Source organism: Schistocerca piceifrons, chromosome 2 (genome assembly GCF_021461385.2).
Source record: "Schistocerca piceifrons isolate TAMUIC-IGC-003096 chromosome 2, iqSchPice1.1, whole genome shotgun sequence".
Lineage (NCBI taxonomy): Eukaryota > Metazoa > Arthropoda > Insecta > Orthoptera > Acrididae > Schistocerca > Schistocerca piceifrons.
The window spans coordinates 403674178-403818356 of NC_060139.1; the positions used below are offsets into that span (position 1 = coordinate 403674178).

The 144179-nt window shown below is 39.8% G+C and overlaps 1 protein-coding gene across 1 annotated transcript; it reads left to right on the plus strand.

Moving 5' to 3' along the window:
• The first annotated feature begins 1597 nt into the window (after positions 1–1597).
• Positions 1598–84375, plus strand: LOC124776339 (eukaryotic translation initiation factor 3 subunit B). The gene is made up of 13 exons (XM_047251285.1): positions 1598–1783; positions 41461–41656; positions 41746–41865; positions 54440–54626; positions 60878–61032; positions 72198–72402; positions 72490–72632; positions 73394–73535; positions 74084–74279; positions 74486–74694; positions 82530–82733; positions 82824–82932; positions 83837–84375. Exons 1-13 carry the CDS (start codon positions 1648–1650, stop codon positions 83929–83931), a joined length of 2097 nt encoding a protein of 698 aa, XP_047107241.1. The 5' UTR covers positions 1598–1647; the 3' UTR covers positions 83932–84375.
• The last annotated feature ends 59804 nt before the right edge of the window (positions 84376–144179 follow it).

Sequence of the window (144179 nt, forward strand, 5' to 3'; positions counted from 1 at the left end):
ATGTTATTGCTCCTCATTTTATTCACAGCAATTTAAGCTGTTTTCTTAGATTTCTGTTTAACCGTACATTCAGAAAACGTCACATACTAGGAAATAAACAGATAAATAGACAAATATTTATTTCATCCTTCATTCTCTAATCAGACGGAACAGTTAATATCACAGAATATTGCAGAACATACTTGTATTGCTTCATACGAAAGTCACAGACGTGTTAACAATGCTAGGATGAAAAATATTTGCATATAGGACATGAACCCATATCCTTTGACTCTGCAATTCTCGATAGTATCAATTACACTAACCCATGAATTTACTCAGAAAGAGATATCAAAAAATTTTCATTGACTTTAATTGCAACATTTAAGTAAGACCTATAAATGGTAAGAACTTTTCTCTTTTCAATTTATTGTTGAGGAGGTCTTATTTTTCGCTCGTCAAGTGTTGTTCCAGATCACATATAGACTCTCCTCCCTCGCTGAAGATGTAGTTTATAAAACAATGTAAGACAACTATGTGATAATTCTTGTCTTGGATGATGCAGATGCTTTGATGTCCATATACATTATTTTCTTGCTATTTATTTCGTTAATAGTGGTTGATAAAAAACTTACTCCTTTAAATTTTATCGATTTCCATAGATCTGGAATTCAGAAGTAGCCTACTGTTCAATGAATGGCAGTCGACCATTCCACAGATCTGGCAGTTACCTTTATTCTATGGTGTCTCTCAGATTTCACGTCAAATCATTTATAAACGTCTAAGCTGCTGTGTGCAACCTCGAATTGAAGTATTTGTCCAAAAAAGTTGACCAGAAAGTGTTCCAATTTAAATGCGTGTGTTTCATCTGGTTTTCTGGAGAACATGAAGTTTTTTGCAATGGTTTGGGTCGTTTTCTTTGTTGTATAGAATCTTATATTGGAGTTCTCTCTAATACATATGTTGCAGTTTGCAAGGCATGAATTATATTTTTTGGCGTCCTTCTATCGTCTCTATTTTCTGCCACAATACCCCACCCCTCTTAAGTAAGTCCGAACGACTAGCTGGTAAATTTTACCATAGTGCCTCTTGAACACTTATATCGTTGATCCGTTATTAACTGACACTTAATCATAAGAGTGACGTGCTTGTGACAAATTTTCAATGTGCCGTTACTTCGAAACAGCTTACTGGAAGTTATAATACAAAACAGCTAATTATTCCAAAATCATAGACTTACTAAAAATGGATATGGCACCTTCCGTTTCAAATCAAAGATAACACCAGTAAATCGTAATAGTGTCTGGCACTAAAGGAAGTAGTGTAGTTCTGCCATTAACGTATACTAAGGGCATTGAGGCAACGTGTGAGCCCGAGAATGCACGTGTGTCTACGTATAAATTCTCGTGCGTACCCTTTTGTTTCCATTTCTCTGTCATTATGCATGAAAAAGAGGAATCGTATGGACATAGTTTAAAAAGGATTACCAAATACAGCAAGGTAATCCTCGCAGATAAAACGTTACGTTTGAACGGGCCATTTCGTGGTTTCAACAAGGGTTCAAAGCGCATGTCTGAAGTGGTTTGTCTTTGAGAGCCATATTTATCGATAGCGTCATTTAGTCGAATGTGTAGCGTCTGATCTTACTGTCTCCACGAGGTTTCCAAGATGGCTAAGAAGAAGGATGGCGATAAATCAGCGCAAAACGCTGATTCCAATAAACAAGACAAAACAGAAAATCATGATGACGGAAAACCTAACTTCGATGATCCCGAAGGCTATGTGGACAACATTACTGATGAAGGTATTGTAGTCTTATAATTTGGGGCGTTAGAAGTTGGCATATGGGCTGTGCTTTTCTACTAAGTTGCGTGGATAAGAGTTATTTACAACATGTGATCTGCGATTTAACAAGAAATGTGAATAAACCAAATTCGGCGAAGAATCTGAATTCCCGAGCTCAGAAAAAAAAATATTTGCCGGGACAGTATTAGAGGTTAAATGCATGTGGCAGCTGCAGTTATCTGCTTTTTTTACATTTTTGAGCGGAATAGTGCTGGTGAATGCAAAACATTGTAACATTGACGTGAGCTTGACTCGAAGTGCAGTGCTAATACATCTTAGTGAGGTATGTTGGTGAATGGTAAGAGAGAATCACGTCTTATGTGTTAATTTATCAAGCATTGGATAAAAGGGTATCACCGACGTTATACGGAATATAGCATTACATATGTTGTGCGTTAAGGGTGCAGAATTCGCCCCTTACCTTCTAGTCATACTTTTTTTTTTTTCAAGATCTGTCAAAACATAACTTTGTACATGTCTTACAGCCTAACCCGACCTACGTGATGTTTCTCTATCAACTTGGATGGGCCTACATCAAATGACTGTTAATTGGGCAGTTCATGTGCTCATATTTTTCATTGGAAATTATGCCATCGATTGCAAAGTGTAGTTATATTGTAAAAATTCAGAAACTGAATGGTTTTCCTCCTGTCAGAATTTTTTGAATTATTATTGGTACAAAACACAGGAAAACGCTTATTTAAATACTGTCTGCCGGTTGGCCAAAGATGGAGTAGGTTACAAATGTCTGTCACCAGAACCAAGATGGCATTATTCCGCATCACACTCTAGGCCTTCACAGTTTTCTCCTGGGGTAGATGTTTCTCGTATATTTTCGTGTCGGTGATTGAAATACCTCAAAACACAGGAACTCATTCATTAGTGGAGAGCATAGATGCTGTATAGTCTCATTCCTCAGACCATGAGATATGTAACACATCGTACATTTATGTCTTGTGCAGAAGTTGGAAATTCTACTGCAATTTACAAAGCCTTAGATCCAATTGGGATTGCAAAGGTGTTATTTTACTGAAGAAGCTTGCAAATATTTGTGACTGATTGTCTGCATTTCTATTTTTTTATACCAGGGGTAGTTGTTACGGTATGTGACTTGCCATTCTCTCCAACCTTACTTGTCCTAGCAGTAATGACAATTATCATGGTAGTCTGATTCATCATACATGTATTCAACTAGTGCCCCATTTCTTAAAACTTGTATTGTCTCTTGTTTACAGCTTCTGCTGTTCTCCGTATGTTTGCAATGGAGACTACTGTTGTTACACAAATCATAATAAGCTATTATTCATGATCTATTACAGAAAATCACAAATGCCATTCATTTTGCATATGTGTACATTGTGAAGTTTTGAATTGTCAACTGCATAGAACAAATTGCTGCTGTATTTAACATGAGTAACTATAATGTTGAAAGATTGGATCAAATCTTAGGAAAGATGAGAATATTTTAAAACTTAAGATGCTGGGCATTTGCTTGTATGTTGGGTACAGGTCAACAGATTTAGAATCAATGGAACATATTTAACCAGAAGGCTAGATTATGTCAAAAGGTGGAAGTCTGGTTACAAGTTGCTGAAGCCAATGAATGTAATGTAATGGGAATAATGACAATTCATATGGCATGTATTCTGTGCATATTGGATTTCAATGAGTGACTCATGTCCACATTTTTATGACATCAAAGAAGACGGGTGGTATCTGGTTATTTAGTCCATTTATAAATATTTTAATTTTTTATGTGGTTGCCTTATATTTGAAAAGTTCAAAACAGTTTTTTAAAATAATTTATCTTGCACCTTTACTGGATGGCGGCCATTTTTATTTGTATGCGCACGACGATTTTTCGGTCTGGTGCCCTAGGTTAAGTTACAACATTGCAATTGACATTATTGTTTTCTGAAAAGTGTCCTCTACAACCTTGTCTATTACACAAAATACCCTAAGTTCAAAAATAACAGGTCAAAATGACCTCAAAAGTTTGGGTACTATCCAGATCTTCAGAAGTCCACTTTTTAGGCCCAAAAATAACAAAGAGTGATTTATGAGTTTACTTTTTCCTATAGTTAAAGATTGTACACTACTAGCTTCATATAGAGCAAGAACACTTACAAATTTTTTATGAATTTTTGAAATTTGAAAATTTTCACTTTTGTAAAGTTTGGAGTTAGTTGTCTCAGGTGGGACTGAATATAAAAATATGCTTTTTGCACAGTTTGTACACCTATATGAAAGCAATGTACTGTACAAATTTCAATGTAGATATCTGACCGCGAGAGTCATTCCATGTCAAATCAACACACTTTAAATAAAAATTTTACCTCACCGTCTTAGATTTTGCAGAAAGTTGGTATGCTTATAGTGGGTGCTGAAACTAAGAAAAATACCAAATTTCAATTTTTTACCTCAAACCTTTCCTGAAATATGGTCATGTAAACTTTTCAAAAACTGGCCAAAAATGTGTGAATGGACTTTTTTAAATAGCCCTAGAATCTGCCCTAATTGAGCTAGAGAACTGGGAAAGGTGTCATTTTGCAGCATTTGTCATGTTCTGTCCAGTGATAGACAAAAAACCATAGCTTCTAATTAATAACCTTTTCAAAATGGTAATTAATATTTTGATTTAGTTTTTTTTGCAAAAAGTACATAATTGAAAATTTTGAAAATATTTCCATAACTACTTCATACTGTTGTAAATCACATGGCAAAATATAAATGTGGGATGATGATGGGTTCATAAAAAAAAAAATTCCGGACTCTTGTTTTTCACCAACGGCCCTAGTTTGACCAAACTGACCTTTAAGGTAGTACGTCAGTAGAAGACCATATACATAGGGCTTGATGTCTGTACAATAATTCAGAGACTGGAGCCATTGTTGAGATGTAGTCTGCATTGTTACCTTCTAATGCTTTGTGTGCCTACAGCATTATTGTGCACTGTGGTTTTAATGCACATCAATTGTTACCTCTGTGTTGACCAGTCTGTCTCTATTATATTTAATAGTTCATTTTCAAGTAAATTGATACATTGAAGGACAGTTTATAATTGGTTTTTGTATAAATATGGAAGTAAAAAGTGCAGTCCTGTAAGAGTGCAGTGTTGTAATCCATTGAAGAAGTCAAATCGTTTTATTAGAGGCAGAAAAAAACTGAGAAATGTCACAACATGGATGCCCAAATTATTTCCTCAAATACAAAGTGGTGCCAAGATTTGTTATAAATGTAGTAAAGATGTAACCAAATTGAAAAAGACACCAGAGCCCATCAGTGATGAGTGTTGAAGAATCTTCTGGATCAGAGATAATCATCCGAGACCAAGACCCTGACTTCACTCCAACTTCAGTAGCTGTTAAAACATTTAACACAACACTTCAAGAACTAGGTGAGTCCCCAATTGACAAGAGAAAATTAACATCTAGGCATTACGCCAAATCAAAAGTGAAGAAAATCTCATCAATGACACACACACTTTTCGTTGCTCCTGAAACTTCATCAGATACTGATACTGACGAATCCATTCTAGAAAAACTTAAAAGAAACTTTAAAACTTCTATAAGTAGAACAAAACAACTAATGATTCTTACAAGTTTACCTGAGAAGTGGAGTGTCAGGAAAATGAGGGAATTTAATGCTCCTAATTACATTGTTCGGCAGTCCAAAAAAATTTTGAAAGAGAAAGGATTCATGGAAGGTCCAAACCCAAAACCAGGGAAGTGTTTACCAACAGAAACTGTCAAAACTGTACATTCTTTTTATGAAAATGGTTGTTAGCAGGGCAATGCCAGGTATTAAGGATTGTGTGACAATTGCAGAAACAAGTGGAAATAAATCAGAAATATCAAAATGACTTATTTTGTGTAACCTTGAAGAAGCTTACAAGCATTTTAAAGAAAAGTTTCGTAACATAAAAATAGGTGTCTCTAAATTTGCTGAGTTGAGACCAAAACATTGTGTATTAGCTGGCAGGAGTGGCACACTGTCTGCGTGTGCACAACTCACCAAAACATAAAATTATTGTAGAAAATGCCAAACTAAATACAGTAACAAACAGCGGCTTAAACAATTATAAGCAGTGCATTGCAAAAATGCTTTGCAACCCATCATCAGTTGATTGCAACATGGGAAACTGTGAATACTGCCCAGGAGAAACTGTCATATGTAAAATTTTGAGACACTTTTCATGAAAACTTAATTGAACAAGTTCAGTTCCGACAGTGGGTGTCAGTTGACCGATGAATCTGGAAATTGTTCAGAAAACTTCTGAAGAATTCATACTTATTTTGTAGTAAGATGTCGACTTTGATTCGGCATGACTTCATTGCCAAGCAACAACGAACATTCCTTAACTCCACAAGAGAAAACCTTATGGAATCTGAATTTGTTGTCATATGTGATTTTTCAGAAAATTATAGTATAGTTCTACAGGATGAAGCTCAGAGTTTCCACTGGACAAGACAACAGATTACCATTCATCGTTTTGTTATATATTACAAACAGGAAGACAAAATTGAGCATATGAGCTTTGTCATTGTTTCTGATTGCTTGGAGCACAATACAACTGCGGTTTACACCTTTAAAAAGAAGCTAATTTCATATCTAACAAATAAATTTCAAAAGATTCCAAGAAAGATATACTATTATTCTGACGGTTCTGCCGCTCAGTTTAAAAATTAGAAAAACTTCCTGAACCTTTGCAGTCATGAGGAAGAATTCAACATAAAAGCTGAGTGGCACTTTTCAGCCACAGCACATGGAAAAAGACCTTGTGATGGAGTAGGGGGTTCAGTAAAGAAACTGGCAGCTCGTGCAAGTTTGCAAAGGCCATACCAAAATCAGATCCAAACCGCACGAGATCTATTTGAGTGGGCAGTAGATAATATCACAAATGTTGATTTTGCATATTCCACTCAAGAAGACTATGCTGCTTCAGAGATATTCTTAAAAAGCCATCTGGAAGAGGCATTGACAATCAAAGGAACACAGCAGTTTCACACTTTCATCCCCAACACTACATCAAAATTAATAGTCAAATACTTCTCAGGTGATATGCAGAGTTGGGAGAGGGAAGTAACTACATCACCAGACAAACTGAAGTTACAAGATGTATCAGGCTATGTCACCACTGTATATGGCAGAAACTGGTGGCTTGGGTACATTTTAGAAAAAAACGAAGAACTTGATGATGAAGTGAAAATAACTTTTCTTCATCCATGTGGACCAGCTAAGTCATTGTCTTATCCTGCACATGCAGATGTCCTGTGGGTGTCAGTTGTGGGTGTTCTCACAAAAGTGAATCCATTTACTCCGACAGGGAGAACATACATTCTTAATGAAAGTGATGTAAACCAAACCCAGCCAGCTTTATTAAAATGTAATATGTGAAGTTCAAAGACAATTTATTGGGAAACTGCTTTCAACTCAAAAATTAATTTTTGTCTCAGGTTAGTATTAATGTATATTTTATAGAAAGTTGTTTCAAAATTATTGTTAGTACCTATTGTGTTAAATTTAGCTCTGTACAGATACCTGTTACACAAAAACAAGCATTGCGTATTTAATTTGTTTAATAGTTCCATTTCAAACATCATGGACCAGAACTATTATGTAAATACTTGTACTTATCCATTCTTTATTTCAGTTTGTAGTTAAATGCTCAATTTCTTGTTTTTGTTATATCGGTTAATATACTGTTAGTGAAGTTGTATGAAATTAAATTAAGCAGTCAACTTAATTATAAAATATGCTGATTAGTTTTGGTTTAATAAGGTGATGTTTTGATATTTCTAATATTTTTTTTACTTACCTTTCAGTATATTTTAAAGAAATTCCTGTTTGTTAAAGGTCAGTTTGGTCAAACTAGGGCCGTTAGTGAAAAACAAGAATCCAGAATAATTTTTTTTTTAACAATGAACCCATCATCCCACATTTATATTTTGCCATGTGATTTGCAACAGTATGAAGTAGTTATGGAAATATTTTGAAAATTTTCAATTATGTGCTTTTTCCAAAAAAATTAAATCAAAATATTAATTACCATTTTGAAAAAGGTTATTAATTAGAAGCTATGTTTTGTTGTATATCCCTGGAAAGAGCATGCAAAATGCTGCAAAATGACACCTTTCCCAGTTCTCTAGCCCAATTAGGGCAGCTCCTAGAACAATTTTAAAAAAGTCCGTTCACACATTTTTGGCTGGTCTTTGTAAAGTTTAAATAGCCATATTTCAGGAATGGTTTGAGATAAAAAAAAATTGAAATTTGGTATTTTTTCTTAGTCTCAGTTCCCGCTATAAGTATACCAACTTCCAGCAAAATCAAAGAGGGTTGAGGTAACATAGGTGTGTTGATTTGACATGGAATGACTCGTGAACAAAGATATAAATTTTTGAAAAGAAATAACTCACATTACTCTACAACTGATCTTCTGGCTGTTGCCTATTTAAATGGTTTATTGTTTCATTGTGATAAAATTTGTGACATATTTAGTTAACACTATCACCTAATATTCATTTAGTTTATTTTTAATAATGCAATATTAAACAATAAGAGCTTTCACTTTTGTTTTATGGTAATAAAAATGCCCATTTACGTTTAGGTTTATTGTCAATAAAGAATTAAATTATTGCTGGGTGTGGCATTGTTGTAGTCAGTCTGTTCTGAAACCTCTGTTACAGTGGATGTACATACTTAAAGAGTGTTGAATGTGTTATGTGCTTTGTTCTGTGTGTAATATGTAATTAATTTTGGCAGATTAAGTGTAATGCAATAATATGGTTGAACAGTGCTCTGTGGAACAGATAGCAAGTGAAGTGTGTCACAAAACAGTTTACAGTTAAGTTTCAAAAAAACTTGAAAAAATGTCAATTACTTTGATGAAGTTAGACAAACTTCATTTAAATTTCGAGTAAGTTCTGGAACACCAGTGTGTGGCTATCATGAGAAGAAATATATTCTGAAGTACAACCATATTTTTGGAAGAAAGTGCTGTGGTCCACTTTAAGTTCATAAAAAGTCTGTTACTGAAAGTTTGAGGGAAATAAAACGTACACATTTGCCCTTGTTATGTCAGAGTGAAACAGCTTCTCAAGTGAAACATAATGTGATTCCTAGAAATTCCCTGTGCCCAAATTGTTAACAAAAATATTTGTTGTGAATCCAGAACCAGAATCATGTAGTCTTGTTAATGACATTTATATTTGTAATGTAGAAGGTGTTAGCATACTGGATTTTGCTTGTTCTAAGTTAGACATATCTCCTGCTCTGAAAATAATAAAATTAAGTAGCAGTAAAAGAAAAGCAGCTATTGAAAATAAGGTTCAACAAATTTCAGACAAAATTAGAAGAGACTTGAAGTCGTGCTTTAATAATACAGATACCAACATTATTTCTAAAGAAGAAGGAAAACCTACCACCTGCATTATCTGACACTGAGTATTTGAGCTTAATAAAGAAATTAAAAATTAAATGTTCAGTGACATCTAAAGAGGAAAAAGTTATTTTTAGTTTGCTCCCTGACCCATGGTAAAGAGAAAACATAGTTCATGAATTCAATTTTTCTCATTGTTTGGTTAAACTAACCCAAAAATTAGTGAAAGACCAAGGCATTTTTCCAGTTTTAGGAAAGAAGAAAGGAGTAGCCTAGGTATAAGTGAAGAAACAATTAAAAGATCCAGCAGTTTTTTGAAGATGATGAAAACAGTAAAACGTGCCCAGGTTGCAAAGATTGTTGTTATTGGAATTAAGTAACAAAGCAGAATTGACTAGTGCTGTCAAATTTAAATGAACTTCATGTAGCTTTCAAAAAATCTCATCCTGAATGCAAAATTGGAAGGTCAAAATTTTGTGACCTCCACCCTAAGTGGTGTATTTTGGCTGGATCCTCATGGACACACTCCATATGTGTCTGTTTATAGCATCAAAGTGTCAAACTGATGATTGTGAGTGCAAAACTCAGTGATCTTAATTACAAAGAGTTACTAGATTTAATGGTCTGTGACACTAACAGTTATAACTGCATGATGAGTTTGTGTAATGAATGCCCTGGTAAGGAAACTGTTATTGAATTGTTTCACAAAGATGATGAGGAAATGCCAGACAGTATTACCTTCAAACAGTGGGTCACAACTGACAAGGCAGAAATGATACAGTGGTTAAATCTCAGGAAGAGTACTTGGAATCTTTAATTGATAACTTACAAAAACTCAAGTTACCACTATATTTTAAAAATCCAAAGTAAGTTTTTGAAGGACAAAATAAGCACAACTTCATGAAACTGAATGCATAGTGCTAGCTGATTTTGCAGAAAATTTTACATTTGTGATTCAGGATGCAGTACAAGGTTAGTGTTGGGTCAGTGACCAGGCAACAGTGCATCCATTTATTCTGTACTTTAAAAATGAGAAAGATGAAGTTTGCAGTTCTTCAATTTGCATTCTAATTGACTACTTGGAGCACAACACTTTGGCTGTAATGTGTTTCAAAAGTATATAAGAAAATTTTCCCAAGGTTATGAAGCTGATATAGTTTCAGATGGAAGTGGTAGTCAGTATAAGAACAAGAAGACTTTGGATTGGCGACTGAATGGCACTTTTTTGCATCTTGCCATCGTAAAAATGCAGCGTCGGCCGAAGCGTCTGATCCCACCCGTCGGCTTTGACCCGTGACGTAAGGCTGTTGTGGTGTGTGACGTCACTACGGCGCGGAATTTAGTTTGTGAGAGTGGCGTGTTTGTAGGTGTCATTTTGATGTGATCGGTGGTGCTCTCTGGTGGTGTGTTAGGTGATGTTTTTGGTGTAGTTTCAGTGTGTGGCGTCGTGTGTGAATTTTGGTAAATTGTTTTTTTTATGTCTTTGGTAGGTATGGATATGACGGACAGGGTCAACAGTTTTCAGTTGTCGGCTATGATGGGGGACAGTGCATTGTCTCTGATAAAATATCTTCAACTATTCGGATTTTTAGATGAAGTCGTGAAGTGTTCAGTATGTCGTGAAGAAATGAGGCTTACTTAAAGTTCCGGCGTCTCACACCAGGGACGGCTGTATGTGGAGATGTCGTAAGGATAACAGGTCAAGGGAAGTGTTTGATCCCGATGTGTGGCTGTGAATGTTGGTATTGGTATCGGGAGATGTTTTTGAGCTATATAGGTCAAGGGAAGTGTTAGGTCCTAATTTATGGGATCGAGAGCTGCTGTTGAGCTACATAGGTTAAGGGTAGTGTTCGATTCCAGATGACATTGTGTTTAGTGGTATTTGGGGAGTTTGCGATGTCGGTTTTTTCGTCATTTTGCGTGGTTTTGTATGGGGGTGGGTGTCTAAATTTGTTTGTATTTAGTTTATCCCCACCCAAAAACTCCTATTTCCTGCGTTTGTCCCATTAAGTGTCATTAGGCTTTTTGTGGAATGTGTGTGTGTTTTTTTATGTATTTTTGTCCTCTTATAATGTGTACGTAACGACTTTATATGCGCCATATTGGAATTGTGGTTTATGGTCGCTTCCACCATATTTGTGACGTCATGGGTCAAAGCAGACGGGCGGGATCGGACTCTTCCGTATTTCCAAAATGCATATGATGACGTATGAGGTACAACAAAGCATGAAGTAAAGCCAGCCTACAAAGACCATTGTTTTTGAGCATTTTTACCACCCTGCCGGCCCAAGAATATCACTGAAGAAATCTACCAGTGACAAAGTTTGGATACCAATGAAAATCCCCCTGCGGGTTCGGGGGTAAGAATAGGCCCGCGGTATTCCTGCCTGTCGTAAGAGGCGACTAAAAGGAGTCTCAAACGTTTCGGCCTTCTGTGATGGTCCCCTCTTGGGTTTGACCTCCTTTTTTCTTCCAAATTTCCGTCGTCAGTGCGTGCCATTTGGGGAAGGACACCTTACGTGGTGTTTTTGTATTGGTCCATCATGCTCCACCATCTTGCATGTTACCTATTGTCGTGTGGGGGGGACTACGCCCAACATCTTCTGGGTGGTCTCCTTCTCGCCTTGTGCGCACTCTTCTTCTTAGCGCCTACGACAACTGTGGACCCTTTAAACACCTAAAATCCAGCACGGTAGCCAGTCCGTTGTGGTGGGGTCGTCATGTACCCTCTTGGTGGTAGCCCCCTGACCACGCAGGGATCGCACTACAGATGCCTGAGCTGTTTCCTCCCCATGCATGCCAAGGAGTATGTGCCCATCTTGTCTGGGGCACGGGGACTCCGGGCAACGGGATATCGGCCAGGTACCCGTTGCTTTGGCTGGGTGGCGCCCTTGGGGAGAGCCCTCGTTCGGAGTAGGTGGCATCTGGGCGGATGTGGCGCAATGAAGCGCAATAAATCACATCAAGCTGGTGGTCGCACGGCCACCAGCGTCTCTAAGCGAGGTAGAGTCGACTTCGATGCTGCGCAGTATGACCCTCAGACGTTCCCCTCGTTGGCTGCGCCATGGGAGGGACGCCGATCTAGTGCCAAGCGGGAGCCTTACGTACCGCAATACCTTGTCTGCAGCAGGACTGATGGTGACTCCTTTCTTCCGACGAAGCCTATGTTTTTTGTGGAACACCTGGAGGATAAGTTTGGGGAAGTGGCGGGGTTGTCAAAAATGAGGAATGGGTCCATCCTCCTCAAGACGTCCTCCCCAGCCCAGTCACGAGCGTTGCTCTTGTGTGATAAGCTGGGTGACGTCCCTGTTACCGTCACTCCCCACAGTAGCTTAAATATGGTCCAGGGGATTATTTACCATCGTGACCTCTTGTTGCAATCCGATGACGAGCTGAGAGCCGACTTGGAACGACGTGGTGTGCATTTTGTCCGTCGCGTCCATCGAGGACCCAAGACAAACAGGGTGGCCACCGGTGCCTTTATCTTGGCCTTTGAGGGTGATGTCTTGCCCGAGAAGGTCAAGGTGATGGTTTACCGTTGCGACGTCAAGCCATACGTGCCTCCCCCGATGCGGTGCTTCCAGTGCTGGAAGTTTGGGCATATGTCCTCCCGTTGCCCATCCAGCGCTACATGTCGAGATTGCGGACGCCCCTCTCATCCTGATTCTCCATGTGCACCTCCGCCTGTATGTGTTAACTGTGGGGAGCACCACTCTCCATGCTCGCCGGATTGCCCCGTTCTTCATAAGGAGCGGAAGATCATGGAATTTAAGACCCTGGACCGGCTTACTTATCGAGAGGCTAAACAGAAATATGAAAGGTTGTATCCTGCTTCCCTTCGAACATCTTATGCTGCAGCCACGTTATCGTCGCCCGCACGAGCGACGGTTGTCGCTTCATCTGTGCCGCCTTCAGTGGGCCCTCGGGGCCATGTATCTCTGTCTGCCCCCCTCGTGCCTGGGGGCAAGCCTTCCTCTCTTGCCCCCTTAGCAGTTGGGGACAAACCCTCTTCTGTCGCTCCCCCCAAGCTTACTTCGGGAGTGACATCTGCTCCACAACCGGGAGGCTCGATTCCTCCCCCTCCTTCTCCGGCGGCGTTGCCTCCGCCGGTTCCTCTCTCGCGAAAGGGGTCCCTCGGGGCTGTCCCTTCCTCCGTTTCTTCTCCTTCCCAGCCAGATGTCAGCCAGTGGCTGAAGGTTCCGCCACCTGCTGGTCGTAGGGCTTCTGCGTCGTCGTCAGCCTCCGACGCTCCTTCAGAGAAGCTCTCCCAGCCCTCTCACCCTAAGGGCAGACGCGAGAAGAAGGAACGGAATGTGTCCAAGAAGAAGGACGTTCCGGCGGTTTCAGCACCGCCTGCAGTACATAGTCCTGGCTCCGGGGATGAGGTGGAGATCCTCGCCTCTGCCGCGGATCTCGCCCTCACGGAACCCTTGGGGGCCTCTCCTATGGACTCGGCTGACTCTCCCCTAGTGGCGGCGGTTGGCTCTGAAGCGCTGTCTGCTTCTTAGTCGCCTTCACACCCTCCCAGTCCCTTCCTGCTTCCATTCTCCAATGGAACTGCGGCGGTTATTTCCGCCACCTGCCAGAGCTCCGGATGCTTCTGAGTGATTCCCCTGTTCTCTGCATTGCTCTGCAGGAAACTTGGTTTCCTGCACTGCGGACCCCCGCCCTTCGCGGTTATCGGGGATACTATAAGAACCGTGCTGCCTGTCAACGAGCGTCAGGTGGGGTTTGCCTCTTTGTTCACCACTCTGTCTGTAGCTCGCCAGTACCCCTTCAGACGCCTTTAGAGGCAGTTGCTGCCAGGGTTGAGCTCTCGCCGGCTATTACTGTTTGCTCTGTTTACATTCCTCCGGATGGGGAGCTCCCCCGCCATGTCTTGGCTGCGCTGCTGGCTCAACTCCCACCACCATTGCTGCTTCTGGGCGATTTGAATGCCCACAATCCTCTGTGGGGTGGGACTGTCTCCGATGATCGCGGTCGGACCGTGGAGCATGTGTTGTCTCAGCTCGACCTTAGCCTCTTGAACACCGGTGCTCCCACGCATTTCAGTGTGGCCCATGGCTCGTTCTCGGCCATCGATCTCTCTATTTGCAGCCCTGGACTTGTCCCATCCCTCCACTGGAGGGTGCATCCTGACCTGTGTGGCAGTGACCATTTTCCCATCTATTTGTCACTGCCACAGTGTCATTCTTCTGGGCGCTTGCCCCGCTGGGCTCTCCACAGGGCTGACTGGCCAGCTTTTACTTCCGCTGTAACCATTGCGTCTCCCCCACAGGGTGACATTGACGAGGTGGTCCGTGTTTTCACCACGTCCATCATTTCGGCGGCCGAGGCTGCCATCCCCCGTTCCTCTGGCCTCCCTCGGCGGAAGGCTGTCCCCTGGTGGTCGCCGGAGATTGCTGAGGCTATTCGCGACCGTAGGCGGGGTCTCCAGCGTCATAGGCGGCACCCGTCTCTGGAGACCCTCATCGCCTTTAAGAGGCTCCGTGCCTTCGCCCGTCGTCTTATTGCACGGCGTAAGCAGGAGTGCTGGGAGAGGTACGTCTCCTCCCTGGGCTCCCGTGTCTCGTCCTCGCACGTGTGGTCCCGGATCCGGCGGATTTATGGCTCCCAGACCCCTATGGGTGTCCCTGGGCTCTCCTTGGACGGCGCTGTCTGCACGGACGCTGCCGCCATTGCTGAACGGCTAGCCGCGCACTTTGCTCAGAGCTCTGCGACTGCATCCTATCCCCCTGCCTTTCGCTCTCTAAAGGAGCGAGCCGAGCGGACGCCGTTCTCATTCCACACGCGTCGTTCTGAAACATACAATGCTCCTTTCAGCGAGAGGGAATTCCTCGCCGCCCTCGCCGATTGCCCTGATACAGCACCAGGCCCAGACAGCATCCACGCGCAGATGCTGAAGCATCTCTCCAGGGACTGCCAGAGACACATTCTCGCGATATTTAATCGCATTTGGAGCGAAGGCGTGTTCCCGTCGCAATGGCGGGAGGGCGTTATTGTCCCCATCTTGAAACCCGGTGCGGACCCACTGGCGGTGGACAGCTATCGTCCCATTACCCTCACCAACGTTTTGTGCAAATTGCTCGAACGTATGGTGGGGCGGCGTTTGTGTTGGGTCCTTGAGTCGCGCGGTCTCCTCGCTCGATCCCAGGGTGGCTTCCGTCGGGGCCGGTCTGCAGTGGACAATTTGGTGCGGCTGGAATCTGCTGTCCGTACGGCTTTTGCCCGACGTCAGCATCTTGTTGCTGTATTTTTCGATCTGCGGAAGGCGTATGACACCACATGGAGGCATCACATCCTCGCCACGTTGTATGAGTGGGGTCTTTGTGGTCGGCTCCCGGCTTTTATTCAAACCTTTCTATTGCACCGCTCTTTCCGGGTGCAAGTCGGTGCCGTCTCTAGTTCTTCTTATACACAAGAAAATGGGGTCCCACAGGGCTCGGTGTTGAGTGTGTCCTTATTCCTAGTGGCCATTAATGGTCTGGCTGCAGCAGTGGGGTCGTCGGTGTCTCCTTCTTTGTATGCCGACGACTTCTGCATCTCATTTAGCTCCACGACTACGGGAGTCGCCGAACGCAGGTTGCAAGTCGCCGTTCGCAAGGCAGCATCATGGGCTCTGGCTCATGGTTTTCAGTTCTCTGCTGCCAAGACTCGGGTTATGCACTTCTGCAGGCGTCGGACGGTCCACCCTCACCCTGACCTTTACCTTGACGGCCACCTGCTTGAAGTGGTGGACACTTGCCGCTTCTTGGGACTCGTGTTTGATGCCCGGCTCACATGGGTTCCTCATGTTACTCGGCTGAAGCAAAAATGCTGGCGGCACCTCAACGCCCTCCGCTGCCTTAGCCACACGTCTTGGGGTGCGGATCGCTGCACGCTGCTGCGATTGTACAGAGCCCTTGTGCAGTCTCGGCTTGATTATGGGAGCCTGGCTTATGGGTCTGCATCACCCTCAGTGTTGCAGTTGTTAGACCCCATACACCACTGTGGGGTCCGGCTTGCAACTGGCGCTTTTCGAACGAGCCCCGTGGATAGTCTACTGGTGGAGGCCGGGGTTCCACCGCTGCGGATTCGCCGTCATCGTCTGCTCGCCGACTATGCTGTCCACGTACATTGCTCGCCAGGCCATCCCAATCGTCGCTTGCTTTTCCCTGCCATGGTCCTCCATCTGCCCGAACTGCGACCTAGGTCTGGGCTTTCCGTCGCTGTCCGCGTTCAGTCCCTGCTGTCGGAATTGGGTTCATTCCCTCTTCCGCCTCCCTTCCGGGTCCGTGCACCTACGCCTCCCTGGTGTTTGTCCCGGCCGTCCGTCCGTCTGGACTTGGCACAGGGACCCAAGGACTCGGTTCCGCCTGTGGCCCTCCGTCGCCGTTTTCTTGCGCTCCTCGCCTCATTTCCGGGCTGTGAGCCTGTCTACACTGATGGTTCCCTGGTTGATGGTCGCACTGCCTACGCTTTTGCTCACGCTGCCCATGTTGAACAGCGCTCCTTGCCAGCTGGCTGTAGTGTTTTTACTGCAGAGCTGGTGGCCATCTTGCGCGCTCTTGAGCATATGCTTTCCTGCTCAGGTGCGTCCATCGTCATCTGCAGTGACTCCCTGAGCAGCCTCCAGGCCATCGACCGCTGCTATCCCTCTTCTCCTCTGGTGTCCTCTATTCGGGAGTCTGTTTCCACCATTACCCACTCTGGTCGTTTGGTGGTTTTTGTTTGGACGCCAGGTCACGTTGGCATCCCAGGGAACGAACGTGTTGACAGGCTGGCCAAAGGGGCGATAGACGCCCCAGCTTTGGAGATCGGCCTTACGGCTCGCGACCAGCAGCTGGTGTTGCGCCGTAAGGTGCTTGGGGTGTGGTCTGTTGAGTGGCGTGGCATGACAGCCCCGAATAAACTGCGGGCTGTCAAGGAGACGACCGCTGTGTGGCGTTCCTCCCTGCGGGCTTCTCGCAGGGACTCAGTGGTCCTGTGTCGGCTGCGCATCGGCCATACATACCTGACGCACGGCCATCTGTTGCGTCAGGAGGATCCCCCCCTGTGTCAGTGTGGGTCCCGGCTGACGGTCGGCCACATTTTGCTGGAGTGTCCTCGACTGCGCACACTCCGGCATTCTTTTAATCTCCCGGGCACTTTGGCTCTGGTTTTATCCGATGATGCCTCCATGGCTGATGACGTTTTAAATTTTATCCGTGGTAGTCCATTTTATGGTTCGATTTAGGGAGGTCCTGCACCTTTCCCTTTCTGTGTCTTTTGTCCTTGTGTCTGTTGCTGTTCTGGTGTGCCGTGCGATGGTTGACTCTTTCCCATTTTTGTTCTCGTGGTCAGTCAACCAGTCTCCGGCCATCTTCCTTTCTTCTGTTTCTTCTGTTTCTTTCTGTCTGGTGTTCCTCTGTCCTGTTCTTGTCTGTAGTGTTTGTTGCTGCATTTGTGTTCTTTTAGCGCCTGGGGGGACGTCTCCTCCCCCTTTGGTTTTTACCTGCTCTGTTGCTTTTCGTCTTGCCTGATTTTGGAATGGGGGACTGATGACCTTCGCTGTTTAGTCCCCCTTAAACATCCCAACAACCACCACCACCAATGAAAAATGTTTTAAGGAAACTTTCAGTGCTTGAACTTACCACACCAACTGGGAGGTCTTATTCTTTATCAGAGAAGCTGTCTGAAGAAATAAGTGTTCTTAACATTCACCACCAGGTTTAGGAACAGTCGCATCTCAAAGGATTTTAATTGAAAATATTTATTTTAAGTAAGTCAAAATAATATAAATGTTAATTTCAGTAATGTTTCCATTTTTTGTATATAATTCAGTATCTTACTTCAATAATTGATTATATTCCACCAATATCACACATGAATAGGCAACAGCTATAGGATCAGTTGTAGAGTAATGTGAATTATCTCCTCATTTTCACAAATTCATATCTTTGTTCGCAGTCAGATATCAATGTTGAAATTTTTATAGGACATTGCGATCATATAGGAGTACAAATTATACAAAAATCATATTTTTATATTCAGTCCCACCTGAGATAACTAACCCCAAACTTCTCAAAAAATGAGAATTTTCAACTTTCAAAAACTCATAAAAAATTACGGAAACATTTGTAAGTGTTGTTGCTCTATATGAGGCTAGTAGTGTATGATATCTAACTAGAGGAAAAAATACTCTCATAAATCACTCTTTGTTTGTTATCTTTGGGCCCAAAAAGTGGATGTTTAAAATTGGATACCAAACTTTGGAGGTCATTTTGACTGGTTATTTTTGAATTTAGGGAATTTTGTGTAATAGACAATGTTGTAGAAGACACTTTTCAGAAAACAATCATGTCAATTGCAATGTTGTAACTTAACCCAGTGCAGAGATATTCGTATTTTTACTAACATTTGTAAACTGAAACATCATTGCGCACTTACAAATGGCCACCATTCAGTAAAGGTGAAAGGTAAATTTTAAAAAAAAGTTTTGAGCTTCTCAATTATAGGATAATCTCATAAAAAATTAAAATATTTAAAAATGGTCAAGCAACCAACTTCATTTGGATTGACCCGCACTGGTTTATTAATATCAGCGAAGCTATGTAATGCAACTGTTCACAATGCAAAACTTTTAACACTCTTGCTTATTTAATATCTTACACTCATATTTTTACACAGCTGTCTTAGTTGCGCAGCAAGTAATGATTTTGTTAATAAATCTGCAAACTGATTTTCTAGATCTACTCTTGAAATGGTAGTTTCACTAGCTGTAACTAATTATCAAACAAAGAACTGTCAGAGACGAATGCTTTGTTCATCGGTGATATTCACAATTCTGTGTGTGTCGAACAGCAGCTTCATTGTCCACTTGTGTGCAGGCTTTCCAATCTCTTAGCTTGAAAAGCTCAGTTAAAAGTATCTTCACCCAGACTGTTTCTTGTGCTGCTTCACTAGCCGCTACGACTTTAGCTTCTGTAGTAGAAATTGCAATTGAAGTTTGTCGCCGACACATCGATCTAACGGATGCACCGAAGTACAGGCAGAGATCATCCAGTCCCTAGATCACCTCCATGATCGGCGTCACTATAACATTCAAAAATGCATTTGTCATCATCACTTTTGTAAATAAGTCCATAGTTATATGTGCATCTCAAATAGCAAAAAATTCTTTTTACCGTAATTACGTCATGTTCTGTTGGATTTTCAAGACTTCTAGATACTATTACAACAGCATGTTCTATGTCTGGTCTTGTCCCACACATCAGGTACATCAAGGATCCAACTGCTCTTCTGTAAGGATATTTGGTGTTGATAGGGTTCTCTTCCATGCCATCATCCTTGATAATTGGAGTTGTTACAGCTCTACAATCACTCATTCCAAAGCGCTCCAAAATGTTGTTGGTATAGTGACTTTTGACTTCAATGAACCCTTCTTTTCTGTCATTTTCCAGGCCCAAGACATATGATGCTGGCTTTGATTTTATTTTGAATCCTCTTTCAATATCTTCAGTAAAATCATTAAGCTCACTATAATTGTTTGCCATAGTCAATCTGCCATCAACATAGAGTACAAAGAAACTCTTGTAAGAACCATTCTGTCTTATAAAGAGGCAAAGATCAGCTTCACTTCTCTCAAATCCTAATCCTATTGCATAATTAGTGAATCTCTCATTCCATTCCTTATCAGGTTGTCATAAATATAATTTCCTCCAGGTCACCGCAAAGAAAGTTAGTAGTCACATATATTTGTGTAGTGTTCATCTTCTTGTTGTCTGCAACACTGAGCAAATGTTCGAATAGTTGACATCTTTGCCATAGGGCTGAAAGTTCGTTCATAATCAATCCCTTTCTTTTGAGAAAATCCGTTCCTAACCAATCTTGCTTTGAATCTGTCCACTGATACATCAGAATTAGTCTTCAGTTTATAGATCCACTAACATGGAATTACTCTCTTCCAAAGTCAGTTTTTTTGCTGCCATTTCTCGATCCATTGCTGCTTTTCAGTCACCTCGTCGACTTGAATTTATGGCTTCATAATAAAATTCTTTTTCTTCAGAGGTCATTCATTAATTGCATTACATAGTCGGTCTTTTTGGACATTTGTAGCGTTAAACATTCTTGCAGTTGTGGCATAATTCTTCCATCATCTGATTGTTCTAATCTCTCTTCAGTTTCGTCCTGTAAATCGTCATAATTATTGAATTAATTTTCTCCTGGACTACTAAATTTCACTTTTATCTTAATTTCATCTGATGACTCTTGAGACCCCGAATGGGGGGTTCATAATTTTATCTTCAAAAATAACAGCTTGTGATTTCATTAACTGACTATTTTCTTCACAACAGATAGGATAAGTCATCAGACATAGCCAGTCAGAATCCCTTTTACTGCTTTTCGATAAATTTTCCCCCTTAATTGTTTTGGAATGTGAGCATAATGCTTAGACCCTATTATACATAGGTGCTTCATGCCAGGCTTCTTTCGATACCATATTTCATATGTGGAGAAGGTCCCATTTGATTCATGTGATTCATGATGGATGTACCAGAATGTATCATTTCAGCCCAAAACAACTGAAGAATGTTTCCATGAGCATCATAGCCCTGGTTGCTTCAACAAGATTATGATTTTCTCTTTCACAACATCCATTTTGCTGTGGCGTGTATTGCATAATAAAGTTGTGGATTATGCCCTCCTGTGATTGTCCTCTGTTATCACTTAAAAGGTTTTTAATTGTATGTGCAGCAGTGTTTGTTTCAGTTATAAACTGTCTTAGTTTTCCTTGATGAAGTAAACAGCTTGAAACTTACTGTAATCACCACGAAGTAGCAATACCCAGAATTAGACTTTCCAAAAGGACTACTTACATCCATGTGAATCAACTCTCCTGGATCAGAAGCTCTCTTACATGGGCCAAATAGAAGCAAATATGCTTTATCATAAATACAGCCTTCACAGAGCTCGAGAGTCCAATCCCAGGTTTAAGCCCAAGACCTTGGAGATTAACATCTTGACATGTCGCTTACTTTGATGTGCAAAACTTTCATGGTACTATTGTAGTGCATTTTCTCAACTGGTTTCATTTACTTCAGCAGGAATGCTTCCCATTAATTCAAACAGTCTCCCATAATGGTCATGATAGCCAACTAGTTTTGTAACTTCGCCAATTTTAAAATAACACCTTTCTGTTGTGGATGAAAATGTAGTTTTTGGATTTTTTCTTGTGCTGCTAAGACTGAAAACAGGATCTTTTTAATTTTTAGTATGTACTGTACATCACTCAATGATTTTGTGCCAGGTTCCATTCACTGCTGATTCCATTTCTTGTGTGCCCTTGCAAAGAGACTCGACAGTATCACCAACTGCTGATGTAACTGTAGGTGTCATAGAAAATGGTTCAAATGTCTTGTAAAAATTGTCAGTATTTGTGATCTGACTTGTTGCACCATTATCTACAAACCAGCTACCAGTGTCACACTCAGATGACATGACAACAACAAATGTTTCAGCAAAAAGAACCATATTTGAAGTTTCAGCAGCTCCCAACACATCACTTTTGAGACTTCTGTGGTTGACCATCCGCAATTCACTTTCGGCATTTCCTGATCATGCGATTTGTCTTCTTAAAGTAACGACAGACAACTTTCTATTTCCACTGTGGTTGTTTAGAAGACTGTTTCACTGAGTTACTAATAAGAGCCTCGTGAGATGTAGAATCTTATTAACTTGACAAAGTTTTCTCATAATCACATATTTGAGTTGTCAAGTTATCAACAGTCCTGCCACTTTTTGACATAAGAATCCAGCTTGATTTAAATGAAAAATACTGGTCTGTTAGTGTGCCTAAAATTTTACAGATTAAAAATGAAATGCGTAATTATGGATTATTTTCTGCATCTGTGGCTATTTTTTGTTTCAAAGCATTCCAAATGTTTTTCAGCTTTGATATGAGGTGCTACATCATTCCTAGAATGTTTCACATATCCAAAAAATCGTAAAGGTCAAAGTTTATCTTCAGGAACACTGTCAAATAATTTATGCAATTCTGCCCATACTTCTTGAGATGTAAGGTGCACTATTTTCTGCTGTGTTTCCTCTGTCATATCCAATCAGTACAGTTAAAGCATTGCTGTCAGCTTTAAGGTAATTATTTAGTGTGCTCTTATATGTGGCTTTTACTTGAGCAGTAGCAATTTCCGCAGGTTCTATGCGTTTAAGTAACCTACTTTCAATAACATCGAGCACTACAGGTACACCATGTAGACAGGCGTTTGCTTTGTACTTCCATGTATTCCAGTTTGATTAGCATTCCAGTAAACCAATGCATATTACTCTTGTCGAACTTAACTTCAAAAGTTACACAGACTTACGAAAGTTGCAGTACATGAATTACTGAATTTACACTTCAGTTTGAAACAAAACTTGACAACTTGTGTTTCCTCAATTCCTTTAAGTAATTACGCAGTAGCCCACCTGGGCCCACAACCTGTTTGGTTATTTAGGAATGACAACTTTTTTGTAGATTAAAAAAAGGGCAACTGGTTTATTAGACGTTCACAGAATAATGCTGAACAACAATAATAACGTCCATTGCGGCAGAGAATGCAAAACGGTCCATGTCTGGTAAAACAGAAATATGTAAATGTCAGTAAAGTTTTTAAATAAAACTGTTCACAACAAAAAACTTTAACAATATCAACAGGTTTGAAATTTCCCAGATTTTAGCACATGTGATTCTTGGATGACGTGCCGGATAAGAAGTCCGTGTCAGTTAATTTTAACACACAAGTTTTTGCCAATCTGTTTGTGTTACTTTTTGCCATGGTATACTGTTTCAAAGGCTTGAAATATAGTTCCCAAAATCCTTGCACAATATTTTGGAAAATGAAAATCAAATCGCAAACTGGTTTTCACTTTTGTTGATATGAGTGAATAGATTTTTCTGTCAGTCATATAGACCCACCAGTTTTTCAAGTGTCAGTTGTTTTACATTAATTGTTTCTCCATATCAGCTGTTCCAATTTAGTCAACACAGTGGCAACATCATTGTTTATAAGTTAGATTATCAGTAACGTTGTATATTTTTAACACAGCATGCTGGTATCCTTGTGAACAGTGAATTTGTATGTTACAGAAGGAAGTCGTTCAAGAACTGTTTAATAATCTTATCCGTGCCAATTAACTCATTTGAAATTGTTTCATCACATCCATATAGAGCAAGATCATTGTGTAATAAAGTATGAAATGGTTACTGGTTGAAGGTTATTGTGTTCCTGCAGTTCAGAGCCTTGAAATGGCTGGAAATCTTTCATATGAGCAGACAGACATTCTGATTTCAATGTGATGAATTAGCAAATGTTAAATCACCAGTTTTGTTGTGAACTTATTTATTCAGGAAATAGATCTACATTTCTGAAACCCCTGCCATCTAATAAACATATAATATTGCTTTTCAATTAAATCAAGCAAATCAGTGACTTCAAAAGTCTTGCGTCATGCCCCACAGACATCTTTCACGTTAACCAGCATTTTAAAAAGTAGCAACCTGACAGCCTAAAAATAATATATACAAATCATGGTAGTTTATATTGATTGTAAGATCCAAAGTCTAACATCTAAAACCATATTTCCAGAATCACTAAAGGAAAGTAGTGAAGAATACAGTGCAACATATCTTTGGTCAGTGATTCAATCAACAAGGCAACCATTCACAGCATTTTGTGACCATAATGCTATCAGTAACGTTGTGAACCGCAGATATTGACGAGGTGTGGTGACTTCTGCGCCTCTGATACTCATAACCATAAAGTAGGTGGAACCACAATGGAGGGGTATCTGTAGAGAGGCCATACAAACGTGGTTTATGAAGGGGGCACAGGGGAACGACCTGGATGATTGACTGGTCCGGATTTCTAACATCAACCAGTGTGTCCTTGCTGTGCTGGTACTTGAGAGATGGGAAGCAAGAAGACACTATAGCTGTTAAATTTTTCCTAAGGGCATGGTGTTCTAGTGTATAGTTTAATGATGGCACCCTCTTGAATAAAACATTATGCAGGTAAATTAGTCCCGTATTCTGATCTGACCATGGACAGCTCAGTGTTGTCATCAGGAAAAACAAAACTGGTATTGCATGCATCAGAGCAGGAAATGTTAGATCCCTTAATTGGATAGAGGCCCAGTGGAGCTACATGATTTGCAGTGGTTGGGGAGACATTCACGGCTGTCACACCTAAAATGTTGCAGCGAGCTTCCACTTGTTTGGGCCATTTAAAGGATGCCATTCATAGAAGACATTTTGAGGGCAATGAGGTGATTACACAGTGAAGCATTGGCTCCACCACCAGGACAAGGATTGGTACCGACAGGGCATACATGCCCTTTTTTGCGCTGGGGGAAGGCTATAGAACTGGATGGAGGTTACATGGAAAAAATAGGGTGTGTAGATACACACACACACACACACACACACACACACACACACACACATTAATACAGGTATAAGCCAACTAGCTCTGCAGATGAAGCAGAGATCAAGAGGATGTGTGATGCGATAAAAGCAATTATTCAGATAGTTAAAGGGAAAGAAAAATTTTATTGTGATGGGAGACTATAATTCAATAATGTGGAGGGGGGGGGGGGGGGGGGGGAAGACTGAAAGTAAAACCACCTGGTGGAATTTAGCTCAGGGCATAATTTAATCAACATTTACACTTCGATCAAGACTTGTGAAAGATCGTATCTGTGGAAGAGACCTAGGGGCATTGATTGGTTTCAGAATTACATAAGTAATGATAGGACAGAAATTTTAAAACCATATTTCAAACTTTAACATGTTTGCAGTGGCAGATGTGAACTCTGACCATAATTTATTAGTTATGAATTGCCGATTGAAACTGAGGAAATTGCAAAAAGACAAGGAATGAAGGTGATGAGACTGGGATAAGAAACATATTGAGAATTTAATAGGGCGCATTAGGCAACAATTGACTGAAACATGATAAAGGAATACAGAAGCAGCCAAACGAGGTAAAAGGGAATACAGACATCTAAAAAAATTAGGTTCACAGAAACTGTAAAAAGGTTATCAGGAATGGCTAGAGGACAAGTGTAAGTAAGTAGAAACATGTATAACAAGGGGAAAGACATATGGTGCCTATAGCAAAATTAGAGAAATGTTTGGAAAAGTAGGAGCAGCTGCATGAATATCAAGCACTTGGATGGCAAGTCTGTACTAAGCAAAGTAGGTGAATGAGGAGGAAGTATATAGATAGGGTGTATACGGGGATAAGGGAAAAAAATTCCCGGATTTCTCCCGGATATCCCGTTTAAAAAATATGCTTTTTCCCGGGCAAAAATACACTTTTTTTGTTCTAAGTGACAGTAGGTTTTCCGTAGATTTTCCCTCGGAACTGTAAAACTTATCAATCCTTTGAATGGTTAACGTTTTATACAATCTCATAGAACTTCCCGGAAAAAAAAAGAAAAGGCGGGGCAAAGAAGTTTTGGAAAGACCTTTGATTTGCAGCAAAATATACGTTGCATATTTTCGTATTACGAAAGTATAAATGCGAATTGCACCAAACACAGGACGTTAGTTTCCGGAGCGTTGAAACCGAGGTTCCGATGTTCTTTTGTAAGCGAGTCATATCTCAAGCCACGAGATCTCGTCAGCCGATGACAGCAGCTATTCAGAGCCTATGACACGTGTTATAGTCAGCCAATAGCAAGATCACTGGTTACATAGCGCGAACACTCAAGAGGAAAAGTTAACAGTTTACATCAATGTACACAGTACCGTATATCTACAAGAAAAGCTAAGCTTTCACATATAATGTTAGTCTCTAAGATTAACACGCTACAACAGAACCTAAGCTTTCACAGGTAATATTGAACTTTTTTTGCGTGTGTTGCACTTTGACACATCACATAAATGTGCCAGAAAAATTTAAAATTATGACATAAATGTCTTGAACGCTCTGTGATTTGGATATCCATCCGACTTTCTCACACGTAACACAATTCATCTTGCGTAAAAAGAAATTTACTTTGAAAGTAACGCTTTTCTAACTACCATTCGTAATACTAACCGGAGACTGTTAGAAATAGGTTTGAATTACCAGTTGCCAGAGAGCGCCAGAAAACAGGCATTATTGTGCGTGTGCAACTGCAGTGGTGTAGGAAGCCCATATGTTCGTGTGTATAAAGCACTAAGAGAGCTTACATTACACCATAAAAGAAACAGTGCATCAGAGGATACTCCAGAGAGCATCGGAATTTCGTAAACCATACTAAAATGCATAATTCGGCTTGAAGTGCAAATCGGCTTTTTCCAGATTCACAATGAAGTAGGTCCCATCTGATATTAAGCTTTTCAGTGCGGTTTTTGGGATGTAAATTTTCTTGGAGTACCAGTACTCTACGATCTCATTATTGGTTCTTTATTACGGCATAATGCCATATATGGCAGAAGATGATAACGTGCACTTGAAATTCAGCGAACAGTTGGAACTAGCCAATACTGTAGAATGAAACACTTAGTTTCAAATAAAATGATTGCCTCGGCGGAAAGGTTAATAAAGCCAAATTTCTTTAGCAAACTTGCAAAAATAACTTCAATGTTCTGCAAATGCTTGTTGACTGCTACCAACTTGGAAACAGAATAAAATCAGAAAACTGAAATTAATAATATATTTTTGCCCTCCGTAATTATGTGAATGTATTTTAATTCGCTTGATAGCTCCCGGCCACAGAAATCCGTTTTGTTTTCATTTGACATGGGAGCTGTACACGAAGAGAAGCAGTGAAATCACTTAACGTTAACACGGCTAACGTAGAGGTTAACCCCCTCCCCACTACAACTCGGACAACTCTCTGTGCAAGCGTGAATCTGGCAGCTAGGACGCGCGAGAAAAATTTTTCTCGTTTGCATCTGGCTGCTTGCTGCTACTACCGATACACGATACAGCTTACAGCCAAACTTCAAGTAGCGGGAGAAGGTGCTGCTTAATACGCGAGTCAAATGCGCATGCGCAAGAAACCACTGGCAATTGGTCAAACGAACCTAATGTGAACAGTTGTGACGTCATGCTCATAGCAAGCAGTTTATTGTTATGAAGAATTACAGTCTGCACCCTACGGTATTTGACATATTTTTGCTATTTGCAGGCGCTTGTGCGTGCATGGTTGGTTGTTGTAAATTGCACATTTCCTTTGCCACTAAAGTTTTATTTTTTCCATTTCGTTTATATTTTATTGTTGCAGTACCATTCTCCAGTAGCAGGATATAATAACGTTCTTTGCTAGAGAACCTATTCTGCAGTCAAAATTACTAAAATTTAACTGAAAGCTAAAACAATGAATAATTCCCGGAATTCCGAAAAATTCCCGGGTTTTTCCCGGTTTTCTCCCGGATGAAAAAATTCCCAGGTTTTTCCCGGATTTCCCGGTTGTCCCGGGTCGTATACACCCTGGTAGAGGAGCTCTACAAGGGAATTGAATTTGAAGGCAATATTATAGAAAGTGATGAGGGGAAATCGATGTAGATCAGATGTGCGATATGATCTGCAAGAAGAATTTGGCAGAGCACTAGGTTGACACAAGTCCATTGGTGTGGGTGGTGATCTCTCATAACTGCTGATATTCTTGGGAGAGCCGCCAGCCATGACAGAACTATTCCGCCTGGTGTGCAAAATGTAGGAGACCAGCAAAATACCTTTGCACTTGAAGACTCTAATAATTCCAAAGAAGGCAAGTAATTTTGGTTTGCAAAATACTGGCTTGAATTGTTTTCAGGCAAATGGGAAAACTGGTAGAAGTCAACCTCATATCAGTTTGGGTTTGGGAGAAATGTAGAAACATCTGAGGGAATACTGGCCATAAGAGTCAATATAAGTTAAAGAAAGACAAACCCCATGTATAGCACCTGAAGATTTAGAGAAAGCTTTTGTCAGTGTTGACTGGCATACGTTCTTTGAAATTCTGAAGGTAGTGGGGGTATATACACGGAGCGAAAGCTTATGTACAACTTGTACAGAAACCAGACGACAATTACAAGAGTTGAAGGGCAAGAAAATGAAGCAGTGCTTGAGAAGGGAGTGTGACAGGACTCAACCACTAGAGGGAACACCAGATTCAAACTGCATCACCAGGTGGAAGAGCAAGCTACCACCTGGTATCCCTGTAAAGGAAGAGCTAGCTCCAGGAAATGACTTCCCCTACACTATTTGGAGGTTGCTCAATTGTCTTAGGGTGGATGTTACTCAATCTGTACAGTGAGAAGCTTTGAAGGAAAGCAAGGAGAAATTTGGAATGGGGCTTCATTGAGGGAGAAGAAATAAGAATTTAGAGGTTTGCCAATGACATTGCAAACCTGTCAGTCAGCAGTGGACTTAAAAGAACGGAATGGATCGTCAAAAATGAAACAAGAGTAATGAGTGTAGTCGAATTAAATGAGGTGATGCTGAGGAAATTTGATTAGGAAACAGGACACTGAAAGCAGTGGAAGAGTTTTGCTTTTTGAGTACTGAAATAACTGAGTGATGGCCAAGGTAGAGAGAATATAACGTTTAGACTTGCAATGGCAAGAAAAGGATTTCTGACAAGAAATCCATTAAATGTAAATTTAAGTGTTAGGGAGCCTTTCCGGAAGGCATTTGTGTGGAGTGTGTAGCCTTGGATGAATGTGAAACATGGGCGATAAGCAGTTCAGACAAGAATTGAATAGAAGGTTTTGAATTATTGTGCTGCCGAAGAATGCTAAAGATTAGACTGGATAGATGTAATAACAAATGAGGGGGGGTGCAGAATCAAATTGGGGGAAAAAGAAATTTATGGGAAAACTTGACTAAAAGAAGAGATCGGTTGATGGAGCGCATGCTGAGGCATCAAGAAATTGTCAATTTCGTAGTTGAAGGAAGTGTGGGGGGTTAAAAATTGTAAATTGTATAGGGAGGCCAAGGCTTGAATACAGTAAACAGGTTTAAATGGATAGAGGTTGTGGTAGTTATGCAGAGGTGAACGGAGTGGCCGAGCAGTTCTAGGTGCTACAGTTGGGAACTGCGCAACCGCTACGGTCGCAGGTTCGAATCCTGCCTCAGGCATGGATTTGTGTGATATCCTTAGGTTAGTTAGGTTTAAGTAGTTCTAAGTTCTAGGGGACTGATGACCTCAGAAGTAAGTCCCGTAGTGCTCAGCGCCATTTGAACCATTTAGTTACGCAGAGGTAAGGTGGTTTACACAGTATATGCTAGTATGGAGAGCTCCAACTGAAGATCACAACATTTTATGAACCCCACAGAAGAGTCCAAAGGTTAAAACAGTGAAAAACTCAAGCCATAGTGGGAAGCTAGGCTTTTTTGGTGGCAATATAAGCAATGTATTACAAAATAGCTTGTCGTAGTGATAAGGGGCTGACTGTAAAGCAAAATTCTAGGACTTTATTCTTGCTTTGTGTGTGTCCGCTGCAGAGTATGCTTCACCTGTTCACCCACTCACACCAAACAGGTTGATATTGCAATCAATGAGACTGTCCTGATCTTGTCAGGATGTATGAAGCCAACTCCAGTCGGTACAATCCACCAGATTGTTGGAATAGCTCCCCCAACTATTAGAAGGGCTGTTGCTGCTGATGTAGAGGACTAAGCAAACTTATGATCCCCGACATCCACTGCATGATCATTAGTCTGTAGTCCGTTGACTGAAGTTGAGAAAGAGTTTCATCGCCAGGACTCAACCACTAGAGGGAACACCAGATTCAAACTGCATCACCAGGTGGAAGAGCAAGCTACCACCTGGTATCCCTGTAAAGGAAGAGCTAGCTCCAGGAAATGACTTCCCCTACACTATTTGGAGGTTGCTCAATTGTCTTAGGGTGGGTGTTCCTCTTTGCAATACCAACATGCCAAAAATGGGGCATTCTTCCAGCTGATGGAGATACAGCCTGTAAGTGCGGAGCAACGTAAGACCCGGCCCATCTGCTAATTTGTCTTCAACTGAACAACCCTGCACAACACAGAATCTGATAGAGGGAAACAACAAGGCCATCAGAGTTGCTACCTTCTGGAAATGCTGACCGGACACAGAAATGAATGAATGATTCTTAACATAAAGAATTTTTTTTGCCTTCTCATGTTCTAGTAACAGGAGTTTCCAAAAGACTTGCATACAGGGAACATGATAGTGAATGTCACCATTCATACCCTTAATAAAAGGTAATTAAAAAATTTCACTCCTTCCTCTTGTCAGTAGCTTCCTATGTCAAGTTTCACACAGCGTGAATACATTATTTGCCACCGAAACTTATGATAGTACCTCGACCTTCTCCAGGCAAACTGTTGTTTTGTTACAAAATTAGTTAACTTTTTGTATTAGTTCGCCAGTTGAGGCATTCTGGAGCACGCTTGCATCTGGAACTCTTCTTTGGCAACCAGCTTGTTTGAAGAGAAGTGCCGCTTGCTACAAGTAATGCAAGTAGCATATTGATAAATTAACAATTGCAGTTAAGAACAATTTCTTCCTCTGGGACGGGACGCTGAGGAACAATGGTCCCATCAGTCTCCATTGTGCAATGGTGGAAGAGCAGTTCTTGGCCGAATACGTTTGTGATTTATAACCAGTGACTGAAAGTTGTCAGCATTTGAAATAATGTTAATTTGTTTTCAGGTGTTGCAAGAACTATTAAATGAAAATATACAATACTGAAATTAAATATGGTTGAAGGAAACAAAAGTCTGTTCAGTGTAATTTGTATAACTTGGTTATCTTTACAAAATTAGTCAACCAGTGTTGCACATATTATTTCAGTTATGGTACGCCTTGAAATCTGAAATATCTTTGCTCGCCTGAAAATAGAATAGCAGCAAGTATCTGGTTTGCTAAAGTTGCTTTGTTGACATTATTATTATTATTTCTATTTTTCTCAGACCTTAGGTCTGGTTAAAAATGGAAAGTGACACGGACCTTCATCAAGCGTGACTTCCTTTTAACTGTATGGTATATGTTAGATTGTATTTAGGAACTTTCGGGTTATTGAACACGTATCAATAATTACGGATTTCTGTAGTTGTATATATACGTTTGGATGTAGCTGTATTGCATTGATGTACTGGTGGATATTGTGTGGTATGACTCCTGTAGTTGGTAGTATAATCGGTATAACGTCAACTTGTTCCTGATGCCACATGTCCTTGACTTCCTCAGCCAGTTGGATGTATTTTTCAATTTTTTCTCCTGTTTTCTTCTATATATTTGTTGTATTGTGTATGGATATTTCGATTAGTTGTGTAAATTTCTTCTTTTTATTGGTGAGTATGATGTCAGGTTTGTTATGTGGTGGTGTTTTATCTGTTATAATGGTTCTGTTCCAGTATAATTTGTATTCCTCATTCTCCAGTACATTTTGTGGTGCATACTTGTATGTGGGAACGTGTTGTTTTACTAGTTTGTTTTATGGCAAGTTGTTGATGTATTATTTTTGCTACATTGTCATGTCTTCTGGGGTATTCTGTATTTGCTAGTATTGTACATCCGCTTGTGATGTGATCTACTGTTTCTATTTGTTGTTTGCAAAGTCTGCATTTATCTGTTGTGGTATTGGGATCTTTAATAATATGCTTGCTGTAATATCTGGTGTTTATTGTTTGATCCTGTATTGCAATCATGAATCCTTCCATCTCACTGTATATATTGCCTTTTCTTAGCCATGTGTTGGATGCGTCTTGATCGATGTGTGGCTGTGTTAGATGATATGGGTGCTTGCCATGTAGTGTTTTCTTTTTCCAATTTACTTTCTTCGTATCTGTTGATCTTATGTGATCTAAAGGGTTGTAGAAGTGGTTATGAAATTGCAGTGGTGTAGCCGATGCATTTATATGAGTGATTGCTTTGTGTATTTTGCTAGTTTCTGCTCGTTCTAGAAAGAATTTTCTTAAATTGTCTACCTGTCCATAATGTAGGTTTTTTATGTCGATGAATCCCCTTCCTCCTTCCTTTCTGCTTAATGTGAATCTTTCTGTTGCTGAATGTATGTGATGTATTTTATATTTGTGGCATTGTGAGCGTGTAAGGGTATTGAGTGCTTCTAGGTCTGTGTTACTCCATTTCACTACTCCAAATGAATAGGTCAATATTGGTATAGCATAAGTATTTATAGCTTTTGTCTTGTTTCTTGGGGTCAATTCTGTTTTCAGTATTTTTGTTAGTCTTTGTCTATATTTTTCTTTTAGTTCTTCGTTAGTATTTGTATTATCTATTCCTATTTTTTTGTCTGTATCCTAGATATTTATAGGCATCTGTTTTTTCCATCGCTTCTATGGAGTCACTGTGGTTATTCAATATGTAATCTTCTTGTTTAGTGTGTTTTCCCTTGACTATGCTATTTTTCTTACATTTGTCTGTTCCAAAAGCCATATTTATATCATTGCTGAATACTTCTGTTATCTTTAGTAATTGATTGAGTTGTTGATTGGTTGCTGCCAGTAGTTTTAGATCATCCATGTATAGCAAATGTGTGATTTTGTGTGGGTATGTTCCAGTAATATTATATCCATAATTTGTATTATTTAGCATGTTGGATAGTGGGTTCAGAGCAAGACAGAACCAGAAAGGACTTAATGAGTCTGCTTGGTATATTCCACGCTTAATCTGTATTGGCTGTGATGTGATATTATCCGAATTTGTTTGGATATTAAGTGTGGTTTTCCAGTTTTTCATTACTATGTTTAGGAACTGTATCAATTTAGGATCTACTTTGTATATTTCCAATATCTGTAGTAACCATGAGTGGGGTACACTATCAAAAGCTTTTTGGTAATCAATGTATGCGTAGTGTAGCGACCTTTGTTTAGTTTTAGCTTGATATGTCACCTCTGCATCTATTATCAGTTGCTCTTTACATCCTCGTGCTCCTTTGCAGCAGCCTGTTTGTTCTTCATTTATAATTTTGTTCTGTGTTGTATGTGTCATTAATTTCTGTGTAATGACTGAAGTTAATATTTTGTAGATTGTTGGTAGGCATGTTATGAGGCGATATTTAGCTGGGTTTGCTGTGTCTGCTTGATCTTTAGGTTTCAGATAAGTTATTCCATGTGTAAGTGTATCAGGGAATGTGTATGGGTCTGCAATGTAACTGTTATATAATTTAGTTAGATGTGAATGTGTTGAGGTGAACTTCCTTAGCCAGAAATTTGCTGTTTTATCTTTTCCAGGGGCTTTCCAATTGTGAGTAGAATTAATTGCTTGGGCGACTTCATGTTGCAAAATTATCACTTCAGGCATTTGTGGTATCATCTTGTACGTATCTGTTTCTGCTTTTATCCACCGTGCATGCCTGTTATGTTGTACCGGGTTTGACCATATGTTGCTCCAGAAGTGTTCCATGTCTGTTATGTTTGGTGGATTGTCTATTTTAATGTGTGTGTTATCTATTGTTTGGTAAAATCTCTTTTGGTTTGTGTTGAATGTTTGGTTTTGTTTCCTTCTATTTTCATTTTTTTTGTACCTTCTAAGTCGTTTGGCCAATGCTTGTAATTTCTGCTTCTTTTCATCTAATTGCTCTATTGCTTCTTGTTGTGAGATTTTACGTAACCTTTTTCGTTTTTTGTCTGATATTTCATTTCTTATAAATTGTTTTAGCTGTCCAATGTCTTTTCTCAGTTTTTCTATTCTGATCTGTAGCCTGTGTTGCCATGCTGGTTTTGTGGGTTTCTTCTGTGTGTTGGTTGGTTCTGATCTCTGCCTAGTGTGTATATTTAGTGCAGTGAGTGCTCCTACATAAACCAGTAGTTGTAACTCTTTCATAGTTGTATTTTCATTTATTTTGTTGTGTATGATTGTGCTGATAGTTGTTATTGTTGTTTCGATTTGTGGGTTATTTGGTGGTCTATGCAAGAATGGTCTAATGTCTGTATTTTTGTCTTTGTATTCTATATATGTCAGCTGAAATTTCTCTTCTATATCTAACATGTGTGTCACTTCATGTTCTATTTGTGCTTGTTCTGGTGGCTGTCTTAAGATTTCGTTTTCCTCTGATTGTTTAACTGACGCGTTTTGTTCTTTGTTTGTTTTCTCTGGGATGTTTGAGTCCATTACTGTATTTTCTTCTTCTAATTGCACATGATTTTGTCCCAGTATTTGTTGTACTTGTTGTTTGACGTTTTCTAATTCTGACTGGGGTATCCTGTTATTTTTTATTATTACATGGATCTGATCAGCTAGTCGTTGTTCTGTTAAAAATTTTAATTCCGGGTATCTGGTAATAAATGTTGTGTATACTTGTGATCTGTATCCAGTTGTGTTGGTTCCTAGGTTTGTTGCTTGGTAATAATAGAACATGAGGTGTCGATTAACTTCATCTGACCATCTCATCCTCTGTCTTTGTTTTCCTTCTAGGGTAGTTGCAGGAAGCATATCATGCAAAACACCTCTATTTGGATTTAAATCATTTTCCAGTTGGCTAGCAGTGTCATTACCATTGTGGGCGGGCATAGGGTTCAAGCTTCGTCCCCGACCATGACGGCGCTTGTCCGAGGCTTCTTTAGTTCTGTCCTGAACCAAGTAATCACACTAAAAGGGGGGCTAGCCCTATTAGTGGTTTGTTCTTTTCGTCGCCTTTTACGACTGGCAGAACATACCGGAGGCCTATTCTTTTCCCGGGCCTCCATGGGGTTGATTATTATTATTATTATTATTATTATTATTATTATTATTATTTTCAAATGGAACTTCCATGGTCTGATTATGAAATGATTTGTGTATCACATTTTCTATAGATTTTTTAATTACCAATTTATCTTCATCACTTTGCCAACGGCCTTCCTGCACTGGTAACACCAGTTCACATCAGATCATGGAAGTTAAGCGCTGTTGGGCTGGACTAGCACTTGGGGTGGGTGACAACCCGGTCTGCCGAGCGCTGTTGGTAAGCAGGGTGCACTCAGTTCTTGTGAAGAAAGTTAAGGAGCTACTGGATCAAGTAGTAGCGGCTCCGGTCTCGTAAATTGACATATGCCCGGGAGAGCGGTATGAGACCACATGCCCCTCCATACCTGCATCCAGTGACTCCTGTGGGCTGAGGATGACACGGTGGCCGGTTGGTACTGTTGGGCCTTCCTGGCGTGTTCAGGTGGAGGTAGTTTTGTCACATTATAATGTTGAGTATTATTCATAAACCTCCACAAATTAGTCATTGTATGCGGCCTTACCAGATTTTAATACGAAAGTTTTTGCACTGATGTGAATAGAGCTGTGGAGAACAAATATTGCTGTGAACAAAGTTGGAAACAATAACAGCACAAACATTGTATATGCCAGCATGAATTTACATTTAGAAGTGAAGCTTTGGGAGTTTGCACATTTTGCCAGCAATACAATGTCTTCAGCATCACAGATATTGTTGATGCTCTTCATTGATTACAAAGAAGTTATATTGTGGCATTATTGGTTATTCAGCTTGTCATTGCTACATTCCATTGAGTGAGTGTTTGCTTAGACTTTGGCAAGCACAAAAATGGATTTCTTAGGTCATGACACCTACATAAACACTGAATGATATGCACCAAGTAACTGTATGAGCTATGGGCAAGATCTTTCATGGGTGAAAACCTTGTTGGGATTTGTTGCTAAAGTAGAGCGTCTAATCTCAGATTTAATTGAAGCCAAAAGTTTTGTGAGGAGCCCGCATCTCGTGGTCGTGCGGTAGCGTTCTCGCTTCCCACGCCCGGGTTCGATTCCCGACGGGGTCAGGGATTTTCTCTGCCTCGTGATGGCTGGGTGTTGTGTGCTGTCCTTAGGTTAGTTAGGTTTAAGTAGTTCTAAGATCTAGGGGACTGATGACCATAGATGTTAAGTCTCATAGTGCTCAGAGCCAATTTTGTGAGGAGCTTATGAAGTGTGTGATGAATTTGAAACTGAAAATCAGTGATGAAAAATTCAGAAAAGTGTTGTCATTAAGTGATCGCACTGCCACCATAATGGTGGAGGATACAGAAGAGTTCAAAATACTGAATTCTGTCTTTCAAGATTATTTCTCTGAGGAAAATCTTACATTGGTTCCACCTTCTAGTTACCTAGCCAGAAGTCAGAAGCTCCATGAGGCTGTTGACAGATGTGCTGTTGGTTATCTACACCTATACTTTGCAAACCATGACAGAGAGCTACATCCCATTGTACAAGTTATGAGTTATTCTTACCATTCCTTTCACATATGGAATGCAGAATGAATGATTGTTTAAATGTCTGACTGCTGCCATTAATCTTATCTTGTCCTTACAATCCTTATGCGATCGATACACAGAGGATTGTACATTCCTAAAAGTCATAAACTAAAACTGTTTCAAGAAACTTTATAAGTAGGCTTTCTTGAGATAGGAATATCAACAATTTAGGAAAGGCAGATTGCTGCTTACTGTAAAGAAGACATGTCAAGTTGCAGACAGGCATAATTAAGACACTTTCATAAAGCTTTCGGCCACAGCCTTCATCAGTAAAAGAGACACACATGCCATTCACACAAGCAAGCACACCTCATGCACGCGACTGCCAACTCCAGCATCTTGGGCCAGTGGCATTCTGGCCCGAGCTGCTGGAGTTTGTGGTTGTGTGTGTGTGTGTGTGTGTGTGTGTGTGTGTGAGAGAGAGAGAGAGAGAGAGAGAGAGAGAGAGAGAGAGAGAGGTGTGCTTGCCTGTGTGTGTGAGAATGTGTGTCTCTCTTTTACTGATGAAGCCTGTGGCTGAAAACTTTTATGTAAGTGTCTTTAATTGTGCTGTCTGCAACTTGACATGTCTTCTTTACAATAAGTAGCAATCTTTTTCAACATTTTTGATATTTCTACTGGAGTTTCCATTGCTTAATTTTTTGCTGAATGGTTTTCTCAAGATAGTGTACATTTATCTTCCAGTTAAGTTTCTTCAATATGTTTGGTACATTCTCCCACAGATAAAACAAACCTGTGACCATTTGTGCTGTCCTTCACTGTATACGTTCAATATCCCCCATTAGTTCTGTTTCGCACAGTTGCCATACACTTGAGCAGTATTCTAGAATGGTTTGATTGTGTGATTTTTAAGCAGTCTCCTTTTTAGACTGACTGCATTTTCCCAATGTTCTACTAATAAACTGAAGTTTACGATCTGTGTTATACATGACAGCCTATGTGATCATTCCATTTCATATGCCTGCTAAGTGCTACACCAAGGTATTTGTATGAGTTGGCTGATTCCAGCTATGATGATTACTGTTTTAGTTGTAGGATGCTAAGTTTTTTCTCATTTTGTGAAGTGTACAATTTTATGTTTCTAAACATATAAAACAAGTTGCCAATCTTTGCTTCACTTTGAAATGTTATCAATATCTGACTGAATATTCTTGCAGATTCTTTCGGACAGTACTCCATTATAGATAACTGCATCATGTGCAAAAAGTTTGAGGTTGTAATTAATATTGACTGGAAGATTATTCATACATGATCAGCAAGGGTCCCAACACACTTCCGTCTGGCACATCCAACGTTACTTACACATCTATTGCTGTCTCTCCATCCAAGAGAATCCACTGCATCATCCTTACCAAAACATCCTCATTCCAATCACAGATTTAGCTTGATGCACCATCTGATCGTACATTTGACAATAAGCATAGATGTGACACTGAGTGAAATATTTTTTGGTAATCAAGAAATACTGCACCTACTTGGGTGCCTTCATCCTGAACTTTCATTGTGTCATGTGAGAAAATTAGTTTGGGTTTCGCATAAGCAATGTTGGTTGTCATGAAGGAGGTCGTTGTTGTCATGGAGGAGGTCATTCTGTTAGAGATACCTCATTATGCTTGAGCTCAGAATATTCTAAGATTCTACAATAAATCAATGTCAAGGATATTGGACGGTAGATTTGTGAATCACTACTGCTATCCTTCTTGTAAAGGGGTATGGCGTGTGCTTTCTTTGAACTCCTGGAAGTGGTTTTTTGTCCAAGGAATCTGTAATAGATTGAAGTTAGAACATCAAACTCTACTGTAAATTCACTATAGAATCTTATAGAATTTCATAGGGCCATGGAGCTTTGTTTACTTTTAATGATTTCACCTGTTGACATGAACACCTGGTTCATTCTTCTTTTCAATGGTATGAGGATTAAATTGGGGCAATTCTCCTGGGTTTTCCTTTGCAAAGGGACATTTGAAAACTGATTTAAGCATTTCAGCTTTGCTTTGCTGTCCTTTGATTTCAGTTCCTGTTTCATTCATGGGTGACTGGGCACTATCTTTGATGCCACTAACAGCCTTTGCTTACAAGCAGAATTTCTTTGGGGTTTGTGAAATATCATTTGACAGTATTCTGCCATGGTTGTCATTCAAAGCTTTATACTTAGTTCTCTTGACAGCTAAACACATTCCATTTAGTGTCTATTTGTAGTTCTATGCTTTATTTTATATCTATTAAGCAGTAGTTTCTGTTTCTTTAGGAGTTTCTTGAGATTGACTGTATACCACGTAGGGTCCCTACCATTATGAACTGTTCTCTTGAGTAAATATCTATCCAGTGTATGATCAACTATTGCTTTAAACTTGAGCTAATGTATGTGGGGAAGTCCTAAAGCCAGAAACTTTTAACAAAATCTAGGACCATCTGCAGAGGATTGACACTTGATACAGTTGATCCTTAATATAAGCAGTTATAACATTACAAACAAATAGTTGGGAAGGCACATTGTTGGTTAGTTAGATGATTAATGAGCAAACACTGGAAAGAATTACAGTCATTATATTTATAGTAGTATGCATTTAGATAGATTTAAGTTCCTGTTTCCATATTAGACTCCCTATAAAAACATCATAATTATGCCAGTTTGACATGTAACAATCCTACAGAAGTATCATTCATCCATTAAGAAGGATGTTGCTTGGTGCTATGGCACACATACTGCTGGTCAATCCATAGATCAACCAAAGGTTTAGACCTCATAGTCAGATTCTTGTCAATATTTTGTTGTTGCCAATACCTGTTCACTAACAAAAAACTACAGTGTTTCATTCTCTTTCGAAGTGTTGCTTGTTTGTTTATCAAGAAATGAAAATTGGCTCTTATCCCGAGTGTCTTCTAAACCAAAATGTCCATTTGAAAGCTTTTGAGGCTTGAAAGTGGAAACATATGTTACTATAAAGGACTTAATGTAAGCTTTGGTTTGGTACTCAGCACAGTAAAGCTGTAAAATTTTCTTCATGTGATTAAAACCCAAAAAATAAATTTTGGAAAATCTTTAAAATATTCTCCCTTTTTTATAAAAAAAAATTGTTTTTCTTGTTTGTTGACAAACAGTACATTTAATTTCAGTATGGGGAAATAATTGGTTCATGAGAAATAAAATTAAGAAAATGAAATTTATAAATGAAAATAAATATTAAGTAAACAAACCATGAAATCACTACTTTCACGTAAGGTCCCAGCTAAAGTGCTACAAAAAATTGAATTAAAACTTCATTCATTCTAAAGTAAATACCTGGCAAAATATTTGAGTAATAAAATTTACCTAAAATAGAAACTACTACTTAAGAATAACTTAAAAAGTTTTTTAAAAGAGCTTTAACTGTGTCTTTCTGCCAGAGGATGAAAATTAATAAAAGAAGCCCACAGAGCAATCTCTTGAGCTAGGGTATGTGAAGCCCCACTTGTATGATGGATTTAACATAAGTTTTCAGGGTTTAGACAAGAAAAGAAATGAAGCAGGTGTTCTCTTTGGATGAGTTTTTTTAGATTAATGATAATATTTCAGAATGCAAGGACCCAGCTACCAGCTGTGAGAAGTGGAACTGCTAGTGGTAACTACTGACAGTGTAAATCTTCTGAGGAAGTATGCTGTGTAGAAATAAGTTGTATACCTATTTACCATTCAAAGAGTACAGCTTAATTGCTGTCTGAAATTCAGGCACTGGGATGGAAGACTAGTTTTAGTCTGTTGGATGGTTTTTGAATTACTGAAGTGTGACGGTAACCTTACTTCATGTATGCTTTCAGCGTTATCCCCGTGGTCATATATCATGAAACAGTGCACTGTGGCTTGGCTGGTGGTCTGATGATCCATCATAAAGCACCGTTAATTAATTTTCAGCAAAATTGTATGTTACAAGATATTGTGCCTCTTGTGAGTTATTTAGTATAACCAGAAAACTGGTGTGCAACAAATTATACACTGAACATGGTCTAATGATAGAAGCTGAGGTCAATTATTTTCAAATGCCTTTTCAATGATACATAACTATTGATCATGAACATAAGTTGGCGAGGAAAATCGACCATATGCAGTACTATATCAAAAATTAATTCACCTCTCAACACATCCTTTCTCCATCTTTAAATTACATGAAAAACAAACAGAAATGTGTAAGAATCACATATTTTTAGAGACTATATAAAAAGGGTGGTTTTTAGATTTTTGAAAAACCAAAATTTAATGGATTTTTGCAGATTAAGTTAACCTCACAGTAGTGTGGTGTTATTCATCAAATTAAAGTGCAGTTCAAGAGCTTTAGAATGGCAACTGCAGAAATCTGGGTCATCAAGGTCCAAAAATTAACCAAAATTGGTGCATTTAATATGGAGTGATCGGCACCAAGTACTGTTAACAGGAAAGGTAGGCAAGACCTAAAGAACAGTAGCTCATTTCATTTCAGCAAAGGTTCATTTAGTAAGTGAGAGAGCATCACAAAGTTTCTCATACAACTCCACTGGCAAGACCTTACAAATAGGTGTTGTGTGTCTTGGAGAGGATTACTGTAAAATTTCTAATCCTGCACACTCCAAAAAGAGTTGTATCTCTTTCATCTAACCCTCTCACAAAATGACCACAATAGTAAAGTCTGAGAAATCATATGTAGATTTAAGTCATTCCTATACACCATTAATGAAATGTAGCAGGGTTGTGGAGAAATCTGTCTCATGATGCACCATCAGGCGCTTGCGGAGCACTCTTTTGTAGACAGTCCCCATAAACACAAGAATATCAAGCTAATGTACAGCATACTTTGCATCATTTATCATTTGCTATCTCTTGCAAATTAGTCTTTCATGCACAATATGCCTGTAAAAGTGAACCACAGGTGAGTAAAACTATAAATAAAACTTCTCAGTCCTCATAAATTATGCCTGTTGTAGTCTCTAGTATTATGAATATTATAAGAGATACATCACATTTTGTAATTTAGTGAAATAGTTTTTCTTTAAGTATATTTGTTTATTCGTGACAGTTTTTTTTTTCTATCGCCAGTATAAGATTTGGCTTCTGCACTATTTCAGAATTGCTTGGTGATCTGTTGATGCAAAAACCTCGTGAAACTGATGGAGTTGAATCTGTTGTTGTTGTTGATGGAGTACCTCAGGTTGGACCAGAAAGATTTGAAAAATTATCCTCTGTTATCAACAAACTGTTTTCCAAAGTTGGTGTCATTGTTAATGAATACTATCCGAAAACAGAAGATGGCACAACAAAAGGGTAATAATTTTTATCAATATTTACATTGCATTTTTGAAATACCAAGTTTTTGTTTCCTAATGTCAAAAAAATATATATTAATTTTTAAGGTACATATTCCTCGAGTACAGCAGCCCAAAGTATGCTTTGGAAGCTGTTAGCTTACTGAATAACCACAAGCTAGACAGGCAGCATACCTTTTTGGTAAATCTGTTCACAGATTTCAAGAAGTGAGTATACATTTCCTTACTTACTCAGTATTTTTTGTTTGTTTTTCTATATATGTATAAGGGGTAATCGAGTGAAAAAGAGAGAGATGGTGCTACGAGATCTGTTCAAAAAATTCCGAAACGTTCGTTATTTTGTGCCAGTGGCGTGTTGGAGCGAAATGCGGTTGGCATCCCTGCATACGCCTGTGTTTAATGTGTAATTGGCGGAAGTCTCGCTGTTGAACGTCGATTACTTAGTATTCAGCGCTGTATTGAGCAGAATGTTGTGTTGCACAGTTTGCAAATTTCAAGATGGCAGTGTTAGAGGAGCAATGCGTCTGCATTAAATTTTGTGCAAAACTCGAGAAAACCGTCAAGGACACACACCAAATCATGCAGGAAGCTAGCGGTGATGAATGCTCGAGCCATACCAAGTGTTCCGAATGGTTCACAAGGTTTAAAAATGGCTGGAAGAAAGTTAAAGATGACCCTTGTTCAGGATGCCCTTTGATGTGTACAGACGACTCTCTCATCAGGAACGTCAGCAAAATTGTGCGTGCCAATCAAAGACTGACAGTCCAAGAGATTGCAGAAGAATGTAATGTTTCAGTTCGATCATGTCATGAAATCCTGACACAGCATCTTGTAACACATCATGTTGCTGCCAAGTTTGTCCTGCGGCTCGAGTCAAGACCTTTGCCTCGCAATGTGTGAAGAGCTTTTCCATCGTGCAAATGAGAATGAGATGTTCCTTAAGAGAATCATAACTGACGTGGGTCTACATGTGGGATGTTGAGACCAAGGTTCAATCTTCACATTGGGTCGAAAAGGTTCTCAGAGACAAAAAAAAAAACATTGTCAGGTCAAATGTCAAAACCATGCTGAAAGGTTTCTTTGACTTTGAAGGATTAGCTCATCATAAATGTTAATAGATGGTACTATTGGATGTGTTGCCTGTGGGAACGTAAGAAGGAAATGGCCTGAAATGTGACGAGACAATTCTTGGCTCGTGCATCATGATAATGCACCTGTACATTCATGCCTATTGGTGCATGACCATTGCACAAAAAACGAAATCACTGTGCTGCCTCATCCTCTGTACTCTCCAGAGCTGCCCCTTGCGGTCTTCTTCTTCTTCCCTCCCCCCCCCCCCTCCCCCCCGCCACACGCCCCCTGCCACATGCCCCCAAAATAAGTTGAAAACCCTGTTGGAAAGATGAATATTTGTGATGTTAGATGAGATAAAAGAAAATTCACAGGCGGCCCTTTTTGTTGTTCAGCAAAAGACATACAAAGACTGCTTCTGGAAGTGGAAACGGCATTGGGAGCAGTTTATCAGGTGTGGAAGAGATGATTTTGGAGACCATTTACAGTAAGTAGAACGTAGTGTAGAAACATTTTGTGGACGAAGTTTGGGAATTTGTTGAACAGACCTCATAAATGAACTGTTTGTTTCAAGAGTAATTGCCATAACTGTTAATATATGTATCTCACTGTGAGGCAAGATGGTCGTTGCTGCCATGGAAAAAGTTGGTGGTTGCCTGTGAAGCATGATAGTACTCTGGTGTGTGTCTTTCATCCGAAACAAATTGACAGCCACTATTTCTTCAGGGCTCCAAAATTATGGGAATTTGGGAGGGATGAGGACTATATGGAGGGTGTGGAAGGGCTTCCCAGCGAAACTTCTGCAGCATAGTGGAAACAACCTTCGCAACGTCTGTGAGAACATTATCCTGCAACAGAATGGCATGCGTTAGCATTCGGCCTCAGTGCACTTCAGTTTTCGCAGTGTCCACTGACTGCTGTGCATTATTGTGGTGTTGTGCTCTGGGAAGTCAGTGGGCAGTGGGCCCTTACAGTGAAAGGAAGACGTCATCATGACTTTCCCAGAGCCCGCACACAGCTTTGGATTTTTTTGCAGTGGGGTTGAATCCAAGTGCTTCCTTTGTTGGCTCTGACATTTGCTCTCTGGCTCAGAATGATATCATATTTCATCTCCTATCACAATACAGGATATCTTGATGACATTTGAGATGCTGCAGTGATGCCGACCAGACTGCGAGGAATCCACTGTGCACAGATTTTCCGGAACTTCAGATTATTTCTCATGCCCAACATGAGCTGAATGTCTTAACCATCGGCCTTTGTTTATTTCTAATGGTAGCATGCATTACAGCAATGGCAGAAGGGGTAATGACATGATGAGCACGCTCTGGCTGACTGCTGTCTTTCTATGACACCAGACTATCTCGAACTCATTTATTCAATGTGTGTGTGTGACACCCCCAGGGGGCACACAGTTCTTTCGTGAGTTTGTGCATGGCGCACATGGGGCACCGAGCTATTGCAGCTAATTCTTCATTCCCTGGCTGCGTTTCCTTCCCCCTACCCTCCCTCCCTATCCTCGCTCCTTCCCCGTTGCCGGCTGCTTCCCTTTTTGGCATTTAGGTCCCCACTTGAGGTTTGACCTCCATTTTGAAATTTCCTGTTTTTTTGGGTTATCCATATGGGGAAGAACTCCCTCCCTAGCACCTACAGTCTGGATTCCTCTCCCCCTTCCTTCCCCTCTCCCTTCCCGATTGTAGCTAGTCTGTGTGGTGGGACTGTTATGTACCCATATGGCTGAGCCGCCTGACGACACAGAGATCACACTACTGGTACCTGAGCTGTTCCCTTCCCAAGTATGCCAAGGAGTGATTGCTTATCTTCTTGGAGTATTGGAACTCCCGGCAACAGCTGCCATGCCAGACGCCCTTGCTGTGTCTGGATAGCACCCGTGGGGAGAGCCCCTCATCGGAGTGGGTGGTATCAGGATGGATGCTTGGCACATGAAGCGTATCAAGCTGCAAAAATCTGGCCATTCTCAAACGGCCTTCTCTTCAAATGGGGCAGGATCATTCAATGCTGATTTGCATGACCTAGCAACATCGCCTTTCCCGGCTACACCATGGGAGGAGGCCCAGGCTCGCTGTCTTGGGATGAAACCCTTTCCCCGTTACCTCCTCTGTACTAGGACAAATGGGGACACATTCACTGCCACAGAGCAATTGTTTTTTGTGGAAAATATCAAGTACAAGTTTGGTGAAGTTGAATCTATTAGTAAGGTGGCAGTTGGACTCCCTGTTGATCAAAGTTTCTTCTTCTGCAGCTCTTCATGCCTGTGATTGTCTTGGCAATGTCCCAGTGTCTGTTACTCCTCACCAATCTCTGAATATGGTCCGGGGAGCAATTTTTCATTGGGATCTCATCCAGCAAACTGATGAGGAACTGCTAACCTGGAGCAGTGTGCAGAAGGGTCGCAAAGACAACTGCACTGCTTGTGGCGCCTTCATTCTGGCTTTGGAGGGGGATACCCTCCCATAGAAGGTCAAGGTTGTGTGATCCAGATACGACATGAAACCGTATGTCCCTCCATCTATGCAATGCTTCTGGGCCACCAGTGTTAGTCCACTGTCCAGGGTCTAAACCTCCAAGGTGCTCTGTGCACTGTTCCATTGGTTCTCACAGAACACCTCGAGACACACTTTGCAATGGCATTGTTGTCCTCTTCCTACCCTATTACCTTTCTCTGGCAGCAATGTAGAGTTGAACAGATCCCCCTCTGTTTCATGCCGCACCACGTTGAGCCCTATAATACACCCTTCACTGAATGGGAGTTGGTGCAAGCTCTTAGCTTTTCACGAGAAACATCCCCAGGCCCAGATTCCATCCACAACCAGATGATGCAACACTTGGCTGCTCTCCTGAGGCAATAGCTCCTCAGGGTCTTCAACCACATTTGGTTCATGGGTGCTTCTCCGTCACAATGGTGCGAGAGTATAGTTATCCCCGTCCTTAAGCCCGGGAAAAATCCAACATCTCTAGACAGCTACCGCCCAATTAGCCTGACAAATGTACTTTGTAAACTGCTAGAGAGGATGATCAGCTTCAGATTATGAGGGTTGTTTTTTAAGTAAGGGCTGTTCGCGCGTATAGTCCCGTAGTTCGCACGGACGTCGCAACAAGCCACCACGCTACTTGCCGGCATCCTTCTCGTTCACACTGATGCAAGTTGCAGCTCTGTAGCTGACGTGTACGCATCGCTGTGCTACTTTATAATGTTTACGATTATTGAATCGCCCGCCGCGTATGAGATACGGTCAGTGATACATTTTTTGACCGCGAGAAGCCTATCAGCTGCAGAAATTCATTGTCAGTTAACAGAAGTTTATGGCTTGAATGCAATGAGTGAAGGTAAAGTGCGTCAGTGGGTTAGAGAGTTTAAAAATGGCCGTCAAAACGTCCATGATGAAGAACGCTCAGGCCGGCCCTCTGTGATCACTGATGATTTGGTGGCTGCAGTCGAAACAAAGATTCGTGAGGACAGAAGATTCACAATTTCCACTCTTTCTTTGGAATTTCCACAAGTTTCAAGATTGGTTTTGTACAAAATTGTGTCTGAAAACCTAAACTTTGAGAAACTGTGTTCTCGGTGGGTACCCAGACTCCTCACAGAGGACCACAAAGCGAAGAGATTTGCCACTTCATTGGACTTTTTGATTCGTTACGAGGAAGAAGGGGATGACATGTTGAGTCAAATTGTCACTGGAGATGAAACATGGGTATCCCATATCACTCCCGAAAGCAAGCGACAATCGATGGAGTGGCGACACACAACCTCGCCCGTCAAGGTCAAAGCCAAACAGAAGCTGTCAAAGCGCAAGATTATGGCAACTGTGTTCTGGGACCAGCGCGGTGTTTTGCTAGTGGACTTCATGCCACGAGGAACGACAGTCAACTCAGATGCCTACTGTGCAACTCTAAAGAAGCTCCCCAGAGCAATTCAAAACAAAAGGCGCGGCATGCTGACAAAAGGAGTTTTGCTCCTGCACGATAACGCTAGGCCTCACACCTCCCAAAAGACTCGGGATTTGATTGATTCTTTTGACTGGGAAGTTTTGGACCATGCACCATACAGCCCCGACCTTGCTCCTAGCGATTTTCATCTTTTCCGGTACCTGAAACACCATCTTGGCAGGCAGCGCTTCAATGACGACGACGAAGTGAAAGCGACCGTGAACTCTTGGCTGTCGGAGCAGGCGGCCTGTTGCTCTCGCACCATCTACTTCAGGAGCAAACACCCCCCCCCCCCCCCCAACCATCTGGGATTTCAGTCCCCACTAATGAGCCAGAGAAACACAAGGCTTCTTTGGCTCCTCTTGGTAGGAAGGGGTCCCTTGGATCACTTCCTTCACAAGTTTCTGCTAGTGGGAGAGATGACACCTGCCAGTGGTTGAAGAGCCCAAAAGCAGCTGGTCCTAGGGCCTCGCGCTCATCCTCAGTCCTGGAGACTGATTCAATGAAGTCCTCCCAGCCAGGGAAACCAAGGAACAGCACGAGAAATCGAAAAGGAAGACCCCAAGAACAAGGAACTTGTAGTGGCACCCACACCACTGCTACCTACGAGCTCTGTGTCTGAGGATGGGGTGAAGATGCTGGCATCTGCTGAGGACCTGGATCTCGCTGGACCCTCAGGCACAATGGATATAGACTGTTCAGGCAAAACGTCAGTGGCAGCAGGTGACCCTGAGGCGTAAACTGCCTCATTGAATGTTCCATGCCTTCCCAGTCTCAAGATGATGTCATCCTCCAGTGGAATTGCAGCAGTTTTTTTACACTGCCTGGCTGAGCTATGGCAACTATTAAGCTTTTCACCTGCTTTCTGCATTGCCCTCCAGGAAACCTGGTTCCCGGCAATGCAGACCCCTGCCCTCCGTGGCTATAAGGGATATTACAGGAACCATAGTGACTATAATTGAGTGTCAGGTGGAGTTTGTGTTTATGTCCTCAACTTGGTGTGTAGTGAAACTGTGCCACTTCAAACCACTCTCGAAGCTGTGGCTGTCAGAATACGGACAATGCAGGAAATAACTGTCTACAATATATATCTGCCTCCAGATGGTACAGTACCCCTGAATGTGTTAGCTGCACTGAATGATCAACTCCCTAAACCTTTCCTACTTTTGGGAAATTTTAACGCCCATAACCCCTTGTGGGTTGACACCATGCTTACTGGTCAAGGCAAAGATCTCGAAACTCTGCTGTCTGTTCGACCTCTGCCTCTTAAATACTGGGGCCGCCACGCATTTCAGTGTGGCTCGAGGTAGTTACTTGCCCATTGATTTATCAACTTGCAGCCCCTGACTTCTCCCATCTATCCACTGGAAAGCACATAAGGACCTGTGTGGTAGTGATCACTTCCCCATCTTCCTGTCACTGCCCCGGTGTCAAGCCCATGGATGCTTGCCCAGATGGGCTTTAAACAAGGCGGACAGGGGAACTTTCACCTCTGATGTCACCGTTGACTCTCTCCCATATGGTAACATTGATGTGATGGTTGAGCAGGTGACTACTCGAATCTTATGTGCGGCAGAAAATGCAATCTCTCACTCTTTAGCATACCCCCGGCATAAGACAGTCTTATGGTGGTCACAGAACTCACTGAGGCAAATACAGAGCATCAGCAAGCTCTACAGTGGCATAAGTGACACCCTTCCCTAGAGCATCTGATAGCCTTTAAGTGGCTCCGTGCCCGTGTACGCCAGCTTATAAAACAACGGAAACAGGAGTGTTGGCAGAGGTAAATGTCGACCATTGGGTGCCACACACCACCTTCCCAAGCCTGGACGAAGATCAGACGTCTTTTTGGGTATCAGACCCCAACAGGTGTCCCTGGCGTTACCATCAGTGGTGTGCTATGTACCGACACAAACATGATTGCTGAGTACTATGCTCGAGCCTCTTCATCGGAGAACTACCCCTCAGAGTTTCGCACTCTCAAACGGCGAATGGAAAGGGAAGTCCTCTTGTTCACTACACGCCACAGTGAACCCTCTAAAGTACACTTGCACATTGCCCCAACACAGCTCCTGGGCCGGATAGGATCCACAGTCAGATGATTAAACGTCTCTCGTCTGACTACAAGCGCCACCTCCGTGCCATCTTCAACCGGATCTGGTGTGATGGTGTCTTTCCATCGCAATGGCCAGAGAGTACCATCGTTCTGGTAAAAACCTGCTTAATGTGGGTAGCTATTGGCCCATCAGCCTCACCAACGTTGTTCGTAAGCTGCTGGAACATATGGTGTGTCGGCGATTGGGTTGGGTCCTGGAGTCACATGGCCTGCTGGCTCTCTTGTGTCCCTTGAGTCTGCCATCCGAACAGCCTTTTCCAGACGCCAACACCTTGTTGCAGTCTTTTTTTTATCCACGCAGAGCGTATGACACCACCTGGTGACATCATATCCTTGCCATATTATATGGGTGGGGTTTCTGAGGCCCGCTCCAGATTTTTATCCAGAATTTCCTGTCGCTCCGTACTTTCCGGGGTCCCGTAGGATTCTGTGTTGAGTGTATCACTATTTTTAGTGGCCATTAATGGTCTAGCAGCAGCTGTAGGGCCGTCCATCTCACCCTCTCTGTATGTAGACGACTTTTGCGTTTCATACTGCTCCACCAGTACTGGTGTTGCCGAGTGGCACCTACAGGGAGCCATCCACAAGGCACAGTCATGGGCTCTTGCCCATGGCTTCCAATTTTCGGCCGCTAAGTCATGTGTCATGCACTTCTGTTGACGTCGTACTGTTCGTCCGGAACCAGAACTTTACCTTAATGATGATCCACTCACTGTAGTGGATACATATCGATTCTTGTGACTGGTTTTAGATGCCCAATTGACTTGGCTACCTCACCTTTGTCAGCTTAAGCGGAAGTGCTGGCAGCACCTCAATGGCCTCCGCTGCCTGAGCAACACCAACAGGGGTGCAGATCACTCTACTCTGCTGCAGCTCTACAATACCCTTGTTCAATCCCACCTTGAGTATGGGAGTCTAGTTTATGGTTCAGCGGCACCCTCATTGTTGTGTTTACTTGACCCAGTGCCTTTCGCTGCTACAGCACTGTGCGCAATTTTGTCATCACTGTGCTGGCACATGATGTTCCAACTGCTTTGACACACTTATCATTCGGTTTCACAAAAACTATTTGGCCAAAAAATTTGATTTTTACACATCTTCTTGACTGATACCTTCCCCCCATGAATGATTTAATTTTGTTTCGATGTTCAATGCAGTTATTGTGCAGCATTAAATGTAGTATACCATTGCACGAAATTTTGAAGAGTTTGCAGAGGTAAAAGTCCATAGTGTATACTTTCCGTATGGTCGATTTTAGTTGCCACAATGTTGAGAATGAAATGTGGACAAGATACCTAATTTGCATATAAAAATTGCTGTATAACAATATCTCTTTTAAGTACCAGTCATGTGTAATATTAAGAAATATTCCGTCTTTCGCGACTGTAATAATAGTCTTATTTATACCAGAGTCAAATGTTCTGATTAAAACAAAATTGGCGAAGTACACAAAACTGAATTGTGGATGTAATAAAACATAGAGACTAAAATATATTGTCAGTGAGGCGCAGTGCACAAACAATTTGTGTTTGTCACAACGGACAGCAAACACTTGCTAAAACCTAGATCAGTTGACGAAAACATTGAATATAATGATGTTGCCAAAGCAGCGAAGCAAAGAATTGCGTCAGACAATCAAGTAGCTCGGCAACGTAGGAGTGGAAATTCTGCTCTAAATAATACTTTTAATGCTGTTGCAAAGAATATATCTCAATATGAATAGTAAAACAGCGACTGTGGAAGAGAAGATAGACAAACAAAACAGATAACATGAATATTGTATGTGTGCCTTTTCATTGTTTTTAATTGCTGTGAAAAGAAATATTGGAGGACGAAATTGGAAAAACCGAAAACATTATTCTGAATATAATGAAAAGACAAAGCACTCGAAATTTCAAAAAATTACATTCAAACGAATAAAATTCAAGTGAGACTATTCGATATTGCTTTTAAATAAAGAAAATATTAAGCACCGAACAAGGTTTGAACTCAGAACCTTTAGCTTAGCAGCCAAACACCATAACCATTACGCTAACGCAGCCAGTCATACGACGGAGCTTCTGTAGGACTCTAAAATATCACGTAAAATACCGACAAACACTGTTGGTATGACTATAAATTATTCATGTTTCGTCGAAGCACAATAGGAAATAAACAATTACTGCTGTTCTTTATTGTGAAAAAGTGGTTCGTGAAAATGACACAAACACCTTTCCTTGCTATCGCCTGAATTAGGAGGCTTGTTGCTTGTTTGGTTTAATTAATTAATAGAAAATGAAGCAATTGGTATAAAGAATGCTTTTCCAATCTTTCTATAAAATAAAGTCTGCTATCAAGACATTGCTTTTGTTCAATTACTTTATTTATGACTGAACATTTCTAAAACTAAAGCCACTCGTCTGTGCTCTGCACTGCAGTCGAGCTCTGGCAACGTCGTTCTCTGTTCATTGGCTGACTGTGTTTTGTGACGTCAGATGCGTAGAAGGAACCTAAACTCGGCCGCCTTTGTAAATGACGCGCACTATAGGCCTCCATTGTCGGCCAGGGCTGGCAACCCACTGATGCATGCATCTTATACTGGTCTGTAGCCGTGGTATAAATTACATACAGAGGTAACAAGGATTTGCGTAAGTGGGTTATAAGGACGGCCAGCTTCAAATGCAGGACAGTATTTCACCAGTGTCCTCATTCAGACTGCTGCATTCTGTGACCCGACTTATTGTTTTCCTAGCCTCGCCACTAATGACATTCCTTCTATAGCTTCTCACTCTTCTGGGTGTCACGGTGGCAGGCATTGATGGGCTAGCAATTACTTTGTCACTCATTATTTATTCTGTAGATTGTCAATGACACGTAATGATTAATAATAACATGTAGCACTGCTGCTCATATGCCATTACTGTTAGATCACTGAAACTATAAACTGGAAACAAGGGATAGTTGATACAAAAAGTTTTGAGAACTATGGGCCCAGACAGCCTCCACCTTTATGTAATCATACTGCAGACTAGTTTTCAAAAGCAAATGTTGTAAGTTAATGTCACTAGATGCTTGCTAGCCATTGGGATTTATTGCCCTGTGATGAGTAAAATCTCTAGTTGTGATCAAGGTTTTTTAATGGTCCTAGCTGAACATTTTTCATGGGTTAAAAAATACTGCAATAACCTTGAAGACATGAGTCCATGGACAGTGACCCCTTTACCTATGCCATGTGCTGCTTCTGCTTGGTAGTGGATGCGTACCTTAAGGGAAACAAACTTGCCAACACAATAGAAAGAGCAGAGGAAGTAGGTGAAGGGGAGATGGGAGATACAGTATTAGGAGAATAATTCGAGATATTACTGACTGGTGTAAGTCTAAATAAGACCCATGGGACAGGTGATATTCTCCTCAGAATTATTGAGATCTTTGAGAGACAAAAATACTCCCAAGTGTGTAATATATGAGACTGGTGAAATACATTCAGTCTTGGTGAAATACATTCGCGCTTCAAGGAGAATGTGATTATTCTAGTGCCAGAGAAGCCAGGAGCTGACAGGTGTAAATATTACTGAACTGTCAGTTTAATAAGTCATGATTGCAAAAAAACTGTCATAATTTTTTTACAGAAGACAGAAGGACGAGAAAATTGGTCAAAACCATCATTGGGGACGATAAGTTTGGTTTCTGGAGAAAATTTGGATCACACGAGGTAATGCTTGGCCCTGTGACCTATCTTAGAAAATAGGTCAAAGAAAGACAAAACTATGTTTCTAGTATTTGTAGATTTGTATTGACAATATTGACCAGAATACTCTATATTTTTGAATGTAGCAATGGTAAAATACAGGGAGCAAGAGCTTATTTCAGCTTGTACAAAAACCAGATGGCAGATACAAGAAAACGAAGCAGTGGTTGGTTGAGAATGGAGCGTGGCAGGGTTGTAGCCTATCCCCAATGTTACTCACTCTGTACATTGAGCAAACAGTGAAAGAAACCAAGGAGAAATTTGGAAAAGGCATTAAAATTCAGGGAGAAGAAATAAAAATTATGTGATTTGCCAATGGCATTGTAAATCTGTCAGAGGCATCAACGGACTTGGAAGAGTTGTTGAAAAGAATCAACAGTGTCTTGAAGGATGATGTAGGATGAACATGCCAAAAGCAGAACAAGGGTAGTGAAGTGTAGTTGAATTAAATCAAGTGATGCTGAGGAATTAGATTAGGAAATAAAACAAAATAGGAGATGAGCTTTTGCTATTTGAGTAATAAAATGAGAAATTTATCGTAAAACATAAATTTAAGTGTTAGGCAGTCTTTCCTAAAGATCTTTGGCCAAAGTGTAACCTTGTACAGAAGAGAAATGTGGATGGTAAACAGTTCAGACAAGAAGAGAATAGAGGCTTTTGAAATGCAGTGCTACAGAAGAATGCTGAAGGTTAGATGGGTAGACTGGATAACAAATGGGGAGTTACAGAATCAGATTGAGGAAGGAAAACAAATTATGGCATAACTTACCTAAAAGAAGTGATCAGCAATAGGACATATGTGGTGTCATCAAATAATTGTTAATTTGGTAATTAAAGGAAGTTTGGCAGTTAAAAACTGTGGAGAAAGTCTAAGGCTTGATTACAGTAAACAGGTTCAAGTGGATGTAGGTTGCAGCAGCTATGTAGAGATAAAGAGGCCTTCCCAGAGTAGACTAGTACGAAGAGCTGCATTGAACTGACCCTTGGACTGACAAGAACAACACCACATTTGATCAAGATTGTGACAGTACACATCAGCTGCTTTATTTCGTGTAATGTACATATATACTTTTATATCTATTTCATGTATGTATCTAATTGTTTTGTTCATAAAATAATAAAAAGATATCACTGTTACCAATCGCAACAAAATGCCATTTTTCAGAAGTAAGACCCTTGCATAAGTAAAACTGTGTCATTTTGCCCATTTTGATGATTTGGTAAATCCAACCTCCACTTCTCTCGACTGCTCTTTTTCAGTCTAGATACTTGATTGGTGAAGGTATAAATTTGTCTTATTTTTATCCCATTAATTTATTAAATACCGGTAAGTTTCTGAAGTAAAGGTTTTTCTTAGGATGGTTAAAAACCCAAGTAGCTAAAAATCCAAATACTGTAGTGTGAAGCAACACATTGAAAATGTTGTACATGAAAAATTGAAAACAATGGTATTCTATATTTCTCCCTTGGTCTGCAGTCAACGACCACCATTAGAACACCTTGAGATTTATTAAAATTTCAACATCGAATATGGGGTGAATTTCGATGCTTTGTATTTTTTGTTCAGGGATGACAAATTGAAGATTTAATTGTGCATGCTGCGTTCAATCATTTTTGACTGTGTACTTAGGTTCAGTGAATATTGATTGCTTGTTGTACTGTTGCACCCTAATTTCTGGTTAGCAACTTAAATTTAAATACAAAAATGAACTTTGACATCTTTCTGATGTCAAAGAAATTACACTGCTGATATGTCACTTCAATGGAAACTTAAGCAGCCTCATAAAAATGCCAAAAAAACGGAGATGGAGTACGGTGGGAAAGAGCCAATTTGTGTTGCTGTGCTTAAAATTTTCATGTAAATTTTAGTTACTGAGAAGTATTATCTCTTAGTAATAAAGAACCTTCTCTTCAAGATATGAAGAAATTTCTGATGAATGGGAGCCACCAGAACCCCAGCCATATAAGGAGCAGGGAAATCTACATTATTACATGCTAGAACAGGATGCATTTGACCAGTATTGTGTTTCACATGGGGGTGAATTGAAAGTGTCCATTTGGCTCAACAGCAGTCCAACCCCTGAGTTGATAATGGAACGTGATGTAAGTAGGAGTATTGTTTTTATGCGTAGTTGTATGGACTAAAGTTAAGAACAGAAAGTGCCAGCCAGAACTTTTTTCATACATTACTTATATGTTAGCAACACATCAGTTGTACATAACTGATGCGATGCTAGTTTTACTGAAGCACTGAGTGTGTATAAAACGAGGGATGTCTTTTGAATGTTGCAGTTGAGATCTTTGATATTGTTAAGAGATTGTGCCATGTTAGCAATTGGTACTTTACTTTGTAATGTAGCCCAAATTGTTGTTACAGGTTGCAGTAGCTGCAAAGAGTTGTAGAATGCCGTATTAACACATTGTATGTACAAGGTAGTGGGTAGGTTGAGACATAAAAGGCTAACTTCAGTTAATCACTGTGAAAGCCAGTGTCTGTCTGCTAATATCTTGATTAGCCATTTCAGACCAGCTTTTTTCACAGCCCTTGCATTCCTGTCATGCCTCACGATAAGTGCTGCATGCATTACTTGAAAAAATACATAAGTAGCAGCTCTATCATGTATTAACATTCACGCTTATTTGTAGTACCTCTTAAGAAAGGCCTAAATATGGTGGTGGTATGATTGGAACATGTTTGTTTTTGTAGTTTGCAGATACTCCTCATAAAATGTGACAATGAGGATTGCTGGCAATTGGATGAATGATTTATTGAATTCATATTTATATCTTTCATGAGGTAATAAATCTTACACCTGTCTGTTGTAAGTATTTGTAATGTTCAAAACAAGTATAGTCGATTTTTACACAGTTTAAAAATGGATAACTTGTATATCTGATGATGATATGTGTGGTCTTTGATATCAGGTTACAGTGAGCTGTGAAATAATACTTAACATTTAAGTTATTGAAAAGAAAAACAAAATCTTGTTTGATTTGTTAGAAGTAGCAGGACGTTCTCTATTGTGACAATCTCTTCAGCTTAGAGGAGCACTTGTAACCTATGTCCTCAATTGTTTGCTCAATGTATTCCAGTATTTGTTTCCCTCTACAGTTCTTGCTTTCTACAGCTCCCTTTACTACCCCGGAAGTCATTACCTGATGCCGTAATAGATGTCCTATCATCCTGTCCCTTCTTCTTGTCAGAGTTTTCCGTACATTCCTTTCCCCTCCAATTCTGCGCAGAGCCACCTCTTTCCTTACCTTATCAGTCCCCCTAATTTTCAACATTCATCTGTAGCACCACATCTCAAACGCTTAGATTCTCTTATGTTCTGGTTTTCCTACAGTCCATGTTTCACTACCATACAATGCTGTGCTTCAAACATACATTCTCAGAAATTTCTTCCTCAAGTTAAGGCCTATGTTTAATACTAGTAGACTTCTCTTGGCCAGGAATGCTCTTTTTGCCAGTGAAAGTGCTTTCGATGCCCTCTTTGCTCTGTCCGTCATTGGTTATTTTTCTGCCTAGGTAGCACAATTCCTTAACTTCATCTACTTTGTGACCATCAGTCTGATGTTAATTTTCTGGCTGTTCTCATTTCTGCTACTTCTCATTACTTTCGTCTCTCTTCGATTTGTTCTCAATCCATACTCAGTACCAATTATACTTCATTCCATTCAACAGATCCTGTAATTCCTCTTCACTTTCAAGACAGCAGTGTCATTAGCGATTCGTAACATTGATATCCTTTTGCCTTAAATTTTAATCCAACTCCTGAACCTGTCTTTTATTTCCATCATTGCTTCAATGTACAGACTGAACAGTAGAGAGAAAAGACTACATCTGTCTTACATCTTTTTTAATCCAAGCACTTCGTTCTTGATCATCCACTCTTATTATAAACAGTAACATATTACTTCAGAGAGCAGTTGTATTTGTAAACATGAATAGATTTTAGGACTAGCTATGCAATCAGAGGGGGGAGCAAAAGATAAACACTGAAAAATTTTCTGTTTTCTTACATAGCCAATTTCTGAATGTCAGCATGTATTACTTATTTTAAACTGGCACTCTTAAGTGTGTATGTTATTATCCACCACCAGCAATTGAGGGTGAAACTTCAACGACGTCAGCAACTCGGGCTGACTAAACATCAGAAAAATTATCAAAAAACCTTGTCTGAAGAACCCAAGGGAGAAGCCAACAAGAAATTTGTCAGCAAGTGGCCACAAAAGCCTTTGTTTATTAAGCATTTAAACAGAATTTCATATCAGACTGTGCCCAAAAACTTTGGACTTTTTATTTCTTAGCATTTTCAAGAGATTGTGCGACATATTCCATTTTACACTTTCTACTGAGCCACAATATGTATTGCAGCATTCATTTAAAGAGTAAAAGCATTTTATTTTGGGCTTGTCTGTAGGCTAGTGACAGGTAACTAGCAGTGCATGTTAAACAATAAAAGATAATGTTGTCAAACAGTGCCCTAAAAATTTGAGTTTCGTTTCTCAATATCTTCAAGACAATGTACAACACTTTAAAATCCCATAGTGCTCATAGCCATTTGATTTTACACTAAAAACATTATGCATTGCATCGAAGAGTACTGCGTTATGCATTGGAGATCTGTGAAAGGTAGTAATAAGTAGTAAAGATTAGAGACAAAAATTTTAAAAAGTTTCAGGTTCAGCACACAAGTTTCCCCTTCTTAAAGCCTTCAAGAGACTGCACAAATGTTTCATTTTTTTGTACTAATTATTCGTTACAATATTTACAGTAGTCCATATAATTTTGTTAGATATTTTTGGTACAGTGTGTTGAGGATAACAATTTTCACACATCACATCATCAGCCATAATTATATTCAAAAAGAGTTCAGCTGCTACTGTTCTGATTCAGTGGCTTAATGAAGGAAGGTGTTATACCAACAACTTTTGCAAAGTCGAATAACTTTGACACATAGGAATTACAGACATTGGCTGCAAGTGGGCATTGATAGAAATCAATGGGCGAAGTTGAAAATTTGTGCTGGATTGAAGTTCGAACACAGGTCTCCTGGTTATTAGGCAGATGCTCTACTGAACCATCTGGAGACAGTGATCATCACAACTGCTCGGACTACCCTAACATGCTTCCTGCCAGACTAAAATTCTCAGCTTATCCACGCACTACTAACGTAGTGCCCCTTGCCAATCATTGGTAGTCCATGCAGTAGCAGTGTCTGGATGGCCAACAATCAAAGCATCTGCCTATTAAGCAGGAAACCCATGTTTGATCTGGCACAAATTTTCATCTGTCCCCATGGATTTAAATCAATGTCACTTGCAGCCAATGTCTGTAATTCCTTTGTGTCTGTGGCTGGCAACGCCTATATAAGACAACAAGTGTGTGGTGCAGTTGTTAGATCAGTTACTGCTGCTACAGTGGCAGGTTATCAAGATTCAAGTGAGTTAGAACGTGGTGTTATAGTCCGCGGATGAGTGATGGGACACAGCATCTCTGAGGTAGTGATGAAGTGGGGATTTTCCTGTAGAACCATTTCGAAAGGGTACCATGAATACCAGGAATCTGGTAAAATGTCAATTCTCCATCACTGTGACTGGAAAAAAATCCTGCAAGAACAGGACCAATGACAACTGAAGAGAATCGTTCAATGTGACAGAAGTGCAACCCTTCGATAAATTGCTGCAGATTTAAATGCTGGGCCATCAAAAAGTGTCAGCATGTGAATCGTTCAATGAAACATCGATAATATGGGCTTTCGGGGCTGAAGGCCCACTCGTGTAGCCTTGATGACTGCACGACACAAAGTTTTACGTCTCGCCTGGGCCCGTCAACTCTGACATTGGACTGTTGATGACTGGAAACATGTTGCCTGGTCAGACAAGTCTTGTTTCAAATTATATCAAGGGGATGGGCGTGTACAGGTATGAATCCATGGACCCTGCATGTCAGCAGGGGTCCGTTCAAGCTGGTGGTGGCTCTGTAATGGTGTGTGCAGTTGGAGTGATATGAGACCCCTGACACGTTTATAAACAACTCTGACAGGGGACACGTACGTAAGCATTATCTGATCACCTGCATCCATTCATGTCCATTGTGCATTCCGACAGACAGATTTATGGACAGCCCTGCAGGATTCATGGTGTCAGTTCCCTCCGGTACTACTTCAGACATTAGTTGAGTCCACGTCATGTTGTTTTGTGGCACTTCTGCATGCTCACTGGGGCCCTCCAAATTAGGCAGGTGTACCGGTTTCTTTGGTTCTCTGTATAAATAACTTTATGTAACTTCTGTCACAGGATATTCATATGGGAATTACTGACACTCTGCCCTATTGCCTAATTAAACTGCTTATCAGTTGCCACAGACTATAAATTGCCAAAACATCTCTGCACTTTGTACATTGAAGTTCCTTATCAATGTGTGGCAACAGGAACCAACAATGTATGTTATAACTGGGAGATCAGATTCAACGTGTTTGAAATCATCATTACTGATATTGAAATTAAAAAATGAATCACTAATATCACATAACTGCTCATGGTACTTTCATCACAACTATGCTTCTCTAAAATTCTCAGCTTTTCTTGTTGATGCACATTTAGTTTTAAGATACTCATGAGTCTCAATTTCCTTCCAGTTTCCAACAACTGCCTAAGTGAGATATAATACTGACATCACACTAATTGTCTGTATAGACTGAATTGTGCTTAAGTAATAAATTTATCCAGGAAAGTATAACACATGTATGCTGCTTTATTGGTCAGAGCCTGTAGCATTTCTTCCTTATGCTGAATTCCCTTCAGAGGTGCTTTAACATTAACCCTTTAACTGCTCTGGACGTGTTACCGCAGACGCCCTTGCACCTTTCCCTGTATACTCTGAACGTGTTTACGCGTGCCACTAGTCCTTCTATCTGGAACTCTGAATGTGTCTACGCATGCGCACATTCAAGAGTACCAGGTAGAAGGACTGGTGGCGCGTGTAAACACGTTCAGAGCACACAGGGACAGGTACAAAGGCATGCGCGTTAACATGTCCAGAGCAGTTAAAGGGTTAACACTTTGCCACCAGGTCCTAATCAAATTTATAAATTTGGCTGTACCCTCCCAATTTTCTACATTATGAACTGGCCCCAACTCAACCAAATTTTCAACATAGTCATGGCACTCTTGAGTAACCAGTTTAATCATATTTTAAACAACCTTTCTGCATTCAGTTTCTTCACAGGCAGTGTATACACAATCTTTTTGAAAGCAGAAAGAATACTCTGAATCGTGAATACATGTGCCCTGGCTGCTGCATCAGCAGTATCCAAAGTCAGTCCAGCAATATTTCCTGCCTTAAAATCTGTGTGTAGCTTGATGTGGATCTCACATAACACAAAGGCCACAAACAGTTCACGTGGTTCCACACATGAAATTCCATCCTTCGAGTGACTTAAGAACTAGAATTACTTGGGTTCACATTTATACTGCAGCTGAGCTTCCTTAATGAATTTGGGCGCAGTAGAAGGACAAAAATCAGATGATTGCAGAAACTTGTAAGCATGTGGAGAAATAGTATAGAATTAAAAGCTCTACATCAAATTTATGATAAGCCTTGGATTGAAGGGGCATTGTAGTTCTTCATACCTCCTTTAACTGGTGAAGTTTCAAGAAGGGAGTGAATAACAGATACGTTTAAATCTCTCTCTCTCTCTCTCTCTCTCTCTCTCTCTGACAGTAATTAATTCTGTACATAACTTCAGAACATTTTCAGCTTTAGTTACGCTGCTGACTGATTTTGGAAGTGTGTTGGCAACAGTCTTTGCATCCTTCATATACAATTTAATGCTGGGGTTTCTGCAAACTGTTATGTACACAATAACTGTGGGCTGTTTGGCAAAACTGTTGGCTGACCTTGCTTTCTCGGAGGTGTCGGATGAACTGTAGATCCCCTATAACTCTGTTGTGGATTAGCCAGTTCTGAGATTTGGAGGAAGGCCATAGCATGCCACTTCCCAGTAGGACCATGCCTAGTAAAGCACTGTCATGGTAAAAAAAAAAATTTTAAGGTTGATGACAGTTTTATATTTACTGGTACAGTACATGTATTTTCACAGATCTGAATGGGGTTCCTTTTTATTCCAGTCCTTTTGTGTAACCCGTGCTTATTAATGGAGTTTGTGTACAGTCAGCCCCATCTGATGTCACCCCTCCAGATCCTTCACAGTATTAATTGTGAAATAACATTGGCATATTTGACATTATTTCTGGTATTTAGTATTTGAAAAATAGACTCTCCATGCTTTTGTAACAGTTGTTTAATTCTTTGTGATGTTTCATTACTAGATGTTGCTCTGTTTTAGCGCTGGTCAGAGTCCCACACAATATGGTCCCCACTCGGAACTTACCTTGCTACCTTCCACAAGCAAGGTGTGGCTTTGTGGTATGGAGAAAAATTTGATAAACTCAGATTTTCACATCCTGGAATTCAGTTTATTAATTTTTCACCCTGTGAAAAGTAAGTTAATTCTGTCAAATTTTAATTTGTGGATAACATTAATTTATTGGTATGCACTGTGGAAAAGTCTTTCATGTTAGTAAAGTAGCTGTATTGTGTGAAACCCAGTTCATTTTGTTCGTCCTCAAAACCCAGGAGACATCATTTACCGGCACCCAGATTAATGCTTTGTTCCTTGATCTCCAGAAGGCATTGAGTACAATTCTACGCTGCTGCCTAATGAACAAAATACAAATGCGCAGAACAGCTGTGTTGTGGGATTGAAGAGTCATCTCAGTGTAGAGATTTTGGACTTAGATTTTTGGACTTAGATTTTTGGACTTAGATTTTTGGACTTAGATTTTTGGACTTAGATTTTTGGACTTAGATTTTTGGACTTAGATTTTTGGACTTAGATTTTTGGACTTAGATTTTTGGACTTAGATTTTTGGACTTAGATTTTTGGACTTAGATTTTTGGACTTAGATTTTTGGACTTAGATTTTTGGACTTAGATTTTTGGACTTAGATTTTTGGACTTAGATTTTTGGACTTAGATTTTTGGACTTAGATTTTTGGACTTAGATTTTTGGACTTAGATTTTTGGACTTAGAAGTATATTTGGGTGTATCCCAGGAGAGATTTGTAGGGTTTCCACATATTTACAATATGTATTAATGATCTTGGTGCAGGCACTGGCAGTAGACTGAGGCTGTAAATAAATGTAGTGTGTTGATCATCAAAAGACAGAGATCCACTAATGTTTCATTATGCTATTGATGACAAATCACAATACACCGTAACTGCCATAAAAACGTAGAAGTAACCACTTAGTGTGAGCTAAAGTGGAATGTCCACATTCAACTAATCACAGGTGAGGCACATACTAGACTGACATTCATTAGAAGAATCATCAGGAAAGGGCGTGTCTTAAAAGTTTTACTAGTCAGATTGGATTGATAGAGGAAATAAGATGATTGAAAGTGCAGCAGCACTTTTCATTACAGGTTCATTTAGTAAATGCGAAATCATCATGGAGATAATCTGTCATCTCCAGTTGCAGATGCTTAGGAGAGAAGTTGTGCATAACAGTGTGGTTTAGTATTAAAATTCAGAGAGCACATGCTCTTAGAAAGGTCACCAATATATTACTCTCTCATACATGTATCTAGTGAAAAGATGTTGAAGCTGAAATGAAGAGATTCAAGCTCAACCTGAGGCTTACCAACAATTGTTCTTCTGCCCACCATTCACAACTGGGGTGGTGAAGGGAGGAGTGACAGTGATACACAAAGGTCCCTCAACACACTGCTAGGTGTCTTGCATAATGTAGGTATAGTGAAGTTGTATTTAACATCAGGTAACATCACATTCCTATACATACTGAAGGAAAGACATAAATCTGCCTTGGGGTCAATTTCTCCGGCTCATATTGTGGAGCCTCAAAAGCTACAGCTTTCAAGAAAAGTACAAGAATTGAAAGTGATTAAGCACCGTATACTGAGACAAAAAAAGTGTAGAAGTTGCCCTCTAAATCATCAAAATTTTTTGTGAGTACTCAGTAAAAAGTAGCAAAAAGTAAACAATGATGAATGCTTCCACTAGTCAAGGAAGTGCTCATTCACTGCATCTGCAGAAGTGGAGTTGCGAATCAGTCTACTACCGACTTGTAACTAGTTTCGGTGATCGATGTAGCTGCAGTATCTGAAATAAGAAAAACCATCAGAATAATAACTAAATGGTAGTGTGCCCAGTATGTGGTCAGTTCGATGAATCAGAAGAACTGAACTACTCTAAAAAAAGTCTGACTAATGGTCAAAATTGTGTTAGTAGTAGAGTGGAAAGTGGACGTTTCAGACACACATAGAGGCAGAGAAATCCTTTGCAAAAGGATGTCACCAGTGTTTCTGTCTGCAGGAGACCTGCTTGAGATGACCTGACACCCTTAAGCTCAGCGGTAACAGTATCTGTGGAATAACACTACACTCTTCTTAATATCTACAGCTATTATTATTGCTGACAGAAAAGTTCATATTTTGTGTAATATTGTGCTATATAACATTTACCGTACAATATATTCTGGATAGTGGGACTCTTCCTGTACAGCTTCTCTAATGATTCTTACTTTTTGGATATTTTAATCCTTATAATGTGCAAGAAACCAGCATTGGCCTGCCCCAGAGTGCCTAGCACTGTGAACAAGGAAGCTTAAAACAGTTTGCCTCAGATCGTGCCAAGGAAGCTGCTTAGATTATGCGTCAACTTTAACCAGCACAGTTGCTACACCCATAATGGGTCATAGAAATAGCCGGTCTCTCTAGAGCCTACAAAGAAATATGCAGAAATGCTTATTTTCCAGTGATATAGTTGGGCCTGTTAATATTCATGTCTAAATATCGACATAATGTCTGGTGGTAACAAATGTAAATTCCTTGACCTACACATAAGGTCACCATGAAGTAATTCACTGCATGACTCAATAATATTGGCTTCTCTATAAGACTGTAAAAGAAGTCATCAAAAGTAATGAAATATCGATTAAACTTGCCACACAAAAAGCAAAAACAAGGTGAGCTGTCAGCATTGTGCAGAAAAATTCTCACTGAGCAGAGCTGTAGTCTCCACTGTTCCGTTTTAACTGTTTGGGTTGTTTCTAGAGACTTGTAGAACTGGAAATGCAGGAATGAAATATATTTTAATTATGATCAATGAAGCAAAGCAACTGTATAAAGCATTGATACCTCCCAGCCAGGAGAATTACTTGCTTCAGTTGTGAAAACCTCATGCTGTTTAGGACAAAGTATTGGTAGAAACACAAGTTGATGTAGTTGAGACTGGCAGTCACAACTGTAGTTGCTATATGTTGCATTGACAAAAGACTGATACCTTCTCCAATCCAGAGAAAACTGCCTGACAAACAAAGTGAAACATTCAGAAGACATGGTCAGATGTCAGTGTAACATGTACAATATACACACAATCGGCAGGCATGTCAGTTATTGGTTTTGCAGTTCAGTGACAGGTAGAATTGTCGAAAGGGTGTAAGAGTGTTTGGGATTTTGTGTTTAATGTTGCCATGAGTCATGGTAGGGTATATAATAGGTACGATGTTGAGTGACCATTAGAGCCTAGAGTTTATAGAACATCAAATTAAGATATGTACATAATTATGTAACAAAAATTTGTGAAATATGTAATGAAGCAGTTATGTGTAAAATCAGAGATTTTATTTGCTGGGAAATAGAAGTTAACAGGTAGGCTAGTCAAATATCTATGTTAATTCTCAACCAGTTCACTTCTGCTACAAAGTACTAAAGTAAGAGTGTCATCTACTCAAGCATTTAAGTCAGAACGGAGTAGGATGCACATTTATACTTTTCCAAATGTTCCGTTGCCATGCACAGTCTTCTGTCTGACAAAATGTTTTTATAAATAAAGAAAAACATTAGACTTCGCAAGAAGTCGGTGGTACATATTTATACTGAAGAATTTTGCTAGGTATAATATTCTCAGGGCATTCTACTATTTCACCAGTAAATAAGTGAGACTAAATAACAAGATTTGAGTATCCACAGTTTATATTCAGCACAGATTGCAGTTTATTGGAAACTACATCAGCTGCTTCAATACTGACCTTCCAAACTGCATCTATCATTAATCCCGCAGCCATTTCGAGAGGTATACTTACTCTCCAATTTCTTGATACTGTTGGCAAGCCAGCTGATATGACTTCGGATGTATGAAACTGAACTGAGCACTATAGAACTGTTGAATGCTGACAAGGATTCACTCACAGGCACTGTAGAATCGGAAGAAAAGTTGTCCAGGCTGACTTCACAACTTCAAAGAGCTTACTGTAGAAAGTCACAGCTTCAGTCCATGTTGCCCACCTTGTTATCACTGGCTCCAGAGGCAGAAGTACACCAGATAGCTGCTTCCAGAATGAAATGTTTCACTCTGCAGTGGAGTGTGTGCTGATATGAAACTTCCTGGCAGATTAAAACTGTATGTCAGGCCAAGACTCGAATTCGGGACCTTTGCCTTTCGCAGGCAGGTGCTCTACCTACTGAGCTACTGAGGCACGACTCACACCCTGTCCTCACAGCACACACACTGCCATTCATTGCAATACATAAGCTGTATGTGTAATATGAACTAAGAAGGGAATGGTCCAGTAAGACATGTTGAAACCTACCCTGAAATTTTTTACACAGGAAGAAAATGAAAGAAATGCACTGTCAGAATTTTAGCTGCTAAGAGGCTCTGCAAGTATTAAAAAAATAGCTGAAAGTTGCCAAATTCGTAGCACGCCAGGTGGCGGTAGAAATGTAGACTCTCTACTGGCACTGTAGAAACTGCAGATGCACAACTAGGTGCGCACACACACAGCCAAGATTGGGGGTACATTTTTAAACAGAAAACATGACACAACCTGATTGTAATTTGTAAAGGACATTTCAGGTTACCATTCGTTGATAGTTTCTCTGACACTACAGTACAGTTACTATTCTCTTGAATTAGTCACTTAAGTAACATCTGTTCAAAATTATCAGTTGCTTTTTGCAGTATTGGCGAGTATTGACAATACATATAAAGCTGAATTAATATTTATTGTTCTTTTGTAAGGCTAATAGTACCTTTTTTCTCCAGTTTCACAGTAATGTGGAATCCAATTAACATTCTCAATTTAGCAATGATGAAATATGAAGAACATGGTTTCCAGCTGAAATCACCTACTTCTCCTGAGAACCTACGTATGTGTCACTTGTTAGTTGATTTCCTTGACATTCATTCGAATGATATCAACTTTTCTTTTGAAATTGTGGATATGTTAGAAGAAATAGGAAATAACTGTGATGATTCCACGAATTGTGGTTCAGACAATGTCAATTGTGCCAGTAACAGTTCTGAAGAAGAATGCCTTCCAAGTCTAATAAAAACATGGACTATAACAGCTTTCAGTGACAAAAAAAGGCAGTGAAATATTGGTTTAATGAAGGAGAGAAAAAACACTTGAAGTTACGCAGTGTGTGAAGGCGTTTTTGTTTCATAAAATCGAAGCTTGAACTGTACGAATGGAAGAATGAATTACATGAAGTAAGAAACGGAAACCCAAAACCATGTGAATGAAAAACTGTTCGAAAGATTTAGAACCGCTCGTGAGAGGCTATGCACTGTTATCGATGGAGATCTAAAAGACTGTGCCCACGAAATTGCATCTGACATGAACATTGCTAATTTCCAGGCTTCATCAACCTGGCTTTGCAGGTTCAAGAAATCATACAGAATAGGAAGTCACAAAATTACCAGGTTTACGTCATGTACACGTGTAGAGCAGCTGCCGGCGATTGACAATGCTGTAGAGAAATTCATAGCTGATATAAAGACGAATCTTGCTGTTATCCCCCAACTGCTGTTTATAACTCTGATCAGAACCACAAGGCAAATTAGGACCAAAAATAAAAGATGGACTGCTTAGTTGCAAAAATCTTGTAACTGGTGTATTAAAATCTGGAAAAATGGGAAAAGAATAATTTTCAACATTTCCTTTGTAACGTATTCCTATTATCTGCAGAAACTAATTCATTGCATTTGTTGGATTCATGGTAATGACATAACGATGCCTCTGTTTTTGTGGAGGTCGACAAAAAATTTGTTGATGTAATGTGAAATCTGTCTGGAACTACTTGTGCGATTCAACCTCTCGAAAAAGAATTTTTTCAACAGTGGAAAGCATTTTTCAGGAAATTATCAGACAACTTAATTTCCAATACTTCTCTCATTTCAGGTTTGTCAGCAGAACAGTATTCTTAAGCTTGTCATTTGTGCATTACCAGTTTTCTTCGCCATACATTTGATAAAGTATGCTTGGTATGCAGTGCACCATGCAGAACAATGGCTGGGACCATATCTGATTCCATCCCAGTTATGTCTAAAGACTAGTGGTTGCTGCGAAGTGCCTGACAGCGTCAATTTTTCCTTTGTCCGGTGTGCCTGGAGCAAGCAAAATGTTTTGTCATTCAATACACACTTCGCATTTTCGTGACTACAGAGAATAAATAAAGAACTGTTTCACTTATGGTCAAATGTACGGCATTCAAAAATTATTATAAGGAGTCGCCTACAGGAATTGTTATAAAATGTAGTACTTTCATTTCAACAAATTAAAAGTCCTCATTGATGGAAGTATGTTGCATCAAACATTGCAGTGATTTTATTTTCTCTGCTAGCCACTTGTTACCAGAAGTATATGTGCAAGAATTGAACTGTCGATATGAAGTTATTAAAAACATGTTTGTATAGTTTAAGCTAGGTTTTCAATGGAGCAAACAAGCTAACAAACCCAAGCAAAAGAGAATTTTCTTGTGTACCCGGTATGCCTCTTGCAGGTCTTTCAACTAGACGCCACTGCAGCTACTTACGTGTCCGTAACCTTCCCCAGTTACCTTATCAGAAAATGGAGACCTACAGTTGAACGTGGAATCCAAACCACATGTCCTTCGTGGCTTCTCCAACATCTGTGAGAAGTGAATCTTCGGTTGAAAATTATAGAATTTGTGATCTGAATGGGGTTTGAGCCTGCACTCTCTGGATCATGAAGCATGTGTGTTACCACTATAGACCATTGTTGTTTTAGAGGGAAAAAAAATATGACCATTAGACCTTCTGTGTGTCACCTCTTGAGATGATGCTCAACGTCAGTAATTAGTGTTCTGTTCATAAATTTCCCTTCAGGGGTAATGAAAAGCCAGGGGAAAATGGCAACTGACATACAAGGAAAATTTTGGACCAGTGCTAAGGAGATGGAGATGCAATTGAGATAAGTGCACGATCTTCATGCATGTCACGTTTCCATACAAATTGAGACGCTTTCGTTCTTAGTGCCATTTTGTGTACTACATCAAGAACAGTGCGCTCACGACGTAAAATAATCCTCACTGAATAGCAAAACTTCGTATTGTGGCTCTTAACAAGATAGAATTGTATCCTGTATGCTGAATATTAGCTCCATAAACTAACAACACAGCCTTCATAGGCAATGTTCACTACCTCGTGTTCTCTTTTGTTCCCTCTAGTATGAACGGTTCTACCCATGTACAAGCGAATGGTAATGAATTTTCTGTAAATGCTCACTTGCACATGTTCGCTTCCAATCGTTCCATTGTAAACCAGGCTTTTAAGTGCTTAAAATTGGTGTCTGTGAATCCGGATAAGTCCGCTAAGCGGCGCTGCGTGAGTGATTCGCTGAGTCGCGCACTATGTGGGCAGGGCTGTACAAACCACTGTTATAAGCTGTTCTTTGCGCGGCAAAAATGTAACCTTCCCCCACCCCCCAAATACTTGGCAGTGCATTTCTTTCGTCGTCTTCTACCTCAAAGCCCAACGTGCTCATAATTAGGTTATTGATGAAATGGGCTACAACATGTCATCTCCTCAGCAGAAATCTACACATGGTGTACATAAAGTCGGGGAACACTTTTATTTATTGCGCAAGAACCAAACACTGCACAGATATCATATGTCATTTTGAAGAAAATCCCTGAACGTTTTTTTTCCTCGTATACTGCCACTGCGTAGTTTGGTAATTTGCCAATAGTCAGCGCTAGTGGGGAAACATGGCGAGTTTGAGTGCGGAGCGAGCTTTCTGTGTGTTGGAGTTCGACAAAACCAAGTGTACTAAAACTGTTCAACAGATATTTAGAACCAATTATGGTAAGAAGCTACCAACAAGGAAGGCCATTTACCACTGGCACAACAAATTCGTTACGGTGGGTTGCTTGTGCACGGCAGATAGGCAGACGTGCCAGTGTGAGTGAAGTGAATGTGGAGCGCGTATGAGACACATTCGTAAGGAGTCCAAAGAAATTGCTTCATAGTGGATCCTGTGAACTCGAAATGGCTCCAATGACTGTGTGGAAAGTCCTGCGACAGAAGCTGTCTATGAAACCATTCAAAGCTCAATGATGATGACAACAAAGACAGGCATTTAGAGTTTTGTTCGCAGTTGCAACAATTGAATGAGGATGGGGATGGCATTGCATTGTTGATCTCTTAATTTTCAGCGACAAAGCCACTTCTCACACTAATTGGAAAGTGAACAAGCATAATTGTCAAATCTGGGGTACAAAGCATCCCCACGAATGTACTGAAATTTGAGGGTGATTACCCAAAGGTATAGGTTTTTTTGTGCCTTGTCACGACGAAAACTGTATGGGCCATTCTTCTTCGCCAAGAGCAGTCACTGGGTATTCCTACTTGGGCATGTTGCTGCAATGGCTGATGCATCAAGTGACATCGGTCGCTTCTTTCATCTTTCAGCAGGATGGGGCTCCACCCCATTTTCATTGGGAAGTTCTTGGGTACCTGAACACATAGCTGCTGCATTGATGGATCGGCTGTGCTATGGAAGGGGACAGTTGTTTAATTAAATGGCTTCCTGGATCACCAGATCTCCCTCTGTGTGACTTTCTTCTGTGGGGACACATTAAAGATCTAGTGTATGTACTGCCTCTACCATGTGCTGTAGCAGAGCTCCGGGAGAGAATATGTGAAGCGTCTGCCACAATCGACGATGCCATGCTGGGATGGGTATGGCAAGAATTCGATTACCTTATGGACGTCTGCTGGTTCTCTCATGGTTCACATATCGAATGTTTGTATAAAATTCTTCCTGAGAGGACTCGTCAGGAATGTTGCGGTTGCAGTATTTCCATTACAAATGTTTAAATTTAGGTACTTGACATTTGTTGCAGGGTATGTTCCCTGTAATCAATGCAAAACACAGTTCTTTGAAATATTCATTATTGGATTATGTAGGCTGTCGCTCCAACTGTGTAAGTAGAACCTGTTCGTCTGTAGAAATCCATTGTTTATTCCTAATATGTAGATTGCTTTGTAAATATTGCTCAGTTTGAGGTATCATCTGCATCCTGCACATTTATCACAGGTTGGACAGAGGACTATTTTACTATCAGTGATTAAAGCACTGGCAATAGAAATCCATGTTTCAGCTCTGATGACAACGAAGACATGACCATTGCCATGGTTAACTTAAATGCAACTGACTGTTACATATTGTGAAGCATTTGAGCACAAGGAAAGAAAGCATTTAAAATGAGTCATTGTTGTCCTCATTGAACTTGTGCAGTTTAGATTTCAGTGCAACGGGATGGACAACAGTGTGAGAAACACAATAATAAAACTTAACTCCCCCCCCCCCCCTTCTAGCTATATAAGGAAAATTTATGGAACTTAATGAAAATGTGTAATAGTTCCACAATAATATTAACATATGTTAAATTATCTGGTATAGTGTGAAATATGTATTATACCAAGAAGTGTGTAAAATTTGTAATTTATTTGCAGTAATGGTACTTTCAGTGTAATTCGTTGAAATTTCATTTTTTTAAATAATTACATATAAAGGAATAGGACATGTAATTATGTAAAATCTGGGTTCTAGTGGTCACTGTATATTCATGTAAGATAGCATTATCAGCACCTGGCAAAGTTTGGAAGGAGCCTCATAGTAGTTCTCAATTTGGCTGCTGGTCAAATCATGCAATCTATATGGCATTCAGATGTGTCAGTGGCTTATGTTAGACTGCACAGGAACGTGGGGGCAGGCATGCTGTCAAAATTCCAGTTGACCACATCTTAACCACCACAAGGAAGGATCACCATATTGTAACTCCTTCACATCTGTATCTGTCACCCAAGAGCGCGTAACAGGGTCCCTACACCATTGTGTGTCATCCTGCACCTTTGGTTGGCAGCTGGCAGCACAGAGTCTACAGAATCACTGTTCCAAGCCTGGGCTGCTGTTAACATCACAACACAAATAGCTGTGTTTGGAGTGGTACTGTAAATGGGAAACATAGGATACATCAGTGTTATGACATCCTTGCCAAGCAAATCATTGCCCACATCCTGTCAACAGGTGATGCAACATTCTGTTACGTGGGCTCATACTTCAAAGTCCCCCTGACCCACTGAAGTAACATCAAATGTGTTCTCAACCTATTTCATTTCATCATCCTCGTGTGGGTGCTTCAGGCATTATCCATTATGTTTACAATTACAGCATTTTTCCAAATTACCAGGTTTTGTGTATTTGACACACACACACACACACACACACACACACACACACACACACACCATTCTTGTGGTTCTGATAGATAATAAATTTTCTGCTGGAGCAAGGAATGATTTTTAAGATTTTGTGCTGGACATTTGTCTCAGTGATTGGCCCTTCCCATTTTTTTCCTGCCAGTGATTAGCCAGCCTTACATATGCGATGAGTTATTTAGTTAGTCTCTTCTAGGTTGTATCTGTCCATAATTTAAAATACTTAGTTTTTGTTATCTTGTGTGTACCAGGAAAACGCTCTCACTAGGTGTCTATCTGCTTAAAATCACTTGACGGAAATTGGCCAGATTCATTCATTCTTAACGAATATATCGTCTCTCTGTGACACTTAGTTTTTGTTAATCAGTATTTTTTTTAATTTACTTCACTTTGGTGGTAATCTCTGTAATGGTAGCCCAAGTCAGTCTTGAATCAAAATCCATGTGAATTCCAGGAAGATTTTTGAAACGAGCATTAGTCACTTTAAACACATCCTTCATCTGAAGTTTTTGTAATCTATAATGAGAATGTTTACTCCAGCCTTATGTTTGTCACTGTATTTCATTTGAGAAAAGTGTTCTTCAGAAATGGTAACTGTTAGAACCATAGTTCTAGGAGAAAGATCTATTTTAGTAAGATATTTGTTAAATACTGTATGTTGAAAATGTAGCCTTACAGTCATCAGAAAGAGACTAGTAAACAACTGTGCTTTTAATTATATATGTACACTGTTTGTGTAAGCAAATATAAGTAGATACTTCCACCCATCATTTTGTAATTTCTGTTGATTACAGTAAACTGAAATATTGCAATTGTTCTCATGGTGTGCAATACTTTTAATTTTCAGGAATTCAGACTTATATTTGAATAAAATTCTGTGTTGAGTATTCAGTTGTATTGTTCTAATTTGAGCAAAAAATCGCTTTTGAGTTACAGTGGGTCATTGCCTCAATTTTAGCTTGTAAATTTCTCTACTGTAGTGGAATTAACCCCTAAATAAACTGCAGATATGGACAAGAAATGGTTAGACAGATGGTTTCTAATCTATTTTTACAGATACCTTGTTACTTGTTCGCCAGTAGCTGATGATCATAGTGATAAAAAAACCTCAATTGCATGGGACATTCGCACTGGACAGGAAAAAAGATCATTTCCTCTAGATACGACGACGACGACAATATGGCCAATTCTTCGTTGGTCTCACGATGACAGATATTTTGCAAAATTAGGTACTGATATTCTTAGTGTCTATGAAACGCCGGTAAGTGTATGAACATATTTTCTATGGGAAATATCTTGACATTATTACAGATCATTGTTTGTATCTATAAATCTTTGGATGTTTCAGTCATTTGGTTTACTGGACAAGAAGAGTATAAAGATTACTGGTATAAGAGATTTCAGCTGGTCGCCATCTGATAATGTTTTGGCATACTGGGTAGCAGAAGATAAGGACGTGCCAGCCAGAGTTTCACTTCTTGAGATACCAAGGTATGCTATTGTTCCACTGCAACTGTATATATTTCAGAGGATTGCCGTTGGCCTTCTGGAGGCTGAATTTTGTAGTGTATGTGAGATACACTTCAGTATTTGTTATGAACATTTATCAAAGGTATATGTCTGGGTTCATGATGATCTAACTTGTAATTTTAGTGTTAGGAATGTTCCAATATTACATTAGTTTATCTGAATGCAAAATTTTTGCTAAATGGAACAGGCACAAGAATTTCTTCAGTTGATTAATTCCTATTAGCTGGGGGTACTATGTGCAAAAGCATTAGCATATCAAAATTATTGAATGTTAACATATTGAGTAATACAGCAGAAAAATTACATTTATTGATACAAGAGTTAAACTTAACAGGCAGTAATGTTTCAAATCACTTTTATTAATGCTACTCATTTTGCTGCAGCACTTTCCTCTGCAGAGGAGAAACAGATTTACAACGGTGTACTACCAACTTTGTAATTGGGATAATTGGTAATTATGCAGTGAACAGTAGACTTGCTATTTGGTGCCTGTTTGAGGTTTTGAAGCAATGAGCTTCTATTTTGCAGCTTCTCGTCACAAGCGGGTTTTCTTGCAATTTTTCCTATGTAAGTGGAATAAAAAAGTGGCAAATGATAGTCCTCTGCATGTATGGTTCACTTGTGGAATGTAACTGTAAATGGAATGATGTAATTATATTAATCTATGTAAAAAATGGTTAATGTTAAATAACCTTGATTAAGAGAAAATGCATTTTTTGCAGTCGCAATGAAGTCAGAGCAAAGAATCTTTTCAATGTCGCAGATTGCAAGATGTATTGGCAAAAGACAGGAGACTATTTGTGTGTGAATGTGAATCGATATATGAAACTTACAAGGAAGGAAAAGAATGAAATCAAATACAGTGTGAGTAGATGTTTTCAAGTAATTAATTCTGTTTAGATGTTAAACTGTTTGTCATAAAACTGTTTTGTTGTGATCATGTTGTCTCAGATTTACAAATAACATGTCTGCTGCTTGTCATTTAATTAAAAGTTGTTTCAACCAGTTGGTGATTGGTAGTTAGCAGCAAATATAAATACTGTACCAGAGTGTTAGTTGATTGTTATCCAGATTAAATGCTGTACTAGTAAATAGAGGGAAAACCTCTTGTAATTAACTGTTTTACTTTGGAAGATTCTACATAAGTGAGATAAAATTTAAGCTTTCTATACACAGATTGTTGTTCAGGTCATAAATAATGCGCAAACATGTTTGGAAAAAGTTTTTCCCCCATTGTGTTATTAAATTGCTATGCTATGTTAGTTTGACACACCATTTACTCTTCTCCTTGTGTCGTTTTTTCTCCAGTTTCTCATGTTTAGCTTCAAGGATTCACACAATACAGTTTTTGAATTGACTAAATCTAGAGCATTTCAGTATTTATTTATGTGTGTGTGTGTATTCCTTTTCAGGGAATGTATTACAATTTTGAAATTTTTCACATGAGGGAAAAGCAGATACCTGTAGACAGTGTTGAAATCAAGGAAAACATCCTGCAGTTTGATTGGGAACCAGTTGGTTCAAAGTTTGCAATTATCCATGGTGATACAAACAATACTAGTGTAAGCTTCTATGGTGTCAAAACAGGACAAGCACCAACACTCCTGAGTATGTTCTCATCTTTCCTGCACATTTATGTGTAGTACTTTTTGTGTACATCTTCAGAAATAAATATTTATAATAAACTACATAGGCTAACTCCTTTTTAATTTATTCTGAATTTTATTTCTCTTGTTAGTAATGTTCCTTTCATCACATTTATTTCTATGTAAATTTGAAGATGTACCAGTATTAGCAGAGGTTATGCTTTTCAGAAAAATTTGAGAAGAGGAACTGTAACAAAATGTATTGGGCACCATGCGGACAGTTCATTGTTTTAGCCAGCGATGCTGGATCTTTGGAGTTTGTTGACACAAATGATTTTGTTATAATGAATACAACAGAACATTTTAATGTGTCACATATTGAGTGGGACCCAACAGGTCGGTATGTTGTTACTGCAGTGACAGTCTGGAAAGCGAAGGTGAGACCACTTTTAATATATTTGTAAGTTTAATTAAGGTATATTGCTTCTATAGTAATTGAACTAGACCTTCAACATTTCCTTGTTTCAAACAAACAACTAAAGACAGTAATTTGCCTAAAATCTTGCTTCTCCACCAATTATTTCCTTAACTCCTTACTGAACTCTTCATTATATGTCAGGTCATTAATTAGTTTCATAAGGACCTACCATCGGAAATTCCTTAAGTTTGTCAGTAAGCTGGGCCTGATGCATTTGATGTTTTGCCATAATTGTAAGAGATTCCCTTCGTTGTGTGACAAATTTACAAACCAGTTATGTAGGTATTAGTTACAATTAATTTATAAAAATATGTGAAAATTAATGTGTTCATTAATTGAGAATTGCTTAAAAGTGTGCCTCCACATTTTTGAAATTTCATTTTCTGCTGTAACAAGTGGCAGTCTGTAATCTGAATCAGTTCTCTCTTGCTGCTGTTGGAATGGGACAGGAGTCTCCTATAAATTTGAGGTTTCAGCCAAAAGGCCTTCTAAAGTGCGCACACACACACACACACACACACACACACACACACACACACACACACACACACAGTGATCATGTGTGTGAATGAGGAATGAGGGGTGTATTGTTGGGGGGGGGGGGGGCGGCATGGGTTTTCTACTTTAGGAGAAGGCCTTTTGGCCGAAAGCTGAAATGTATAGCAGTCTTTTTGTTGTGCGTGTCTGTGAATGAACATCTCATCTATATGGGAAGCAGCAATACGTCCTTTGAGAAACTGCCTGTTGGCTTCTGTCTTGGATTCATCGGCCAATGTTTGTTCAATGATTTTTCTGTCATTTTGTGAGCACAGGTGGCTGGCATTGTCAAAGCTTCATGCTCCATTGCTGGTTATTTCATGTAGTAGAGTTCACAGCCACAGATTATATTTACCTGGTGCGCCAGTGTCAAAGGGCTTTCTGTGGTCATTTCCGATTTGGTTCTTTCCTTGTTATGTGTAGTGGTCATTCACTGCAGCACAGGAATCCAGGATCGGTTCACCTTGAGGCTTTCTTCTTTCTTGTTGAAGCTGTTCTTGTTTGTGTGTTTCTATAGCTTCTCTGAACAAGTGGATGTGATAGCTCTTCTCTATCGCACGAACTTCTGTGTCAGCCAATTTTACTTTGTGTTTGATCTCTGAGTGTGTACTCAGCCATGGTCCATGGTCAATTTCTCCACCTGTTCCAACCTGCAGTGCCACTATGTTCTCTGACCCTCGTGTTCATTGATTGTCCAGTCATTCTGACATAAACTTTCCAACATGTACATGATGTGCGGAATATTCCTGACATAGCAAGTGGGCACCCCTTTCCTAATCTGAAATGCTCTTTGATCTTCTTTGTCGGTTTATAAATAGTTTTTACACTGCTCAGCATACGGCCACTGTGTTCATCACTCTGGGAATGTATTGTAGAGAGGCTGTACACAAAATTTCTTTTTCCAATGTGTCACTTAGCCATGTGTTTGATTCTGTGATACTTCTTATGTAACTGGTGGAGTACCCAGTGCTCCTCAGAACATTTACCAGTTGTTGCATCTCATGTCTGATGTGCTGTGGCTCACATATTCGTCTCGCTTTCGTTACGTGCGTATTAGTCATGCCTCTTATCTGGCTCTGGTTGTGATTTGACAGTTTGTGCCAGTATTGATCTGTTCGGTGATTTTTCGATACATGCTGTGTCCCAGTTTCTCACCATCCCTTGTGACCAGCACATCTAGAAAGGTAGTTGTTTGCCTTCTCTACTTCCATGGTAAATTTTATGTTGGCATGGAAGCTGTTCAGGTGTCTTAAGAAGTCACCGAGCTGTTCCTCACCATGGCTCCACACAATGAAGGTATCATCGACATATACGCACCACACCTTAGGTTTACGAGGTGCCAAGTCCAATGCCTGTGCTTTGAAATATTTAACGAAGAAGTTTGCCACAACTGGACTAAGAGGACTACCCATGGTGATGCCTTCCAGCTGTTTGTAGAAGGTGGCATTCCATGTGAAATAACTCGCGGTGAACCATGCGCAAAAGAGCTTGGTTATCTGTTGGAGGAAAAGGGAACCAATTTGCTCCAGTGTGTCACTGATTGGCATTTTGGTAAACAGAGACACAACATTAAAACTGGTCAGGATGTCATTTGGTCAAAGTTTTAGTTCCTTCAACTTCTTGGTGAAATGTCCTGAGTTCTTTACGTTCATATGTCTTTCCCATGTGCAGCTAGAGCAGACAGGCCAAGGCCAGTTTATACGTCAGTGAGCCAGGAGCACTAACAATTGGTCTTAATGGTACATATTCTTATGGTCATCTGGTGATCTATACAGCAAAGGTGATACGGCTCATTCCATTCTGTCATATACAGTGTCCTCAGGTTGTGGTGAAAAGGCATTTTAAGAACTTTTACATAGCCCCATCACCCCACACCATGACAGAAAGGCGAGAGAGAACATCATTCACACTTTCTCAGGTTTTTTGGCTGATATTTTTTTGATGATTTTTCATTTTGAAGTGCAGACATTGAACTTGGCACCTTGTAAACCTAAGGTGTAGTACAGATATGTCGTGATACCTTCATTGTGTGGAGTCATGGTGAGAAACAGATTGATGACTTCTTAAAACATCTGAACAGCCTCCATGCCAACATAAAATTTACCATGGAAGTAGAAAAGGACAAACAGCTACAGTTTCTACATGTGCAGGTCACAAGTGGTGGTGAGACCCTGGGACACAGCATGTATCAAAAACTGACTCACAGGGACTGAAACCTGCACAAACTGTTGAATCATCACCAGAGCCAGAAAGAGGCATGATTAATATGCTTATAATGTGAGCAAGAGGAATACATGAGTTGCAGCACCTCAGACACATGATGCAACACCTGGAACGTGTTATGAGGAGCAATGAGTGCTCCACCATTTACACAGGAATTGTCACAGAGTCAAACACTCAGCAAAGTGACACACCGTAAAAAGAAATGTCAGGTACAACCTTTCTGCCACACACTCCCAGAGTGGAGGACAGAATGGACCATAAATTGTGCAGACAGAGTGTAAAGACTATAAACCAATAAAGATGATCAAAGAGTGTCTCAGGTTGGCAAAGGAGAAAAGAGTACTTGCAGTGTCGGGAATATACCACATACCATGTAAATGCAGAAAAGTTTGTTGGAATGACAGGACGATCAATGAACACCAGAATCACAGAACATAAATAGTATTGCAGGTTGGGGCAGGTGAAGAAATTGGCCGTGGCGCACGCAGTGTGTGAGGCAACCACATAACAAAATTCGCCAACACAGAAGTTCTTGCTGTAGACAAGAGCTCTCCCACCTGCTTGTTCTGAGAAGCTATAGAAATGCACATACATAAGAAGAGCTTCAACAAGAAAGAAGAAAGCCTCAAGGTAAACGGATCCTGGATTCCCGTGCTGCAGTGAATGCCCGCTGCAGATAACGGGGAGAACCAAACCTGAAATCACCACAGAAGAGCTCTTGGATGTTGGCGCACCAGGTACATATAGTCTGTGGCTGCGAGCAGAACTCATTCTATCACCAGTAAGGGAGGGTGAAGCTCTGACAATGCCAGCCACTCATGCTGGCAAAACATCAGAAAAATCATCAAACGAGCATCAGCCAAAGAACCCGAGACAAAAGCCAACAAGCAGGTCATCATAAAGTAGCCACAAAAGTGTTAAAAATTTATCCTTTTCTATAATACTGTCAGTATTTCATCCTGGATTTTCCATTGTTTGACAAAATATACTCCAGTATCCATTTATTGTTAGAATGCTTGCTGTGCTGCATCCTAGTTATTTGTGAGAAGGTATTAGCAGAAAGTGTTTCTGTCCACTGAGTGCCAGCCTAATTTGAAATTAAATGCAGCTTAAAATTATCCTAGAATTCACCTTATTCCTATCCAAGGCGGTGTGCATGTGCACGCATGCTGTAGGTAATGTCTGAAATGTTACTTGCTTTGTGGTTCTTTTTGTTGCAAAACATGCATTTGCTGAAACCTATTATTCGTGTACATATTGTCAGATTGCCTCTTTCAAAAACAATTTGCCTCTGGCAGTTTCTAATTTCTATTTTTCAGCTGTTGACAAAAAAACTAGCAAACTAAACAATTTTGCTAAATTCTATATTATGTAATGAAATACAAACTAGGAGAATGCAGGCAGGCAGTTTTGCCCATGGTAGAATAAATTTCCTCTAAGTCTTGCTGCCAAATGTGAAAATGCAGTGAATAGGTAGTGAGCCTAACTCCTTGCTAATCTTCTCCATTGGCAACAGAGAAACTTAACTACCACGACAAAATCATTGCTGCTTCTAGGATGAAGGGTTATTTCTGAAAATTACAGTAGCATTGATTTCTTATATTTACTTCATTCTTTGTTACTGATTAGAATCTTCCCTTTTATGTAGTTGCTAATACTACATCCCTATTGTAATCAACAGAATTAGTTACACGTGTTCCTTCCACAACCTGTATTAATTTATTTGTCTACTTTGCTATTATCCGATTTCAATTTCATTAGTTATTTCACATACACCACTAAAAATAATAATGCAAACTGCTTAATAAGTTCACACTTTTTTTTTTTCTTTCTTATGCCTGCAAGATGTGATGTAATTGTGAGGGAAACAGCACTTAAAGTTGTTATAGCCTGTAATGTTGATATAATATAAGGTGGACCAGTTTCACTACTACTCGCCAATTCGCAGTTAAGAGCCTGGCAGAATTTCATCAAATCACATTCAGACATTGGCATTATATTGTCCTTTACCAATAACAAGTTACCCCAGGGGCTCGCCGCTCTTTGGCGGGTTCGTGCTTGACTACCACGGGGCCCCAGCCTTTGCAGCATCTTTCCCCTTCTGTGCTGCATGTCCGTTATCTTGCTATTCTTTTTCCCCCTGCCTTGGGGAACATGTTTGGGATATTTTTGGAAAGGTGTTCTGTGTTTTCAGTAACAGATATCAGAAAACCCTCTCTGTTTTTCGTTCCTTTTTTCTTTCTTCGTTCCCCTTCTCTTATCCTTCCTTTGCTTCGGTGTTTGAGTTCCCTCTTCTTCCTCCCTGTGACCTCCTGAAGGCGTCTGATGCGTAACAGGTGATTGGGTAACGTGTAATTCCCAGTCCCGAATTGATAGATAGGGTTCGCACATATCCCTGGTACAGGCCAGGCCCAGGGAGGGGTGACTGCCTGACCTGCTACCTTCCCAAATTGTCAATTAGTTGTTCGGGAGGTGTGAATAATCACCTAAGACTGGTGCACCCCTTCTGAGGGGGGCACACAGTTGGAAGGATTGCATCATCAGAGACACTGGCAATCTGGGGGATTTTCTCACAATGAGCCAATCATCATCTCACAGTAAATGTCTACTATATGTGAATGGAATGAGGCTAATGATTCAGAGACCCTCCCAGCTGTACCACGGTTCCTCGTGGTTTCACATACTTAAGATGGTCAGCCCTTTGCTACAGTAAATCAGTTTATTATCCAGAAAGTTGTTTATGCAATTGCTGGCCCTGTGAAATCCTGCTCTTATTTATGAAATGGCACTTTGCTTTTGGAGACTACCTCTGATTCTCAAGCCAACAACTGTGCTTGTAGCTTTGCTCCTCCATGGCTATCCTGTTTGTGTCAAGGCCCATCAAATGATGAATTCTTCCTATGGTGTTATTTACAAGAGGCTGCTCAACAGTCTGACCGAGACAGAAATCCTAACGTACCTCTCCAATCAGGGCGTCATTGCAGTCCATTCGGTGATAAGAAAGGTAAATGCATCCTTAGTGCCCATACCCACTCTTTTTCTTACTTTCCGTCAAAGATCAAAGTGAGTTATGGAAGTTATTGCAGTCCGACCGTACATTCCAAACCTGAGGCGCTACCAGTGTTGTCATTACAACCACACTTAAATGTCCTGTCAACACCTGGCAAAATATGTAACCTGTGGTAGGGATGCTCTGGTGGGCAGTTGTTGGCCTCCTCCTCCCGTCTGTATCAACTGCAATAGCGACTGCGCCACCACCTGTAGAGATTGGCCCATGTATCTCGATAAGCAGACTGTCCAGGAGATCTCGGTGAAGGAAAAAGTGCCTTACCTGATCGCTCGAAAGTTGTTGGCTAGTCGGAAACATTGCATACTACCATCCGGCACTTGGAGTACTGTTCTTGCTACATGTTGCTCCACGAAGGACATAGACATGCAACCTCAAATTCAGCACTGCGGTTGTGAAATCGTCCAATGTCATGGTAGCATGCCCGTCTCCTCCAACTATGCAACAAGCCACCAGACTTCTGCCTCACAGGGCGAAGTCACCTGCTACACAATGGGCATTCCGGAAGGGACAGAAGGAATACTCCCGCAAAGATTTCCTACATTCCTCCAGCCAACTAACATGTAACTCTTCCTCTGACAGTCAGAAAGACTCCAAGAAGTCAAACAAAGGCAAACAGTTTTCTCCTTTCCTGACTCGGAGGTCCTCCTCGACAATGTCGCCACATGATACCTTCACCTGGCTGACCTTTGTGTCCCTGGTGCACACCACAAACTTTTTCTGCCCTGGACTCTGAAGATAGACAGAGGGAGAATGCTGACACTTCTGTAGAACTCGTGGAGCAGGATTGTCCAGCCGCTACGCCCTGTAGCAGTGTGTTTTCAAAGGCTGGCACTCGGCACCCTCCAAGGAGGCACTCAAATCATTTTTGCCCTCCTCCTCTTTCCTTATCATGACTCTCCTCCAATGGAACGTTCAGTCTTCGATTCCACAAAGAGGACTAATGGGTGCTCTTAGAATCACAGTGTCCACTTTTTCTCTGCCTCCAGGGGAAAAAAAACTGTATTCTCAAGACTGCTGTGAACTCTCGCATTTCTTCCTCGTCCGCTTTCACCTCTCCCACTTACATTCTCATTTATGTTTTAGCCATCAGCACAGGCTGTAGACCGTGTTTTACTTTTTATGTTTTGTAGCAATTTGGCAAAGGACATTTGATCTTTAGTTCAGGACCTCCACTTCTCTATGGCGTATTTTATGGACCTTACTCAGTGTCCCTTTTTTTAGGTGTCTTTCCTTCCGTTGATTTGAGTTTATTTCCCCTCCCTGATTTGTGTTCTATGACCTTTAGTTGTTTTTGTGCTCTAAAAACAAAGCAAAACAAGCAACTTCTTGAGATGCATTATAGTTACTTCACCTCTATCCCAGATATAAAAGTGTCTAACATCATTAAGGAGTATTCATAGTTGCCAAGCACACCAAAATCGGTGATCAGTTACTTTAAAATTAGCTAATTGCAGAGTTTTGTTACATATGAAGATGACACTCTATAAGAGAGAGATGTTTCCTTCCAAAAAGTTTATTCTGGCTGTTGACCCAAAACAAGAAGGGTGTTAGTGTTTTCTAATTTCCTTCATTGCTGTATATAAAAAGTTTGATTTTATCTTGATTTTGACTGCAAGCTGTTGTATTACATGGCCTATAATTTTTCATGTATTTATTTGGTAATGGCTAAGTGCATTTTCTTAGTTGACGAGGCAGGGGGGGGTTCACATTCACAGTGCAGATAAAAGTAAAAAATGTTTTTTGTACTGTAGAAACAATTTTTTTCATTAGAACACTCATTACTGAAAACCCTGCATTAATAAGTAACTATGATTCACAATTTAATATGTATGTATCTAGGTAAATCTAAAGTGGTAGAAGAGTTTACGTGCTTGGGGACATGTATTTTTAATTATTCATTGCTTATTTGACAAATACTGCTTGAATATGAGAAAATAAAGCCATTTCTATTTCTCTTATTTAAGGAAGACAATGCTTACTGGATCTGGTCATTCCAAGGAAAAATACTGAGTCGGACACCTGTGGATATGCTTTATTGCTTTACATGGCGACCTCGGTTGCCAACTTTGTTGACACAGAAACAACAGAATGAAATAAAAAAGAATCTTAAAAAATATAGCTCTCAGTTCGAATCAAAAGATCGTACACGTATGTGGAAGGCATCAAAGGTGACTTGATTTCATTATTCGTGTAACTATTGTGGTAGCCCAGTTTGTTGTTGTTATTTCAGCTTAAACATTAACAATTTAAACTTCCAGGAATTGATAGAGAAACGAGCAAAACTGAAGGAGGAATTTGCAGAGTATAGAGCTAAATGTACTGAGCAATGGATGCAGCAAAAGGATAGGCGTATGGCTCTCAGAAACAGTGAGTGTTTGTTTTACCCATTTTTTGTTGTATCAGCAGGCTCGTCATTACTTTAACACAAATATCATTGTGATTTTTACATTCTTTATTTCCATTAGCAATGCTTGACCATATTACATTGTGTGAGAGATTCCCATGTCAGGTGTTGCAATTTAGATATTATTGCCCTTTCTTAGCTGGTCCTTCCTGTCAGCGTTTCAGAATCTCTTCCAAATATATGATTTGTCATTAATGTATATTTAAAGGTAAGCACTACTAGCTATAATCACATATATATTGTTAACTGGTGCACTTGTTTCTGTTATGTACAGCTGCTTGTGTGTTTACAAGAAAGCATTAAAGTCATTGTTGTCAATGATCTTTGTGATATAGCTACAAAAATTTTAATGGAACAATGGAAAGTTAGAGAGACAAGTGTGGTTATGAATGCAACCACTTACGATATATGGTGTTGAGTGGTCGATAGACACAGATAAGAGATCAAAAATGTTGCTATGCTTTTAGACAGTGCCCGTCTTCAGAGCTAACTAATACAGAACTTGTGTACACACACACACACACACACACACACACACACAGCGCACAGTTATATTGTCCCTGTTGAATTATATTTTTCTGGTGCTTCAAATCTTATTCTTTGAAATTCCATGCATTTCTCGTTTTATCGTTCCTTCTGGCATCACATGCACATGTACAAAATGACTGACTCTGAAAGTTAGCAGTGTTTTCTTTCCCCCCATCCTTGCTCATATTGTTCTAGTTTTGTCTATTAGAAAATGGTACCCTTTTTTAAGTCTTATTGTTTCCTTCATTATTTATACTTTTGCAATTCTGTCGCAACATAAAATATGTAATTTGTGCCTATGTTTTATCTCAAATTTACTCATTGTTCTCTTTCTTGCAGATATTGATACTGATGAACTTGATTCAGACCCAAGAAACTTTGAAGAGGAAGTAGTAGAATTTTTTGTCAAAGAAGAGAGGATATTGTTGGACTAAAGTGAGGATCTGAAGTAGAAGCCATTCTTGGAAACCTCTGACAGTGGACATAAAGGAATACAGTATTTGTAGATATACTGTTAAGTATTGGTGAATGTGGGGAGCGGTCCCCACATGTAACTTCAATATGTCTCTGTATTGTGTGGAGAAGTGTTGGGGGAGTGTGACTTCCTATCACTGTGAACTCTGTTTTTCTAGAATGACATTTATGAAAAACTGTCCAGGGCAGTCTGTGCTTAAGTCAGTAATTTCATTTGTGTGTTGTGGTCTTTTAATACTGAGTTGCTTACCGGTACATTGTTATAAAATATTACCATTCAGACTGTATTTTGGCAAACTCTACCATGTTCCATATAGAATATACCAGCAATTAAATAAATGTATTTTTTGTGAAATTGCATTTCATCTGTACAGATTGTGCAATAATAACTGGAAATAAGAAAAGTGTTCCTAATCATTTGCAAAATCACAAAAAGAGTATACCATATTACACTGTACAGTGCCTAGCAGTGCCACATAGTAAAAACTGTGTTTAAAATTACTGAAGTATTTTAGTCTTTGTGACATCATTTCAACCCTTTTTTGTTAGTAAGTACTATTGTAGCACAAAACTTACAGTTCAGTATAGACTGTTGAGTCACTGGATGTCAGATGTCCATCAAGTGATAGATTTTGGCCAGTTGTTCCAAGAACTCTGTGTTGGTAATGAGGGCTTCTTGTTGCCCCATGTTCTTAGTGATGGCAGTGCTCAGTGAACGAATTAGCATGACTGACTTTCATTTATGCTATTTCAAAAATTTTGTGGCAATGTTGTTTACATTAGTCAGTGTAGCTTGAGTTCCTCCAGTCTGTTATGTTTATAAGGTAAGCTGAACCGCACCAAGTACTTCGAAAAGAAATAACTGGATGGCAGCCCACTTTCTAGCTTTTTCGTGGGTTCATGCTCAGTTACTACAGAGCCCCAGCCTTTGCCACATCATGCTGCCTTCTGTCCTCTTGCTATTCTTTTTCCCCTCCCTTGGGGACCATGTCTGGGACGTTTTGGAAATGTGTTCTGCATATTCAGTAGCAGATATCAGAACAGTCTCTCCACTGGTTTTTTGTTCGTTTTTCCTTTCTTCATTCTCCTTTTGCTATCCTTCCTCTGCCAACCAGAAAGGCTCCAAGAAGCCAAACGGTTTTCTCCTTTGCTGACTCAAGAGATCCTCTTAGATGGTGTCGCCACATGACACCCTTTGTGGCTGACATCGATGTCGCCGGTGCGCACCGCAAACCGTTTTGCTGCCCTAGACTCTGAAGATCGACAGGGGGAGAATGCTGACACCTTTGTAGATCTCATGGAGCAGAATCCTCCAGCCCCTGTGCCCTGTAGCAGTGAGTCTTCAAAGGCTGGCAGGCACTTGTTAGCCGCACTGAGACACTCGTTCATTTTTTCTCCTCTTCCATTGCCATGGCTCTCGTCCATTTTTTCTCCTCTTCCATTGCCATGGCTCTCGTCCAATGGAACGTTCACGGCCATCAACCCCTCAGAGGACTTACAGTTGCTCTTAGAATCGCAGCATCCGCTTGTTCTCTGCCTCCAGGAAACAAACTGCGTCCTTACGACCATTTTGATCTCTCGCATTTTTTTTCCTGGTCCCGTTTGACTTTCCTCCATCTCGTGGGGGAGTCATGCTGTTCATCCGGGATGACGATAATAGCACATCTGCGTGACTACTGGGCTTCAAGCTGTTGTAGTCCCCATTTATCTTCCTCACTTGACCTTTCCCCTTTTGTACCATTTACATCCCTCTGTCATTCAGTGTCTCCAGGGCAGATTTCCCATAATTTACTGCACAACTCCCTCACCCATTTCTGCTGCTCGGTGACTTTAATGCACACCATCCCCTCTGGGGCTCACCCAGAACCCGTCAGAGATGCCGTCTTGGCTTACCTCCTCAGTAACCTTAATCTCATCTGCCTTAACACGGGAGCACCTATGTTCCTTCCACACTCCACTCATATCTATTTCCATTTGGTCCTCTCCTACACTTCCCAGCTTGCCCATCATTTCGAGTAGTCTGTTCTCCGTGACACGTACTTGAGCAACCATTTCCCATGTGTTATCAGACTGCTGACTTACCCCACCTACATAAACACCCAAGTGGCAGCTTTCCAAGCTGACAGCAGTCTTTAATCCTCCATGGCGACCTTAGATTAACATTTCCCCAGTTACGATGACCAGCTATCTGGATTTCCCTTACTTGTTGTTTTAACAGTTCTACTCCCTCCTCCGGAGTATGGGCCAACCTCAAACGGCTCTCTGGGACGAAGGTCCGTTCCCAAATTTCCAGCGTGACAGGCGCAGATATCAAGTGGACCCTACTATCTCTAACACCTTGGGCCACTATTTTGTGAAGATTTTGAGCTCCACCCGCAATCACCCTGCCTTCATCCCTCAGAAGCGAGTGGAGGAGACTTCTCAGAATTGTGAATGCTACAATGCCACCTTTATTATGCGGGAGCTAGATCATGCTCTCATTTTATCCCTATCCTCCACCCCGGGACTGGGCAATGTTCACATTCAGGTTTTGCAAGCTTGCGGGCAAGCTATTTCTCCTTCATATGTACAATCGCATCTGGGCAGAGGGCACATTTTTCAGATGCTGGCACGAAGCCACTGTCAGTCCTGTGCCTAAACCTGGCAAGGACAAACACCTTCCTTCTAACAATCACCCCATTTCTCTCTCCAGCTGTGTTTGCAAGGTGCTATGATTCACACCCGGCTCGTATGGTGGCTCGAGTCTTGCAATTTACTAACCACTGCACAGTGTGGATTTCGAGCATGCTGTGGTTGACTATCTTTTCACTTTGTCAATCCATTTAATGTATGGTTTTCTGTGAAAATATCAGACAGGCCATGCTTTTCGATTTGGAGAAAACCTATTACACCTGCTGGAGGACTGGTATCCTCCATGCTCTCTACATGTGGGGCTTCCTTGGTTGTATGTCCCTTTTCCTTCAGGAATTGTTAAAAGAATGAGTTTTCAAGGTACGTATGGGTTCTGCCTTGTCGGACATATTTATCCAGGAAAACTGTGTGCCTCAGTGTTTCATCCTGAGTGTCATCCTCTTTGCTATTGCCACTAACCCTATAATGGCCTGTCTCTGGGCATCTCTGACTCCCTCTTTGTTGACGATTTTGCGATCTATTGCAGTTCTCCACGGACTTGTCTCCTTGAGCAGAGTCTTCAGTGATGTCTTGATCATCTTTACTCATGGAGCATCAACAATGGCTCTCACTTTTACACTGACAAAACTGTTTGAATTTCTGGTGGCGCAGTTGGTTTCTTCCACCACCTTTACATCTGCGGCCTGTTGCTTTTCGTTCATTGAAACTACGAAATTCCTTTCTTGGTCCTCCCACGTGTCTTACCTGGCTGCCTGCTGTACGTGGTCCGTCAGTTTCCTTACTTGTCCTCAGTGGTACTTCCTAGGGAGTGGATCGGACCACCCTTCTCGGTTTGTATCAGTCCATTGTCCGTTTGAAATTAGACTGCAAGTGTTTCATTAATGCATCTGCATGTCCATCCCTCCTACACCATCTCAGTACTATCCACCGTCGTGGCACCTGTTTGGCCACTGGTACCTGATAACGCTAGCCTGGTTGAGTGTGTATGCCGAAGCTGCCAGACTACCGCTGTCAAACTGCCTTGACTTTCTCCTCAGCAGATACGCGTGCCATTTGTCTGCCATGCCTGGCCACCCATCCTATGCGTTCTTTTTCGGTGACTCCTTTGATCGTCAGTATGGGGTGCGTCCCTCTTCTGTTACCTCCTGGAGCTCACTTTCGGCTCTTGCTCTGGCAGATTAACTTCACGCTCCCTGCAACTTTCCCAGTGGAAAAGTGCTTCCTAAAGACACTACTCCAGACTCACTGTAAGTTTCATAACCATCGCACAAAACTTCGCGATAGTACCTTTGTGTATACTGATGGCTCTGAGACTGATCGTGGTGTCGGGTGTACCTTCATCAGTGGGACCAACGTTTTTCGCTGTTGGCTTCCGGACCACTGCACAGTATTTACATCAGAGCTCTGCCCTGTTTCAGGCTGCGTAGTACATCAGGTGACACAGGCCTTTCAATTGCATCATCTGCTCCAGCTCTCTCTGTGACCTTCAAAGCCTCCTTGTGCTGAGCACCGTCCATCCCGTAGTGCAATGGGTACAGGAAAGGTGTCACTTGCTCACTCTTGGTGGAGCCACTGTGATGTTTATGTGAGTTCCTGGCCACATCGATCTGATGGGCAACGAGGCTGCTGCTGCCAAGGTTGCAGTCCTCGTACCTCGGCCCACTAGTTCTTTCACTCCTTCCAATGATCTCTGTGTTCCCATGTGTCAGTACATGGTGTCACTTCGGCATCAGCACTGGTCCTCCCTTCATGGAAACAAGCTCTCTCCGCGAGATCATTTTAGCCAGGGTATGAATTGAGCACTGTCCTTTCGGCCATCATCATTTTGTTAAATGAAGCTCCCCACCACTATGTGCTCATTGCCCTCAACCTCTGACAGTTCACCTTTTCCTGACAATGTTCTTTTTTAACCACATACATTCTCATTTATTTTTACCATCTGAATTACCGGCTTTCGATAAATGACGCACAGGCTGTTGACCATGTTTTACTTTTTATCCATTGTAGCAATATGAGGAAGGACATTTAATCTTCAGTTCGAGCCCTCCATTTCTCAGTGGCGTATTTTATGGTCCTTTCTCGAAGTCCCTGTTTTTAGCTGTCTTTCCTTCCATCAGTTGGGCTTAAGAGGGGACGTAGAAGAAAATGGACATGTTTACATAATCTAACACAGTTTTTTGGTGTTTGAAAGATAATAGAATCAAATCTTACATGTGAGGTAATTATGTTATTGGCTACACTCGAATTTTTTCAAATTTTTTTCTCAAAAAATTTGATAATGGCATTGATGGAAATTTTCGCAACACATGCTATCATGTAAGGAACATTTTCACAAAAATTACTTTACTTAAAACTTTCACATTGTGGTAGGTAATTCATAAGCAGACGTGTGGAACTGATTTTTAATATCTATTTTAGAGCTCTTTGCAATTAATTTTAAAAAAATTACTCCTATGAAACAAAGCAATTTCACAGAAAAGTAAATATTTTTTTCAGAAATACTTTTAAAAAAATGTACTACAGAAAGTTGTGTTATACTATGAACAAAGTCTGCAGAAAATTTCACTTTTCTATCTGCAGTGGTTCAGTGGAAAATGTTCCTTATACACTGAAAAATGAAAGTTTCAGGAAATGCACATAAAAGATTTACACCATGAACTAGTATCTTAATGTTGACCATAACCATACATTGTCTTCTTGCTCTTCATGTACCTGTTTCCTCTTTATCTGATGTTTCTGGCACGCCCTTTTGGTTATATCCTTCAGACAGTTCAGACGTGCAACACACACGGTATCTATCTTCTTCAATAGCTTCTCGGTGAAGCAACCTGCAACGAATCCTAGTCCAGTAAAGGTCTTTATTCTTCCAATGTTACCATGATTAAACAAGACATCCATATTATATGGCAATTTTAACAACAGTAGATGAGCTAAATGTTGTTTTGGGGCATCTCTTCCAAATGAGACTGTTGAAGCTCTCATTTGGGTTTTGTGTTCCACCATAAGTACGTTTCTTTTAACGATTCTGGATGAGCTAGAAACTAGGATGTTGGCTTTATGGTGTTTTAAGACTGCTTCAGGAATACTGTGTTTATGTGAATAGGTTTTGTTTCCTGCTTATTTTTGCACCACGATATATCACGCAATTCGTGTACTGGCTTCTGAATAGTTGACAACTTGTGAAAAAATATTGCCCACATTGCCTTCAAATCTCCAGTGTTTTACCTTATTGCTTTGCCATAATATATTTGCAAACTGTGCTTCTCTTTGTCAGTCAGACATTGTGGCCCACCCAGTGGCTTTCCATCTTTGAATTTTGAACCTTTTTGTTCTTGTTTCAGTTTCACAAGTCTCCCACCCATCCTCTTCAGAATGTGCCCCACACACTCCAGCTTTTCAATGTTGCATACATTTCTATAGGGCTTGTTTTCTACAACAGATTTGAAAGCACTAGAATCTCCATCACCAATATATTTCACATATCTTAACTCCAAGCCTCATTTCGCTCCGATGGAATATTAATTTCATTCCTGCTGGCTGCATGCCACTACCAGAACCATCATAATCATAATTTTACTTTGTGTTTTATTTTCCATTGTCACTCTTCTTCCTTATTATCTAACATTTTCCTCTGTGCACAAACAGAGCAATATTTGGATATCACTTGCAAATCCAAAGCTTTGCCTGTGTCAATATTTATAACTGATGAAACACACAGATCTGTAGAAGGCAAAGGGTCGTTTACAAGGGTCATTTGCTTCTGTCTGAAGGTCTTTGTTAAGTAAAACTGCCACTTTCAGTGCTTCTGACAAACTGCTATTGCATTCTGTTTCCAAGGTGTTCAGAAGATAATTGTTTAATCTTGAGTATAAGGCAGATGGAGATGGCATATTCATTATTGCACAAAACAAATAGCTACCTTCCCTTCAAACACCAACACATCTCATCCCATAGCAGAATCTTACATTGGCTTCATATGCCAAATTCTTAGCAGTTGATGTGTTGAATTGAATGTCCGTTTGACAGCTGTCACAAAATAAGTGCATATTGCACACAATATCATCTGTCATTCCTGTCATATAATCTTAAAGATTTATTGCCACAGTTACCATTCCTAAAACCACTACTGGACAAACTCTACACCAGTTCCAAGTTTCCTCTGTGAACTGCTCGTTGTCTTAGCTTCACAATTATTTTCCGCTGAATTATGTTGACTCACTTGTAGAAACTGTTTATCCACATGTAAATGGCAAGCTTTAGCCACTTTCTTAAACACTTTACCACTATATCTTGACATTTTAAACGGTAAATCGTACAAAAAAGCTTGAACACAGTCATAATTCTCACACTAACAGCAGAACTGAAATGTTTGTATTTCTGCACCACAGACAATAACTGCTGCCAAAGATAGCTAGCAGAAGCCAAAGATAACATGCCGTAAATGGGGCCACTGCGTTCTATACTCTTCCAATGCTTTTATGACAGCAGGGAGTAATCCTGCACCCGTTGTGTAAAGCAGTTAAAGAAAAGTGGCAGGGAAAATAGAGTGCGGGTGTGATTTTGTTGAATGATAACACAACACCACACTCGGCCCATCAAACATCAGAACTGCTGTGCAATTTGAGTTGGAGGTATGTGGTGTGCAGTCCAGACCTAGCACCATGTGATTATCGTATGTCTGGCAAGATGCAAAAGGATCTCAGTGGATGATGATTACGAAACAAGGTGATTTCTACTCATTCAGTTGGTTACCCATTCCAAAAAATGTTTACTGTCTCTCAGGGACTATGTAGAAAAGTGTTACATAGTATGTTGTCATAGCCGTGTTGCCTGTGTGTGTATGGTTTAATAAATGACCATAACTTGGAAGCGTAACTCACTTTTTGATTCAACCTCATATAGTCACTGTGGCAGTTGTTGATGTAATAGTGATAACACCTTCAGCTGTTTAAATAGGTTTTATTTTATTTGCAACTGATCTCAGTGTTACATTATACCATCTTCAAACTCCTCTACGATACCAGATGATCATGTGGCTTCCAGATAGTCATCATAAATCTTACAGAGGGTACGAAAAATTGAAGTCGGCTATGCTGAACCTCCTTTCTTGCTTATAGTGTGAACAGTGGGAGGGGAAAAAAAGCATGTAGTGTTTACACCAAAATAGATTTCCAAGTAAGACATATAAATACACCCGAAGATGTCATGTCATTATCTATTAAAAAGCGGATGTACAGAGATCAGGCCGTTTTCTACAAGCTGAAAGATTTTAATGAGTTGCTCGAATACAAAGTTAGATATCTCCATGATATGTTACAGGTGAGAATACATATGAATCACATATTGCAAAGACAACCTAAGTCACATTGACCTAATTTTAAGAAGGAAAAGAAATACACTCCTGGAAATTGAAATAAGAACACCGTGAATTCATTGTCCCAGGAAGGGGAAACTTTATTGACACATTCCTGGGGTCAGATACGTCACATGATCACACTGACAGAACCACAGGCAACAGAGTATGCACAATGTCGGCACTAGTACAGTGTATATCCACCTTTCGCAGCAATGCAGGCTGCTATTCTCCCATGGAGACGATCGTAGAGATGCTGGATGTAGTCCTGTGGAACGGCTTGCCATGCCATTTCCACCTGGCGCCTCGGTTGGACCAGCGTTCGTGCTGGACGTGCAGACCGCGTGAGACGACGCTTCATCCAGTCCCAAACATGCTCAATGGAGGACAGATCCGGAGATCTTGCTGGCCAGGGTAGTTGACTTACACCTTCTAGAGCACGTTGGGTGGCACGGGATACATGCGGACGTGCATTGTCCTGTTGGAACAGCAAGTTCCCTTGCCGGTCTAGGAATGGTAGAACGATGGGTTCGATGACGGTTTGGATGTACCGTGCACTATTCAGTGTCCCCTCGACGATCACCAGTGGTGTACGGCCAGTGTAGGAGATCGCTCCCCACACCATGATGCCGAGTGTTGGCCCTGTGTGCCTCGGTCGTATGCAGTCCTGATTGTGGCGCTCACCTGCACGGCGCCAAACACGCATACGACCATCATTGGCACCAAGGCAGAAGCGACTCTCATCGCTGAAGACGACACGTCTCCATTCGTCCCTCCATTCACGCCTGTCGCGACACCACTGGAGGCGGGCTGCACGATGTTGAGGCGTGAGCGGAAGACGGCCTAACGGTGTGCGGGACCGTAGCCCAGCTTCATGGAGACGGTTGCGAATGGTCCTCGCCGATACCCCAGGAGCAACAGTGTCCCTAATTTGCTGGGAAGTGGCGGTGCGGTCCCCTACGGCACTGCGTAGGATCCTACGGTCTTGGCGTGCATCCGTGCGTCGCTGCGGTCCGGTTCCAGGTCGACGGGCACGTGCACCTTCCGCCGACCACTGGCGACAACATCGATGTACTGTGGAGACCTCACGCCCCACATGTTGAGCAATTTGGCGGTACGTCCACCCGGCCTCCCGCATGCCCACTATAAACCCTCGCTCAAAGTCCGTCAACTGCACATACGGTTCACGTCCACGCTGTCGCGGCATGCTACCAGTGCTAAAGACTGCGATGGAGCTCCGTATGCCACGGCAAACTGTCTGACACTGACGGCGGCGGTGCACAAATGCTGCGCAGCTAGCGCCATTCGACGGCCAACACCGCGGTTCCTGGTGTGTCCGCTGTGCCGTGCGTGTGATCATTGCTTGTACAGCCCTCTCGCAGTGTCCGGAGCAAGTATGGTGGGTCTGACACACCGGTGTCAATGTGTTCTTTTTTCCATTTCCAGGAGTGTACAATTTACACATGGCATGTTAGAATGTGGTGAAACTTAAATTGAAGATTAAGTAGCACTCAAAAAGTATATTAACAATATCTCACATCATCCTGCTATGCCGTTTGTATTGTAAAACATATTTTTATGCTGTGGGTTTGTTGTTTTCGCAATCAGTGTGTGTGTGTGTGTGTGTGTGTGTGTGTGTGTGTGGATAAAAATTTCGTGAGGTACAAAAACAAATTGTATTGAAGGTTTACTGTAGGCCTGCAAAGTTTTTTGTTTTTCCTCCACATCTGCAATAGGCCAAGTTAATGTTTTATTCCAGAAAGATGACACACTTTCACTACCAGAAACAAATCTACACATTTTCTAATATCTTCAATTTTCTTCACCCTTTTGGGTACTTTTGCTTCCTTGTAACACTTACCTGGAAATTAGGGTTTTCTCCTATGATCAGATTTCAAGGTGAAGTTATTTGTCTGCAGCCCATTAATGAATTCCATCTCTTTCACAACTCATGGCATTGATGATTTGTAACGTTAATGACGAAATTTTGGAATATGTAGTGGTACCGTGTCAGCCCTTTGAATATCTCATCTTGGTGTCTCAATAGAAAAGAAAGTTGTCTTTTAAATTGATGGCCACTGCTTCATGTAGTCTCCCATTTCATTTCCATCCATTAGAAAAAATCTGTGCAGATGCACATCAAACTCTTTAAGAGATGCTGCGAGTAATGAGGCTAATGAGCAGGGGCACTACATCAGTAGTGTGTGGTATAAGTTGAGAATTTGGGTCTGATGGAAGGCATGCTACAGTGGTCCATGCAGTTGTGGTGACTACTTTGTTTGGATGGCATAGTGGTCAGCACATCTGCCTACTAAGCAGAGTTCGAATCTGTGGCGAAATAAATAAAAAACATTTTACATTTTAAATTCCATGTCATTGTTGATTTAATCAGAGTTCTCACCTTAGACGTAGAATTAATCCTTCTGCCACAATATTAATTCATTAGTCGCCATCGATGTTCTTCTCTTTGTTGACCGTGTGTACCATCATGAGTCGGCATCGGTTCACTTCACGAAGACGGTGGAAACCAAGGAATACAATGCTACGTTGCTTTAAATAATTTTCGTAACACTTCGATACTTTTCACTATTTTTTATTCACAACACAATAAGACTTGCTGTGCTCGTCGCACAAACCATAATTACCAACCATATGGCTGCCTTTCCGCACAGTCCAAAAATCACGTCCATCCTCCACAAGGCAACAATCGAAAGTGTCCCTTAGCTCCTTGGAGTATCAAACAAAAGAGAATCCAATGTGAACTTTACAAAGATTATAATATACATGCCTCTCAATTTATCTTTGGCGCAGCTTTTAAGATATTGTATGTGTCTGCATAGGAATGTGTCATTACAAATCCCGGTCTGGCAAAACTTGCCAAGGAACATCTCTGGTTGTATTCTTGGGGACCTACTTCCATTGTGGATGTTTTGACAAAGAACAGATTTCAAGAGCTTCTCGGATTCTCTGTTTTGATGAAAGATCAACCCGAACTGAATACATTTCATCTAACTAATTCACCCCTATATTTGCAACAAGTTAACAGAATCAAATATTTATATTATCACCCAAGAGAAAATATAATTGTAGACAAGTATCTGTTACCAAGCAAACCAAGATGCCAGTTCCCTCATTCATATCGCACAGCAAACCTGCAACAGTTAGAGTGAAGTGGACACAAATTGCTGTCACTGATGTCGCAGTAGCTATAGCAAAATTCAGCAACTCAAACTCAGAAGACTCGTTTGGTCTATCAAATTTTGTTATTAAAAAGATTGTGGACATACACTACAACCACTTTGTGTGTTAATAAACGAGACTTTTAGGAGTTGTTCTTTTCCAACCTGCTTAAAGATAACAGCAGTTATCCCTATACATAAACGAAGGAGACAAGTCTTGTGTTGACAACTACCATTCTGCTCCATTAAGTTTCGGGTGTGCAGCCACAAGAAATCACCTTCTTCTTCTTCTTCTAATATTTCGGCTGTATAATGTTCAGCCATCTTCAGAGTGAGCCGCAAGACTGCCGCTCCAGTGCTCTCTTTGTCCCTTTATACTGTTGTGCCGCGCGACTGCGCATGCGGCCACAGATGCAAATGCGCTAGAGACATTGGTCGGCGGCAGAGACGTGCATAATGCATGAGTTGCATCTATGACTCCGCAGTTGATCTTTGTTGGCATATCGATATATCATTGTGAGCTGCACTGTGACGACGTCTTTGCGAGTTTATTACAGCAAGTGCCAGATTCCAGGATTTGTCAAGATTGAAACCACTATCTCTATTAATTAAGTTCGTCGTCAAGCGAATTTCAATTGCCTCCTTTATTATCAAGTCCCAAAAGGACGATGTAGTTGCCAAAGTTTTGACATTGTCATACAACATACTGTGACCATTATCAATACAGTGCTCTGCCACTGCCGACTTGTTGGGTTGTAAAAGTCGTGTGTACCTCTGGTGTTCTGTACATCTTTCTTGGACAGTATGAGTTGTTTGTCCGATGTAAGAAATGCCACATTCACATGGAATTTTGTAAACTCCAGATTTTTGGAGCAGCAAATCATCTTTGACGGAGCCCGCGAGTGCAGCTGCCTTAGGTGGACGACAAAAAATTACTGCACGGCGCCAAACACGCATACGACCATCATTGGCACCAAGGCAGAAGCGACTCTCATCGCTGAAGATGACACGTCTCCATTCGTCCCTCCATTCACGCCTGTCGCGACACCACTGGAGGTGGGCTGCACGATGTTGGGGCGTGAGCGGATCACCCTGTGGCTAAACATGCCTTGGTGCACGGCCAGCACATCTTGGCACAGTGTTACACCGTCCGGGTTATCTGGATACTTTCCACTAACACCAACCTATCCGAACTCCGGAGATGGGAACTTGCTCTTCAATATATCCTCTCTTCCCGTTATCCACCAGGCCTCAATCTCTGCTAATTTCAAGTTGCCGCCACTCATACCTCACCTGTCATTCAACAACATCTTTGCCTCTGCAGTTCTGCCTCGACTGACATCTCTGCCCAAACTCTTTGTCTTTAAATATGTCTGCTTGTGTCTGTATATGTGTGGATGGATATGTGTGTGTGTGCGAGTGTATAACCGTCCTTTTTTCCTCCTAAGGTAAGTCTTTCCGCTCCCGGGATTGGAATGACTCCTTACCCTCTCCCTTAAAACCCACATCCTTTCGTCTTTCCCTCTCCTTCTCTCCTTCCCTCTTTCCTGATGAGGCAACAGTTTGTTGCGAAAGCTTGAATTTTGTGTGTATGTTTGTGTGTCTGTCGACCTGCCAGCACTTTCATTTGGTAAGTCACATCATCTTTGTTTTTAGATATATATTTCCTATGTGGAATGTTTCCCTCTATTATAACCATATATATATACTGGCAGGTCGATAGACACACAAACAGACACAAACATACACACAAAATTCAAGCTTTCGCAACAAATGGTTGCTTCATCAGGAGAGAGGGAAGGAGAGGGAAAGACGAAAGGATGTGGGTTTTAAGGGAGAGGGTAAGGAGTCATTCCAATCCAGGGAGCGGAAAGACTTACCTTAGGGTGGGGGTGGGGGGGGGGGGGGGGGGAAGGACAGGTATATACACACACACACACACACACACACACACACACACACACACACACACACATCCACCCTCACATACACAGACACAAGCAGACATTTGTAAAGGCAAAGAGTTTGGGCAGAGATGTCAGTCGAGGTGGAAGTACAAAGACAAGGATGTTGTTGGAAGACAGATGAGGTATGAGCGGTGGCAAATTGAAATTAGCGGAGATTGAGGCCTGGCGGATAATGAGAAGATTTCACTGTCAAAATTCTAATTTCATTTTGCCGCCACTCATACCTCACCTGTATGGCCTTTGGCCTTTACAAATGTCTGCTTGTGTCTGTGTATGTGCGGATGGATATGTGTGTGTGTGCGAGTGTATACCTGTCCTTTTTTCCCCCTAAGGTAAGTCTTTCCGCTCTCGGGATTGGAATGACTCCTTACCCTCTCCCTTAAAACCCACATCCTTTCGTCTTTCCCTCTCCTTCCCTCTTTCCTGACGAAGCAACCGTTGGTTACGAAAGCTTGAATTTTGTGTGTATGTTTGTGTGTCTATCGACCTGCCAGCACTTTCGTTTGGTGAGTCACATCATCTTTGTTGTTAGATATATATATTATTGGTGTTTTGCCGTTAAAGAGCGCATTTGAACTAAACTACATGGCCAGTTCCTTTTGCTGCCTTCCTTGCTGCCCAAACTTCCCTCATTCGCTCGCTGTGTTTCTGTTTCCGGTCCTCTGTCCATGCTTCTTTTCGGCTTTGTCTCTTCGGCTTCATCTTGATTGCCTTTTTGGTTGCCCATATTTCTTTCATCTTCTGGCTGTGATCTTGCTTGCGTTCTTTGGTCCATTTTATGCCTGTTCGTTTGTCACATTGTATCTCATGTAGTTTACTTTTCTTAATGATGTTTCTGAATTTTATTCTGTCGTTTATTGTGTCTGCTGTTATGTTGAGTTGGTTCAGGTAATTTTCTACCTCTGCCACCCATTCGTTGTTTCTAGTGGTTACCCAGTCAAAGATCTGTTTGGTCAGCCTGTGTGATGGCATTCTGTATAGGTGTCCATAGAATTGTAGTCTGCGTTTTCTAATCTTTTCTGTGATTGTCTCCGTATGTTCGTACAGTCCCTCTGTAGGTTTCTTAATCCATATTCCATTGTTGTTAGTTGCGCCAAATATTTTCCTAAGTATTTTCCGTTCTACTTTTTCTAATTGTCTGATACTTGTATGCCCTAGGATTAGTGTGGTCTCTGCTGCATATAGTGCCTCGGGGAGCACCACCGTGTCGTAATGGCGTAATTTGGCTTTTTGTAAGATAGACTTCTTGTTGTAATGATTCCACACTACTTTGTATGCCTTGTCCAGTTTAGTCTTTCTTTCTTCGTTTGAGTCTCTGTTATGTCCACTCATTTGTAGTGTTTCACCGAGGTATTTGAAGTTTGCCGTTTTGTAAATCGTGCCATACTTTGTGTTCAGAGATGAGAGTTTCTTTGTGCTCATAAACTGTGTCTTTTCATAAGAGATCTGTAGTCCAGTTTTGGAAGCGATTTCGTGCAGTTTTTCAATAGCGTCTTTTGTTTCCTTTATACCTTTCGTGACAATCGCCAAATCGTCTGCAAAAGCCAGGCATTTAATCTGTAGGTTTCCTAAGGTTATCCCCTGTTGTGATGTTTCCCATTCTTTTATGACCTTATCTAACACCAGATTGAAAAGGAGAGGTGAGAGGCCATCGCCTTGTTGGACACCTGTGCGAATTTCAAAGGGCTCTGATAGTTCCCCACAGAACTTTACTTTGGAGGTCGTGTTGGTTAAAGTTTGCTCTATGATAGCTCGTGTTTTGTTGTCTACTTTGTATTCTGCTAGAATTTTGAAGAGAGTTTTCCGGTCGATAGTCGTACGCCTTTTTGAAGTCAACAAAGGTAATTATCAGGTTCTGTTTGTGTTGTAAAATCATATTCAGGTTCACCGAGCGAGGTGGCGCAGTGGTTAGCACACTGGACTCGCATTTGGGAGGACGACGGTTCAATCCCGTCTCCGGCCATCCTGATTTAGGTTTTCCGTGATTTCCCTAAATCGTTTCAGGCAAATGCTGGGATGGTTCCTTTGAAAGGGCACGGCCGATTTCCTTCCCTAACCTGAGCTTGCGCTCCGTCTCTAATGACCTCGTTGTCAACGGGACGTTAAACACTAACCACCACCACCACCACCACCACCATATTCAGGTTCCAAATTTGTTCCGCACAAGACCGCCCTTTATGGAAGCCTGCTTGGTATTCCCCAATCAAGTGGTCGGTCTGTCATTCTAGTCTGTTCAGTGAAGCTTTAGAGAGGATCTTGTATGTGACCGGTAGTAGGGATATTCCTCTGTAGTTGTTCGGGTCTGTCTTGTCACCTTTTTTGTGTAGTGGGTGTAACAGGGCAGTTTTCCAGTCATCAGGAATTTTAATGGTCTTCCAGATGTCTTCCAAGATCCTGTGGTCTTGTAACTTCCAGATTTCCGCAGTGATGCCATCTTCTCCTGGTGCTCAATGATTCTTGAGTGACTTGATTATTTCTTTAACTTCTTCTAGAGTTGGAGGTTCACTATCTGGATTGTATGTGCTCGTTTCTGTCATCATTTCTTCCATAGGGGGGTCCGTGTTGAGCAGTTTTTCAAAGTACTTTGCCAGAATGTCACAATTGTTTTTGGTATTGGTTTCTAGGGTTCCATCCGGTCTTCTGAAGCACAAGTTGGGTGGTTGATATCCAGTCATATTTTCTCTGAACATTCTGTAGAAGTCTGATTCGATCTCTGTCAGTCGCCGTTTGTCATACTGTCGTTTTTCACTGCGAATGATTTTGCTTGATTGCTTCTGTGTTTTCAACAAGTTCATCCAATTCTCTTGGGATTTATGGCTACTAAATTTTTTTCATGCACTGATTCGTTGGTCAATAGCTTGGTCACATGTGTGGTTCCACCAACAGTGTTTCCGTGTGCGTGGTGCTTGTGCTAGTTTCATGGCCTCTCAGATTCTTCGTGAAAGTTGTGTCCAGTTTGTCATTTTCTCCCTCTTAATTTTGTGTAATATTTGTGTCTGGTTTAAAGTAACATACTCTGGATCTGGTCTAACAATTTTGTTCTTCCGGAGCTTTTTCTTGGGCAAAAGACGAATCCTGATCTGCTCCACATGGCAGTGGCAGCCTCAACCAATCTCCTGGTCTGGAAAGTCAGGTTGTAGTCGGCAGCATGCCATACATCCAACTACTAAACATCATGATGGTACAACGAGAAAAATCTCATTACCCCGGGTCCCAGTCAATAGACTGGGATCGTCGTGAGCATCGGATTCCGGGGGCTCATGGAATCGGAGCTTCTCAAACTCTCTCAAGACCAAACGCAAACACTACATTGGCACACTCAACGTGAACACACTGATTAAGACAGGAAAGATGAAACAACTGACAGACACTCTCGAAAAATTTCCAATCAAAATATCCTGATCTGGTCTGAGTCTAAGTAGCCTTTACGGGTGTCTATGTTCAAAATTTCTTTTTGTGAGTCTTTCTGGACTATTACGTGGTTGATTTGTAGTTCTTGCTTTCCACTGGGGAATTTCCATGTGGTAAGTTTTCGTGTTGGTTTCTTGAATTTTGTTGACATAATGGCGAGGTCGTGGATTTTGCAAAAGTCTATCAGATGTTTTCCGTTTTTGTTGGTGTCCTTGTGTGGAGTATGTTTTCCTGTGATATGTCTGTATATCTTTCCTTTTCCGAGTTTAGCGTTGAAGTCTCCCGGTATTATTTTGACTCTATGTGCAGGAATTTTTCTGATAGTTTCTTCCATTGTCGTCCAGAAGTCTTCAATTTCGTCCGGGTTTTTCCTGTTGTAGTCATTAGTCGGTGCATGTGTGTTGATTATTGTGTAGGATTTATTGGCTGATTTCACTGTGATGGTGCTGATTCTTTCGTTTGGTGACGAAAAGTCGATTATACTGTCAGTGATGGACCTGTGTACTGCAAATCCTGTGCCAAAAAGCCTTAGGTTTTTCAGTTGTCTCGATGGTTTTCCTTTGTATATTCTGAAATTCTCCGTGTTGAAATGGTCTTCGTCTGTGAATCGTGTTTCTTGCAGTGCACATATTTTGATTGGAAATTTTTCGAGAGTGTCTGTCAGTTGCTTCATCTTTCCTGTCTTAATCAGTGTGTTCACGTTGAGTGTGCCAATGTCTTTGGTCTTGAGAGAGTTTGAGAAGCTCCGATTCCATGAGCCCCCGGAATCCGATGCTCACGACGATCCCAGTCTATTGACTGGGACTCGGGGTAATGAGATTTTTCTCGTTGTACCATCATGATGTTTAGTAGTTGGATGTATGGAATGCTGCCGACTACAACCTGACTTTCCAGATCAGGAGATTGGTTGAGGCTGCCACTGACATGTGGAGCAGACGCCTTTTGTAGCCACCCACTGTGGGAACAGACGCTACTAGTAGTTTTGGTCCGCCCCGAGTATTTCATTTCCTCGGTACCACCTATATCTAGGAGGCATTCCCCCATCCGCCACCTGGGGAGGCGCTCAGTTGCGGGTCTACTAACCGCCCCGATATATATATATATATATATATATATATATATATATATATATATATATATGTCTGTGTGTGTGTGTGTGTGTGTGTGTGTGTGTGTGTGTGTGTGTGTGTGTGTGCGCGCGAGTGTATACCTGTCCTTTTTTCCCCCTAAGGTAAGTCTTTCCGCTCCCAGGATTGGAATGACTCCTTACCCTCTCCCTTAAAACCCACATCCTTTCGTCTTTCCCTCTCCTTCCCTCTTTCCTAACGAAGCAGCCGTTGGTTGCAAAAGCTAGAATTTTGTGTGTATGTTTGTGTTTGTTTGTGTGTCTATCGACCGGCCAGCGCTTTTGTTTGGAAAGTCTCATCATCTTTGTTTTTAGATATATTTTTCCTACGTGGAATGTTTCCCTCTAAAATATATATATAAATAAAAGGAAGTGGCAGGATCATCGTTTTTTGAAACAATGGTCAACATGATTTGCGATTACCTATCCCTTCCATTATTTTTATAATTTTTTTTTTTAATTTTGAATGTTTTGATGGCATCTCCTGAATTTCCCCAGAACATCATCCTGTACCGGAAGTGAGAGTGTACAATTGCATAATATACACACTGAAGAATGTTGTAGCTGGTACCATTTTAATGTATATAACACAAAACAAGAAGTACTTAATTTTTTCTTCATTTGCTCAATATGTGCTTTCCATTTCAAGTTGTCTTGAAGATGAAGTCCAAGAAATTTGGTACAGGCTGTTTTGGCAATTGTCTGTCCATATAGCTCTAGATTTGGTGATATCAGATTTTTTGTTTGTGCTGTGTGTATATATCCATAGCAACAGTTTTTCTAGTGTTAATTGTTAAGTCATTGTCATCAACGTAACATGTTAGCCTGTCAGTGGCTTCTCTTATGTTTTTTACAAGAGTTTCTTCTAAGTTTTCTGTAATTAGAACACTCATATCATCAGCAAATTGAAATATTTTACTGCTGTCATTGCTTAAGTTTAGGTCATTTACATAGAGTAAGAACAGAATAGGACCCATTACTGATCCTTGTGGCACACCATATTTAACAGTCAGTAGCTTGGAATTGTATTTCCTAATGACATTATCCCTTTCCTGATCTATTTCCACATATTGTTCCCTGTTCTTAAGATAAGAGCTGAGCCAGTTGTTAGCTGTTCCCATAATGCCAAGATTTTCTAGCTTGTGTAGCAATTTCTCATGATTTATGGTGTCAAATGCCTTTGACAAATCTAAAAATAGGCCCATGGTAAATTTTTTGTTGTGTAATGCTATCAGTGCCTCTAATGAAAAGGACCGAATTGCTGATTCGGTTGAACGGTTTCCTCTAAATCCTTGTTGAGATCTTGACAGAATGCCATTATCCTCCAAGTCTGTTAGTCTCTTATTGAAGAGTCTTTCTAATATTTTGGAGAAAACAGACAAAAGTGTCAATGGTCTGTAGTTGGAAATATCATCTTTGTTTCCTTTCTTGTATAATGGCTTTCCTTTTGCTATTTTCAAACATGAAGGAAAAGCTCCTGTAGCAAAAGACAGGTTACATACACTCCTGGAAATTGAAATAAGAACACCGTGAATTCATTGTCCCAGGAAGGGGAAACTTTATTGACACATTCCTGGGGTCAGATACATCACATGATCACACTGACAGAACCACAGGCACATAGACACAGGCAACAGCATGCACAATGTCGGCACTAGTACAGTGTATATCCACCTTTCGCAGCAATGCAGGCTGCTATTCTCCCATGGAGACGATCGTAGAGATGCTGGATGTAGTCCTGTGGAACGGCTTGCCATGCCATTTCCACCTGGCGCCTCAGTTGGACCAGCGTTCGTGCTGGACGTGCAGACCGCGTGAGACGACGCTTCATCCAGTCCCAAACATGCTCAATGGGGGACAGATCCGGAGATCTTGCTGGCCAGGGTAGTTGACTTACACCTTCTAGAGCACGTTGGGTGGCACGGGATACATGCGGACGTGCATTGTCCTGTTGGAACAACAAGTTCCCTTGCCGGTCTAGGAATGGTAGAACGATGGGTTCGATGACGGTTTGGATGTACCGTGCACTATTCAGTGTCTCCTCGACGATCACCAGTGGTGTACGGCCAGTGTAGGAGATCGCTCCCCACACTATGATGCCGGGTGTTGGCCCTGTGTGCCTCGGTCGTATGCAGTCCTGATTGTGGCGCTCACCTGCATGGCGCCAAACACGCATACGACCATCATTGGCACCAAGGCAGAAGCGACTCTCATCGCTGAAGACGACACGTCTCCATTCGTCCCTCCATTCACGCCTGTCGCGACACCACTAGAGGCGGGCTGCACGATGTTGGGGCGTGAGCGGAAGACGGCCTAACGGTGTGCGGGACCGTAGCCCAGCTTCATGGAGACGGTTGTGAATGGTCCTCGCCGATACCCCAGGAGCAACAGTGTCCCTAATTTGCTGGGAAGTGGCGGTGCGGTCCCCTACGGCACTGCATAGGATCCTATGGTCTTGGCGTGCATCCGTGCGTCGCTGCGGTCCGGTCCCAGGTCGACGGGCACGTGCGCCTTCCGCCGACCACTGGCGACAACATCGATGTACTGTGGAGACCTCACGCCCCACGTGTTGAGCAATTCGGCGGTACGTCCACCCGGCCTCCCGCATGCCCACTATACGCCCTCGCTCAACGTTCGTCAACTGCACATACGGTTCACGTCCACGCTGTCGCGGCATGCTACCAGTGTTAAAGACTGCAATGGAGCTCCGTATGCCACGGCAAACTGGCTGACACTGACGGCGGCGGTGCACAAATGCTGCGCAGCTAGCGCCATTCGACGGCCAACACTGCGGTTCCTGGTGTGTCCGCTGTGCCGTGCCGTGCGTGTGATCATTGCTTGTACAGCCCTCTCGCAGTGTCCGGAGCAAGTATGGTGGGTCTGACACACTGGTGTCAATGTGTTCTTTTTTCCATTTCCAGGAGTGTAGGTGAGTTAAGGGCTCAGTGATCAAGTCCCCACATTTCTTTATAATGAAATCAGGTATATCATATACGCCTGCAGTGTTTCATTTTGAGGCTTTTTATTGTAACTTGTACTTCTACATTTGTACTATGAAAGTACCACAGATCCTACTTTTTAAATTTCACCACAAAACTACTGAAGAATGTTTCTGAGAGCATGTTCACCCCCAGATTTTGCCTTGACTATGCAGTGCACAGAATGTATTCTCAACTATTTCAACTAAAAAATAAAAAGGTCAAATATTCAGAGATAACAAAAAATGAAAATAAATTTCCTCTTATTGGTTATTTCACTTTTACTGGGTTAAAGCGCTCGCTGTAGAGTTTGCTGAAGTATATAGTATGATCTTGACTGTGGAAGGTAAGATGCATAACAAATAAATTTCCAATGGTGTGTCAAATATTAAAGAACAAATGTAATTATGCTGAATGGGTGATTTACGTTGTCTGCAGAATTTTAGCTGTGTCATGTTCCTTAGTCCAAATAACAACACATTCAAATAATCTTACATAAATATCAAACAACCCCCAATATATGCCATGTGAAAGCATATACAAATGTTCAAATGTACCCTTCTTAACCCCCACTCTTTGAATAGACAAAAATAGGTAAAAAATGCAAATATTCACACATAAAGGAAATATGAATAAAAACTACAAAAAATATTTTACAGTACTAGCTTCAAACGTTTTAAGTTATCTGATTTCTCAGTGTTAGCATTTGCAAAAAGCAGCGAACATTAACTGTATCTTTTATGAGTTGTAATTTTCTTTCAATTAGTATCTTCTTTATTATTGGGTCAGAATAATCATAACGTGTCTTAACAAGGTGCAGAGCATGGGTTTTTCTGTGTGCCATAGAGTATACATTCTTCAACACAAGCTTACTATTTGCTGGTTGTTTATTCGGTTTTGAGGTACTTTCATTAACTAGGTAATTGTTTTTGCAAAGCTCCCTCAAATCTGTCTGCAAGCTACTGATTTCAACACACACATTCCCTTCCTTTGCAACTTGTACACATTCACTAATTGAGTTCCAAATTTCCAAAACAACTTTCCTTTCCTAAATGCACATTTTGATAAATTTCATTTATCTTTTCAAACTCTATTTTCACCACTTCATCACAATCACTACCTTTTACTATAGATTCTACACATTTACTAATCATATTACCGCCAGGAGACTGTTCCATATTTTTATGGCTATTTTATCATCTGAGTACACACTTTGACAAATTTCACTTAAGACCTTACACTTTGTTACTATACTCATTGGCTACACTTAGTACTCTATCACTAATTAGATCTTCTTTCCATTTTCACACACACATTCAGACACAACATCACTAACATCAACTGCTAACAATAATCTATCAACACTGCTCTAATGGTTTCTATCTCATTACTTGAACACAACCAGAATTTCCAGAATCATCCCGCATCAAATCATCAACTTTAACTTCTAGGCTACATGTACCATCCCATCTAATTCTGTAAGGAACATATCATTATAATCATCATCTGATACATTCTCATTAGAAACATCACCACCACACTTAATATTATTTTCAATACCAAACTCATTTCTTTCTTCACACACTTGTTCAACAACCTCAACACTCTGACTACTCTGTTTTACTACATACTGATTTTGCTGTCTATTATCTACTGCAATTTCATCTGGAATTACTCTTGTCATTCTCATTTCCATTGCTGAAGACATGAACATCAGCTTCCACACATACAGCACCAGTAACAGCATTTTAACTCATTTCACAGTCATTCAACATTCTCACTAAACCATATTCATCAGATCTGTTCTCATCACTATCAACAACTACTACTGCATCACTACTGTTAAAGAAATTTGTCAACATGTTTTCTTCTGATTTTAATTCAGATTTTGTTTTCTTTCTTTGTTCATCTTTGTTAAAATTCTCCTAAAATTCCCTATCAAAATTTATTCTTTTCACTTCAGTTTGTCTTTTGGATGCATAGTTTTGGTATGTCATGTTTGTTTTACCCCTTCCCTTTCTGAAATTGTGAGCTACGTTTCTATTTCTACTGCCATTTTGCCTGTCATCATAGCTTTCATTTCTTTCCTATGCTAAGTCCAATTCGTCTACAAATCTTAAAAATTCCTCAATGGTGTCGTCAGGCCCATAGGCCGAACTCCACTGTACCCTGTTCGGCAATCTACGTTTTAATGCGTCTATTTGATAATTTCAACAATTGGTTTATCAAGATGTTCTTAACTGTTGTTCACAAAAGGTTTTCCTGCGTCCACTAGTCGATTTGACCCATTCAAAAATTCTGAATTAATTCTAGCTTGTTTAGTTTCTGACGAGAATTTGTTCATGAAAGCTTGTTCTACCTCATTAAACGACATTTTGAGTTTGATTGCTTGGTTCACCCATGAGAAAGCCTCCCCATCTATAAAACTTTTTAAGAAATTTAATTTTCAACTTATTGCTCATTTTATCATTGAAATTGTTTTTTATCTAGTACATGAAATCAACCGGTTGTATATTGCCCTCCCTTGAAAATGTTTTTATGTACCATTGTTCCACAATGGACTGCAACTACAGAAAGATTTCACAACAACGGTATCTTCGATTTCGAAATTTAGAGTTGAAGTTCGAAATTTCACCTAAACAAGTGCCCACATCTTCTTTTAACTCCTCGAAGTTCTCATTTGCAATTTTGTATATTTTGGTCAGTTTCTGTGAACTTCTTTACGAAATCTTTGTCGAATTTTTTTAATTCTAACACACCAACAGTAGCAACTTTTTCGAAATTTTCTACGAAATCTAGTCTCTCTTCTAATTTTTGGTGTTCCTGTTTCAAGATGACAATTTCCCCTTGTATAGTCGACACGTTACTGGAATTTTCGGGGACTAGTGCAGCAGGGGATACAACCCGTCGGCTTTGAACAATGACGTCACAAGTCGCCAGAGAGCATGTATTACAGAGATGAAAGAGCTGAGGAGAATGTTGAGAAACAAAGGAATGCGAGAGAGATAAACATTTATCTTGTCAAAAGCATAAGTGTTTTTTGACTTAAAAAAAAATCTCACGAGATAGAATAAACTGATCCTACTTTATTAAGCAATATCTTGTCAAAAGCCGAGAAGCGATTGTTCTTAATGTTCTAGCTCACTTCAGTACGTAATAAGTGTTTTTTGACTTAAAAAAAAATCTCACGAGATAGAATAAACTGATCCTACTTTATTAAGCAGCTCCCTTCAGTACCTAATAAGTGTTTTTTGGCTTTTTTAAAAAAAATCTCACGAGATAGAATAAACTGATCCTACTTTATTAAGCAATAGTGTTTTTTGGCTTTAAAAAAAAAAAAATTCTCACGAGATAGAATAAACTGATCCTACTTTATTAAGCAATATCTTGTCAAAAGCCGAGAAGCGATTCTTCGTAGTGTTGTAGCTGCCTTCAGTAGCTGATAAGTGTTTTTTGGCTTTAAAAAAAAAAAAAATTTCACGAGATAGAATAAACTGATCCTACTTTATTAAGCAATAGTGTTTTTTTTGGCTTTTTTTTTAAAAAAACTCACGAGATAGAATAAACTGATCCTACTTTATTAAGCAATCAGTAAAAAAACGAAATTGAAACATAACAGCAAAAGCTTATTAGAACACAGAACTGCTTTATTATCTATGCCTCGAAGTGAAGGCATTACGATCTATGACTAAGGAATGACGTCATTGTTCAAAGCCGACGGGTTGTATCCCCTGCTGCACTAGACCCAATTTTCGTCTACTTTTTCCCGACGTCTATCGAACTCTCCTTTGGCTCGCGAATTTGGGTTCCATAGTTGTCTTAACATTTTACCGATAGAATCAAGCTTCTGATCGAAAAAGGTTTTACGTTCATCAAACGATTTTTCAGTTGTCTTTTTCTGTTCTTCCACCGACCGTTTTTGTTCTTCCATAAGTTGAACTAGCGTATCCAAGGCTGATGCATTAGGTTCAAATCCACGAAAGAGTGAACATACACTACTGTGATCACTATCCTCTCCGATTTCATTGTCTCGATTAACTACATTATTATCAGTAATATCTATGCTGTTTTGCAAGTTTCCATTAACCTCCCTGTTATCGTCAACTTCCCTATTGTTGTCAATCTCCCGATTACCCTCTATAATGACAATGCAGACGAAAAACAATTTCCAAAAGTAAAAATTCAAATAACTTTTGTACTTACAGTTGGTTCTCCAAGTTGCGTTTTCACATCAGCATCACTACGTCCTTTGTAGTGTTACTCGCTTTCTTCTTTGTCCTGTTCTCGAAAAAATGGAATATTATTTCAACAAGCGGGTTAGCTCTGAAACAAAATACAAGATTAGTTTACATCATCCTTCCTGCAAATCAGTTGCAGCTGGAGTCCTACGTTCTCAGTAACTGAAAAAAATTTTAACTTCGAAAAAGTTAAAATTAAAAATCAATTTTTACTATGTTTCAATATATTTATTATACTTTCGAAACAAAATTAAATTATTATTACAAAGGCAAACAGTACTTACAATACAAAAGGAGCACCTACATGCTCACTGCTCAAAAACAAAAAAACCAGACTGCCACCAGAGTTGCTGTTGCATAATGTGTGAAGTCGCTAGCCCTTGTTAAAAAATCCGCTAGATATGTAAAATAACGGTCACTAAAAATCCGCTAGATGTCGCTAAACTTTCTTAAGGGCAAAGATATGTCGGTGGGCGGGGAATTATTACGTTTATTTTCAGCTCTTGGGTATTGCCAGACAATAATGTACTACAACGCCTACAACATATGGTCCTATTTTACTTTTATTCCAGCGATATTTTAGAAACTTGGTATGAAATACAACAAATCACATTAATTTATTGATAAATGGTACTGTAAGTTTATAATTTTCAACAACAAAATTAGTCTAACATATGTACAGTTAGAAAAATCTGAAAAAAAATAAACTTGTAAACGAAGCCATTAAATGTTCCACTCAATCGAAATTATTCGTGTCTCAAGCTTCTGATCTGAAAAGACAAAATGAAAATATGCTTTTAGCTATTAAAATTCTGTAGTTGTTACTATGTACATAAGATTATTAATAAAATAAAATACATACACTGTCACATTTTAAACGTGTTACATTGAAAGCCCAAATAATGTAGCTACTCATAACTCCAAATTTTATTATGATATAAATACTGAAATCGTGGAAAAAATCGGCTGTTTCACATAAAAAGACCAGTGCCACTCATAAAGTATATGGAATAGCTAATTTTTTGCAATTTCACGGCTGGTCCCATAGCAGAAGTTGTCCACAATGATGAGTAACTTCGATTCAACTTTTGATGCAACATGTCACGATGTTATATTACGCTGCACATTCATGAAAGGAAATATAATCATTAGCTGGATCCTTTTACCTAAATTTCAAAATCATGTAAGAAGTCACCAGGATCATCAATTGCGTTAACTGAAGAAGAAATTGAAGCCTCTCCCTTTTCTCTTGGTCTTCCTTTGCCGACTTGGTTAATAACGTCTTCTGGGAGACCATAAGTCGAGCAACTCATATTTTTAATCTTCAATTGGTTTCTGATGAGAAGAAGAGAATTTACAGTTTGTTCAGAAAGTCTGTTCTAAAGCTTATTTTTCACAGTATTTCTACTTCGGCGTTTGAATGTGGTAAAGATAGAACAGCAATGGCGAAATCACTTAAATCCTTGAAGGTGTTTACTCCAATCGCATTTTTATATTTGGCTACTTTAGCACAAAAACTAAGTGTTCCTGTTTAGATGATTCCAATCAACGAAGTGAATAGTTTGCCACTGCTGCAAGATTTTATCAATTTTTTCGTCAGGGTATCCCATTTCCTTTACAAGATTAGTTAATGATGTGACTTTTGATTGTTTCAAAGTTTCTTCCTCACTCAAGAGTGTCATTTTTTCTAAAGCTTTGCAGTTGGCTGGAAGTCTTTTTTGGATTACTTCTCCTAACTTTACGTTAAAATCAATACACTGTTTTTTTATTCGTGCAATACTAACATTGTGATTTACTGGAAGCTTCTGCACATGTGACTCAAAAAGATATCCAAGGTAGGGGATGGGATTAAGGTGATCTCTTATTTTGAGATCTATCTAGTCTTGATCGGTTGTTACTGCTGTCGGCAACAGAATTCTTTGGCAGACTGAATGTAGCAAAGCCATCAAACAACTTAACAGTTTTATGGGGTTTGCTTTTTCACTCTCAAAGATTTTGATTGTCTTGCACCTCACCAAGTATTGTTTTCAAAATGTGCATGTAGAGTTGATTCTATTCATCTGAGTACATATTGTAAAGCATTTCCGCTGTGTAACATCGATCTTTAGTAGTCTTAAAATGCAATTTTAATTCATCCCACTGGGATAAAATTCTCGCTATAGCCGGTTCGATAGTTAGCCATCGTGTGTCACACACTTTCAGTATTTTTAACAGTGCATCACCGCAATTAATTAGCTGAAAAATATTTTTATACTCAATTTGGCGCTTTGACAAGTGTGAGAAACAGGTGTAGGTTTCACGGACCAGAAACTCTATGTTTCGTGGCAAAGTGAATTCTAATGCGTGCGTTACTGCCAACTGTAATGAGTGACATGCACAAGTTATGATGAGGTGTGGAAGAGATGTGATGTGGAAGATTGTGTTGCTTATTCAGAATAGTATACATGCTGTGGCTGGAACCAGTCATAACAGCTGCATTATCGGTTCCCATTGCAATTAAATTTTGTAGCTTGAGGCCCTCAGCTTTTAAGCACTGTAAAAGTGCTGATACCATTCCAATGGCATCAGAACTCTCCAGGGGCTGCAAACTTAAAAATGCACACACAACTTTTTTTTTATTTAAACTGAAATATATTACGACGATCCCGAGATATTTCCTGATGCTTACATCTGTTGATTCATCTAATAATAAACTATATTCTTGGTCAACTATGTCACTTAAAAGTTCCTTTTTGAAATGTGGTGCTAGAATATAATTTATTAGCTCCGTACATTTGGTTCTATGAAATTTCATGTCGTTTGTTGATTTCGAACCCTTAAAGAATTTTTTACACATATCAGTCAAGTGATCAATGTTGGAAATTGAGCTATGTTCAACACTGTACAATGCTAACGTACACTCAGCTCTTACACATGAATTACATGTTTTCACTGGTACTGCAGAAAATGTCAGTTGCTTATTTTGAGAAATTAGTTCGTATTTTGCTCTATGTTTTTTCGTTTCCAAATGCTTCTTCAAATCATAATTTTTGCATACATTTCGGACTGACAATAGCTACAATAGGCTTTAGTTGAGTTACCTGGCACAGGCTTCAACCAATGTTTGAACTCCATGCATTTCTCACTCCCTTTTCTATAACACTGGCTGTAGACATTTCTTTTAGGCGGCACTTCGATGATTTTTTTTATAACTGCGTTAATTCCACACAACTACTATCGTTATGCAATCAAAACCGATAATTTGTAAACAACTGCAAGAACTAACGACACCGCACCACATCGATACAACTAAAATGAAAATGACATTCCAAACAGTCCAGTTCCAATACAGTATTCTTGTTCTCACTGATTGTTGAGTCACGAAGGAGCTACAGTTTTTCTGCAGGTTCGCTACTGCAGTGCCGCCAAGCGGCTGTTCTGTATAAACGCTGCGAAACAATAGTGCGTTTTGTGAATGAAATGCAAAAGCACATTCAAAATAAAAATGCGGTCGTATTTCAGACTTATTACGGCACTATAAATTGCAGCAGCTTTCAAAACTATCACTTTTTCGATTTCCAAAGAATGCTGTGAGGGATGTGAATAATATTATAAGAATTTTTAAAAAACACCCATTTTAACATACTTACACTTTTAGTCTTGCAAGAAAATATTTACATTTTCTATTCACTCGTTTGGCATCAGATCTTAGACACTTAACGAGACTGGCAAAAATCTCTTTATCATCTTTTCATGATGTTACTACTGTGTAAATGGCTGACCGTTTCTCAGATACAAATAAGCTTGTCAGTTGACAACTTTTCCAGTCTGTACCTATTAATATACTAGTATTTGGTTTCATACCTAAGTTTCATTAAAAAAGAAAAGTAAACACAGATGTGCATTTTTGTACTAGATCAACGAAATATGTGGATGTTTTTGTACATAATTAAGATGAGCTGTGTATAAGTTTCCAAGAAAATTGTTAAAATTAGCAGGTCATAAGAAAGTTCATGATAGCAAGGAAGCACTTTGAGTGGCAATAGACTATATTATGCGAGTTAAACGAAGAGTTAATTAAAGTCTCTAGCAGATACTGGTGGTGTAAAATATTTTGTGGTCCAATATACATGCGTTGAATTTTTCTCCACAGAGTAATCTTTTATTTTCCCTCCCCACAAGGGGAATTAGGGAAGTAAAGGAATGTCGATAATTATTAGGAAGAGAAAATTAGCACAACACTGAGGATGTAGCTGTGGTCCATAGCCGAAAGTGACTGAATTTTAAGACTGATTCATATGCAAAATATGTAAAAGGTAACATAGTCTTGACTACCTAAAATGTCGCTAGATTTTTTTTTCTGCTAGAGCCACAATTTTGCCCGATAAAAGTTTATAAAATCCTGTATGCCACTATGTCTGTGACTATTTATACTTTCTTAACAATCTCAAACAATCTTCAGCATTGCTTAGAAATATTCTTTGATTAATTAACAATTAAAACTCTCATCCTAAAATAAATGATACATTTCTATGATTACATTGATTCTTATATATTAAACACATGAGTTAATTCTAATCTCTATATAACTTGTATCGTGTATAAACGCTTAGGTATCAAATGTTAACAATACGCTTGTTGTATTAACGAATTACAGAAGATTCATATTATATAAAATGTTCCTACCAGTTAACAGACTTCTACACATTAGTGTACTTAAGATTCCATAATTATTTTCTTCGTAACTTTTCCGCAAGTACATATTTCCATACACCTCTATGTCAGAAATTACTGTTACGGTTAAAATTAATGTGTTGAAATTAGTTTCAATTAGACTGTTATGTTTCAAACACAATGAATTAACTGTACACCAAAATAAAACATAAAATGAAATTTTTTGTTTATGCAGTCCCAACAGTGATTGTGTATCAATTAAACTTCTTGGTGTACACTTGGATTCCAAATTGACAAACGTCCACAGATTCTAAATGCAATAAGTTATCAAGAGTCAAATACTTATTAGCATACACCTAAAGAGCATGTGTGAGTGAAAACATGATGCTCAGCTCCTACTATGCGTTTTTTCGTAGCCATCTAACGTACTGCACGCTGCTTGGGGCAGCTCCATTGGGGTAAAAAGTTTTTTTGTGACAGAAAAAAGCTATCAGATGAGTAATGGGTATTTTCAGAAACAACGTGTCTTGTAGGCCACTTTTCAAGGAACTGAGTGTTTTGATGGCCCTGTTATACTTAGTTGCTTAGTCTACACAAGAAAACTAAGAGAGCTACAGAGTAAGGCAATCATTTCATTGCTGCAAAGAAAAGACTGACCAACCATTTACAAGACTCACAACAGTTAATATACCTTGGAGTAAAACTCTCCACTGCACTGCCACCAGAAGCACACACTACCTCATTAAAAACTTTTGGAAATGGTCTACAAAACTGGCTTAAAAGGAAGGTTTTCTATTCCACACAGGACTTCTCTGATTGTGCAAAAGATGATCTAAATTTTCCTTATACTCATTGTATGTTTGTATGTAAATCCACATGATTTAATTGTTTTCTTTGTTATTATACTTACTATTATGTATTATTCAATTTGTACAAACTATTAACATCAATAGCACCCATAATGCTCGAGTATAAAATAAATAAATTAATTTCTACTCTCAAGACCAATGTACATGTGTTCTCATAGAAATAGCGAAGTGAAATGGCACATTTTGGTTCCCCTGAGGGACATTATCTTCTTTTGTTACCATTAAATGGTAAAGGCAATTTTTATGTTAGAATATTTTATCACTTTTTCTACAGTCATTTGCCTGAAGTTTATATCTCATCTTCTTTAGTAACTTTTTTTACTGACAACTACTGAAAAATTGGATAACCTAATGTGTACGAATGTTAAGAAATCAATACAAAATAAAACTAACTTAAAACACAAACTGAAATAAAAAAGAATTGAAACTCCAGGAAGGAATATCAACGGTGTACAAGAAGACAGATTGTTACTTTCCGTAGAGAAGAGATGTCAAGTTGCAGATAGACATAATTAAAAGACACATGCAAATAGCTTTCGACCACGATATTCATCAGTAAAAAGAGACACAAACACACAAGTAAGCACACTTCATGCACACATGACCATCAACTTTAGCATCTCTGGCCAGATGATGAAGGTTGTGGCTGAAAGATATATGAACAATAAGAGCCCTTTAATCATGCCTGTCTGCAACTTGACATGTCAGTTGCAATCTGTCTTTTTGTACAGTGTTGACAAAATGAAACATGTATTAGTAGTGTGTTGTATGAGGGTTGGGGAGCGTTAGGTTGTTTATTTGAGAGAAAGATTGAACAGGTGTGTCCACACTATGCCTTTTTTCTGTTCAACTTTTGCGCATGCCCATTAATTTCCAGTAGCACAACCATGCATGCGCAATTGTGCATGCGTAATTTCCTGGTAATGCTGGCTGTGCATACAGCGCGTTGCTACCTGCCTTCAGTGGGAATGATTACGCTTTTTAGCAGATGGTGGGCAGCTGGGGTCCAGATGTGTTTGATTGTGTAGTGCATTGACGTAAAGTGATTACTGTGCAATAACGTCTGTTGACTCCAAAGGAAACACGCTTAAGTTAATAGGTGATTACAAGCAAAGACAGATGTCGTATGTAATGCCGCTTCTAAAGGTTATTTGAATAAGATTCGATATGTGTTGCCCTGACCGTCACACAATAGATAAAAAGTCTCCCATAATATTTTTGTAAACAATAAGATACCGTAAGTTTCAAAGTAAAAAAACTGAAGAATAATGCAAATATTTATGAAAAGAATATGTGAAAACTGTGGACGAGTATTCATGCTATGGCGACTTAAAAGTACTATCACTGATGAGCCTGATGTCGCAACAACAGAAATGGTGGGGTAGCGAAGCTCATCAACAAATCACAAAAAATAGAAATGAAGTGCATTGATGATGCAAACAATACGAAACTGAAAAACGCAACCTCCATTCTAGTGGATTCTGGCGTCTATGAAATTCCCAAATTTGTTGAGTCTGAGGATGCTAATCTACATATCGTGTTACATGCTTAAATACAAAGAAATATTAAATGTAAATTAACTTTAATATAACGACTAAGAACCATTTCTCAGTTTCGGGAATAACCGCTATTATTTTACTTATTTATTCCTGTTCTGATGTTAGTATAAAAGGGACCCAACCGTAAAGATATACATGAGAACAGTACTTATAGATGCTACTACTGTATGGGAATAAAATATGCTAATAATTACAAGTCTGGGCATTTCCTGTGGTGAAAAGAGGTATAAAGTACTCAAATAATAAATTACAATCTTTCCACATTACAAATAACAAATTTGATAGAATTGAAATGCTTTGTTTTGAAATGAGGAATAAATAACTCAAATGAGTATGTAAAGATGCCAGTTACTAGCTAACAAAATTGTATCACCAGCCTTCTCGCTGCCGTTTCCAAATCAGAAAATTTAAAATCTCTTCATAACCTCCTCCCGAAATTAGCAGACAAAAGGTTGTCTTCACTTTCTATTTTTTGTACACCTTTTACTCATATACTTCTTTACCTACAGCCACTTTTGCGTTTTCTTTTTTGTCTGCTTTTTATCACAATAAGCACAACACAAGCTCCCAAGCAAAGAAGGAGATTCATAGGAGACTGCTTGCCCATACATACATACATTCTTTCCGCAATTTTATTGCCTGCCCTTTTATTCCCATGCGTCTGCGATTGCTCACGACGAAACAGGTATCGTGTGGACTTACCTATGAAGTATATCCACACAATGCCTCTTTCACCATGTGGTCATGCGAAATCGCAGAAGCACGGGATTAAAAGAACAAGCACAAAAATATGTGCACATGTACGTTCTCAGGTCCACATGTTGCCTCATTGCTCAAGTGGACTATTGTGGATCTCCCATCTTTGCTTGGGAGTTTGTGATGTGTTTATTGTGATGAAAAGGTGATACTGGGTAAAGAACAGAGATATGAGAAATACAGCAAACCCATTACAAAGGCACTCTAAAAAAACGGTAGTACAGCTGACATGAATAATTATAAACCATTGACAGATTTCTCTAAGAGTAATTTGTGAAAAGCTAGCTAACTTCCAGAGTAAAAATAAAATACTGACTAATTCTAAGGTATATCCACATGCTGGCCTCATTCCACGTGTACAATTGCAGATACACGAGAATAAAAGGGAATGCACATAAGGAACGCATGTATGCATGAGAATTCTTGTGTCCATACGTCGCCTCATTCTGCAAGTAGTCTGCTATGGGCTCTCTTCTTTGTTTGGGAGCTTGTGCTGCGTTTATTGTGACGGCAAGACGACAAAAAAAGAAAACGCAAAAGTGACTGTAGTTAAACAAAGTTTCTAAATGACTGAGGTACGACAATTACAAAATGACAACGTTCTGTTTGCACATTTCAGGTGGAGCCCAGAGCGAGATTTTAGATTTCATGCTTGGGAAACTGCAGCGATAAGTTTCGCAATAATATTTTGTTTGCTAGTAACTGTGACTAATATACCAGTTTGAAATATTTATTTCTCATTTGAAAACAAAGCATTTCATTGTTTATTTCTGAACCTGAGACATACTTAGTCGTTATGTGAAGGTTAATTAACTTTTCAATGTGTCATTTCTGTTATGTTTTATGGAAAAGATGACTTGCACAACTTTAATCATGAAAGGTTATACATAAATTAACATCCTCGGATTCGACAAATTTGGTAATTCCACAGACATCATAAAGCACTAGAATGGAGGTTGTGCTTTAGAGTTTTGTACTCTTTGCAACGTCAATGACCTTCGTTTCTATGTCTAGTAAGTTAAGGAGCTACGTATGCCCAGTCATTTCTCATGTTCAGTTGTCAGGCTCCTCAGTTATTGTGTCCTCAGTTATTATGTTGCCATAGCATGAAGATTCGTCCACGATTTTCATATACATTTTCCACGTATTTCTGGCTTATTCTTCTCTGTGTTCCAATGTCGAAACTGGTAATGTGTTATTCTTTGCCGTAACATTATCAAATTATTTTGGTGACAGAATTCCACTGGCATTACTCCTCTGTTGTTTCTTTTTACTAATCCATATTGTCCAACAATTTTTGCTTCATTGCCTTGTCCAACCACACTATTCCAGTCACCCATGATTATGCTACTTAAGTTTCCTGTTCCTTCAGACTGTTCAGACTGAATGATGTCTTCTATTTCATCATACTTTTCTCCACTTCTTCGTCATCGTGATCTGATGTTGGCATGTACACTTGGACTATTAGAATGTCTCCTGGTTTTCCACTTATTTTCACAAACATTGAACGGTCGCGATGACACACAACTTTACTCACGCTTTACACTAATACATTTCCCATCACTATTGCTACACCGCGTTCAAAACTTTTACCATCGGAATAAAAACATTGTGTAATTACCTGATACTATTTCACCACTATCTGTCCACCTCACTTCACTTAAACTCATTATGTTCACTTCACATTTGTCCATTTCTCTCTTCAGAGTTTCCAGTTTTCCTGTTCTTTGAAGTGTTCTCACGTTCCATGTCCCAATACTGAAATTAAAATGTTCATCTCTTTTGATGGCACCACCTGAAATACCTCCCAACCAGAGATACAAACGGGGGCGTAGTTTATCTCTGGATTATTTTACTCCAGGAAACGCCATCATTAACTTCTGTCTTCAAACGTTCTGGAAATACAATAATGTGGTAGTCTTTCGATTTCCTTTCCACATCGCAGTATCATGGCTGAAGTACCAGACTCTGATTGGTTTCGCTCATGAGCCCTCCATCTTGATGCATCTGAAGCATCATTTGCTCTGTGCGTCAATTCGAGACTGGTGCCCACTGCTGCCCGGTACCAGAGGAAGTATAGGATTGGGAAAAGAAAGACCTGTAGCCCTCGAAACCTAATAGTGTCAGGGTCGGAAAAAACAAGAGTTGGCCGAAGATGGCCAGACAGGAAAGATAAAAGTGAGGAGCCTGGCATAAGTAAGTGGAAGCAATGCCAGGACTCAGATTGGGGCTCCGTGGTTGCCAGCCATGTACTCACTAGGTGCGAATCCCTTGGAGACACTTGGTTCAGGAAAAGGAAGAGTAAACTGTACACATGGGAGAGCCCAGGAGATATGAACACATATCAGATAGAATACATACTCGTCAAACAGATGTTTAGTTGCAGTGTGAAGGACGCCAAGACTATGCCAGCTGCTGACATCAACTCGGATCACAACCATTTGGTTGCAGATATCAGCACAAGGCTGAAGAAGATCCAACAGCATGGGAGGAGAAAACAGAGATGGGACTTGGAAAAGCTAAGAGAGAATAAGGTGGCAGTAAGGAAATCGTTAGAGAAAAATTTGACGTAGTGAGACACAAAAATACAAGTGGAAGTGCGGAAGATCAGCGGCAAAATGTTAAAATAGTTTTCTTAAACAACAGGGAAACAAAGAGAGCGAGAAAACCCTGAATCACACATTTCTTCTAAGTACTTTTCCTTCGCTTTGTCTGTTTCCCTCCTGAAGGCGTTGTTAGGTCTTCTGTATTGAAAACGAAGGAACTGGGAGAAGGAGAGAACAAAAGTGTAAGGACGTTCGGAATAGAAGATTCTAGAGGACAAGTGGTTACTGAACAAGTGGAAGCGCTGAAAACATGGGAAGAATATATAAGGAAACTATATGATCATCGCCCAGATGACATCGACATAGAGCCAGAGGAAGCTACTGACGAAGATAGAAAAGGGCCCAGTATACTGACAACAGAAGTAGAGAAGGCGATAAAGGACATGAAGAGTAGGAAAGCTACAGGGGATGACGACATACTAGTGGATTTGCTTAAAGAAATCGGAAATAAAAGTTTGAAAGTTCTGACACAACTCATAAACAAAATCTATGAAACTGGAGAATGGCCTGAAGACTTTTTGGACGTCACAATGGTTACTCTTGAGAAGAAAAAGCAAGCCAGAAAGTGTAGTGATTATAGAACAATTAGTCTGATATCGCATGTGGCAAAGATCATTGCAAGAATACTAAATAGACGGTTGGAAAACAAAATTTAAGAAGTGATAGGAGAAGACCAGTTTGGCTTCAGGAAAGGAAAAAGGACCAGAGACGCCATTGGCATGATGAGGATATGTCAGAGAGAGTTTTGGCTGTTAACGAAGAAGTCTGCGCTTGTTTTATAGACTGGCAGAAGGCCTTCGACAGAGTCAATTGGAATATATTGATGAACATCCCTAAGGAAATAGAAATCAATTGGAGATTGGATACTTATAAGGAACTTGTACCTGGGACAAAGGGTAAAGGTACGACTGAACTATGGAGAAACGAACAGTGTGGAAATAGGAAGGGGAGTGAGACAAGGATGTTGTTTGTCGCCAAGTCTCTTCAACCTGTATGGAGAAATGCTGGCGAGAGAAGTGCTGAAAGGATGTGGAAACTTCAAAGTAGAAGGACGTCTCATCAATACCATCAAGTATGCAGACGACCTGGTAGTGCTCGCCAAAAATCAGAGACAGCTGCAACACATGATGAACAATTTGGTGGAAACAGGAAGAAAATACGGCATGGAAGTCAACATCGAAAAATCAAAAGTGATGTGCATATCAAAACGTGAGAAACACTTGAAGATAACTGTTGACAATCGGAAACTGGAAAATGTGAATCAGTTCAAGTACCTGGGAAGTTTTATCACAAAGGATGCCCACTGCTCCAACGAAATCCGAGCAAGAATCGCCATGGCCAAAGCTACTTTCAACAAGAAGAGGAATCTGCTGAGTTTTGCATTGAGGAAAAGACTGATAAAGTGCTACATTTGGAGCATTGCACTGTATGGAGCAGAGACATGGACCATGAGTAAGAAGAAGAAAAATACATAGCTAGCTTTGAAATATAGTGTTGGAGGAGAATGGGAAAGATCAAGTGGACAGATCGCATAAGAAATGACGATGCACTGCGAAGAGTAGGAGAGAAGAGAAGTATTCTGCGTACAATTCTTCGGAGAAAGGCCAACTGGATTGGATATGTACTTAGACACGAGGGACTCATACATGACGTCATTGAAGGGAAACTCAGAGGAAACGCAGGATGAGGAAGGAGAAGAATTCAACATCTGGACGACATGAAAGATGGAAGGAGATACAACAGACTGAAGGATGAAGCTGAAGACAGGGAACAGTGGAATCAGAAATTCTCCATTCAAAGACATGGACCTGCCACTATGCAGAACTACATCACAATAACATGATCAGAGGCTTTTTATCTAATAATTGATACTTAGAGGATCACATCTCAAATTTTTATTCAAATAATCTCTAGAAGCAGCATTGCATGCGACTTTTCTTTATCTGTAATCATCTATAAATTTAAGTGTGCTTCCTTTGGAACCAACAGACATTATTTCAGATAAATCGCCTCACAGTATAAGCTCAAAACAGCGAAATGCACATGGCCCAACAGCCTGACATTTACTCATCTGCTAAAAAAGCCTAAAGACTCCCTCTGAAGGCGGTTAGAAATGTGCTAAAGGCACGGCCTCCATTTCCAGGAAATTATGATGCATAGTTGCGCTGTTGGAAATTTAAGTGCGTGCGCAAAGATGAACATAAAAAAAGCATTCTGTGGATGTACCTTTTGGAAAAATAGATCAATAGGAACAGCAATCTTTCAGTTCATGAAAATGGTTCTAAATGCCTTGGTTAGGAGTGAACTAAGCTGTGGGATATTCTTAGATTGACCCAAAGCTTTTGATGTAATCAACCATGACTTACTTCTTATGAAATTAGATTGGTATGAGGTCCAGGGATTGGCTTTCAAATGGTTCAGACTTTATCTCTCTGATAGACAACAGAAAGTGCTGCAGAGACAGTGATGTTTGCCAAAGACAAGCATTTTTATGAAATGAAGCACAGATGATGACATACAGCAGAATGTCTGTAAGACAGTAAATGAAGCAATAAAACGGTTTAGGGATAACAGTTTGGTCATAAATAAGGAAAATCGGTATGGATGAATTTAAGTAATATTAGAAGTAAAGCATAAAAGCTGAGTTAGATAACTATGCTATCGCGAAATCTGCATCCACAATATTTCTAGGCAAATGGGTGGATGAGCACTTGAGATGGGAGAAGCATCTATGATTTTTGAACAAACAACTTCGGAAGTGCTAGTGTGTGCTAAGAATGTTTTGGGACTTCTGCGGCATTGAATCATTATTGTGCGCCTATTATACTTACACAAACAGCTCGCTTAGATATGGTATGGTTTTCTGGGAGAGTACAGATATGGCAAAACTAACTTTCAAACTTTAAGAAAGGGCTGTTAGAATAATGGAAGGAATTCTTGTAGAAAGCCATGCAGGAAAATATTTAAAGAAATTAAGTAATGACAATTCCTGGTGTAGTGTGTGCTCTCTGAAAGTGCACCAGTAATTCTCAACATTGAACGATCACTTTCCTAGCTACAGTAGAGGAAACAGAGATGACTTTCACAGAGAGGCCCACATAAAAGAGCTTTACCAAAATAATTTACATTATCAAAGCAAAATGCTTTTTTGTGTGTCACCTGCTACAACAAAGAAAATTAAAGAATTTCATAAATTGAAAGTTGAACTTAAACAATTTTTAATAATGCATAGCTTCTATAACACTGAAGTATATCTGAATACAAAAGAGTAGAATTATTTTAATGTACTGATGCAAGATGTTTGTATATTTATGTAAGATTGCAAACAACTAAAACATAGCAAATATTATTGTAACTATCCCTGGCTTTGAATTGTTCGCATCCATACAATGTATATTGTTAATGGATGAATAAAAAATGGTGACAACATTTTGTCTGCAAATTAACAGTGGTGGTCACAGCAAGATATTGAGTCATATAAATAAAACGGAAAATATACTTTATACTCAGAAGTTCAGAGGAAGTTCTCTGGTTGGCATGAATAAAGCGAGTCTGGGAATATACTTCACCCGACTATGTTCTCACTGTGGGTTGAAGGGTGGGGGAAGTTGCTCAAAGCAAAGAAATTTCTACGATTTCTTATGAATAAAGCCAGAGAAGCTTCTCACAAGTGGAGAACATTCTCTGTTTTTGTGAGTGGGCTCCTTAGCATACTTCAAGCTAAGTAAGTTGTGTTGTGCGTTACCGAGTGTTTTTAGTGAAAATGGCAGAATTTATGTTTCTGGAAAGGCAAAAAAAGATATATGTAATATGCACGAACACAGAAGAAAGGAACTGCAGAAATTTATATAGATTTAACAGCGAAAACATTATTCGGCTAGCGAATCACTTTCTTCCAGAAAAATCACCAAAGAAGAGGAGGCGCCCTTTCCAATGAATGCAAAATGAAAACATTTTTGCGCTATTTAGCGGATCCAGGCTTTCAGATTGGTACAGGTGAAGACTTGGGATTACACCAGACTACAGTATCACTAACATTTTCATATGTTCCGTAATAAGTTAACAGAAAAGTACCGTTGTGGATCCGATTTGCGAGAAACGTTAACGAACTAAAAACCGCTTAAGTTAAATGGTAAGTGAGACAAGTTTCCCTGTGCAGTAGGGGCCCTTGACTGCACTCACATACCTATAATGAAACCTTCTGCACAAGGAGACGAATACGTTAATCGAAGGGCTTTCCATCTATAAATGTGCAGGCGACGTGTGATAACAGTGAAATGTTTACGAGTGTTCATGCTTCATGGCCTTGATCTGTACATGACGCTAGGGTATGGAAAAACTCAGATGTGTATCGTATATTGCGAGAGAAACAGTGCAACGCCCTAATTTTAGGAGACGAAGGGTATGTCATTGCACTGTGTTTAATGACACCGTTTCTAAATCCCGAAACACCTGATGAAAGGGCGTACAACAGACTTCACTCTAAGGAAGGGGTGATAATCGAATGGTGCTTTGGAAAGGTAAAAAGACGTTTCCCAATTCTGCAAAATAAAATAAGGCTTGCCTAAGTAAAAAGTCAAAACATTGCACAATTAAACCCAATTTGTGTATTTTTTGTAAGTACAATAATTTTCCCTGATGAAAATAAAACTCAGTGCTCTGATGTCACATAATAAAATGCTGTTTAGTGTTTTGCTTCATTCTCTGTTATCGCTTTTACTTTTAACAAAAATTGTTTAACATGTAAGTATTCAAACTGGAACAGAATTTTAAGATACTACAGTAAATAGCTTTGGACACAACAGGTTCACTTAACCCTTTGTTGCCTGACGGTACTTAAAAGTACCAGTAAGTTTTTACTCTAATTATTTTCTCGTGGTGCAGTTTCGTGATCTGAGAGCCTGTCGGTACGTAACAGTAACTCTGCTCTACTGTTTCATAGATGTTATTGTGCAATACATAGACCTCTCTGGCGGTCAGAGCTTGAAATTGTTTTTCGCGCGCTGCTGTGAAAACAGAAGATTGTATGTGCTTGTTTCCATGGTGTTGCCTGAATTTGTGCGCAATTTATTGAAACTTCCGTTGAGTTTTCCATTGTACGTACTTACCTTCTTTGTTTTTTTTATAATAGTTTGAAGCATTACGTTACAAGTGAATGAGATAAAGTGGAAAATATAAAGCGGACTTATTAGTACCGTCAGGTTGTCCGAACACTTTATTGTAGCAACAATGCGTTACCTCTCACTAGTTGTTCTGTCCACTTCTTCTCACACAGAAATCGGTAAATACATTTGCCTGTGGAACAATTAGAACAAACAGGAAAGGTTTGCCAGGGAATTTACCTAAAGAAAAATGTCTAAATCAAATCACAGAGAGTCATCTTTAGACCTAACAGTATTTCAATGGAAGGAAAATAAAGTAGTATATTTTGCGTCAAACTTCCATGGCATTGAACAGAGCGTAGTGACAAGAAAACAGAAAGATAGAACTAGTAGGACTGTACCATGTCCAGTCATTGTATGTGATTACAATGAAAACATGGGTGGTGTGGATCATGCAGACAGATTACATTCAACTTATGGTCTTGGCAAGCGATCAAAGAAATGGTGGCACCGTCTCTTCTGGGGAGCAATAGAAATTGCTTTTGTCAATCCTTACGTCATTTTCAGTTATCTACATGTGGCACTGCCACTGCTGGAATTCAGGTGTGCTGTGGCACTAGGGCTAATGAATGAACAGCAAGTGCCAAATCTCAAAAAGAGAATCTCTGGTAAAGATGAAATAACTCTCCCAAAGAGAAGTAAGGATAACTTTTCTGTTCCGAAGGATGTACGTCTTGGCAACCGAAGAAACCATTTTGTAGTGTTCAGTTGTAAAAGAGGACGATGCGAAATGTGTGCGAAAAATAAAATTCAGTCGAGACCACATTCACAATATAGTACATGTAAAGTGTATTTGTGCTGCAATGAGAAAAAGAACTGTTTCCTACAATTTCATGAGGTATCACTAACACTAAATATGTGATATGTATATACTGTCAAAAATGTATAGCTAAGTTACTATGTATTGTGAAGTTGCTCTAGAATAAATTTATGCGAAAATTTAAAAAAAATTCAGAAATATCATATTTAGGTTAATTAACTTTCTAATGTAAAAATATTTAATATTTATGTGGAATAAGGTACAAGTTATAAAAATTGGAGCATTTTTCTGCGCATGTTGTGATTCTGTACACGGAGTCTGATGGTACTTCTAAGTACCAGGAGAGAAAAAAGTTGTGAAAAATAAAATAAAATTTTACAAAAAATCTTACCGTCATTTGAGGCCACAATAGCGTAAGTTCTGCAAAGAAAATGTTAAAAAGTAAATTTTTTCTTATGTCAGGAAACAAAGGGTTAAGTTGCTGGAACCTTAATGTCATTTTTGTACTGTAGCAGATTAATGGCCACAATTTTTGCTTTACTTTACAAAAAATTGTTTCAAGGATGTGGGGAAGATATTTGCCAAGTGCTATAGTAAATAAGTGCACAAACTGCCTAACCTGCACAATTTAAAATAGAATCATGTTACACTTTTTGCTTTACTTTACCAAACATTGTTTCAAGGATGTGGTGGAGGTATTTGCCAGGTGCTACAGTAAATAAGTGCACAGCTGTCTAACCTGTACCATTTAAAATAAAAAGTCGTTACTCTTTTTTGCTTTACTTTACCAAAAATTGTTTCAAGGATGTGGTGAAGATATTTGCCAGGTGCACAAACTGTCTAACTTGCACAATTTGAAATAGAAAAAATTTACACTTTTTGCTTTACTTTACCAAAAATTGTTTAAAGAATGTGTTGAAGGTATTTGCCAGGTGCTACAGTAAATAAGTGCACAACCGTCTAACGTGTACCATTCAAAATAGAAACAAGTTACTCTTTTTGGCTTACCAAAAATTGTTTCAAGGATGTGGTGAACCTATTGGCCTGACACAACAATAAATAAGTGCATACACGTTTTAACATTTCAAATTGGATTATGTTACTCTTATTATTTCATTGAAAAAAAATTGTACTGAATAATTTTTGTAAGAGGATATGGAATTTGGTAAATGAGGAATGTAAATGAACATTTACTTAAAAAATATGTTTTTATTAATAAAAATCGGTGCTGTAATGAGACACTACACAATTTGTTATATTGTTTATCTTCACACATCAATTTCTGCTACTTTCTTTTCGGTATGTCTAACTGGCAGCACCAGCCTTTGCAGCTCTGAATTGGACAAATTAACTGCCTCATCGGTTTCCACACTCAATCTCCGCCGTTTAGACCCTTTCTCATGCCCCAAAACAGGCGATTGAGCAGGTATGACGACTTCGGGCCCCATGAGATCCGTATGGTCGGCTGCAACAATTTGTAGTAGTTTAAAAATTGATTCTGGATCATAGAATGTACAATCTGCATCCGTTACTTCCAAACCCCATGGTGAAGAGATAATAGAGGTTGAACCACCTACTACACAAGATACTAATAAAAATAAAAAAAAAGTAATAGTAGTTTGTGTCACTATTCAGTTTCTAGTTGGTATATATAACAAGCAGGTTTATGCAGAAATGTGGGAGGGGTTTGTCCGATTTCATGCATAGAACACTGTGATACTTTGACAGAAAAGTGGACATATATTAGACGAGTTTTACCAAACATTGTTTCATTTTCACACGTTAAAAAAAATTATTTTTCTGAATCACAATTACAAAGCATTAAGCATGTAATAAAAAAAATCAGAAAGTGTGGGACTTGCCAGGATCTCTGTGGATAGTTGGGTCGCAGTCATCTCCGTCCAAAAACTTCAACAATGTCTGTTCCCAATTTTTCAGGGAAATATTAATGTTTACTGTCTTATTTATATCCTTCTTGGCCTGGATATCGGATTTCATATTGTGCAGTTTCTTCATATTCTGCTCGCCTGTAATTTCTTTCCCAAAGCTAACCCTGGAATGGTGTTGTACTTCTTGAATACAATCTGCCTTCTCTCTTCTTGCAGCTGGAATCGGCGATTTGCTGATGATTGCTAGATAATCTTTTATAATGTTCACGAAGGCTAAATCTGAATCTCCCATGTCGGCAAAGAAATAACGTGAGAAAAACTTCCTGTATCACAAAACACACGCAAACGAAACAAACTGAGAACCAAAGATGTTGGATTTTAATCTCTTTGCTGAGAACTTACTCAGTAAGGAAGGGAGGTAGAGAGAAAGTACTCCTGGGTCAGAGTTTATGCTTCCTAGTTTTTATTCATACGAAACTGAGAACTTTCTTTGAGAATGTGCTTTTGCTCTGATAATAAACTCTGGAGAATGTTCTCGTTTTTATTCAAACGAACCATTAGGTTTTCTGTCTGGGAAACTGCAACTATGAGACTGTCAATAACATTTCGTTCGCTAGTAAATGATGAGTTATCTACATCTACATGTGCCTTGCAGAGGGTTCATCGAACCACCTTCACAATTCTCTATTATTCCAATCTCATATAGCGCATGGAATGAATGAACACCTATATCTTTCCGTACGAGCTCTGATTTTCATATGTAAGTCGGTGTCAACAGGATATTTTCGCATTCAGAGGAGAAGGCTGGTGATTGGAATTTCGTGAGAAAAAATGGTTCAAATGGTTCTGAGCACTATGGGACTTAACATCTTAGGTCATCAGTCCCCTAGGACTTAGAACTAATTAAACCTAACTAACCTAAGGACATCACACACATCCATGCCCGAGACAGGATTCGAACCTGCGACTGTAGCAGTCCCGCGGTTCCGGACTGCAGCGCCTAGAACCGCACGACCACCAGGGCCGGCCGGCATTTCGTGAGAAGATTCCGTCGCAACGAAAAACGCCTTTCTTTTAATAGTGTCCAGCCCAAATCCTGTATCATTTCTGTGACACTCTCTTCCATATTTCACGATATTACAAAATGTGGTGGCTTTCTTCGAACTTCTTCGATGTACTCCGTCGGTCCTACCTGGTAAGAATCCCACACTGCGCAGCAGTATTCTAAAAGAGGACAGACAAGCGTAGTGTAGGCAGTCTCCTTAGTAGATCTGTTACATCGTCTAAGCGTCCTGCCAATAAAATGCAGCCTTTGGTTAGCCTTCCCCACAACATTTTCTATGTGATATTTCCAATTTAAGGCGTTCGTAATTGTAATACCTAGGTATTTAGTTGAATATACGGCTCTTAGATTAGACTGATTTATCGTGTAACCGAAGTTTAACGAGATCCTTTTAGCACTCATGTGGATGACCTAATACTTTTCATTATTTAGGATCAACTGCCACTTTTCGCACTATTGAGATATCTTTTCTAAATCGTTTTGCAGTTTGCTTTGGTGTTCTGATGACTTTATTAGTCGATAAACGACAGCGTCATCTGTGACAACCGAAGACGGCTGCTCAGCTTGTCTCCCAAATCGCTTATACAGATCAGGAACAGCAAAGGGCTGACAACTACCTTGGGGAACGCCTGAAATCACTTCTGTTTTACTCGATGACTTTCCATCAATTACTACGAACTGTGACCTCTCTGACAGGAAATCACAAATCCAGTCACATAACTGAGACGATATTCCATAAGCACGCAATTTCACTACGAGCCGCTTGTGTGGTACAGTGTCAAAAGCCTTCCCGAAATCCAAAAATACGGAATCGATCTGAAATCCCTTGTCAATAGCTCTCAATACTTCATGTGAATAAAGAGCTGGTTGTGTTTCACAGGAACGATGTTTTCTAAACCCATGTTGACTGTGTGTCAATAGACCGTTTTCTTCGAGGTAATTCATAATGTTCGAACCAATATATGTTCTAAAATCCTGCTGCATATAGACGTTGACGATATGGGCCTGTAATTTAGTGGGTTACTCCCACTACCTTTTTTGAATATTGGTGTGACCTGTGGAACTTTCCACTTTTTGGGTACAGATCTTTCGTCGAGCGAACGATTGTATATGATTGTTAAGTATGGAGCTAATGCATCAGCATACTCCGAAAGGAACCTAATAGGTATACGGTGTGGACCAGAAGACTTGCTTTTATTAAGTGATTTGAGTTGCTTCACTATTCCGAATATATTTACTTCTATGTTACTCATGTTGGCAGCTGTTCTAGATTTGAATTCTGGAATATTTACTTCATCTTCTTTTGTGAATGCATTTCGGAAGGCTGTTTTGGCAGCACTGTCTTCGATAATATCTCCATTGCTATCGTGCAGAGAAGGCATTGATTGTTTCTTGCCGCTAACATACTTCATATACATCCAGAATCCCTTTGGATTTTCTGTCAGGTTTCGATACAAAGTTTCGTTGTGGAAACTGTTATAGGCGTCTCACATTGAACTCGGCGCTAAGTTTCGAGATTCTGTAAAGGATCGCCAATCTTGGGGATTTTGCGTCTGTTTAAATTTGGCATGTTTGTTTCCTAGTTTCTGCAACAGTGTTCTAACCTGTTTTGTGTGCCAAGGAGGATCAGCTCCATCGTTTGTTAGTTTGTTTGGTATAAACCTTTCAATTTCTACCAATACTATTTATCTGAATTTAAGCCACATCTGGTCTACACTTGGAATGAGTGGAGATTGTCTCTCAGGAAGGCGTCAAGTGAATTTTTATCTGCTTTTTTGAATAGGTACATTTTTCGCATATTTTTCGAGGATTGGAGGATTACAATATTCAATTTCGTCATGACAACCCTGTGTTCACTAATCCCTATATCAGTTTTGATTATTTGTTGGTAAGAGGTCAAGTGTGTTTTCACAACCGTTTACTATTCGCGTGATCTCATGAACTAACTGCTCGAAATAATTTTCAGAGTATGCATTTAGCACAATTTCAGATGATATATTATGCATACCTCCAGATTAAACATGTATTTTCGCCAACATATCGAGGGTAAATTGAAGTCACCACCAACTATTATCGTATGAGTCAGGTATATGTTTGAAATCAAACTCAAGTTTTCTTTGAACCTTTCAGCAATTGTTTCATCTGAACTGGGAGGCCGGTAAAGGGATCCAATTATTATTTTACTCCAGTTGCCAACAATGACCTCTGCACATACTAACTCACACGAACCGTCTACTTCAATTTCGCGACAAGTTAAACCTTTTCTAACAGCAACAAACACGCCACCGCCAACCATGTTTAGCCTATCTTTTCGGAACACCGTTAGGTGCTTCGCAAAAATTTCGGCTGAGCTTATATCCGGCTTTAGCCAGCTTTCAGTGCCTATAACGATTTGAGCATCAATGCTTTCTATTAGCGCTTGGAGCTCTGGTACTTTCCCAACACAGATACGACAATTTACAACTGTTGTACCAATGGTTCCTGTTTCTATGTTCTTCCTGTGTTCAGCTTGCACCGTTTGTCACCGAAGCCCATCTTGTGTTTTCCCAAGACCCTCTAACCAAAAAAACCGCCCAGTCCAAGCCACACAGCCCCTGCTGCCCGTGTAGCTGCCTCCTGCATATAGTGGAGAACTGACCTATTCAGCAGAACCCAAAACCCAACCACCCTATGGCGCAAGTCGAGGAATCTGCAGCCTACACTCTTGCAGAACCGTCTGAGCCTCTGATTCAAACCCTCCACTCGGCTCTGCAATCGGTCCTGTCGACTATGCTGCAAATGGTCAGATCTGCTTTCATCTTGCAAGCAAGACTAGCAGCCTTTACCACTTTTGTTAGCCGCTCGAAACCAGAGAGAATCTCTTCTGATGCAAAGTGACACACATCATTGGTACTGACGTGAGCCACCACCTGCAGTTGGCTGCACCCTGTGCTCTTCATGGCATCTGGGAGGATCCTTTCCACATCTGGAATCACTCCACCTGGCATGCGCACGGAGTATATATTGGATTTCTTACCCTCCTTGTCGGCCAAGTCCCTAAGGGGCCCCATAACGCGCCTAACGTTGGAGCTTCCAACTACCAATAATCCCACCCTCTGCGATTGCCCAGATCTTGCAGGCTGAGTGGTTTCCTCTGAAACAGGACAGGCGACAGTATCTGGCTCAGCGACAGTGTCAGCCACAGACAGCACCTGGAACCTGTTTGTCAGACAAACTGGGAAGGACTCATGTTTGGCTGCCTGGGAAGTCTTTCGCCGCCTGCTTCACTCCGGGGCGACCTTTCACTCGACCACAGATGAGGGGTCAGCTTCAGTGGCATCAGAAACTGGGTTGGTCACTGGTGAGGACCGATTGGAGGACTCTGATGTGATGGATGTCCGTTGGGTCCCCACGGCCGGCCCACAGCAGTGGTGCCCATCCACTGCAGCCTCAAGCTGTGTAACCGAAGCCATCACAGCCTGAAGCTGAGAGCAAAGAGTCACCAACTCGGCTCGCATCTGCACACAACAATCGCAGTCCCTGTCCACACTAAATGCCATGGAAAACTAAACTATGCAGATAAACGGACTATCGGCAAGTGCTGCGCAACTCTACTGTAGACCCTGACGAAAACGTACGAACTGTGTCTAGTAATACGCAGATATTCAAAAACCTATCTACCGATGCACTCAGGAGAAACAAAATAATTTGTCCCTAAATAGGAACTTTTATTATGTCACAAAATCGGTTTTCTTTCAGATGCTACAAAAACGAGATAGCTGTGGCTATTGGGTATTAAATTTACACGCAGAAATACAAGAAACTGAACTATTAAAGCACACAGATGATATAATAAAATTCGCTCCTGGTTAGGAACTCGTAAATGACAAAATCCATTTACTTCCCTGTTGCTGCGTCTGTCTCAGTCGGCTACTGCTGCCTGACTGTCAGCCAGTTTAAACTATTTATTTCGCATTTCAGTGATTATACATGTAAATGGAAGGTTTTTGTTCGTTATATGAAAGTCATTTAACTTTCAATATGTTTTATTTTTATAAAAAAAGTGTTTACACAAGTTAACCATGAAAGATTATATGAAGATTAAAATCATTGTACTCTAAAACCTGAGAATTTCGTAGAGGCCAGAATCCACTCTAATGGAGGTTGTGTTTTCCAATTTTGTATTTGTCAAATCGTCGATGTCTTCATTTCAGTTTCTATTAGTTTGCTGAGGAGCTACACATACCCCATAATTTCTTCTGTTCAGATGTTGGGCTCCTCAGTTGTTATACTGTAAGTCGCCATAGCATGAATATTCGTCCGGTTTTCACATACATTTTTCATAAATTTCTAGCTTGTTCTGCTCTGTTTTCATCCTTCGAGACTTACGGTGTCTTCTCATTTACAGTAAGATGATCGGAGACATTTTATTTAATACTTGACACTCAGGCCATCACACCTCAAATTTGTATTTAAATAACCTGTAAGCAGCATCCCATATAAGTTCTCTTTGTCTGTAATCATCTACAAATTTAAGCATGCTTCCTTTGGAGTCAACAGATGTTATTGAACATAAGTCGCCTCATGGCATACCTCCAACACACCACACATCGGAACACACAAGGGACCAGCTGCTTGTCGTCTGTCACACAGTGCAAGAGATTCCCACCAAAGCCAGGAAAACACAAGGCCTTCATTTTCAGAAAATTATGCATGCACAAATGCGCTTGCATAGTTGTGCTGTAGGAAACATAAGTCTATGCACAAAGTCGAACAGATGAAACATATATTCCATGGACGCATCTGTAGTGAAGTACAGATCAGTGTACAGTATGAAAAAATAGAACGCTTGCAAATGGTCAGTATGTCACATTCTTCACTGAGAAAGTCTACAATAAAACAGACTTATTCGACATATCAGCGTTTTTGCTTAGAATTTCCATGAAACATGCAAATACTTAGCTAAGTTAATAAAATGTTAAGTGGGAATATAGAAGACACTGCTACACACAAAAAGTTAATACTTTTATACAGGTGTTTGTGGAAGAAAGCTGGGGAAATGTATTTTGAGAAACGACAACTGATGATTCATACAATGCTTTTTCTAGTACTTTCATTTACCTGTTTGAGACACGTTTTCCAAAATATTGCCAACATCTGCAACTAGGGTTTCGGAATTTTACAAAACTGGTTTGAAATGAATATGTTATCTTTAAATATTTCGAAAACTAGTTACATCCATTTCAAGAAAACGAGGTCACAAACTGACCTGGACTTCAGAATACAAAATAAAGAAGTTAAGAGAGTAGCTATCACAAAATTTTTAGGTGCACCCATAGATGAATATTTAAATTGGAAAATGCACATCTACTATCTCACTAGCATGTTAAGTTCTTTTTGCTTTTCACTATGTGTAATTAGTAATGTATCTAGTAAACAGTGTAGCAGAAATGTCTACTTTGCTTTTATTCACACTGCTATTACCTATGGTCTCATTTTTTAGGGCCATAAAAGCACAAATCTAGAAATTATCTTTACGCTACAAAAAGGAGCTGCTAGAATCATGACAAAGTTCAAGGCTAACACACTCCAAGCAGTTCAGGCCTGCATTCATGTAATAGAAGAATGTGCCATAATATCCATGTAAAGGAATAAACAAGGCTATTACACGGAAACAAATAATTTTTCAAGGTACAAAATTGTATAACAAACTTCTAGCGCACACAAAAGAAATGAAAAAAGTCTACATTTAACGAAGCAATATTCAAGTGTTTAATGACCAACTGCTGTTACAGTGTAAATGAGTACCTTCAACAACCTAGTAGCTAGTAATTATGTTCATGAACTATGTTGATACTACGGTATGTGCCATAGTCAGTGCCAATAGTATTTGCAGTCAGACGTTTGCTATGATCCAAATTAGTATTTTGAACAGAAGTGTTAAAACTACTGTGTGTTTTTTATTTAAATATGAACAATAATCCGTTAAAAATATCATTTCAGCAATTAATCAAAGTTGAACTACTGTTTAAATGTGAGATTGTGTAGGGTATTATGTACCTTTGTATTTGTAGGATAATGTGCATCATCATATGTGTAATTATTTTTGCATGCTATGTATTTTGTGACGAAATCCGAGCATTGTAAATTGTCTCTGGCTGAGTAAGCTACTACTACTACTACCACTAAAACCGGTACATGCTATTGTATGTTTCTGTAATAGTATGTAATACTAATTCAATATCCACTTTTCAATTTTACGGTAATGCATATAATTCGCAGAGCTTGTAGCCCTTATTATACAAGTGTCTAGCGAAGAATATAACATTAAAGAAAGTAGATAAACAATTACATCACCGCGTGAATTTACTCCAAGCCATCGCTGAATAATTGAATTTCTTTCACACGAAGTAATATTTCTAACTAAAAATATCATCTTTACTTGCAGTAAATTTTTTCTATAGTTATTAACGTTTCGTGTTTTTCCATGCCAGGACTTACGTCCCTTAGTTTTGATCTTTGATGTCTAATATATTAATGATTGGCTAAAATTAAATTTTGAAACGAAAAAGTAATTATAAGTTGCCCTACATATTTTTGTTTCGTTTAATTGCATTTATTGGTTAATATCTTCTTGCTGTTTATTTTAGGTAATGTTGATGGTAATAGGTCGGTGATTCCCACAGCTATATGTCACGTGTTTCGTTAGGCGTGCGTTGTGCAAGTGTTCAGGTGTTCTGTAATTTTGTTCCGCTTAGAGTCTCTGCTGTACAACTTCCGTGCTTCCTTTGTTAGTATGTTATGTACAGTTCAGAGTTGTTGTGACATGCGGAATTTGTTAATGTTATGTGTTGTACTCATTTGTGATTAAATACATCGGAAGAAGCGATAGGCCTTTATCGTTGTGTAGTAATTCTGCCGACGAGAATTTAAGAAATTTTGAAACGTCGTAATATCTGTGAGTATTACGCTTAAAGTTGCGAGAAGTAGGACAGTACATATTTTGTTGCGTATTGTAACTTAGTTTCACTTGTAGCATATGTGTTGCGTAAGACTATCATGAGTAATTTTGCCCCCCCCCCCCCCCCCCCCTCACCATCCAGTTGAAGTACGGTACTTTCTTTGAAGAAAATTACGTCTGTTTTTTGATAATACTTCGTTTATCTGATACCACTGGCTTGTATTAATAGAACGACAACTCTGTTGTATTCGACGACTTACCATATTATGTATGTTGGTTGGTTGGGGTTTGGGGGAGGAGACCAGACAGCGAGGTCATCGGTCTCATTATTATGTATGTTTTACCTCTGCTGTAGTTATTATGCGCGCTTATTATGGCTAACCACATGCACAAACCGCGTCATATGTTCAGTTTCACTCTTATTGTTATCGTTGCATTTCGCTCTGTTCATTTCTACGGCATTCTTGTTACCTGCCTGTATGAAGATATCAAACCAGACAAGCAACAGAATTATGGTACTTACTTTATATGAAAGACATTCTTGCAGAAAAAGAAATTGACTCACATTACTGGAAAATGTGACAAATTTGTGTCAGCATTAGTAGATGTATATCTAAATGGTATATAAGCACTCGGTAGCATATTTGTCAATTTTTCTATAAACATAGCTAATGTTTTTATAGTCTTTATTTGCAGGCACTGCATTGAAGATTGTTTTTGGTATGTAGAAAGCATACTTTCATGACGTAGGTCCATGCTCCGAACTTCTCTCTCTTCCTGAATTTACTTTCCAGTTTTTGTTTTTATGATGAAAAGTGTGTTAAATATGAACAAGTACATATAAAAATGGCACGAACGTAAACATGCTGCCTGAAGGTCAGTCTGTTACCACAACCTTGATTTTGGCTCACATTCGTTGCCCTCAACAACTCACAACCAAATTATCTTTTATGGTTCATATTATTATTTATTCACCATTCAGCATGTATACCATGCAGTTGGCTTCGTCAAATTCTCTCTCTCTCTCTCTCTCTCTCTCTCTCTCTCTCTCTCTCTCTCTCTCTTGTGTGTGTGTGTGTGTGTGTGTGTGTGTGTTTTGAGGGCAGGGGGGAGGGTATTCCTCAGGGAGAAGAATTTCTGTTAATTGTTAAAGTTAAGTGAGTAAGTATGATAGTTATTTAGTAATCTGTGTATGGCCGATACGCAGCCACACATTAAAATATAGTGGTGCAAATCAGTTTGCACCTTCTCAGGCTTCCCACAAATTTTGTTCCGATTTATAGTTTTCCTTAATTTGCGGAACAGAAATTAGATAGAGACTAATTACAAATTTTACCTTTGCTGACAGTACAGATAGGCTCTGTGTTTGCTTTACATGAACATTTCAGTTTTCTTTAAAGTGTAAGACAAAAAAGGTTTTGGTAGATGGGGTACTTGGCTGCAAAGGAAACGGAGAAAAAATTTTTTGTGTGTAACTAGCTATATAAAGTGAATTTTTGTTAGGCCTACTTTATTTTTGAGAGATTTACATTATATTATTAGTATAAACTACTTGTTATTATATTGCCAAAATTTCCAGGATAAATATGTGGCAATTTTCTGTAAACATAAAGTTGTAAAAGTTATCTTTCTTTTCTAAGGCACCTGACAAGAATGAAATATCCTTGCACATTTAACCTATTTTGAGGTTGCACTGTTCACATTTTTTTTATATCAGGCAAATACAAGAAATGACTAGTCCCAACAGCAATAATTTTGTTGTAGCAATTTCTGAGATAAAATCAAGATACATAGGCAAGATTGATAAGCTCAACCAGTCAAGATAATAATCTTGATTGCTCTGCACATCAAAACGTCTGATATTAAAAATACAGTCGAGAATAGCAGCATCTTAATCTTTATTATCACAGCTTGTAACATTGGTGTTTATCTTAAGTTAGAAATGCTGTCCTGCAAACTTAATTTGTGGTGCTTGTGAGTCATCCTTTCCCAAACCTTTATTTAGTTTCTCTAAGTTCTTCTTTTATTGCTTTCTCTTGTAATTGCTTCAGATTTTTTGTACTGAGTCAAGTCACACAGTGGCTAATGCACTTGACTCAATCAGGAGGTGCAGGATTCAATAGCCATTAGCAATCCAAGTTTTAAGTTTTCCATGGTTTCCCAGAACCATTAAAGTATATACTGGGCATGTTATTTTGAAAACAGTGCAACCAATTTCCTTTCTGTCTTAAGCATGTGCTCTGCCTTTAATAACATCATCGTTGATGAGGACTTTAACACTAATCTTGCTTTCTTGAGAGTATTCACATTCTTTGTCGTATTTGTTTTTCACATCATTGAACTTCTGCATCAATAACTGATCTTATTTCTCCCATTCTGTGAGCTGTGTTACCTGTTTTTCATATAAAAAAATGCCAGTGATCTCACGTACTTTGCTGTACCATTGTTTTTGTACACAGTTACAAAAAGGGTTACAGGGAACAGAGGGCTGGTGCAAGCCTATAGGTGAAATTTTATTACAATAGATACTTCAGACTTAACATGTATAATCAGGTGGATCAAAGGCTGCATTATGCACAAGAAATTAGCAGGTCAAACTATGAAGGAAACATAATAAAAAGTGAGACAAATAGCAACATTAAATACGAAAAGGAAGCTATTTCACATTTCTCTCATAATGTCACAGACCAGAATATTAAAAAATTGCAGCCACTGAATTCGCTGTAGCTGAGAAACAGGACACCACATTAACATGCCTCCCACAGAATCTATAAACCTGCTTGATTACTTGTAACGAGCCCGAACAACACATTTTGTTTCAAACACATAACTCCTGAACAAATTTTGGAAACCTCTTATATTAATTAAAACACAGGATTTTCTGAATATAGTGCTTAATAAAAAAGGTTTTAAAGTCAATTGCAGATGTAATCAGTCACATGTTGCATCTGTGTAATCCTGTGGTGAAAACTAGTGGGTTATCTGATATATTAAATTAAATTGTGCACTCCACAAAACGAAAAAATGTAGTATCACATGACTGTAATATCAGTGAGTCACTGTTGGAATCGACCAACTCATACAAATACCTGGGTGGAACACTTTGTAGGGATATGACGTCGAATAATCACATAGGCTGTCACGGGTAAAGCAAGTGGTAGACTTGAGTTCATTGGTAGAATACTGGGGATGTACAATCAGCCTACAAAGGAGATTACTTACAAATCATTCGTACAACTGATTTTAGAATACTGCTCAAATGTGAGAGACCCATACCAAATTGGACTAACAGGGCATATTGAACGTATACAGAGAAGGGCAGCACAGATGGTTGCAGGTTTGTTTAATCCATGGGAGAATGTGATGGAGATACTGAAGGAACTGAAATGGAAGACTTTTGAAGGTAGACATAAAGATTAGATTAGATTAGTACTTGTTCCATAGATCATGAATATGACACTTCGTAATGTTGTGGAACGTGTCAGGTTAATAAAAGGTGTCTATACAAGATATTACATTTCACAAAATATTACATGACAATTATTTTGTGTGTGTGGGGGGGGGGGGGGAGGGGGGTGGTTGGGGAAATTACCCACTTACTATATCCAAAAATTCATCTAATGAGTAGGAGTTGCCATTAAGAAATTCTTTTAATTTCCTTTTAAATGCTATATGGCTATCTGTCAGACTTTTGATGCTATTAGGTAAGGGACCAAAGACTTTTGTGGCAGCATAATTTACCCCCTTCTGAGCCAAAGTTAGATTTAACCTTGAGTAGTGAAGATCATCCTTTCTCCTAGTGTTGTAGCCATGTACACTGCTATTATTTTTGAATTCGTTCGGATTGTTAATAACAAATTTCATAAGTGAATATATATATATTGTGAGGCTACAGTGAAGATCTCTAGCTCTTTAAATAAGTGTCTGCAGGATGATCTTGGATGAGCTCCAGCAATTATTCTGATTACACACTTTTGTGCAATGAACACTCTTTTACTCAATGATGAGTTACCCCAGAATATGATGCCATACGAAAGCAGAGAATGAAAACTATCCTGAGAAAGTCTGTTAACAAAGTTTGAAGAACTATCTTTAAATGATGACTCTGGGAATATACTACTATCCCCTACATATTGCTCACATAGGGATGTTGAGGATAAGACGAGAGTGATTACTGCACGTACAGGGGAATTCAGTTATTTTCCCTGTGCTCCCTACGTGAATGGAACAGGTAGAAGCCCTAGTAACTGCTACAGTGGGACATACACTCTGCAATCACCAAGGTGCTTTGCAGGGTATAGATGTAGATGAGGTTGTGATATCAAAATACACAAGTGAAGGAAGGCATGTAACATGGCTGTGTAGACCATTACACACAAAAGCTTCAACAACATGCTATCGAGGACAGTGCTGACTTGGCCAGAATCTTTCTCACAAAACAGGAAACAGAGTTGTCTTAATGGGGGAAGATATAGTAATAAACTCGGAGTATGGAAATGTTACGTATGGAGCCCCGTAGAGTTCGATCATTGGGCCACTGATTTTCTTGGTGTGCAGCATAAATTGTGATCAAAGTATCTAACTCCGAAATACAGATTACAGTCCAGACAGTCACTAATCAAGTGCACAAATGGTTCACAACAAATAACCCAACACTTTCTCTTCAGAAACTAATATTGTGCAGCTTCAGACAACAAATAAAAATCTTCAGGTTCCTTAAATATATATAAACAGCAATAAAATTTATGAACTCTCAAATACAAAATTTTTAGGCACCCAGGTGGGTAGAAAACGGGAACCAACAACTCGGCTGTATACCCAGAAGTGCACCATTATTTTGTTATATCTTTTCAGTTACACAGAATTGTCTTGCCCTGCAAAATTTTGCAAATTCATTGCTTAGGGTGTTTCTTCCAGGTTGAAACAACTTTGTCTCTTCGTGACTTTCTTTTCTTCACACAGCATCTGGCATTACTTCTGGTTGTCATTATTTACTGTCCACAGTCCTGATTTATTTAACTTATAACATATAAATACAACTTCGTATATTTGTACAGTGTTCCCTCAGTTGACGTTTACCATGCCATATAATATGGTTCAGTAAGCTTATGTGAAACTTAAGGAATTGTTGCCCGATAATTACTTTAAGGAGCTAAATTTGCAATAGGCTCCTGTCAGTAGACACACGTAGGAGTTCATACACTATTCTAGCTTTCAGAACTAATAGTTCCTCAGAGAGGTGAGAGAGGAAGAGTTTCGGGACATTTAAAAAGTAAGGACAGGTCACTCAGACCCTAGGCTGAGCCCCCCCCCCCCCCCCCCCCCCCCACCACCACCTTCCATTTTGTATTTATCTTAGTTTCACTCACTGCTGTTATGTGGATACTCTTTTGAGCTAACAGAGCAGTACGTAATTTTTGTTCTGTAACAATAATCGGTATACTGTGAATTGTATTTGAACAGCAGCTGAAAATGTAATTGGACACATGGGGAGAGCCGATTATTTTTCATCTAGAATTTGTCTTTTCTTCAGAACTAATATAAATTTCAAACTATCAGTTGGCCTCTGGATCCCCTTTCTTTGGGAGAAATGTTCATGCTTATTCTTGTAATCTGATTATGTGGAGCTTGCATATGGAGTATCACCAAATGAGATCTTGGAAAAAAAAAACCACACACACACACACACACACACACACACACACACGTTCTTATGTCTAGTTCTGGTCAAGAAATGATGCTGGCAGTAATTAAACAGGAATGAAACTGTACATTATTTCCATTAGTTTTATGTACTTGTATGTACACATAGCATTCAGAATAAACTATGAGTGTTATTTTAGTGTGTCAGACATTTGTAGATTTGGACAGTCTATTGATTATTATGGCCTTCACTGGTGATCAGATTATTGTGCAGTAAGTGCTGTAAATCAACTAATTGTTGTTTCATCTCTGCTGTGCGTCATTTTTCACATATTAACTGCTGCCACCCATTTTCACATTTTTTTCAGTGCTGTCTTTGATGATGTTATGAAGTTATTTGTGAATTTATTTGTGTGATTATTGGTTCTTGAAGGCTTACGTTACCACATAATCACATAAATTTTTGTGTGCCATGTTTATCTTTAACTCTGAAGGAATGTAGATACGGGAATGTGAATTTCGAGATTTATTGTAATTTCTAGGCTCTCAAGCCATTTTATTTTTTTGTTGCATATTCTCTGAATGTTTTATAGTTTCTTGTTGGTTCATGGAGAGCAGTCCAAAATGGAACTACTGCAAAATAGACTCCAGATTTTATGTGCTAGCTTCAAATGTAGCAACAGATCACAGTTATATAGAAAGGCGAGTGAATATAAAGTTCACTAAATTGGTATTTCTGAATCTGAAGTAAAGGTGTAAGTAAAAGAAGCAGTGCTTAGATGAGAGAGACATGAGACATCTCAGACCCAGAGAGAAAGAATTTTAAGGTGAAGGCATGAAACGAAAAACTTTGTATGTATGAGGTGTGGCCGAAAGGCACTTTTGAACCAGTTAACCAAACTAGGGACAATTGGAGTGTGTTTGACATACTCAGGTGATAATTTTAATGTCATTGAAACTATTAAAATGCAATATACCAAGTGGTAAAAAATTTAGATTGGTTGTACAAATAAGTATGAAAAGTTAGATGGAACCTCTTGTCAAGTGTCTTAAAGAGGTACCTGTTATGACCTGAAGTTGTGATTAGTCTTACACTTTTTCTTAATTGCCTTATTCTTTTCCTAATGTACACTTTTACCTGAAAATTGAACTCCCTACTGTGAAAACTTAGTTTCGGTACTGTTTTCCATTTGCGTATTTGATAACACCGTTGCTGTTGTTACTTGTTGGGAATTTTTCTAGTATATGCTCCTTCTGACTTAGGCTTCTCAAATTTTAGAATGCAGGTTTTTGTGGCTGGTATTTGCATTATTTTTCGTGTTTGTGTTATGTGCATTAAGCCATGGTCCAAGGCATAAATCTATAATATTTTGTCTTCCATTGCCAGAGTTATCTACAGAGGCTTTAACGACTTAGAAAGCAGTTGCAGTCTCAAAAAATATCAGCAGACTGAATTGTTTTAACAGAAAAGGGCCGAAGTTGTGGCTCTTAATGCTGAATGAAACACAGTGCCAACTCTTCCCCACTACAAGCTCCATAACATACATTGGTGTGACCCCACAGTCTTAGGCAGTGGATGATGATGTTATAAACAGGAAGTACTATAGTCTGGATACATACAAGCAGTTCAGCTTGCTGATCTCGTTTGAGACTGTAACTGCTTTTTAAGTCATTAAAAGCCTCAGAAGAAGTCTCCAGCATTGGAAAATGAAACATTAGTTAGAGAATTATGCCTCGAACCATGGCAGCTCATTGACAAAAGTCACCAATGATTTCAAATTTTAATTATGAACATGTATGTTTCTGTACGCTGAATGTTCTCCAGTATTGTAGTTGGATGTACCATGCTGGTTTATTGCATGATGCTTGTTATTATTTACGATTTCTTACGCATCTGATCTGTAATGTCACATTGTGCCTGAGTGTTGTCTGTTTCTAACTGAAACTGGTTGTTTAATAAAGTGACAGTACAGTTGTGTGCAAACCACGATTTTCCAAAAATTTATGGAAGCTCTAAATTGTTGCCTCTTAAAATAATATTTAAAATGTTTTTGTTGTTAGAAGGAGCAAATGCTTTCAGGTGTCACCGAAGAAGGATACTTTGTGAATCGGCAGAAGAAGCCAAGCTGGTAGCTTTCCTGCCATACTGTGGCAACAAGCAGCAAGGTAGGACATGTACTGCAGAGGTATGGATTGAGACCAGTGTTCCGGCCTGCCCCCAAGATATGAGATAATGTTGCGCCCTGTTAAAGACAACATAGCTCTTCGTGTGCTTGGTGTGTATGGTGACCCTTGTGAGTGTGGCAGCATCTATGTAGACCAGACAATTCGCACAGTTGCAGATTGTTGTACCAAGCACAAGAGACATATTAAGCAAAGGGAGCTCGGCAAGTCGACCATAGCTGAGCATTGCCTCAAAAATGGACACAAAATACAGTTTGAGAACACAGGAGTCTTGACTCATGCGTCAACAATGGGACTCAGTTATGAAAGAGGTGCCTGAGATTAGAATGAACAGCAACAATTTTAACAGAGACCAGGGCTACACACTGAGTAGGGCATGGGGCGGGCTTTGGATGTTAAAAGGAAGCAGTGGCGGATGCTTAACGATTGTAGGGAGGTGGGAGCAGCAATTTCAACTTGGCGCCGGACCCTTGCACTACCTGTCGTCACTCGGTCCCGTGGGCTGGAGCTGCTATGAGCTGCCGAACTTGCCTTTTGCACGCACGCTGTTTTGGCCCTCTCTCATTGGTGCCAGCAGCCATAATCATATGTGGCAAATAGTGCCAGCCCCGGCAGTCATTAGTTTTACTCCTGACGACAATGGCAGATCTAGCCATCGAAAGCATGAGAATTTTATTGCAATTGACGCGGCTTGAAAACCAAGATGATTTTATCCAAGGAGCAAACACTTTGATATCAAGGTATTCCGTGATACTAGCAGACTTTTCATAACTTCTTTTGTGTCAAATTCAATTTTAAGTTTATTGTTAATTTATCCATTTTAGCCACATACATTCTAGTGTTGTCATAATTTTATGCACGTGTACAGAATTCACTTATGCCAGCTCTGTTGCACTTGCTGCACAGCTTTTTATATTGGTATGACTGCCAACAAGCTGTCAGCCACGACGAATAGCCACTGCCAAACTGTAGCCAAGATCCAAGAAGTTAAAGAAGATGCTTAATTTCAATGGCTGCTTCACTATCCTAGCCATCGGGATCCTCCCCTGCACCAATAGCTTTTCTGAATTTACCCTTACAACACATTCTTCACTTCCAGAATTCTCACATCCTTCATTCAATCCCATCTCCGGCCATCCTGATTTAGGTTTTCCGTGATTTCCCTAAATCGCTTCAGGCAAATGCCGGGATGGTTCATTTGAAAGGGCACGGCCGATTTCCTTCCCCATCCTTCCCTCACC

What these genes read in the sequence shown, in the direction of transcription:
- LOC124776339 (XM_047251285.1), top strand. Translation starts at nt 1,648, where the DNA reads ATGGCTAAGAAGAAGGATGGCGATAAATCAGCGCAAAACGCTGATTCC. An exon ending in ACAAGCACCAACACTCCTGA is followed by an intron (nt 74,280 to 74,485) that starts GTATGTTCTCAT and finishes TATGCTTTTCAG; the next exon opens with AAAAATTTGAGAAGAGGAAC. An exon ending in GCGTATGGCTCTCAGAAACA is followed by an intron (nt 82,933 to 83,836) that starts GTGAGTGTTTGT and finishes TCTTTCTTGCAG; the next exon opens with ATATTGATACTGATGAACTT.